This window comes from Drosophila suzukii, chromosome 3 (assembly GCF_043229965.1).
Source record: "Drosophila suzukii chromosome 3, CBGP_Dsuzu_IsoJpt1.0, whole genome shotgun sequence".
NCBI classification, from domain to species: Eukaryota; Metazoa; Arthropoda; class Insecta; order Diptera; family Drosophilidae; genus Drosophila; species Drosophila suzukii.
In genome coordinates this window covers 73,724,255-73,852,998 of record NC_092082.1, presented here as the reverse complement: position 1 = coordinate 73,852,998, position 128,744 = coordinate 73,724,255, and the positions used below count along the sequence as shown (strand labels likewise).

Sequence of the window (128,744 nt, the reverse complement as noted above, 5' to 3'; positions counted from 1 at the left end):
GATCTAAAGATTGATATGGTGGTGATAATCTGATATGATATGCCAATATATTTCATACATACATATTATATTTTGATATGATATGATATTATACGTCTATATATTTTATACTTATCAAATGATATCATGTCATTTCACCATATCAATCTTTGAATCGTAATATAATTATTTTTAATTATAATAAAAATTTTTATTTATTTTGGGTAAATTAAATCTAAGATCAGATAAGATATGAAGTGTGATTCAAAGGTTATCAAATGTGGAAGAATAAAATCGTAAAAAGTTTTGGAACGTATTACCTTTATATAAGAACTACAATGGTGCTTTTAAGTACTATGCAGCTCAAGTACAGATCACCTAAAAAATGTCACTGGTTATTTATTATCATTAAATATGTAGTGTTTCTTGAAAACTTGGCTGAATGTAAGACTTGAAAGTTTGTTGATTATACTATCTTAGCTTTAGTTTTTGTTGTTAGATTACATAAATGTTTGGCCAATTGGACATGATGTAACACCGCTGTGCACCATTAAAAGATCATTGAACTGAGCAGTAATGGCTTAATTGGAAATAAAAAACTGGATCATAAATTTCAGTGCAGTAGTTGGAGTCATTACAGTTGCGGGAGACATGCCCCATGCGTTTGCATAAGCAGCAGCAACAAAGAGACAGAAATAGGAAAGAGCAGAAAGTAAGGGAGTGGGTGGAGTGTGGGGGGAGGGGAGGAGGTTGGAAAGTGCATAAAGACAGCCCATGCAAATGCAGTGCAACCTCCCTCTCATAACTCAACTGCACCCCCCACTGCCACCACCCCCTTCCATTTCTTCTTCCCATTTTGGCGTGTGTTGCACAAAATGCCTCACTTGGATGCGTCGCTATTTTCAGCCACAAACAGATACATCTCCACATAAAGATCTCGATCTCGATCCCGATCCAGATTCAGATCCAACCCCTGCATAGCTGGCAGGGCTAGAAGTCGCCGGCATTTGCTTACACTCAATTTGGATATTTAATTACGAGTGCGGATGGGAAATCTTCGGGCCGTCAGTCGCCTGGTGGTCGTAAATAAAAAAGCTGAAAGTCGAATGGGGAAAACCCGTAATACCGACCATGGGATACCTTTTTCCGGAGAAAATTTCGGTTTCTTAAATTCCACCTAATCAAGAAGTATCACAGAATCTATAACTTTCGTAGAAATAAGTATAGCCCAACATTTTTAAATATTTTATAAGGATTGCTATCAAAAGACCTCTATAAAAATTTTATTACAATATTTATAATCATAACCTTTCTTCGACTTACATATGTATATATAATAATTTTGTGAATCTAGAATTATTATAAAAAAATATTCCATTGAGTTCTATCATTTCTCCTATATCATACCCAATATACCCACATCCAAAACCAGAAAAGGGTTAGATCCCAAGTGCAGAGAGGCTGTTCGATTTGATTAGGTTTTCAAAATCGATTCTCCAAAGGCAACGGAATTTATTTGTTTTGCCGCCTGTGTGAGAAAATAAACATGGAGCATCCCAGTATCAGACGAGTCTTGGCCACAAACTCGATGAATAGTGGCGATAAGGGGGTGAGTAAAGGGTTTGGATTGGGGAACCTGATCCCAGGGACTTTCTTTCTTTCCAACCATCCAAGTGTTTGTCTCGCCTTTTGTTTGTTATCACTTGAAGTTTGAGCAGTTTTACGAATTGATTAAGGCGGCATTTGTTTACGAGCAACAGGTAAACAGTCAGAGAAATGGTTAAGACAAAGGGAGAATCGTCTGAGAAAGGGGAAAAAAAGGGGTCCCCGAACCGATCAGAGAGGGGGTGAAGTTTCGGGAAGCCGACAAACTTTCCGTTTAAATGCTTTTACAGTTGAATTGCAAGCATGTTCTGAACGGCAGTTTTTGTACCTGGTACTTGTGGGGTTCAATGGGTATATTGGATTTCAGTAGACCGACTGATGATGCATACTTAACCATATGTTTTGTTAATTTAACAAAAAAAACTTATTAAATACTTTAACAATTGAATAAATTTAACATTTACTGATGATGTATTCCTTAACATACAAATAACTTTATTAGTTCATACCCGAATTTACACTATTTAAGATTCTTATAGGTTTTTTATCTCATGGTCATGTGTATATAGATTTTTTACAAATATTAAGTGCAGTTTGTTTTACCATTGCTCTAATGATCTCTATGGTAACAACATTTTAACAATCTTAAGTTCTTTATTGTGGTAGTTCAGATATAAAAACCCAAGTAATGGGTATTTCTTGGTACGAAAAGGCTTCGTATTGGATTTTTCGGATAGTTTCTTTTTGTGCAATGTTCTCTACATCATTTGACGACTCATCTTTAGTTGGACTCGGATCGGTTGGGTTCTGAGTGGATCGGTTCTGTGCTGATTAACCAAAGCATGACGGATAACTGAGGCGGCCAGAACACCTGACAATTTGTTAATGAGAGCAACATCAGCAGTGCTCGGCTCGAAGGCGGCAGGAAGCCAAGCGATAAAACCAAACCGAAAAAACAGACGAAAATGATCCAAAAAACAGGCAGGAAAGCAAAGCAAGCGCAACGGATGACGGATGTCCTGCAGCGGAGTAATGGCCAAAACGAGTCAGAACAAAACGGAGCGGCGAACGTAACTAACTGCAGTAAAAATGTAAATAATGCAAAACATTTTCTCACCGCGTTTCGCTGGGCCGCACTTTTCAGGCTTCCCCACAATTCGCTGTATCTTTTTTTTTACATGTTCTTTTTTTTTTTTGTTTGTGCCTCGACAAACCCCTTGCTTTCCGCCGGAAGAGAACTTGTTTCATGGGAAATTAAATGCAAGTGCTATCGGCAGAAACACAAAAAGAACAAATCATGTGAGAGATCAGCAGAGCTTTCTAATTGCGATGACAGTCAAAACATGCAGCAGCTGTGAGATACAAGATACACGATACCAGATACAAAATGGATAGACGGATGGATAGCTGTCCAGGACCCAACATATGGACGCAGAAACTGAGATGACCTTTTTTCCAATAATAAATGGATATGCATATATATATCCCTGTAGCGTCTGCTGGTGTGTGCCCTTCCCCCCGCCCAACCCATTTGTAGTGAAATTTAATCAAGCGTTTAATGCCAAGGTGGAACGTCAAGGGAACATAATACACAAGCCATAAGGAGGGAACATCAGGGAGGGGAAAATGCACTCGAAAAAATATCCTTTTCTGATCTCGTACACAAAATAAAAACCTTTTTGGATCACCTGATAATACACTTATCGGCTTAAAGTCTCCAAGAAATTACCATCTTGATTAGCTGTTTACGACCTTCGCGATTTTAATCGCCTTTAAATTGGCTTAGAAGGTCATAAAAAATTAGTTGTCTTCCTCTTCGTATACATACGATTTTTTTTTTATATACCCGCTGTATTATTATATTAATAATTACTAAGTACTATACATTTTAATATTTCTTCTCTGCTATTACAATCTACCAACTATTAATGTAAATATTTAATAAACAAATTACCAACCTGACGTGTGTAATTTAGATACATGCACAATACTTTCCTGTTAATAAAGCGTTAATAACTAAGTGAAATATGTATATAGCTATTTGATGGTTTATAATAAGTGATGATCTTTTCACTGCATTTTATGATAACTAAATTTATTATAAGCCATTAAATCTTACTTAACTGATGGGCAACTGGAATTTAGTACTTCAGTTATATTTATAGCATATTTAGGATTATATACAATATTTTCCCCAGTGCATTGAGGGTGGATGAGGGGCTTGGCCCGAGCGAGGGCGTTTTTAGTGATGCTGAACCGGGTTCTACTGGGTTGGGTCGGTTTGGTTTGGTCGGGTTTTCTGACTGCTTGATGTGCCTGTCATATGTCAGTCCGTCTCTTCTTCTTGTCCTCTCACCTACGACGCTGGTTAATGACATTTTGCAGTTAATTGCTGCCGCTCTGCTGCTGCTACTTCGGCCATATGGGCCACGGTCATGGTTTGGGCCAAGTTTCAGTTCGAATCCGAGATCGGGGCTCTGGAGTTTAGGCATGGTAAACGAATATGCGTCTGTAGGCTGCGAGATGCATTTCCAGGCAATGTAATTTGACTACATTAACTGAATATGCCATAACATGATCAGGCGAAAAGAGAAAGGCCAGAAGGGGCTGGGGAATCGCAGGGGGAAAGAGGGAGGGTTTCGACCTCTAATGATGCTGTGTCAGAGGCTGATCGATCCATCTGACTGAATGCCAAGTACAGTTTCTGAAGGCTTATGAAATAGAGGAGTGTTTAAACATAGAACCATTCTTTTTTAAAAGAAAATCCTATTGGAGTTCAAGGATGGATCGATCAAGTTATCGCTTAATGACAATGAAATAATCTTAACGATAATCCGTTTTTGAAGAGCTCGGCAATTTATTCTTACACACTGAAATACCTTTGTTCTCCCATAAAAATGAGCTATCTTTTGATGGCCCAGCAATATCAACTGTCATTATCGGATCTTTTAACGTCATGAGGATTCCCCATCTCTTTTACAACTAGCTGGTATATTATATATTTACGTTAACAACCTGAGACAGGAACCAAGTATAAGTGTAAGCACTAACGTAAACAATTATCAATAACTCTTAATTCTATAAATATCCCACTTTTATATACAAGAATACACTATTGATTTCAAATTAATACCAACAAGTAACCAGTCATATTTTAGGAACTCAACATTCATATGATCCCCACTGTCTGCGCCCATTTAACATGCTCAAATCTGACATTTTGGATTGCCACACAATATCAACTGTCATTATCGGATCATTGGGATGGCAGGCTGCTATTGTTGAGGATCCCCCTGCCGTTGCTTATCTTTTTGGCGCGCACTTTTCCCCAGGCTAGGTAATATCCTAGAGACAACAACAAACAGGAATCAGATCCAAGTAGGCAGGTACATGCAGAAAGCGAGGGGAAAACCCTGGGCGAGGGACGTAGGCGTGGGACGTTGGACCTCAGACGTAGGACGTAGGACGTAGCGTAACCGGCAATATATATTGGCAGCAAACCAGTTTTTATAATGTCAATTCGAATCCTACACGTTCATGTCCATCCACACGCATTAAGCGCGACAGTCGCAAGTCCAAATGATGACGATCCCCGGCGACAGAGAACGAGGATCGGCGACGGGAAAGAGACGGGGATAGCGGGACAGAAAGAGACGGGGCATAGGGTTAGGGTATACTGGGATAGGGGGTAAGGTTAGGGGATATGGCACAAGGAACACAGGGAAAGGTACGGGGCTGCGAGGTTCGTTGGCGTTGAATTTGATTTTGATTTCACCTGAGTGGCTGAGCCTTTTTCCCTGCCCTTTTGTTGTTCGTCTTTTATCGAGTTTATTTTTGTTTTTTACTCCTGCTCTGCTTGCCGTGTTCCTTTTTTTGTATTTTTTATTGTCAACCAACGCAGCTAACAAATGCAAAGCAACGACCTACGACTTCTTAACGTGAGTTGTGTATTGTCCCTTGTGTTTGTCCTTTTTTGTTTGGGTACAGTGGTTATTGGAAGACCATTTAGGGACTTTACGATTTACGAAGTTTATTTTATAGGCTTAATTTTCATAAATTGCCTATACCTAAGAGTAGATTTAGATACTATTATTTCCGAATTTCCTTTTTTTAGACTTTTATCCCAAGTCGTTTTGTTTGCAGAAGCAATAACCCCTTTTTTTAATCTCTTCTTTTATGGTACTTAAGTTTTTTTTTCTAAATTATTTTAAATATGCATATTGTTTTAAATGTTCTGATTACTAAACAGTTTTTCCTATATACTATTTTTCATTACCTTAACTTACAAATTTTATTTACTTATCAAAAGATACATAGCTTTGTGGATATTTTTCAAAATTAAAATTCTAAATATTCATATATTAACAGAAATTTGGTTGATGTAAATTACATTTATTTTCAAAAACATTTTTATTATGCATCTTATTATGGAATCTCAAAAGATGGGTTTTTTTCGAGGAACCACTGTGGCTATTTCTGATCATTAACACTTGTTGTTTTTGCTGCTCATCCTGAAATGGTTGTGGCTGCTTATCCTTTTCCAGTTGGTTGTAGTAATATTGCCATATTGAGTTCATTTTCATCAGCTCTTTCTTCATCTGGCTGATGTTTTTGTGTTTGTTGGCCCCTTATTGGCTTGTTGTTTCTGTTGTACCTTATCTTTATGCTGTTGCTCTTCGTTCTCGAGGTTTTGTAATTGATGATGTTTATGTTTGAGTATTGGCCCCCCTGTCCCCACCCCCACCTCCACCCCCGCCCCTTTTCGGAGCTGATTTAAAGATTACGCACCTACGGGTTCCAATTCTTTCCTTCAGTTCGGGGAGTGTGTGTGTGGGTTTTCCTTGACTTCGCTTGAGGGACTCCTGTGTGTGCCTGGCATATTAATGCCAAGATCTTAATTTATTCTAATGGGTTTATCAAATGCTATGGGTTAATAATAATAATAATAGATAAAGCTGAATGGCGCGCAAAGAGAAGTAATGGGAATAATATGCTAATATTCAATGGGCTGTGAACGCGCATAGCGATAAAGCAAGTTGATAAAGGTTTTGTAGTGGAAGTCCCTTCAATAAGAGGCGAATGTTTTACGTCTGATAAGAAACTTGTGAGTTGCTCATAAAGAAAGGGTTTACCATTAAGTTGGTGAATGGTGGAAGATATCGCATAAATTATATAAGAGCAGAGTGTTCGAATTTCGTATGTGCAATATCTCACAATAACGTTATGCACTTGCGTATAGCGTAAATATTTGCGGGCTTCACTCAAGCGGAAACAATTCGGTGTGCAATGAATTATCTTACTTTCAGGCAAATTTATCAAGCATGCAGTAGGTATTTATCAAAGGAAAACAACTGCTCTTTGCAGATAAGTCAAGCAAATAAAAGCCTATACAAAATATTGCCTGAGAGAAAGGAGGAGGTAAACACAAGTACGTATTGTGAATTTAATTAAAAATGTACTTTTAATAGATTTACAAAACGGGGAACAAGCAAGTGTTGATTTGATTTAACTACGATTTTAACTTAGCTTTACTTCACCTACCTTACTTTTAAGTTAGTTTAGTTTCTAAAGTTCCTAGTACAAATTCGCAATTATTAAAGAAAACAATACATTATAGTGACTATTTGTTAAATGAAAATCAAACCAGTTTTAAATATTATTAAACATTCTTGCAGTTCTGATAATTAAATTTTCGATATTACCGAATTGATATTTTCTCCTCTTTTAATCATTTTTTAAAAGTTCCCGCGCAATTGAAACGGACCATGTTTTATTTTTTGAAAAACGATACAAAGGGTTGAAAGTCGATTAAGTTGGTATTTTTCAGCTGGAACCAGTATGTAAATTTAAATAAGCATTGTTGAATAAAAACTTGTATCAAAAGGGGTAGTTAATTATACACAAAATAAAGGTTTTATTTTAAAGTAAAGTTTGTGAACAAAATTGGCAAAGTTTATACATTTAAGAGCTGTGCAAGGAACTAGTTCCGAGTTCACCGACCGCTCATTTTCTTGACTTTGCAGCCCTGGCATTCTAGTTCCCGGCGGAACCGGTTCAGTTGCAACCAGTTCTTCGCCAATCAATTCCTCACGGGCCGTGTTTGTTTTAAGTTAAAATTAGTAAATTACCCAATGCAATCAACTTGCCAGCCGTTTTGGAGTGCGGACCTTGACAATCGAGTGCTAGAGCAATCCGGGAAGATGCCGAAAACCTGCGGGCGTTGAAAAATCGCTGTGAATCGGTGGGTTTTCGTACATAAAAATATGTGTGTGAGCGAAATGTGCGGGTGTGTGTGTGGGTGTTTAGGCGTGTGGGTGTGTTGGTAAAGGGGGCGGTATGGGGCTGATAAGGGGGCGTGGACGAGAGGATGCTGGAAACATGATGGAACATGAGCAATGCAAATCCTTTAGACAAAGAATCAATTTGCCAATTGTGAGGCCCTCGAGATCCTTACAAGTCCTATTCTTATAGGGTAAATGCATATAGTGAGTGTGTGTGTGGATTCCTAACAGAAGGGGGCGGTAGGGGGTGGTGTTTTCTATGGGCGGTAAGGTCGTGTGGAAAGTGTCAAGGCATTTTACAACAGCGGCACACACGAGCAAGGTAAAACCCTCGAGCCCGAATACTAAAACCGAGCCAAAAACACCGCGCCCCATGCGCAGCTTTGCATTAAACATGACTCCAAAAGTCCTTTCCCGGGCATAACGCCCCCCCTCGTATACCCCATCTTAACCCCCGACTTTTCGTGTGTGCATCGTAAATTGTTGCACATTTAAATATTCATGCAGCCCGGGCTGGAAAGCATAGCTTATATTTTTTTACGATTACAATTTTGGTACTTTACACGAATTTCGCACGGCGCCTGCGCTCTCAAAAGAGAGAACTCTTGCTTTCTCCTTTTGGATTTTTGGAGTGCCATCAAAGTTTTCGAAAGTGTGTTCAAGTGCTGGGACCAAAAGGCATAATAATAGTATGACCAAGACAATGGTGGGGCCTCTCTCTTTGATACTTTCGTCGAGCCTCAGAACCCGAAACCATCTAAAAACCCCCCAAAGGACACATTTTACAGGCCCTGTTGGCTTGTTTACCTTTTTTGCTGGCCATCATTTCCGTTGCAAAATTCACTTCGGTCAACTGTGTGTGTCGAAACTTCCTTCCTATCAATGGCATTTTCGACAGCATTTTGTGCATTTGTGGCGAGTGCCATGGATGCCTGTAGTTGATTGGGGTTTACACCTGATACGAGTGTGATTGACATATCAAAGGAGTTCCCGGCTGACCAGTCTCATTTCCGTTGCGACACTTCGAACATCAATGGTCCCTCAAAGACTGCTATTGATCAGTTCTAACACACCCTCCTAAAGTTACTGCGATGGTACACATTTCAGTTTACAATTTGATCAAATATGATTGTAATATTATACGAAAATTATAGCTTATCAAGATTTTGTATTGTTATGATATAATATAACTATATATTAATATATTATATGATATCATATTATGATATTATCAGTACTAGTAGGAGGGTACAGGAAAAATTGTATTTTTGGTGATCAGATTTAGGTTATGGTTATTAATAAGAAATATTTAGGGGACCTTGAATTAGTTTTTTTATTCCATAACCTTATATATAATTTATTTATTTTTGTAGATCTGATTGTGGCTTATGGCATGACACAAAAATAATCATGTGGCCTTCATTATTTATTTATTCCATTACTTCACTAAATATAATATATAATATATTATCATGGGGCCTTGCAATATTTTTTTATTTCAATGTTTCACTAAATATAATATATACCTATATATTTTTATTTATTACATTATAAGTCAAGTGGGAACCCCATAGTTTAAACACTTTACAAAATAGTTAAGAAAAAACTAAAGTAAGTTTTCTTTATACTTAGAGAGTTCTTGAATTAATTTTAATTTATCTGTTACTCATTTCTCAGTATTCTGTAAAAGCTGCTTGACAGTTTCTTAATGAGACGCCAAATAAATCTGATTAGCGGCTTTGAACTAATGGAAAAACTCACCTTTACCATTTCCACTTGTTTTTCTTTTCAGCGCCAAATGCAATTTTAACACCAGCAGCAACAACAACAACAACGCAGTCAACGGCAACAACAACAAGGCGACGACACCAACAAAAATAAAATAATAACAACAAATCATTAGAAGAAACCGAAGAAAAACGTTCAAAGTTTTTGGAGTTGCTCACTGGCCGCTTCGTTTTTTGTTTATTTTTTATGTTCGTTTTTGGAGGGCAGTAGGCGACGGGCAGGAAAAGCAAAAATAGAAAAGGAGCCCGGCACGGAAAAGCAGGACACAACTCATCAATATTCGAAAAAGCAATTGAGTCGAGGCATCAATTCATCAATTATTCAAAATGACCGAAGACGAAATTCTCTTTGACGACGTCTACGAGCTGTGCGAGGTCATTGGCAAGTAAGTTTCGCCCCTCCGACTATAACTTCGCCCGATTCTGCCGCTGACAGCTGGCATCCATGGCCATTATCTCATTATGTATTATGCATCCGCCCCACACTCCACCCATCGCCACCCACACGCAGTAAATCATCCAACTATTGGCCGGGAACCGGACCGAAGTTCGGTCCCTCTGTCCTCATAAAAAACTTTTTGCAAATGCCAGGCCAACTTTTGCATTATTCAAAAATGTATGGCCAAACATTTTCTGTGTTAGTTGCCTATCCTGTGATCATCATAGTTTAGCTTCAAGTCCATTCACAAAGTTGTCACCATTTTTTAAGTGGAACTTTGTTTAATTTAGTTTCGATGGAAGAGCAGTTCTATGATGTTGAAAATGTGCCATTAAAACAATTCTTTATTTTATTCAGTAGAATGTGAATCACTTTTCCGTTTTTGATCATGCACTTGCATTTTATTATCTACATTAAGCACTCAGATGAACTTGAAAAAGCTTGGTGACATCATGTGCAACAGTATACAATTGAAGCTAATCGCTCTTAAACAATTTTAAAAATGTAGTCATACTGTAATTAGGGTAAAGAGGGTATTTTCATTTTTTAAATTTAAATTTCATGTACACAAAGTAAAGTTTTTATTATATTCTTGTACTCAAGAACCTTCTTAGCTGTTTGCAATATAGGAATATTTTGGTTTTTCCGAAGAAAAATAAAATTTTATTCGCCCCCATTTAGACACAATCAACTTCCAATTGAAGTTTAATCCGAATTTACTTTCCCCCTCCTTTTCGAAAACATTTTCAGAGGACCTTTCTCCATTGTGAGGCGATGCATACACAGGGAGTCCAATCAGCAGTTTGCTGTCAAAATCGTTGATGTGGCCAAGTTCACAGCGAGTCCTGGACTGAGCACAGCGGGTGAGCATTATATATATCCAATATACATATAGATTCCATTTCATTTTTGTTGACGGAAATGGCGGAATGAGGCGACCTTGTTCGATTTGGCCCCGGGCTAACGGCAACCACCTACCAGCTACTTCGACTTCCGAATCCCGGCTCCACTGCTGTGTGAATAAATTATAATTAAGCTGCTCAATTATTCAAAATTATGCCGCTGGCACACGTGTAGCACGCCCCCAGGGCTAACGCTGCCCGTTTGCCAGCCCAAGACGCCAATTAAAAAGAAATTGCTCAAGTGCAAGGGCGCCAGTTGCTGAACTGCGTGAGTCAGGACATGGACTTGGACGTGGCCCCAAAAGGACGAGGAGCCAAGGAGCAGCCATCCGGCCATTGACTAAATGATACATGGCAGGCACATAAGTCAGTGCTAAGTCCATTAGTGCCACTGCCAGCTGGTGAAATGGGTGGCCGAGTGGGTGGTCCGCACAACGGTATTGCCCTCCATCTAATGTCAACTAATTGCCGCTGTTTTCCCCACCCCAAACCCATCTTAATACTCATCCCCATGCCAACGCTTCTCTTTTTCGCAGATCTGAAGCGCGAGGCCACAATATGTCACATGCTGAAGCATCCGCACATTGTCGAGCTGCTGGAGACCTACAGTTCCGAGGGAATGCTCTACATGGTGTTCGAGTTGTAAGTTGTCAGGCTCCTCCCATCCCATCCCAGCCCATGCCTAATATCCTTTCAATTTGCACTCTTTCCAGCATGGAGGGCTCCGACTTGTGCTTCGAGGTTGTGCGGCGTGCTGTTGCCGGTTTTGTCTACAGCGAGGCGGTTGCCTGGTGAGAACTAAAATCGGAAGAAATTCCAACAATCTGCGTTTGTTTTGGTCAAAGGGAATAAATTATTAATTATAATTAATTAAAGGAAATGCCCAGGCAGTAATTCCATTTCAAGAAACGTAATTATTTCGTCTGCTCACCAGCAGTTCTTTGAGGGATTAACACGCCCAGAGTCTTTTGTATCTTTACATCTTTAACAAGGCTAAAATTAAACCGATTAAAAGAGAAAGAGTAATATAAGACAAGTAAAACCCTAATTAAAACCCAAAATAATTATTAATAAAAAGAAAATTGAGTCTACTATTCATATGGATTCCATATAGCGGATGTACCAATAAAATAGGCGCCAAAACAAACGCAAATCAAATTAATTATAGAACCTAATTCATTAACCCCTACTTTCTTCCAGTCACTATATGCGCCAAATCCTGGAGGCGCTGCGTTATTGCCACGAGAACGACATCCTGCACAGGGACGTGCGTCCCGCCTGCGCCCTTCTCGCCACCGTCGACAACTCGGCGCCCGTGAAACTTGGCGGCTTCGGTTCGGCCATCCAGTTGCCCGGCACCCGGGAAACCATAGAAACACACGGACGCGTGGGATGTCCGCATTACATGGCGCCAGAGGTGGTGACCAGGCGGCTCTACGGCAAGGGATGCGATGTCTGGGGTGCCGGAGTAATGCTGCATGTTCTGCTCTCCGGCCGATTGCCCTTTTTGGGCTCAGGAGTGCGGTTGCAGCAGTCAATAGCTCGCGGTCGGTTATCGGTGAGTGGATCATAGGAATACAGAGCACTAACCAGACAAAATAACCCAAGCGAACTTAGCTTATACTATCTTTGTCTGAAGGCTCGTTGTATTGTAATAGAACTTTGAATTTATAGTACCATTTTTTACAGTTTGAGGCACCCGAGTGGAAGTCAATCTCGGCGAACGCTAAGGATCTAGTCATGAAAATGCTGGCCGCAAATCCCCATCACAGACTCTCCATCACCGAGGTGCTCGATCATCCCTGGATACGGGATCGGGATAAACTACAGCGCACTCACCTGGCGGACACGGTGGAGGAATTGAAGCGCTACAATGCCCGACGCAAGCTAAAGGGTGCGGTTCAGGCCATCGCCGGAGGCACCAACATGGATCCGCTTTACGCCACCGATGCGGACAGTCAGTATTTAATTACATATCTTAAAGCTAGTTACAACTAAAATTGATAGAAAATCATTTCGGTCGGAAAACCGAAGATTTAGATAGTTATTTATTGTTCAACATGCTTAAGTTGCCTTGGCCAAAAATTTAGATTTATTCCAGTGAAGTAAAGTTCTATACAGATAGTATTTGCTTCCACAGTTTTATGCATCTAAAGCAAACAATTTATTATTTTAAATGTTAGTATTATCCTAGTATTTTATTTTATTTGACAAAGATGTGGAAAGAAAATATTGAAAGGCAGTTATAAAATGATTTTTCGTTGTACAGTTTAATTAACAGTATATTTGTAAAAATAGAGTATTAATTTTATAGAAACCTATTTTGTTTTTATGAAAAACATGTATCTGAATATGATTTTCATCCAATGATACTGCTGTCAATTGAAAACTTGATGGAGTTGTTAAGAATGTGCCACAAGCAAACCATAATTTCAATATAGCTTTAAATGTTAATCTACTTAGTATAGTCAAATCAACGTTATATGTTTATATCTAGTAGCTTATACTCAAGGTATTATTTTTAATTTTGTCAGAGCCCGTTCTTATATATGTTCTTGAATTTTTGCAGTGCCCATAGCCGGTGCCACGGACGAGTGGGCCGACGAGGAGGCGGGCATCGAGGCGGTGCAGCGTATCCTGGACTGCCTGGACGACATATACTCGCTGCAGGACGCGCACGTGGACGCCGATGTGCTGCGGGACATGCTGCGCGACAGCAGGCTGCACCAGTTCCTGCAGTTGTTCGACCGGATCGCGGCGACCGTGGTGACCAGCAATGGACGAGCACCAGCTGCCGAGGCCGTCGGGCGATGTCGCGATGTCCTGGAGCAGCTCTCGTCGACGGCCGGCGGCAACTCACTGGGCGGCAAGTATGCCAAGGACGAGCTGCTGCAGCTTCTGGCCGCCCCCCACATGCAGGTGAGTGGAAAGCCGGGCAGAGCCCTTCCTTGTTTACTCTTACTCTGCTGGGCATTTTGTGGCAAGCTTTATTTCGCAATAATCTGGCAATCACAGGGCTCTTTTCGGGCTCTTTGTCCGCCTCTGTGGTCATATCAATCTGCGGTCCACTCGAGTCGCCCAATTCGCTTTGGCTTAAGCTTAAACAAATTTGAAATGTATTTAGTGCGGGCAAACAAGCCGGCGCAGGAGTAAGAGCCCGGGGCAGAGCCGTCACTCGCAGGACTCGGTCGCAGACATAGTCACTAATCCTTTGCTTAAACAGAGACTCATACTGGCATACAATGCTGTACATGCACATAAATACACTGGGAGAAAGGGAATATTGTAATGGTATATTATGACTGAGCTATTTGTAAATGGTGAAAATTTAATGAGATAAATAAGGTCTTGTTTTGCTTATACATTTAATTCATTTAAATATACCAATTATGGAGTTGAACCTTTGTAACTACAAATGATATGGGAAATGTAATGAAATTTAGAAGTATATGTATTTGTTTTTGTGAAATTGATGTACATTATTTTCCCATTTACTTGAAACCCGTCTGTTATTATATAGACATAATATACTTTCAACATCCATTGAGATATATCTCCCCTTCGAAAAAAAAATTGTTTGATATATGAATCGATTCTCGAACACATGTATACATATGTCATATTTATTCTTGAGTATATTATTCGTAACCCACATGCTGTCTTAAAAAAAATTGAACATTAACTTGGGTGTGGAATCTCTTAATAATTTGCAATATTTTTTCAAGTGTAAGCACATACAGTAGCTAATGCAACCAAATACAAACAATTTAATCAGAATAAACCAAAATGAATTTCGGACGTAGTCAGGCCACAGCAACAACAACAACAGCAGCAGAAAAGAAAAAAAAACAGGATGGGAAAGGAAAACAGGAGCCGGGGCAACAACATCCGCACCCCGGGCTCCCGGGCTCAGTTCCCATTTTCCCGCCCGAGGGCTTTTTGCGCTGAAAAGTATGCTACGAGTACACGGCTCAAGTGCCATCGTTGTTCCGACCACGTCGGCATATGGCCATCCGCCTTCGCCGCTTCACTCCTTCAATCCCTGAATCCTTCACTACTTCACTCCTCCAATCCCTCAATCCCTGAATCCTTCACTTCTCCACTCGACCACTTCACTCGGCAGCTGCGAAAGGGGCACAAAAACATTTAACGATAGCGAAACAAAAAATAAATAAGCAAAAACGGACAGGGGGACAACTTTTTGTTTCGACGAAACCTTAAATATCCTTACCCCCGCTATAAGACCATAAAAGATTATACCAAGGTCTGTGGGGACTTTGGATTGATTTCAATTGCTGTGTTATGGGATATGGTAATATGGCTAATGGATGCCGTATCCTCATACAAACTGGTCACATAAAGAGGGCTTTGGGAAACGTTTTGAAACTTAAGATGTGTTTCTTCGAAACATTGTAATAATATTGAACAACCATAAGACCATATAATCTTTTGGTATTTTCGGTGTTATTAAAAACCTAGTCATGAATTGGTTTATCTTTGGTATAACATTATTTTCTTATAAGGTTGTAAATAGATTGCAGTTTTGGAGGGGTTAAAAATGTTGTAAGAACTACAATCTACTGAGATCTCTTGAAAAATCCTTTAATCTAGTTAACAGAAGGGCTCTTTAACCATTTTACCTTGGATACTTGGTAAACCAATTTCTTTTTTGTTTTATTACTGCTTACACAGCCAGTTTCAATGGGGAAAACTAACAATGGTTAGTTAGAGATACTATTTCCAATTGAAAAAGAATGTACTTCCAAGAGGAAGCCCTCTTTATCAACTTGGCTCTTCAGCTGAACTGCACTCATCAAAGTGGGCTTTAATGTGGCCCAGTCAAAGAACTTGAAAAGGACAACTGTGAGGAGTATTTATGTGCGCCCGGATACATCCACCCACCAGTATCCAATTATTTGCCAGACTCGGCCTAAGCTCCTCATTGGTTTACCCCCGCCATGTTACCCGTGCTGGTGCTAGGGTATGAAGAATACTTCCTACCCAGAAATCGTGGGCGTTGGGATGGGAGAGCTAGTGGGTCTGGCTGTGTGTGATATGGACGCAATGCTATAACATAACTCTGCCATCCACTGTCGTTAATTGCTCCTTGAAGCAGACTACACTTTTTGCGCTGGGGCGTTTGCTGATGCTGCTGGTGCTGCCTGCTTTTCCTGATTTTCTCCTCTTTTATTTATTTTTGCGCCTCTCGTGGCTCGGACTCGGCCATGTCTGTCTGTCTGCCTGTCTTTTTTGTGTGACGCAAGCCCAGTCTCATTTTCATAAATCCGAGCAATCTGCAAAAAAACAAGCCCCAAAAGAATGAAAGAAAAGTGGGCAAAAAAAAAAAAGAAGGAAAAATATGAACAACTGCAGGAAAACGCAGGCCAACGATGAAAGCAATGAACGAATGTGTTAATGCTATATACACAGCTCAGCGGGAAGCGTCGAAGGGGGTGGTGGGTGGTTGGGTGGTTGGGTGTTTGGGTGGTTTGTGGTAGGGGATGGGAAGGCGAGGAGAAGTGCCCAAGGGGGTGGGGGTTGCTGCCGGGCTGTCCAGGGCTGCAGTCCCACCAACAATGCCAATGTCCAAGTGAAAGCTGCAAAAGCTGCAGCTCTCTCCCTTTGCATATCTACCTCTCTCTCTCTGCAAATTGCAGCAAACTGCAGTTTGGCCTCTCTTTTTCTTCAACTCTAGCCATCTCTTTCCCTTTGACCCACTGGGTGGCGACAGTAATGGCAAAGGTACTTTCTTAACTTTGGCATTAGTAACCCGATATGGTTGGGACTTAAGTTTTTGATAGGATGAAAGTTTTTCACTTTTCAAAGAACTGCCTTTTGTCCCATAAACGATATTACTAGATAAAAGCGTTTTTTTTACTTTGGAACTATAATATCTAGTAGGAGCTATAATCTTTAATTAATAAAAAACATATATTTGATTGTGAGTAATATCATTTTTATGATATATAAATTATTATATGGTGCAAGAACTCCAAAATTAATACTTTAGAATTGGTAATAAAATATTATGGGGACCTATATCCTGGATAAGGAAAAATGTTGGAATATTTTTGAGGTCTTATACCATCCTATACCTCATATTATCATAGAAAAAAAGGTACATTTACCATATGAACGTTGGAACTAAGTTATATAATGTAATATAAAATAGTTTCCACTTATACAAGGCCAAAGACTTATAAACTAAGTTTTAAGAACTGTAAATTTAATTGTAAATATGGAATTTTTTCGATAATATTATTTAATAGTACAATATCCCAAAAACCAAGTACCTAACCGCGGACCCAGTTACAAACACCCGGTTGCGGGCCATCACTGTTGGCCAAGTTGCAACAACGGAGCACTCGTGATTGACTTAAACAAAAAACGCGCACCCGAGATTTCAGTTTAGTTTGCGGCGCAGTCGCCGCTGGGGAACGTCGGCGGATTTATTCGCCTCGGATTTATTTGCCACTTGCCCGCTGATGTGTGAAAATGGCGCCTAACGAGGCGCCACTCCAAGCTCCTCACTCCCCACTCCCTAGTCCCCAAACCCCCCATCCCCGGAGAATCGTGGCCGGAGAACCTTCGTCAAGTCGAGTTCAGAGTTTTGAGCTTTCGAGTTTCTGCGGCGATTGAGTTGGAGTTGGAGTTTGAGTTCTAGTTCGGAGCCGTGAGTCTATTTCTCAAGAGGTTTCCGCACCCCCAAACCCATCCCGCTTGACCCAATTAACAGGACGCGCTTACCCGGACCCGGCGGAAAAGCCCGGAGAGTGTGTGTGTGTGTTTGTGCGTGAGTGTGCCAATTACGCGCGCGAGTTTCCGCCGTAACCTCCGTCAGCGGGCGACGGCCCACGTGTTTGGCGGCAAAATCCACATGGGAGCAATTGACAAAATGGCAACCGCCAGCCGGATACGCCGGATGGGGATACGGATCCGGGATCTCAGGGACATGGCAGCTCCCTGGCGCTGGGGACGCGCCGTTGCCCTGCTCATAAATTGGCGGCACAAGAAAATACCCGCCCCTGTCAGCCGGCCATAACTCAATTTAAATTCAAATGTGTTATGAGAAAGAATGAAAGAACGAAAAAAAACAGCTAACAACAAACAACCAAACAATATAATCAAATTATAAATTGATAAAAGCCAGCAAGTTTTCGGATGGAGCAGCCAGAAGATGGATGCTGCTGTTGCCGCTGCTGTGAAAGTTTATCCACAGCAAACGGCACTACTTTGGATCCATATCCCATGCAGCCCCAGCAGGAGCACCTGGAGATATTCCAATGGATCGGACTGGAGACCGCCGAACTGCTGCCCGCATATATAACCCGCTACTACAACAATCTGCACCATCAGGTAAATCAGCAATCTCACTTAAGAGCAAGCGATATCATCGCCTGGGATTATGAAAATATATATATATATATATGTATGTAAGGTGTATAGAACTGGGTGTATTATGTGGTCTAAAGTGGGGAAGGGGGGATGTGCTGACCATGCGTTGGCTTTTCATTTGAGTTGCGGCCAAAACTTTGATTAAATTTTGTTTACTGTTTTTGTTTGGTGTGCTAGCGAAAATTCCCGCCAAATGGGGGTGGCAAAAAACCAAAACTAGGAACACACAGCCCGCATAATGCGATGGAAAACTCATGATTATGGGGGTGATGGGCAGCTGGACCACTTAATTACTTTTCAATCTAAATCAAATAAATGTAATGCGGCTTTTCGGCGGAATATAAGTAGTTTGAGTGTGGGGATTATGGTTGTTAGTTGCCATTATGAGGTTACTTTAGCAAACTATTATGATTAAAGTTAAAATAATGTGCTTTGTATTATAGAAAAATATATAAATCTTTTTGTATTGCATTAAATAAATTTTAAATCGATTTTAACACTATTTTTAAGTGAAATCCCATCACTATCTCAACACTTCGTTTTAAATTTATTGTTTTTAGTTGCCATTATCAGGTAACTTTACCAAAGAATTATGATGAAATTGAAAATAATATGCTTTCCATTATAAAAAAAACCAAAACCCTTTAAATAAAATTAAAATAAAATCACTGAAAAATTCAGCCCTACTTAAATTACTGTTCTACATCATTTTTAGACGATTTTCAATGGCTATCGCAACACTTCGATTTAAATTTACGCGAAATATTTACATAACTAAACACTAAACTAATTAAATCCGCGTGCATTAATTAAAACCAATGATTTATGCTAGCTATGATAATTACATATTTCAAATTATGTTCAAAGTGTGAGAGTTAGGTGGTCAAGATTTAAATTAAATAATACCAATGAATAATGTTATTATTTCCATTCCAATAAATAAAAAATAATATTTATTGGATAATAGTTTGATGTCATTTTAAGTAAAAAAGGAAAAGTAAAGGTACAGCCTATACGGCCTTCAACTTCTGGCATCAGTATTAAACTAAACTCTTAACCACTTGCCATATTGAAATCCTATTCCCCATCGAGAAACTCTCATCCTTAAGTAAGACTTCAAGGCACATAAAACGCTTCGTTTTGCTAGCCTTTGTTTATTGTCCTTTCCCCGGTGGACACTCATTGAATATTGGCCAATTGCAATGGCAAAATCAATTTGCCAAATGGCCAACGAATTTGCATTTTTGTGTGTGCCACACATACTCATGTAACTAAGTATCTGAGTATCTCACATCCCCCATCACCCATACGATACCATTTTGTGTCGATTTCTGGGATGCCATCAGCATTATTACAACGGTCGTTTTACCTTTGACTTGTTTCTGATTTGCACGGAATACGGATACGGATACGGATATATACAGATGGTAGTGGGACTACGACTACGACTACGGATGTGTGTGTGTTTGTGTGGTGTTTGTGCACGTGTTCATCCTCGCTGTGTTAGTGTTGGTGCTTTAGGATGTGTGTGTGTGTGTGGGTTAGTTGACAACTAAACGTGTCAACGAGGCTAAGCAAGCAAACTGTCAGGAGCAGTAGTTACAGGACCAAGTGCGGGGAGGATGTCCTGCCTCTGCCTATGCCTCCACCTCACCTGCCCCACTGACACATTAGGGTTACTCTTTTGGCTGCACAACACACATAAATGTCGCCCCCAAATTGCAGCTCTGTAACTGCCATCATCCTTGTTATTGTTATTGCTACTGTTGCTGTTGTGTTGCAGCCAAATTTGTTGCCACTTCGATGAGATGACAAATTCGTGCCAAATTGTTTTCACTCTTTTGATGCACTGGGAGAAAAAACGTTAAATAATAATAATAAAATGTTAATTTAATAATAGGGGGATTTTCTCTGATGCATTTTAAATTAAAAGTAAGTTTTGACCCCTACATCTTCATACTTTTTGTTTTTAGGCTTAAAACCTACTTTTAGTTTAACATGCGGATAAGAAAACTACCCTAAAAAATAAAACAACTTGAACTACAAAATTGTTTTTATTACTACCTGAAGTAGTAATATGCTACATAATTTAGGAATACTTTAAATATAAGGATTATTAAATATTATTTCTAAGGTTTAGGTCTAACCTACTTTTAGTTTAAAACTTGGATTATTAAAAATTCAAATTTTAAAGTTTTATTATCCAATATTATATGGAAATTCTTAAAATATTATTCTTAAAAATAAGTTTTCTTTTGTTTGATGGTTAATTTGTTCTTAAAATTAAGTTCGTTATTGGTGAAGTACTTTTTTCAAATCATATACCTTTAAGATTCTTTTTAGTAAACTTTTCTTTTTATTCTCAGTGGTTATAAGTAACTTTCTAATTAGAAATAAATTAAAAAAATAAATCAAGCTATATGCGACATACAGTTAGTATAAAAATAATTATCCTACTACAGTTTGTTATTATGTGACCCCTAGCCCTTTACATTTTCCAGTGCACCTGTGACCCCTGCGCAGCCTTTTTGCCCCTCGTGATTCTGTTTTCCATTGGCGTGTTGCAGCGCACAAAACGTTGGCGACAGCAGCAAGTTAATAGTTTATGGCCAGGATGCGATTACACGAGCTCCATTTTCCGAATGGGCCTTGACCTACACTGCCACTGCCTGTGATGGAACTTGGACCTTGGGCCAAAATGAATTCGGACTGAAAATCACTTGACATAACGCTGTTGGCTGTTTGGATGTTTGGCTGTTTGGCTTTCCCGAGGTGCCGAGGTGCGAGCTGTCAGATAGTGGGAGGTGCTTTATTTTGCATTAATTAAAAGCCCGTTATGCAGCGCGTTAAGCTCGTGTGAGGCCTGCTGTTCTTGTCCTTGCGAATCAATCGATTGTCTGAATTGCATTCTGTGCACTTCGAGGCTGAAAAGATGCCGCTGCAGCTTTTTAATGCCCTGTAGAGCGGGGATATTATGAAATTCACCACATGTTGGTATCCCAGTTTTGCCAATATCTTTATGCACTTCTCATTCTTAAATGCAAAATTGCAAATGATGATATATTTTTATTCTAGCCATAAAATATCAGGTCTGGAAAATTCCTTTCTTAATATATTGAGCTTATCTTAGCCGAGTTCCCTTCCAGTGATCCAAATTTAATGGTTTTAATGACAAACTATTCAAGGTTATCAAATTTCTTATTAAAACAAAATATTTTTTTATTTTTACCATGAAATAGTAGGTCTGGAAAATTCCATTATTTTCTTAAATGCTCCTAATTTGTTGCTTTTAAATGAAAAGCAAATCAAGGTTATCAAATTTCTTATTAAAACATAAAGATATAGTGAAAACTTTTCCTTTAAGCTGCCATGGAAACCATCTTTCTTAAAGGGTATAGCAATTTTCGATCTCCCAGCCAAAAGGACTCTTGGCTTGTTCTTTCCACCCATCAAATCCCCAATTTCCCCTCTGCCAAAAGCCCACATTCAGTTGGCCTGCTATTCACAACAAGCGCTCCATAAATATTTGCTGTGCCTCAGCACAGATTCATAACTCATAAAGGGGCTCTCTCTCCGACTGTCTGTCCATTTCCCCCTGCTTTCCCGCCTGCTTTCTCCTTTCTCCACTCTCCCTTCTGTGTTTGCCTGGCCCCAATGGATAGCTGGGGCTCTACCACATGTAATTAGGTTGCGGTTTTCCACCTTCTGCCACTGCTGCGTCTTCCTCTTTTGGCAATGAATCCTTTTGCCACACGCCCGCATCCTCTTTGGCAAGTGTCTGAGTGTCTTGGTGATTGTGTGCCAGGATTCTAGGGTGGGCCACTATCTGGGGTAATTAGGAACCAAGAACTTATACCAAATTTGATAGAGAGTTCTATCTTGATTAATATGAAGCAAAGGAAGTTGTAACTTTAATTAGTTTAATTTTGTCATATTTTTACTCCAACTTCTTTTTTGAAAACTTCATATACCTTTTTATAAAGCTTGAGTGGGCAGTACAAATTTATACAAAAATATATTCCTACCCTTTTTACTTAAAAATCAATCAAAATAAAATATTACCCATACGCCACGTAAGCCAGGTCGAATGCTCCATAAAAAGAAGGTCCACACTGCGTATGAGTGATAAACTTTAAAAGCTTGTATTGTTATGATTTTTATGTCTTATGTGAGAAAAGGGTTGTTCTTATGACCTTAAAGTACACTTAAAAGTAAGGTCCACTCTGCTGGCCATAGAACACCTATTTTGGCCAAGTTTTTGGCCAGTGCTGCCAATCCGCAGCTGCTGCAGCCCGCTGATGAAACGTTGATGTGCTTTGATGCTGCTGATGATGATGATGATGCAGATTTTGATGATGTTGAGGCCGATGATGACGCCAGCGCTGACGCTGGCAATGATTGGGTTAACGACTACGTGGCGCAGACGTTGTGCCATAAATTACGAATATTTGCACTCTCGCCGCGTTACGCGTTAGACGAAAAGGCGGTGGCAGAGCACACTGGCCTATCGGGCCAATTTGTCGGCTCTAAAACCGATGGCTGCCGTTTTGCGGTCATAACTAAGCTTTCATCATGATTTGCAGCGTCTTATGGCTGAACGGGGTCCACGTGGCGTATGATTAATATGTTTTTGCTAATTAATTAGGCTTTGATTTTGGGAAATAATTAAAAAAAAACAATTTTTATGAAACATTTACAGTTAAAAAATTCCTTTAAAATACTAATAATAATAATAATACGTTAATACTACAAAAATGGTAAAATACCTAATTCTAAAATATCAAAAAACCAACATTCTTTTCTAAGAATATAAATGAAAAGAAATTTTTTTTACTCAAAGTGAAATATCATTACTAGTGTAATTTTACACCGAATATAAATGCCTTTAGGCCCACTGTGCAGCAGCGAAATAGTCTGCGATTGCCAATGAGTGAGAAATGTGGCTGCTAGACAGAGACAACTACTGCGCATGTCAGCAGTCGCTGCTTGCGTCGCCGTCGCCGTTGGCGTCGCTGCCAGCATCCTGCATCCCACAACAGATTCAGCAAAGCAGCGCAAAAGTCAGGCCACCAAGTCAGCGAGACACCAGTTGTCTTGCTCGCGCACAGGAAATTGATTGGGGCCAGCGGGCTGCATTCAGCTGAGTGCCAGAGGGAGAGAGGAGAGCAAGGCCAGGCCAGGAGAGAGCAAGGACAAGAAGCAGTGCAGACACAGAGAGAGAGAAAGAGGGAGAGCAAAGCCAGGACTTCAGCTGGATGCTGGCAGGACTCGAGGATTCAGTCTATAATTGTGCACCTTGCTGACTGGTTCTGTGCCAGTTTAACGCGAGCCCTTGCCTGGACAGCACGGGTATACAACAGTAGCAGCAGCAGCAGCAACATCCGCAGCAGCAGCAGCATTAGCAGCAAGCAGCGCCCGCAGCAGCACACACACGCACACAGATGCTGCACACGAAAAAAATACACCATCACATACGCACACTCACACACACCAGTGAGTTGCCATACGGCGCAGCGAAATGCAAAAAGTAGGAAAAGTCGCAAGAAAAAGTCAAGAAAATCGGGAGAAAGCAGACAAACTAAAGTTTTGGATGGCCAAAAGAAAAGACAGTAAAAACTTTTTAATTGCAAGCAGTGCACACTTTCGTTATCCAACAAAGTTGCGCGCAAAAAAGTAGGCAACATAAAAAGTGGCAAAGGCGAAAAGCATTGATTTTCACAAGGAAAATTCCCACACACATTTACGCAAGGAGAGGGGGGGAGGAGGGGGAAGTGTGCGTGGTCATTTTGGTAACTTTTTTTAACAACCTCTCTGGTTTTCCTTCTTTTTTTTTGTTGAATTTTGTCCGATCCGGTCAGCTTCTTGCCTTTTTTTAAGCTCACCCCGCTCCCTCTCTTTTCTCCTGGTGTGTATGTGTGGGAGTTTCTGCTTTCTCCATACTCTCTCTGTCAAGTGAGAGAGAGCGTACTCTCTCCGCTGGAGAAGCAACAACCGCAACAAGGATAAGAGGCAGCGACGCCAGCAGAGAAACCATTTCGACCGCATTGCCAAATCGATTTGCCAAAAACGATTATCAATGATTTCACGAACGCGCCACCAAAATTCGCTCCTCAATTGAATTAAATTAATCGCATTTCGCCTACGTCTATCTGTGTGTGTGTGTGCGAGTGTGTTTGCGGTGTGTGTGTGCCGTTGCTAGCGGTGTAAATCAAATTAAATCGGTGCAGAACAAAAACTAATTTAAACCAATTTATCCCGATAAATCTACAGCCAGTGCAAGCAACAAGAGAAATCAACTAAAACAATAAATAAAGAAAATATGTACTCTATAATTGATTAAACCAGACAAAAAACTAAAATAAAAAAAACACAGACAACACAACGAGTTAGATACGCACAACAACAACATTTCGTTGCAGTAAGTACTAAGATAAAAAAGAAAAGCATAGAACACCTGAACCTAAAAAACCAACCCAACACCCACCACCCACCTGCAAAACTTTGAATTCCTCAACGAACTGAAGTTCGCTTCACTTCACTTTGCCACTCAGCACAGCCCAGCCCCGCCCCCTTTTTTGCCCCGCCCCCGACAAACGCTTCCTATGCCATTTCCGTTTGCCTTATCAAAAATGTGTATATATACACAAAGACTGGGGAAAGCAGGGGAGAAAGGGGCGAAAGCGAAGAGAAGCTGCAAGAGAATTCAACTACAGTGGTCGCGGGGAAATTAGAATTTTCATATCTAGAGTTGCGAGTCTAAAGAATTGATTAAAGGAGTCCAATTCCAGGCCATTTGATGGGATCCCATTTAGAAAAGGGGGTAATACTCATAAAGATTGAAGACTCTTATAGGCAATATATAACTAATGCCTTGTTAAAACGTATTTTTCATTACATACGAATTTGTTTTTATAGGTTCTTATTTTAAAAAGGGGAACTATTTATAATGATTGACAAACTTTTATTTAATATATATTATTTTGTGGCATTTCTAAGATACCTAATATAGCCAATATACCTAATAATATCTAATAAAAAAGAAATCCTTTAAATTCAAGATCCTTAACTGGAAGTTCTCTAAATTTTAATCTACAATTACTAAATTCATAAATATTCCTGAATATAATAAAAAGATAAGTCCTCTTAATTCATGAATATTCCTGAGTACGCTAAAAAGGTAAATCCTTTAGTTTGAAGATCCTAACTTAGAAGTTCTCTGAAATCGAAGCTTTTCTCGAATAATTTTTTTTTTGTTTTCGATTATTATATATACCACTAAATTCTTGAAAAAGAAAATCCCTTAAATTGAAGATCCTAAATTACAAGTTCTCCAAATTGTACCCCTTTCTACAATTAACTTTTCTTTATTATAAACTCATAAATATAAATTTAATTAAATGTAAAACTATTTTTGCCAAAAAAGCAGTGAATTCATGGCCAATTAAAACTAAACCGGTGACCATTAGTTACCAGCTTAACAAAGCGACCACTGTGCATGAAAAATTCGTGAGGTTTTATTTGCTATGTTTTTCGCAATACGTTTTCATTTCTACCCGTTTCTACTTGGAAATTCATCAGGACCGCATCTCTTCTACTTCTCCGGCAAGGAGCAAGTGCAGCTCAGTGGTTTAGACGGGGAGTCCTCCAGGCCCCCGAAGTAGTAGTGGCCCTTCAGGAACCAGATAGACTGCTAAAACTCACTTTACCTCAACTCAGTTTTTGTTTCCTTCGGTGTTTTTATTTTTACTTTTTTTTTTTGGTCTGGCTGCGGTTCTTGGTTCCGCTTTCTTTCTTTCTTTTAGACTTTGCAGAGTCTCTCGCTGTTTTGGCCATACTTTCTTTGTTGGTTTTTGAATCTTTTATGAATTGAATTTGGTTATTTTGAACGCGTATGTTCCGCTGCAAAGTTCCCGGCTCCCACGTCCTTGGCTGACTTCCTGCCCCAGGATAAAGCCAGGACGAGACGGGGCACGTTCCCATTCAATTATGGGCGGCATGTGGCACATTAGCATTCAGCGGAAGCTGCGCCAAAAGCAAACATTTCAACGCCTCCCGTTTTCGGTGGGGTCTCGCTTTTTATTATGCGAATATTATTTAAGCATTCACAATTCCGTTTTAATTTAATTCGATGGCAAGGGCAGCGGCGAAAGGCAGACTTTCGGCAGTCAGTGTGGAATTTGTTGAAAACTATTTAGCATAAATAGTCTCCGCCTGCGGTCCCGATAGTCGCCAGGGAATTGCCAGGCAATGGAGATCCTTCGCAGGACCTGTTTATCTCCAGCCTTTCTGTGTCCCTCTGCTGCCCTCCTGCCTTTATTACCGCCTATAATTTCCCCGAGTTCCATGTTCTCAACTTTTTTGTGTATTTTTTGTTTCACTGCCTTGTTTTCTCCCCCCCCCCCAGCTTCGGTTCTTTTTATTTTTATTTTTAAGGCTTTCTCCCCAAACGATTGCCTTTTGGCACCGTTTAGATAAAAAGCTCTGTTGTGCCACCCCACCAAGTTCGGTGTTTTCTACCCCCAGGGACACAACACAGGTTTTTATACTGTAAATTTTTATTTTTATCTCCGAGGCATATAAAATACACATTTTCAGCTGCCTAGACAGTGGGTTTAATTAAAACGAGGCGTGGAATAGAAAACTGTCTGCAGCGAAACAATACAAAGTTTTAGGGGCCTCAAAACGGAGATTTCGCACATTTTTTTATGTACTGAGAATAATTGATTAAATCTGGAAAATGGGTTTATGTCAAGTAATAACAATATTAAAATTTATCAGGTCATTTTATAGTTATAAAAAGAGCCAGTCAAAATGAAATAAGGTAATTTTCACAAATTTCCCTGTACATTTTTAAATAGAAGTGTATTTTAAAGGTCTTTTCATAGGCATTTTTGGTAGTTTCGTCTCTTAAAAACAATGATTTCGGATTTCTTATGTACTATGAAAAACTGGGAAAATCTGGAGAATGGATTTATGTAAAGTATAAATAATTTTAAAATTTATTATGTTTATCTTAGGGCATGTTTTATCATATCATAGTTATAAAAAGAGCAAATGAAAATTGAATAAGGTTAATTTTAGGGTTTCCCCTTAAAATTTTTTAATATAAATGGATTTAAAAGGTACAGGTATTTCGACTCTTCTGGATCTTTTCTTTTTATATTTGTTTTAACCAGGCTTTTACTTTCCCTAATCGATTTTCCCCAGTGTATATTACGCTCCATTTAGCTCCCATCTGTTTCGTTGATTGTTTTCAGGGGTGGAGGTGCTTAAAGTGAATGGGGGTATACGGATCTGCCTACCGTTTCACTAATTTCAATTGTACAGGTGCCTGTCTAAGGGATTAAATATCTAATTTATTTGTATTAAAAGCGCAAACACTCGTTTAGAGAAAGGCTCCTGAGCTGCGTATGCAACATTATAATGAAATTCCTTAAACCAGAAATTCCTTTTACCCGCTGTGCTGAGTTTGTATATAATTAACACCCCTTCCATCCCACACACACCCACACCCCCAGTCGAATAAATTTCGTTAAATTTTGAGCTTTTCAACGATTTTCCTTTGCAGAAATCGCATGCTAGAAAATTTGAAAATATAAAAGCTAAACCAAAAAAACCACAAAAACAAACAAAATCAATTCAAAATTAAATTCTAAAAGTTGCATCAAATTAAAAAACACACACAGATCTATATAGAGAACTCAGTTATAAAGAATAAAACCAAGTTAAAACCCAAAAAAGAAAACAACAAATTAATTACAATTGTGATGAACAAGTTAATTGCATCAATTGCAGCACATATAAACTCGAGCATTTAAAATAGCTTAAACCAAAAATAAAAAAACATATATATATTTGCTGCCCAGGCAGGCTCAATTAAAAAAGGATACAATAATTTATTGCCACATCAATTCAGCGTCGTGGGAAGCCGGGATTGGAGATGCACACTCACACATGATTCACCAGTGATAGCAACAGAATTTACATAACAATTAACAAAAAACCAAGACAGCAACAATAATAACCACAAAACCGAGAAAACCAAATTGTTGTAGACTTTTAAATCTCGTCCCCACTCAGCCCCCAGTTTCTTGTTGTTGATTAATCATAATAAAAGTTGTTGTTGATGGAAACGCTGTGATTACCAGAGGCAGTCTAATCTAAAAAAGCTAATAAACTATATATAAACCAGAGAAAAACTGATTGATTGGCCACACCGAAATATATATAAAAAAAAGCTTTGATAACAATAGCTGAAACTAAAAATTGAGAGAAAAGCAATGCTTGCATTGGCATTACACACTGGCCTGAACCACATATCAAGGGGCTAGAAAGTGCCAGAGAAAGGGCCAGGGAAAGCAGGAGAAAGCCGTCGATACACAGATACAACAACATTTACCCGCGCCACTCGTCGCCACCGCCCCCGCATCGCCTGCAATGCTCTGGTAGCCAAGACAGTTTTACGGTGGATCACTACTGCGCCGGCGGCGACCCACAAGGAGCGGCTGGATCTGGAGCGGGCGGACCTGGAGCCGGGCCACCTGGAGCGCCAGGATCTGGAGCGGGCGGACCATCGCAGCAGGCGGGTCAATGGTCCAATGCTGTCGGCGGCGTGACCTCCTGCGGCGGCGGTGGCATAGTGCCCCCCATTGGCATGTGCCAGCATCATGGGCTGACATCACAATCGTTGATGTCCGGTGGCTCGCACATGTCCTTGCTGGGCAGCAGCGGCAGCAGCGGCATGAGCGGCAGCGGCGTTGGCAGCAGCGGTCAGAGTGTACCCCAGTGCCCGGCCGCCGCCGTAGATGCCGGCATCAGCGGTCATTGCCGCAGCATGAGCGGCCTCAGTTCGATCAGCATACCGCCGCCGCCGGCGCTCTTCAATCCCTGCAGCTCGGCACTGTCGTTGCAACAGGCGGCGGCCACCAGGTGGGGACCGCGCACCTCCTGCCCGGTCCACAGTCCGTTCCGCGTGCGCGTCCCCAATGGCTCCATCTGCTCCGGACACCAGGTGAGATGGCTAACTAGGATGATCGGAAGGGTCTTTATAAATCTATTTTATTCGAGGTCTGGTTGCCCGGCCATAAACCCCCCCCAATCAGTCGCTAAAATCCGTTGACTAATTCAGCTTGCCACAAAATGTTTATTGCGCTTTTGAGTTTGCCATATATAGAAACTGTATATATATATTATATTAACTGTAATCTTAAGTAGTTTGATATCTTTATATATCGAATCCTGACTTATGGCTTGTTCTTTTCTCTTTTTTCTTCCCCAAATGGCTTACTCACTTAATTTTTTTGGACCGGCAGGTAAGCAACGCTAAGCGGAAACCCAGCACTTTGGCAGTGCTCCGAAATGTGTCAACGACATGTAAGATTATTTTCATTTTGGGCAGCCCACTCGCCCCAACAAAACACACACAAAAGATCAGCATTATACGCATACCGCATAAGCGCACTAACACAAACAAATCACGCAGGACAACGAGGGGGGTTTTAAGGGTTCATAAGGCTACTCCTTGAAATTGCTAACTTATTTGTTTTCAAGTGGTTCTTGAAGATAAAGAAATTCAGTGGTCAATCAAAGCAGCTTTATGAGTTGCTTATTCTTTAACGAAATGATTTAAGCTGCTTTTCCACTTCTACGATTTATTTCCTTTAAATCCTTTAAGACTTATTTATTCTGTGCATTGCAAACAGGTCTTTGCCCAAATCCTATTAAACATGTTAATAGTTTGCTTCATTAAACAGAAGTTACTCATGCGTACTGTTGGATTTTAGACATTTAATTGTTATTTTCCTTTAAATCCCAGAAAGATGACATGAATCTAACACCTTGTCCTTATGCTTTGATTAGTTTCCAAAAGACTAAGCAATTTTTTGGGTTGTACAGGAAATGATGACTATTAATATTCAATTTAAAGTTCAGTAAGGGACCATTTTTGTGTGTGAAATCTTTAAGCAGAAAGCTGCCATTGAGAACCCCTAGAAACTGGCTACTTAAAAGCCTCTTAGAATGCCATTAAATGGGCACCTCGTTTTTTTATATTTTCATTCCTCTGACGAGATAATCCGAACACAAAAGGAACATCCATAGCAACTCTCGCTGGGGCAGCTCACATAGTTTCGCAAATTATAAAGAGCTCGATTCACATGATTGCCCAAGCGGTGACCCGGTTACGTTTTCTCTCTCTTTTTTTTTGTGTTGCCTCGGTTTAGGGTCCTTCCTGGTCCTTTTTGGGTTGGACTTGGGGCTTGGGGTTTTGGGTTTGGGGTTTCGGGGTTCGGTGTTTGGGTCGCTTTTCCTAAATCAGCGGCAGGCGCAGGTTTTTGCTTGACTGCGCCGAGGACAAAAACAGGGTAGGGCATAAACTACGATGTGGCAACAGAAACTAGAACAGCGACAGGGGATCGACTATCAGAAATCCCGGCCTTTTGTGACAATTGCCATTTAACGTTGTGTTTTCCCCGATTCGCTTTTCTTTTTGGCCTTTTCCCAGCTGCCGCTGCTTTTCCCCATCCTTTTCGTTCCAGCATCAAATTGAATGTCACTAATGCAATTAGTTCACACAAAATAATTCCCTTCCACTCGATTATAGAGCATAATATGCCCGTTGTCATTTATTATGAGATGCCGAGCGAAACACACGCACAAGTAGAAAGTTACGGAGCGAGTCCATATGCAAAGTGGGTTTTGGAGGGGTGGTGCCCCTCTACAAAGGCCTTTTGCGAAGGTTACTGCGACCCAGGACCATTACGCCTTTCAATTTTTGCGCTAGGGCAGAATTTACATAAATATTACACAAGAACACAGGGCGCTTTCCTGGGGCATGAGGCATGGCAAATAGGCTCGTTATGCTGCCATAGGGCCAATCATTCCGCCAAGGGCAACAAGCAAAAGGTGTGGTCACCAACGCCTTAAATTGAGTTTCAACTTTATAAAAAGGAATATTATATAGCGCACTTTCCTTATAAAGAAAACTCTGCACTACATAAAGCTTAAGAAGCGACTTAAATTCTCGTAATGGAGTGGCCCAAAAGTTAAGCAACCTTCCTTTAAAGATGAAAAGTTTCTTAGGCCTTGATGAAAAAGTTTTCTAGCGTGGAGGGAATCTTCGATGATTTCGAGCATTTAATATGGGTAGTTCAACTTGTCATTGCCCTGACAACCTCTCAAAGGTAAATGAGGCTCAAAAATACTCAAAGTTTTTAACTTTTTCTGTTTTTGTCGGCCAACTTTTGGGCAAATCAAAAGGGAATTCTGCAAAAATGCTGATTTATCAGATTGCCAGGGAAAGTTATAAAAACATGTGCTACGAAAGCTTTGGGTCAGGGTACAGATTTTGTTTAGTAAACAAAAAAGAGCAAATGTTTCTAACTTTTTATATATATAAAACAGTAGAGTAGGAATAAAAAATCAGCGCTTAGCCAAAACCAGTAAAGTTAAAGGTTTCGTAAGGTTCTAAAAAAATATATTTAATTTATAAAGTTAACTATAGCAAATACCCAAAGTTTAAATTTCTATCGAGTGATAGATACACAAAAACATAATATTGAATGGTCAAAATATTCTTATTTACATTTCCACAACCTTTTACAAAATAGCTTAAATTTTACGACCCACTTATAGATTCCCCTTTCGTATTACTCGTCAAAAAGCCCTTAAGTCACGGTCATTTCATTTGATTATCTCCCTGGAGGAGTGTCCCTTAAACATATTGCTGGTGTTTTATCTTAAGTACCCAACAAATGATTCCAAAAATTTCTCTCATCGCGAACATTAGCTGCCTAAGTACCTCAAATTTGATGCCACAATGCATGAGAGAATTTGTAATATGCTACGAGGAGGGGAAGGTGAAGATCCGAGACTAACTAACTTACACCTGCCTGATGGTGGCCGTCAAGGCGTGTGGCACATGCCACATGCCGCACATACCCATCCACACACACAGACACACATTCACGAAAGTGTTGTCATACATTTAGCATTCCCTCTGGCAGGCGTACAAAAACTTTTATCTTGATAGAAGGTCTTGAGCAGCGCTTTTTTTTCGGGGAAAAGCAGGCCAAAAAAGCTGCCGAAGAATAGAAAGCGAAGACAGGGCCAGGAAATGGAAAAGGAAGGGCAAAAACTGCCTAAATGACAAAGGGACTGGTGGACCGATGGACCAACTGACTGACTGACTGACTGAAGCCTTGACACTCTTCATTTGTGAATGCGTTAATTGCGCCCGAGGATGTTTGCGTGAGAGCATTAGAGTGGCTCTTAAATGCATGTCGAACTTTGAGACGCACTCTTTATCCTTAGAAAGTTACTTTTTGGTAAAGAAAAAGTGCTAAAACAGGAAGGGTTTTCAAAAGATGCAGTTTTTTCTATGTCTAATAACCAGACATCGGCTTATATGCAGAAACATGTTCTAATCAATCCAAATTTCAGAATTATTTTTTAGCTTCAACAAAGTATGATATTTTGAAAAATAGTTGTAAATGACTAAAGTTTTAATGTTAGGAATACGGTTTTATATATAATCCGATGTCTAATCCAATGTTAAAAACAAGAGTAAACTGTTCTCAAAACTAAGCCATGGTATCTAAAAATAAGAACTATTAACAATTTGCGATCAAGTTAAAAAGTATTACATTGTTTAAAGATTTTTGATAACCAACCTACCTAAGCAAGAAATTTAAGAAATTTTTTTTTTAATTAAAAATTTTTTTTTTTATTTAATTCGAAAATGATTTATTTTTAAACATAAAAATATTTATAGATTTTCGATAATCAACATATAACCTAAGTGAGTTGTCTCGTCAACTTTTTTTTGTGTCTAATAAAAAGAAGATCAAACAAGTTGTTAACTGGATTACATGTCGTATGAGTAATTTTTCTGAGACACTTTATCAAAGCCCCAAAATTTAAATTAAATTTGGTTAGAACATATGCATATAATATATGTTAATTGCAAGGCAAACCCGAGCTATTTAATGTAATGCGAGTTAAATTGTCAAACTTTTCGCATGTGAATGGTCCACCCTGCAAAGGATGTGTGTGCGTTTGTGTGTGTGTGTGCCAATGATGACGTTGCTGATGATGCCGATGATGATGAACAAGCACAATGGCCTGAAACAAGCAGTTAGAGCCTGTAAGAACAACAACAAGGGCGATTACAAGCAGCAAGTGTGTACATTATTTTGCAATTTAACAATCCCCACCCACCCCCTCCCCCTCCACAGGACATTTCGCCCCTTTTTTCAAGGCGAGCATAAAACAACAACTTGAGCGAAACAAAACAAAAAGAAGAACAAAAAAAGCGTACAAGGGGTGGGGATTAAGAAGAAAGTATGGAAAAAGTGAAGAAATAATTAGTTTACTTGTTACGAAAGTGAGTTATCGCCCTTTGTGCCGCTGCAGCCGTTGCGGCGTTGTTTGCCTAGTTGAAATTGAATAAACAAATTTTACAAGCCGCTCACACACACACGCTCAGGCACACGCACACGCATAAGCGGATGATGTACAAGCACGCACACATAGGCAATGTGTCGAGTGTGCAAAAATAATAATGTGTGTTCTTACACACACTCACATGTTTACACACAAAGAACAGCTCAGCAAAGAACAAGAGGAAGACAAGGCGGGCTATAAAATTACATTTACATATGCAGATCTGCATGTGAGTGTCCCGCTGCGTGGGTGTATGTGTGTGTGTGAGAGAGTGCGAAGAAAGTGTTGCCTACCTAACGGCGTCATTAGTCACACGAACACAATGAAAAGCGAGTGAGAAATGGCACACTTACAGAAATGAATTTCCTCAGCCGCAAAAGTAAATGAAGATGTCCTAAAATCGAGATAATTTTGTATTCCCCACAAAACCCATTGTCTAAGTTTACCTTGAAGATATTTAAAAAACACTCACAATATGTTTTTTTGAGACCAAGAAACATTGTCTGCAATTAAGCTACTTATTATATATATATTTTTAATTTAATTGTTATTTTTAGTTATTTAAGTAACAAATAAGTAAAAACTGTATAAGAAGAAAGCCTCTTCTCATAAAATGAACAGTTTTTTTAATAGACAAGTAGGAAAAAAAGTAACACAACTTTTAAAAAGGCAAACGTGTAATTGGAAGCAACATATTTAAGCCATTAACCATTTTTTTACAATCGATAAAAAGTGTTTCCCGTTACAAGGTTTTCAATTTTTCAATTCAATACCATTACAAGAAGATTTATTTACATGAAAAACCTTTGGGGGAAATTAAACCAGATTGAGGGAAAAATTGAAAGGTGCGCCATGTGTTCAATATACAGGCAGTGGGAAAAAAGCATATTTAATATGCAGAAACCATATTTTTTTCAAAGTGTTTGGCAGTGGGAGAAAGCAGAGGGGTGGGGGTAAATGAAAGGTGGGAGATGAAAGCGATGACAATATGTTTCGCCCAGGGGAAAGAGTTCCGTTTTTCCTTTGCACCGCTGATAGATGGCAACGATAAATGCATAATATGCACACGCACACACCGGAAATTTGTGGTTGTTTGCTGCTGAAAAACCAAAACACGACACCAAAAACACCGGCAACACCGAAAAACGGCAAAAACCTTTTGTTATGAAAATATCAATATTTATTTGTATGGATTTTTCGGCGTGGCGGTAAATTGAATGATGAGTGGGAGGATGTCGCTGCCATTGTTTGGCTGATAAGGGAGCCTGCCAACTATTACCTGGCGCTGAAACGGGAGCCCACCTGTCAATCAATACCACCCCGCCGCATCACCATCATCATAATAATAATCATCATCATCATTGTCTTCGTTATCGTCAATCATCATCATCAAGGGGAAATGGGGAAATGGTGAAAAGGACACCCACTGTCTGTCAATAATAATGCCAGCTAATAGGCAGGAAGTGTTAGCCGCCGCCGACGAACGAAGAAAGGATGCCGCTCAATTACCCCGACATAGTCATACGGTGAATGTTGTGTATTGGAGACCAATGTTAACTGTAAGACTGTGTCTCGGTGGTTGCCAGCCCAGCAACAGAATCGTATCCTAAACCATATCGCATCGAACCCAACCGGATATACATATATGTGTAGGTGTGTGGAAGTGAAGACGGCCGGACCGCAACAATAAGTTCGCCCAAGTGATAAGTCCCCGATAGCAGCTCGATTCGCAAGTTTCATGGGGTAACTCCGGGCAAAAGCTGGGAAATTCAGGGAAAAGCTGGGAAACTCCTGCTGCTGCTGTTGCTTATCGCCAGAACACGCGACACGAAACAGACAGGCCAGCCCACAAATGCTCGGTCTCCTGAGCTGGAAGTTGGAAACTGGTTACTGGGAACTGGGTACTGAGATCGGGGATTCGGGGAACCCAGAGCCCTGGATGTGAGATGTGAGCCAGACCTGACAGCTTGACAGGCGCCTGGTGCACACACAACACACATCACCTCAAACTTTAAACAGCTTTTATTTTGAGCGCCCCCTTATACCCACTACCCCTCAAGTTCAAGGGTGTATACGGTTCGTGTGGCGGTGTTAACATCCCATTTAATTTCGGATTGATTCAAATCAATCAAGGTTCAAACCTTATTCATTTTATTTCGAAATCAAACAACAATTTTGATTGTTTGGTTTTCTTTATTTAAAATGCACTTTATTTTATTTTATTTTAAGCTCAAACAGCAATTATCATTGGCATTGTAATGTCTTGATTTGCCAACAAACACAATATATTGACACATTTATAGTTTACATTTTGTTTTAATATCAAACAGCAATTAACACAGTTTTGACTATATTGTTTTTATTTTTTCTACTTCGTATTGTGTTATAAAAAATAACGACAGCCAATTTTAAACCAATTTTCGGGTTATTGAAAACAAATTACTTGTTGGGTACAAAAATAAAATTTGGCTTGTGTTATTTATTTATTCTTCGAGTAAAGCTATTTTGTTTTCAGTTTAAAAATGTAGATTTAAGTATAAACTTAATATTACATCTTCTATAAGCATTTAAATCTCACTCTTCAATAAGTTCGTTTACTTGGAAGTCCAATGCTTTCTTATCAAAGTAAATCTATCTGTCATATTTCGTATAGGGACCTTTCTTATAAATCTAAATAATTTTTTATATTTTTGTAAAAGGTATGTTAAATTCGAGTAGCCCTTTCTCACCTGCTTTTACGTGAAGAGTCGGCAATGAGCAGGGATTAATTAAGCCGGAGAAGATACATTTGGCGGTCGGCTCACATATGGGGTGCACTTAATCTGTGGCCCGACCTCGGGCGTCATTGTCGCTGCTCCAAACCCGATAAGGTGCCAAATGTGGTAACTATCCTAGCGGGCTGCGCCGCAAAATGGGATTAACAAACGAAAGCCCGGACGGTAATGGAGCTGGGAGGCTGAGTTTCTGCCACTGGCGAGTGCCCCTGGTACTAATTAAAATTCGGCATTAATCCAGATGATTCAGCTGTCAACGGCTGCCCTCTGCTGTCTGTTTTTCCAGCCCACCTCCACTACCATCTCCACCCCCAAAAAAGCCCCGAAATGGATGCGGAAGCCCATTCGCAGTCGTGCGTACGTGTGTAATTGACGTGTGGCCTGGAATATTAAAGAGACCGAAATCCTAGAGCACTTCCTCCCCTCATTCGGCGGGGGAAAAAAAAAGAATATCCTTCCTGGCATTCCACAAACCTCCATCCTCCATCCATCTTTCCCTTGGCCAGGCTGTGTAATTATTAAAACCAACAAATAACGTTCGTGTGGTCGGTTCTAGGCTCGCCCACAACTGGTGGGGTGGAATGGTGGTTGGTGGACACTCGGTGGTCGGAGGTTACTGGTCCGTTGGTTAGTGGCTTAGCATAAAGCTGGAAAAATGACCAGCTCCCCGGATGAACCGACCGCCAACAATGACCTGACTCAGCTGCTGCTGGTGAAAAATTAGCTGGAAAATAGCCAAACGTTGTTTAGTCTTTAAATATTTAATGGGAAATACATCTAGAGCCCTATCTTAAATTATTTAACCGGTCTTAATAATACTCTTTTGTACACAGTACTGTTCAATTTATAAATATATCTCATAGCACACATCTTTTTGAAAGTCTATTCAATTCTTAGTTACGAAGAGCTACCTGCCAATCCCTTCAAATACTTTGCTCTTTACTTATTTTATCGCTTATTTTACAAATTACAAAGTTTTCTTTTTTTCTTTTATTTTTTACAGAACGTACTCTCCTTTTCTTTTTCTTTAAAACAATAACATATTCTATGTTCTGTTGCTGAAAAGTTAAACGGAAAAAATACCCCATTTTATTCAAACCGTTGATATTTCATTTTTTATCTCAGTATTTTTATTTTAAAGTTTGCTTTATGTCAAAGCTTTTTTAAAGAAGGTACTCAAACTTTCATTAGTTAAAACGGTGTTGTGAAGTCTTAAACTTAAAGGCTTTTCGTAAATAATATTTTTATTAACTCACTACTTCTTCAAGAGTAGAGTTAAACTATAGTTTCAAAAGGCTACCAGCCCATTCCTTTCAACCCTTTGATATTTAATTTTTCATCACAGAATTTATATTTCAAAGTTAGCTTTATGTCAAAGCTTTTTTAGAGTAGGTACTCTAACTTTCCTTTAAAATATTAAACACACAATAAAATTCTAAAGATATAACATGTTCTGCTATAGTTTTTGCTCCCGTTTAATACTGAGTGACATGAACTGCAATTAGTTCTCGGGAGTTACGAGTCAATTCCATTATTTCTTTAAAACTTGCTTCAATATTTACAACTCGTACCTTTGAATTGCCTTTTTCCAAGCTCGAGATTTTGTTTGCAAAGTTAGTTTGATGTCAAAGATTTGTGCAAACTTTATGGCCAACTTTGCCGCTTGAATTATTCAGTAGTTCTGCACTCAGGTTCTAAGTCGAAAATGGTGCAAAGTGAGAGTGAAATCTGAATGTTTGGGACTAATGAAAGATGTCGTTGCTTTTGGCCATGGATGGGAATTTTTTTTGCAGCTATGTTGGGTTGTTGGTTTTCCATTGCTGTCCAGTTTCCGGTGAAGTTCAGCTCTGATGTGGCTGCTGCTGGCTCAGCAGCAAACAAATGGAGCTCGGGGCTGCTCTTTTGGAACGGAATGCGATGGTATAGGATGGGGTTATACTGATTGTTTAGGACAGGACCTCGACCCACAGCAAACAACAGGCATCTGCATATAAAGCCGGCGAAACTCGGGACCCGGGCAAAACTTTAACAAGCACTTAAGTATTAATCATGGAAATCAGAGGCAGCTGCCTCCCACTTTTTGTGGGCGTGTGGTTAGTGTGTGTGTTTGTGGGGATAGGGGTGGGGGGGGTTTGGACCAAAAGTTTGCCACGCTGGCTATCAATGTCACTGAAACGGAGCGCCTAATGAGGCATTAAACTTAACTGCTCAACTTTGCGCCTGTCAAGCGCTTATTAAATTTACCGTTTTATTGGTCCAACAACTTGGTGTTAAATATGGACCTCCAGCCCCCCTTTTCAGTGGTCAATGGGCGTGGTCATGGCCGGAAGGCAGAGGCCTTAAGTGAAATCAGATTACGTTGTTTATCGTTCAGCGACGTCTTGATTTTCAGCTAACCAGGCATGTGTCCTTCACTGGATTTCCTCCATTTCGCCCAGGAAAAATTGCTCTGCCTTCCGACCCATCTGCCGCATTTAAATAGTTGCCAAGTTCAGCAAATTTTATTCGATGTAGTTAATTTTGTTTCCCGGCCAAAGGGAAATTGTATTACCCATTTATTTAGTCAAATTCCGTTGCGGCTGCTGAGGCTTCTGGAAGGCGTGGTTGTCTTTCAGGGTGTTCCTAACTCGCATTAATGGGTAGTTGGAAGTTCTGGCGTAATTGGATTGCAAACTTCTGCCAAAACGGGCAAATACAATAAATTGCAGACAGACAAGTGCGGAATGGGATTCGTTTCTGGTTGGAGTAAGTCCCTAAAAGGGTCAGTGAATCGAACTAAGGGAGTATCCTAGTATTTTGCTTAGAAAGGTTGAAAAATAACATTTTTTATTAGCATATTCAATGATATTAGCCATTTTCTAACCCAGAGTGGTTCCTTAATAAATTATTAACGAAGGAAATCATACAAATATACTCAAATAAATGGGAATAGGACTCTTTTTAAAGAACATTTGACTCTTTATAAATTCTTTATAAACTCCTTTCTTCACTCAAGGATTTTAAAAATCATTTTTCCCCAAAACATTCTGAACATCCCAATCCAATAAGTTAACTTATCCCCCATTCGATACAGTTCGAAATTGAATGAAATCGGTTGCCATGTTTACTAGGGGATCAAAGGACCATTTCAAGGATGGTCGACAGAGATATTTCCATTTCCCCATAGCAAATCAAGGCAAGGCCCACTAAATGTGATATCCTACCCCCCGAAAAATGACTCCTTCGAATCCAACACGTCGAAATTATTGAATTGATGTTTCTCGATAAGCCCAAACTCGATTACCACCTGTCAATCCCCATCATTTCCCTTCGATAGAACCCCACCAATCCACCCAATCATTCCCATATTCTTGTTTACACAGCTAACTGAGTTTTCGGGGGATTCCCCCAGCTGCACGATGTCCTACCAAGTATTATGAAATATTTATGCACACGCCATTGCGGATATTCACTCAAAAGTGGTGAGTGACGAGTGGCGAAAAGCTCTCGAATAGTGCAGTTTGCTGGAAAAGCGGAAAATCAACCAGGAGAGAGAGAAACCCTTCAGTTCCAAAAAAAAAGTTTCACTTGTGAATCACCTTGGGAATCACCTGGGACATGTCCTCGTGCACAAGTGAAGAACAAGTGACGCTCCATATAGAAAATTGTATGGGATGTCCGCATTTTCACAAGTGAAAATTCAAATGAAAATTTTTCGAAGTCCTACGGGATTTCACTTGTTCCTTATACTCATTTTTCGTATGGCCTGTCACGTGCCGGTGACTCGTCCCAAGTGAATCACTTGGGAAAATCAGAATTTTTCTTTGAGTTTTCACTTGTGAAATCACTTGCAAGGGACACGTCCCAAGTGAAACACTTGGGAAAATCAGAAGTTTTCCCTGAGTTTTCACTTGTGAAATCACTTGCAAGGGACACGTCCCAAGTGAATCACTTGTGAAAATCAGAATTTTTCCTTGAGTTTTCAATTAAAAAAATATAGAATTTAATTCATTTCATTTTAATTCATTTTAATTATATGGTACTATTTAGATTTTCAAAAATTGTACAATTATTGTTTCTGTTTTTTTGCTTCGTAAGCTTATTTTTAACGTTAGACATCGCCGTTCTTAAACCTTTGTCCGGATCCTCTGAATCCAACGCTCCTGAAAAAACATATGTTTAAAAAATGCGTTTTATTTGTTTAATTATATATTTACCTTTTATAGCTTGTTGCAGAATTTTTATTGGCACAAAACATTTCGTCATCCACTTTCGGCTAACGGAACCCATTGAATACCTTCAAAATTTACGTACTTTAAACTAAGATCAATGCACAACATCTTAAACTTAATGTAGCACTTACCTGACTTTATTATATTAACTAAACGATTAAAGTAACTCTGCTGCGCACCATTAAAATTGATGCTTCCCTTTCAATCACTCAAACAGAATGCACCAAGTCTTCTCACCCCTTTACTAGATTTCTTTTGTTTTCTCTTCGCAGTTGGCGCGTGCCACTGCACCTATACCCTTTCTAAAGTGAAATATATCCGACTATATAGTTTTTACTTCTTGAGTAAAAAATACAATACGATTTTTTTTTAATGTTAATACTTAAATGTTTTAAATACTTAAATCAATTTTAACGGACTAAATTTCTATAACTTATCTATAAAATTATATTGTAATAAGAATGTATAATAAGTAAATATAACATTATAAGTAAATTCAATTTACTAAATTTTACTATAATCAAATAGTTTACTTTTATAAAACAATATTAGTTGTTTTTTTCGATACACAATAATGCTCCTAAAATATTAGGGCATTCACATGTCGCTTCTCCACGAAAATTTTTCCGCCGAAATATTAGTCGCTAGCCGAACACAACGGAGAGACGCAAAAAAAAATAACGGACCAGCCGAAATTTGTCTCTGCGAGCGCGGAGTGCAGGCAGATTATAAGACAAGAAAGAGAGGGAAATATCCGAATATCTGCCTCTCTTTGTTGCACGATCGTTTTCGTGGGCAGTCTTCTACTCTGCGCCGACTGCTCTGCTGACGTCAACAGCGGCACAGCGTTTTAGGCACAAAAAAAGCTTTTTGCCTTGAGCCATGTCACCGCGTCCCTACTGCAGAACTGAAGGGAAGGTTTACATTTTCCATGTGGCATCCTTTTGCCAAGAGAGAGAGACATCCTTCGAAAGAGAGGAACTGCTGCTCAGTTGAGTTTTGCGGTCGATGTCAGCAGCAATGTCTGTGGCGGAAATGAAACGTGCTGCTGTCTAAGTGTGTGTATTTCTGTGGGCGTGGGTGTGGGGGCTTAGATGTGTGGGTGTGGGGGTGTAGGTGTGTGTGTGGGTCTGCTACGTGCCCGTGTTTGTGGCATTGAGTAATCATCAGCGTTGAAAATTGCGTTTTTTATGGGGCAGTGCCAGTGCCAGTGGATTGGGGATGAATGGTGCTAGGGGATGAACCTGATGGGGTAAATCGAGAGGGGGTTGAGGGGGGCAAGGTGTCGGGGGCACTGGGCAAAAGTGCTGGCAGTGCGTAAGCTGTACTTACCATATATGTAAATGTACACTCGCATACAGATGGCAAACACTAACTTGGGGTTGTCTCAAGCTTAGTGCTTAGTCATAAATACTCTTGAAACCAAATGAGTTAACCTTCTTGAAGTTCCCATACCACGACTCGCTTTACCTTAGGTAGAACCCTTGAATTTTTCAGAAATATATAAAGGTAAAAGTGACAAGTTATTACATTTCTTAGTTTAAATTACGACCCAAAAGGTGTTTTAATATTACTGAATTTAGCAATGTTATTTAAGTTCAATGTCTCAATGTCAAGTTAAATATTGTCAATATATGTAATTTGAAGACTCGAAGGTTGTTTAGGTTCTAAAAATCATCTAAGTTTTTATCTGACTGAGAACTGAAAGATTGATTTCCGTCTCTGTAAAGATTTCTCATTCGTAACATTAACATCATATTGAGAAAATCCTTAACCTTCATGTTAAATTTTTCTGACAGATACAAAAATAGAACTTTAATATAAGAAGTTGGAACCCAATTGAATTAAAAAAGGCTTATATATTGAGAGAGATATCCATTGACTTAAAGCTATATTCCTTTCTTTAAAATTCATTCCTAACCCTATAAAGCGTTTATAAACATGTCCATCCCCTTTTAAGGAATGACAATCTTTAATTGAAATCTTGCGAACTGGATTCAAGCTCTTTATGCTCACATGTTGGGTTCTTCAAATATGATTCTCTCCCATTTTGAGAGCTCAATCTTGATATTGTTTTGATCAGTGTAAATTTGTATACCTAGCACATCGTCCTTTTTCCCGTGCCTGTGTGCCTGCGGTGCGTCTGTGTGCGTGCGAGTGGCACAAGTGTCACGGCATGGCATCGCAGTAAAATCCTTTTTTATGGCCTAGTCCAATGGCTCGGCTTCAGCACCAGCTTCGGGTCCTGGCCTGCTCCTTTCTCTGGCGGCATTCCTACGCCAGGATATTGTTGCCCCTACTCCTCCTGCCTCAGGAAAAACGCAAGGACAAGGGCAGGAAAAATTAATTTCGCAACATATTCAAAGTGTTATTAAACATAATTTATTAAAACCGAAATTGTATAAAGTCAGGCTGAGCTGTATGAATGCGCGGGGGAGTGAGTTGCCATAAATTGTTGAGATTTTTGTCGTTCGCTCGGTTATCCCTGGTTATCCATGGGGTCACGGGGTCATGTGCGTGCCCTCGTTTGTGGCTGTCGCCGCTTTTAACGGCTTTTCGGAAATGGGCGTTTCATCCTCTCGATGCCATGTGTTTTTTATCCAGCTCGTTTGTGCGTGTTTTTTTTTTCTGTGCTTTGTGTGCTTGTTGCCCCAAACTGTGGCTGCGCAACAAATGTCGCACAGTTAATGTTGTAAACAAGTTGTGCTGTGCGGTCGGCAGTCCCTCGTTTGGGCGTTATGATGTATGTGGCAGGCGTGGCAAATCGGAAATTTAATTTCCCAACCAAACGAGCCCGGCCACATTGCTCGGCCGGAGCTCATAACGGCCAGCTTAATTGCCGGCCATAATTTAGGCTAACCCTAAACCGAAGCCTGCGCCCCGAGGAGAGTGGTCTTCTAATATCTAGCATGTGTTTAAATCAAAATTATTTCCCTTTCAACCCATTTACTTCCGGGTCCAGAATGAGCGGACATTCCCTAATGCAATTTTCATGCAAAAATAACTTGAATTTCGATGGCTTCTTTTTATGATCATATAAATTATGTTGAGATGGTATCTCAATCCTTCGTGGCTCAGCTAAAAAGGTTCTTTGATGTTTTTTTATAAGAACTATTAAAGGCCAGTTGAAGTGCGTGCTTTGAATATTTGTTAAGGGCTTTTACATCGTTAAAATGTCAGTAAATAGTTCCCTATATTAAAAACATTAACTCCAGTGGGTCAATTTATGGTAAAGAATTTTTCCGGAAAATGCAGAGCTTGAATAAATAAAACGCAATATTAAAAGCAAAATATTTAATGCAGACTAATAGAAATTAAACTTCGGACTTTTTAAAGGGGGGAAATAACTTTTTTTTGAAGGAGCAGCCTACTTAAAGTTCCTATTGCTTTCTAACCTCGTTACCTGTGCTCCTTTTTGCAGGCTCTGCTCCATAGCCACGATGTGGTGGCCCGGGATGTCTACGGGGAGGAGGCGCTGCGCGTCACCCCGCCCCCAATGGTGCCCTACCTCAATGGCGACGAACTGGACAACGTCGAGGGCGGCGAGCTGCAGCATGTGACCCGGGTGCGACTGGTGCAGTTCCAGAAGAACACGGACGAGCCCATGGTAAGCTCCGGCCTGATTCTACATCCCTCGAGGGGATGGGGTGGGGGAAAAGCGGCAATGGGCTGACCAACTTCATAATCCCTTGCAGGGCATCACGCTGAAGATGACCGAGGACGGGCGGTGCATTGTGGCCAGGATTATGCACGGCGGGATGATTCATCGCCAGGCCACGCTGCACGTGGGCGACGAGATACGGGAGATCAACGGCCAGCCGGTGCAGCACCAGTCGGTTGGCCAATTGCAACGAATGCTGGTGAGCCCGCCAATCAGTCTTCCAAGTTCCCAGTTCTCCCAGTTCCTCCTCCCCCTTAAACCCAAATCCTGGACTGACTTTGTCCTACCACCTGCTAATTGAATGTGTCCGATCTTAATCCCTATGTTGCAGCGCGAGGCACGCGGTTCTGTTACCTTCAAGATAGTTCCTTCGTACCGCAGCGCTCCGCCCCCCTGCGAGGTAAGTTTGGGAACCGGGATACCATTTTGGTGTATATATCTAGTGTACTTTAGGACTGACTAATCACTATACTAATCATACAAGAAACTACAAACTAAACATGGTAATTCCTGCTCATTTCATATGGAATGTGTCTATATATATAGGTAGCTATACAATTAAGTCCTCATCCTCCTTTCAAAATTAATTCTGGTTAGGTTCCAGTTAGGAACAATTTTAGAAATTGATATACTACAGATAAAGTATTTGTTTTTAAAGAAGTTAAGAAAACAGAGAGAATTCTGACGCTCTTATATGAGTGGATATTGTAAAGAAATTTTTGAAGTTGAAAATGTTTTAATTTTGATTGATTCAAGATAAAATGGCGATATTTACATTGTAAATCTCAGCAACTAAACTATTAGTCCAGTCAGAAATGTATACTTATTAAAAACTAGTTAAGTAAACTCAATTTAACCATTTCGTTCTAATATTGAGAACATTCATACCAAAGTGTACTTACATGGTTTTTAAGAACGAATGTTCTCAATTCAAGAACAACGTACTTGAAATGTTCTCTCTGTGAAACTTTAAAACTTTACTATATATACCAACTTTTAATTCGAGAAAGACTGTTTACTTAATTACCTTTTAAATACACGCAATTAAAGAATTATGCAGTTTAATTCTAAATACCTGGGCCTTAAGTTATTAAGTTCAATGAAGTGAAGTGCTTATACACTCAGAAAAAAAATCAAGTATTTCGTGCTTGAACCTAGTATTTTCGGTGTCAAAACTTCGCCAAGCATGGAAAATACAGAACGCGAGAACAAAATACTACTTTCGAGCACGAATTTTCAAGACCACAAATACTAGATTTAAGAACCTTTCGGTCTTGAATCTAGTATGAATAATTCTTAAATCAAGTCATATTTGGACTAAAATCAAGAACGATTTAATAATAAAGTAAAAAATTGCAGGCATGATTTAAGGACGAATAATTCTTAAATCAGTATATAAATATTATGAAATTAAAATGAGTTTTTTTTTTATGCTAGTAAGAGAAATATGTATTGGAAACTGAAACGAAATAATCGGAATATATATAAATAATAATAATATTTTAAGTTTACTTACGACTTGCCGCTCACGGGCATTAAAACTGTCTAATTTATGCGCCTTATATACCGAGTACTTTCAGAATAAACAGTTGGGAATTTTTAGAGTTGGCAGACATTAAAAATCCAAAAAGTGCTCAATATGAGAATTCTTTGAGTACGAACGTTCTTAAATGTTAAGCATGCAATTTTTCTTAAATCAAGGCTGTTTGTACTTGTTTTTAGCACGGTGTTTTTCCCTGAGTGTATTGTTTGTCAATTTGGAGAAATCAAAATATCAATAGGGATTAACTAGGGGGTTGTAAGTGGGCTCTCCTTCCTTCGCAAAATCGAAAGCAAAACAATGGGGCTGCGAAAACGCAACTTGGGCAGTCGAGTGCATTATGCACATATTATGAGGTAACGAGGCTTCAGCAGAGTAATGGGAAAAATGGGTTTGTGTTCGGCAGCCATGTAATATTTATGGGTGTGTAATATATGTTTGTATGTATGGGGTATCCGGAACAACCAGACCTTCCGTGGCGCGTTTGTAGTTTGTAGCTATAATCCATTATGCAATTATTTCGCAGTGCATTAACATAACTCCACACTCTCTCTCAATCTGCTCCTTCCCTCCAACCCCTCTCTTTATAACCCCCTCACTCATGCCACCACGCAGCTTTTCAGGATCAGACCCGCTCCGGTGCTTGTAAGTATCACGCTCCCCTACAATAGACACGTAATCACGCACACACCATCCAGAACTCAACAAAACAGAACAGAACAGAACAGCCCACGCACCGCCCACTCGAGATTACTTTTAGTCGAAAACACCCATTTACCCACCCAACATTCCGGTAGATGTGCATATTCATTAACCCGCAGACAAGTCAAAGGGCACAACTCACACAAGAGCCGTAAATTTGTCTAATTTATGTTCATCACTTAGTCAACGGCAACGATACTATGGCAAGCAGGTCTTTGAGGTCCTATTTGGGGGATATTGTGATTATGAGCCCGAAGTTTTGTGTTCCGAGCATTTGCCACATGACAACATTTTAATTTGCGCAAAAGTTACATGTGCGGAATTCGAGTAAATATTTTCACTTTGTTTTAAATTAAATATATGTGTTAGCTGCTATTAAACCACTATTATAATATGTATAATAGTTTTGGAGTTATATAAACATATATATTATGTTACCCACAAACTGAATGCTTTTCAATTAAACTTTATCTCTACAGAGCTCTCAGTTATATAGTTTTCCCATTATAAATTTTCAATTCGCCAGGGCATCTAAAATTTCAAACCTTCTGCTTGCCAAAGTTGTTTGTTTCTTTGTTGCTAGCGATTTTGTTGCTGTGGCTGCTGCTTTTGACATGCAAATGAGTTTTGCATGTAAATCGCAAACCGAAACCCATTTCGCTGAGGCAGCCACAACTCAGTTGCAGCCTGAGCAAAAGTAGCTGAAATGGCAGAAAATCAGAAAATCCGAAGCGGAAAAGGAAAATGGGAATGGGAATGAGAATGAAAACCGAATCATCGACCTGCTGCGGCAAACTATTTGCGAATTTCAACTTGATTCGGGCTCATCTGGTTTATTTTGTATCTCCCTTGCACTCGTAGATATTCGTGCGCGCCCAATTCGATTATAATCCGCTGGATGATGAGCTTATACCCTGCGCCCAGGCGGGCATATCGTTCCAAGTGGGCGACATACTGCAGGTAGGTTCGATGCAGCTTAACCCTAATGAAACCGATGAATATCAAGGTGGTGTAATTACAGATCATTAGCAAGGACGATCATCACTGGTGGCAGGCGCGACTGGACACGGTGGGCGGATCGGCGGGACTGATACCGTCGCCGGAGCTGCAGGAGTGGCGGATCGCCTGCCAGACGGTCGACAAGACCAAGCAGGAGCAGGGTGAGTGACCTGGGTTGACCCCGGGGAGTCCTGTTCGGCGGCAGGCGTCTCGAACCCAACTATCCGTGTTCTCTATGTGTAATTGGATGCTCGATATAATCAAACAATCGTATGCTATATGAATAATTGTACTTATATTGGAAGTGTATGACGAACTCGTAGTTAATCGAAAAGGGAAAGCGCTCTCTCTATGTCTCTCTCTCACAAACTTATACTAACATATATCCAAAAATACACACACATATACATACCACCCACATTTGTACACTAACACCCACAGAGAGTTGCATGCCCCAAAAAGTAGTCAAAGGAAAAACCATTTCAAATTATTGAAATCCAAAAAAAAAGGGAATGTCCCCTCGCTGCCAAATTTCAAGCTGAGAAAACTCAAAGAACCAAAAGATACACCCACATTTGCACACCTGTACAAAACTCTTATACCTAGTTGCTAACCATGAATCTCGCATCTCGAACCGAACCAAAGAATTGCTATAAACTCTGTATGTATGATAATATAATGCAGGAGAACCGGGTGCTGGATGTTCCGCTCACGCAGATGGGTGTGATGGATCAGCAGGTAGTTACCATATAACCAAAAACCACCAACCCACACAAACCACACACCAAACCACAAAAATCAAACGTATCTCCGATAAGGAGAGCTGCCTAAGACTCGTCCTTTAACGTTTCTTATTGAGTTATGTTATGCCACAAACAACAAGACACAAACAACCTACCCGTACTATACAACAGAATTTCTATCAATAGCATTTTTTGTATAAAGAAGTCACCCACACCCACACCCGAAACCCAGTCAACCAAACACCCACCCAACCACCCAACTGCCCGAAAGTTATAGCTTATGTAGACGGCACCACCGAAACCACCACCCAGTTCCAGGAAACGAGTAGAACCGCCACTCATGATCACGATCGCCATCTAAAAACAGTAGATGCACCTCAGCCATCGTTGTTTATGAACCCACAGTGTTGAAACCCTGCTTATAACCCAACCAAACTTTATATCCAACTAAACTTTTATGACGAATTAGTTATACACACATAAAAACAAGTTCACACCACTGCACGTTAGGCTGGCTATAAGAGCACCTCATATCTAAAATCTAGGTCAGGAAACTAATAAAGTGCCAAGGGAAAAAGTCCATTAATCATCTCGAAGGATATCATGAACTCATCCAATATAACTACGCGAAATCGTGCTTGCTTCATGCTCTAACTTATCGAATGTGCCTGCTCTACAGCATGTTTGTGCCTGCTCTATAAGCATGCGGCTCTTAACCTACTCAGCTCTACCTCTATCAATCCATTAAAACAATTAAATAACATTCGTTCTCCGTTATAACCAACAGTTAACTGCTCCATCTTTGGGCGCAAGAAGAAGCAATGCCGGGACAAATATCTGGCCAAGCACAATGCCATCTTCGACACGCTCGATGTGGTCACGTACGAGGAGGTTGTCAAGGTGCCAGGTGGGTTTGATGGCTCCAACCCAGCCACAGGTGAACTGTTGTTTATCTTTCCACTTCCTTCCTGTGCCTTCTTTCAGTTGGGGATCCGAACTTCCAGCGCAAAACGCTGGTGCTCCTGGGTGCTCATGGGGTGGGCAGGCGGCACATCAAGAACACCTTGATATCGAAGTACCCCGACAAGTACGCCTATCCCATACCACGTAAGTGTCCTTACAATAGTACTTGCTGTTGCTGGCTGTTTGTGTTTAAATGAAGCCACTTGTGTACTTTAAAAGGGCTTTCTTAAGTATAGACATCTACCTAGGCATACTGTTTGATTTATAGCAACCATCGCTCAATTGATTGGCTTAATGATGCAGAAAGCGATTAATTCATCTTCTTTCTGTCTCATAAAAGTCGTATCATCATAAATTTTCAGCGGTAAATAAAGCTATTATTTAGTCTGCGACATCCTTGGCTGACAATTTACAAATTTCAAAGCCTTAAAGAGATTTATTTCTTATCGATAAGGCTTCCTTGAACATATTTCAAGTAATGAAGACCCTGTCATATTAACTGTTTATTTGCCAAATGAATAATGGGTTGGAAACAATATAATTTATTGGTTCTTCACTAGTAATTTGTAGTTATTACTAATTACTAAAGACATCATTTAACGTTTTACTGTGCTATTGTAACTAATTGGCGATCAATCTTAAAATGTAGTCCAAGGATTGAGAGTAATTTATCGTATCTTACAGATACAACGAGACCTGCCAAGCCCGAGGAGGAGAACGGACGCAGCTATTACTTTGTCTCGCACGATGAAATGATGGCGGACATCGGTGCGAATGAGTACTTGGAATACGGTAACGTGAACTCAATGATATAGACTATCCCCAGGCCAAGCTCATGTGTATTCCTTGAAACCTTGCAGGCACCCATGAGGATGCCATGTACGGCACCAAGTTGGACACCATCCGGCGCATTCACACCGAGGGCAAGATGGCCATATTGGATGTGGAGCCGCAGGCCCTAAAGATACTCCGCACCGCCGAGTTCACGCCCTACGTGGTGTTCATAGCGGCGCCCTCGCTGCAGAACATAGCAGATGTGAGTTAAGCATAGTAGTTAGACCCAAGTTGAAACCTTCTAATCGCTTCACCTTTGACCCATGACAGTACGACGGCAGCCTGGAGCGACTGGCCAAGGAGTCGGAGATGCTGCGCCAGCTGTACGGGCACTTCTTCGATCTGACGATTGTGAACAACGACATCAGCGAGACGATTGCCACGCTGGAGACGGCCATCGACCGGGTGCACACCACCCCGCAGTGGGTGCCCGTGTCCTGGCTGTACTGACAAGACAGCGAACTGGAATGCCCCGACTGCCTCGAGGGCTGCGACTGCGAGTGGGACGCCTACACGCAGGCCTCCAACGTGGCGCTCTACTGAGGCAGATACACGAAACGAAGATGCAGATACACGCCACATCACCACAACACACCATTAAAGTATTACCAAGGCACAAAAGCAACAGCAACTGAAGAAAACAGCAAAACAGCATCCACTATGGGAGATGATGATGACAGTGAGGATTGGAGGACTGGAGTACTGGAAGATAGAAGGCGCCTGGCGCCGAGCTATATAATTTAAGAGTAGATGGGTATTATGGGAACTGCGGTCGCAACGCAAAGACAAAAAGTGTGTTAATTGACAGACAACCATTTGTATTTGCCTCTTTTTTTTGTTTTCTGTTTTAACTATACGTTTATTTTGTATTAATTTTAACCGATTGTATTTGCCATTCCATGCTCATTGTGTTATATTTTACGATTATTGTTTTGTTGTATTGTTTGTATTCAGCATTTAGTCAAAACAGCATTAAACGCTTATGTAAATCTTGCACTTGTTAGTGTCTAAGTTAACTGGAGTTAGACAAATCGAACCGAAGCACTCCAAATTGTTTTTACTCAAAGATTATTTCCGGTAAGAGTCTTGTGTGCAGATAGGGCGTTGAACGAGTTAGTAAATTATAGAGAAAACTACGTAATTAAATATAATTAAACATAGACACAAGGAGACACAGCAGCAAAAAGAACACGAAGAACAGAGAATAATAAACAAATTACGATGTGAGCAATTTCAAGTGTTTCAAGCCAAGTAAGAACTAATTAATTACATATGGAAGATCAAGTCAGGACAGTGGTAAAGTGCACGTTTTAAATGCAATAAACATAAAGAAAAGGTAACAGAAAAAACCCAAAAAAAAATACAATTAATTCAGATCACAACACCTACACACGCGGAGGAAAAAGAAAAAAACATATAAAACCAAAATACCAAATTGTTGACGTTTAATTGAATTCAATGAGAAATGAGTAAACCACAAAAAATGCAATCAAACATAATAAAACAAAAATGAAATAATATTAATTGCAGCCGCGTTTAATTCAAGCAAAAGCAAAGTAAACAAATGGAAAAAAACATAGAGTGAGCACAAAAACACACACTAACTGCAATTACGAATTAATATAATTAGCGAAAAGGTGAGGAGATTGCAGGTCAACGCAAAACAGGCAGATAAACATATAAATATATGACAAAAAAATCAAGAAGAAAGTAGGAAATCGAGGAAGTATGTATACACAACACATATATATATTTTTCGAACAACTCAAACTCAGGTTGGATACATTGAAAATCAGTCAAGTTCAATAAGAATAATATAGCGGAGCGCTTCCTTTTAACCCACAGCCAAAAACGAAAACCAAACAAGGTGACCCAAACCGAATCGAATGAGATCTCTTAAGTCGCTTTGAATTGAATTGAATTGAATTACTCGTACACCCACAGGCCCAGTAACCACCCAAGCAGCAGCTTCAAATTTTCGAGATACTTTACAATGACACCGACAAACTGTCTTAGCAATCAAGAAACCTGGCATTTTTTTAGTGCAGCTTCATAATCAGCAACCAGCGCTCAGTAATTTCGCTTTTTCCCCAAATATAGATCCATATGATAGGAGATATAGGAGAGGTTCAGAACATTTTGAATTAGCTTCCCTCACATAGAGCTTTCTGAGATGGACGAAAACAGAATTTAGACCACAACTACGGAGTGTAGTTGGGTGATTGGGATAGGAAAATCGAGAATAGAACACACTTGAGATCGAACTTAGTATTAAATCGAACACATTTGTAAACACGTGCCACGCAATTCTCTAGCTGTCCCCCCAAAACAATTTAAGCCTGAGCTTAATTCGAGCCCAACAACCACACGACCCACTTGAATTTCCCAACCGCACACCACACAAGAATTACATACTTATATCCAGAACAATTCTATGGTTTCAAAATGGTTGAACAATTTTGCATAGAGTATTATCGTTAGACGCTGGGCTATAACTTTTCGGTTCTGAGCGTGGAAGGAGATAGCAGGAGAGGCAATGCAAATCATAGAAGTATCCCAAAAAAAAGAACAACCGAACCTACCCGAAAAAACTGAAGAACTAACTACCTACCCACAACCACAAACGCAGCCAAGTGGCCAAATTAACTAAGTATTATACCTTAAAGCGAACGAAGGAACGAACGGGACGAGACGAGACGATATGATATGATATGTTAGGAGGAGCCTTATAAGGAAAAAAACGGCTGGAGATGGAGATGGATGTATGTACATTTTGAAGCTCCCCCAAGCAAAAGCTGGATGTGCCAGAAACACCAAAAAAGAAGAAACGATTAGGAAAAGAATGCTCAAATCAAAATCTTATATTTTACGGTATATAACCATGATTAGGAACGATTGAACAGAATTGAATGAGGGGGAAAAACCGATAGAGAGTATCCCGAGATTGAGCTAGGATTTTGAAGGACTCGTTTCGTACTTTTACTTGATCCTTTTTTTCTTAGCCGATGCGAGCAGATTGTAGCTGTACTCTAAGAATAATTTCACACTAAGATTAAGTAAAAATTTATTGTTGATATTACATAAAAATGAAAAAGAAAAAAGAAATGAGATGAACATGGTAACGTAAACCAAATGAATTAGAATTTTTCTCTAATTTCATAAGTCAATGATGATGATATGATACTGAGGGTAATGATGGTGAAGATGAGTTGATGATATGCTTATGATCTCCAATGTCAATATGTGTAGATTGACGCGATTTGAGCTAATTGAGTGAATTGTTATTAAAATAATAAATGAAATGAAATGAAATGAATGGATCGACAGATCGATCGATCGTTTTGGGGCGCAGAAGGCCGTGGCGTTAGTAAATATCATTTAAAATAAATGATAAAAATGTCATTATATATACATAGTTTAAACATGGGATTAATAATAATAAATTAAAATGAAACAGAAACCGCAGCGAAGACGAACAGAAAGGTGGTGAGAACGGGAATGAGAATTAAATAAAATCGAGTAAACACTGAAATACCGAATTTTAAATATATAAGTTTTGAATCATGCATGCAGCAAAGACAAAGCAAAACCCACACAGAAACCGAAACAGAAATAATAAAATGAACTTCTATATATGGAAAGAGAACAAAAATATACGAGAGATACAATTTCAAACTGCTTTTGCAATGATTTTCGGTAGACCCAAAAAAAAACCAAACCCCCCCGTTCCAAGTTCCCAAAGAAAGATTCAAATTCTTAGAAAGCCAACCGAGACTTTCGCAGAAATGCTCAATGGCCAGCGGAAATCCAGAAGTCAAGGCTTTGACAACAAAGCGGATGCCCTGCAGCCATGGGGCTTTGAGCTTCAGATACATTTGTATCTTGAGCTTCTAATTGAAACATTACACTCGAATTTCAAACATTTGTCGCCCGGCACTCAAAGCTTGACCCAAATTTGTTAGCATGTTTTCAAGGTAATGCGAATTTGATACTTTCGTTTTTGTTTTTTTCCTCGGCTCACTTGGGGTCTTATTAGTTTTTGTATCTCTTTTTTATTTTTTTTTGCTGCCACCACAAAGAGTACCAAAAGTTTTTGATTACTGTCCACTGTGGCCACAGAGTTCTATGAGGGTCTTTCGCAAGTCTGGGCCGGCAAACTGCAATCATTTCAATCTGCCTCGCTTAGAGAGGCCTCCACCTCCCCAACTGGCCTATACTGGCCCCAACAAACTGGAAGTTGGCGACGTGCTGGGAAATATTAATAAGCGGAAAAGCTGTCCCCCCAAAACGGCAGATGTCAACAATAGATATTTGTGCCAGGCCATTAGCATTGGCCAAAGCCATTACCGTTGGAGGAGTAGAACTTCTGCTGGCCGCCAGTCATTGAACTGCAACTGTTGCTGCTGCAGCAGCAGCAACAATCGAACAGCACCACAGCAACATGTTGCTGGCGTGGCGCAACACATATTGCTGCTGTTTGCTGTTGCTGCTGCTGATCGGCTTGTTCTCTCCGGCGATCGAGTTTTTGGTAGCCAGTTTCAGTTTGGTTTTGAGTCTGCGCGCTGGAAGTTGTGCCTGCTCGGGTTTTGGAGTGCTATAGTAAGTGTATTTGGTTGCCGCAAATTCCGGCTTTTAATTGCAATTGAAGGCACGTCGTCGTCGCTCGTTCGGTGTGAGCTGTGGTGTGTTTTAGTGTCTAGTGTTTAGTGTTTACTTATTCAGGGTACTCGACTATGTTCGTGCTGTGTGCTATGTGCCATGTTGGTTGTTGAAATCCGCGCAAACGTAATTTGATCCCGAGATTCCAGCGATCTATATATAGATGCGCTTATCACTTGAGGGCGCCAACAGCCATTGAGCCGAGTCGAGTCGAGTCGAGCCGTCGACCTCTGACCCACAAACCGTAAAACTCGGCAACGAGCGATGCTAAAGCCAGCCAGCCAGCCTTGTTCAATAGCCTCTGGTATCATAGCGATAAGGCTAACCAGTGGGGAACCACTCTAGACTCTAGAGCTGTGGATTAGACTCATCTGGCCTGTAGAATAGACCCCCCCCCTGCCCCCTTTCGAGCTTCTGGCCAAAAAGCCGCTTCTGTCCGGTGGTTACGTCAATTTCAATCCGCATTCGAGTTCGAGTTCTCGTGCAGGTAAATAATACAACAAAAATAGCAGCAGAAACGGCAGAAGCAGCACCTCGCAGCCAGACAACTTTTGTTTAACACCGCTCAAGGAAACAACGCACACGGAGCAAGCATAAAATTAAGCGCGATATAAACTGCAGACCTTATGCCCCGCGTTGGTTGCCCTTCGTCCGGGGTTCGATCCAGACCACGACCACAAAAGAGCGCATGAAATGCGTATAAAGAATCTCCAATTGACTGGCCGCAGACTACCACGGTGTTAAGCACTAAGAGAAAAGTTTGGAATTTTATAGTGATTTTTAAGGATTCTACTTTTTGGAATATCAGAATAGTCAGAACAAGTGTACAACAATTTAATTGGAATTAAAATATTTTCATTAAAAACGTTTTGGATTATTTAAAAAAAAAGAATCATTTGAACGATCTTTAATATTGATAATAACCATAAAAGAATATATAATATATATGAAGAATATATTATATAATGATTATTTTTTTCCAATATTAAACAAAAAATAAAATAGCAAGAAATTTTTTAAAAAAAGTTTTCATTTTTTAAGTGTTATTAAATTTTAAATGTTGTTGACTGAGTGATAAGTGCCCTTTAAAATCTCGTATATTTTTTATAAAGTAAAATGTTCTAATAAAAAAACAGTTTACCTTTTATTTGTATTATAAACAAATACAGAATATTTTTCTCAGTGTTATGATTAGAATAAGAAATCGATCATATTTGATTTGAGGAAACATGGTTAAAAAAGTAAAACCAACATCTATATTTTTATTATAACTGATCACTTTCTTAGTTGACAGTTCTTGTGCCTATAGTTCTTGTACTGTCAAGTACTGGCTTGTTTTTTCTCAGTGCATTGGGAGTCACAGTTGAACGAGTTGATTTTTAGTTGCCTTTGCTTCAGAGTCCGAGTGCGCGCATTGAATTTTTGATTTAATTCGTCTTCTTCATCTCGAACTCCGGTTCGCGGCTTTTTTTTGGGTCTTTTGCACAAGGTTATGCGTCCGCTATTGTAAATACCCCCACCGCCAAAACTAACTATCATCAAGTCACATAACACATGCCTTTCAAGCGGCACGCAGACTTTGGGGCAATTTTTTAGGGTCTTTCAATAGAGAACTAAGCTCATTAGCAGGGTATTAGATGTTTGGTAGAAGTTGTCAACCTTCGCAATCGGATTCTACACGAGAACCCCAGGCAAAATGTTTGAATCCGTAGAGATATTGCAATCTTTGAAGTTCATCTATGGGGTCAAGTTTCCTGGGGCTACTGATTGCAACATTTAGCAAATATATATGTGCTTATAAACTGTGCAAATGTGTATTTCCTGGAATCGTCCATCGGCAATGTTATTTGTATATAGCATCATGCAGGCCGATGGCTCTCTTCTTTGTTCCATTCAGGGCTAGTTTCATTACGGGCAATTTTCATTCAGTCATTCTTCCTGCTGTTTTTTGTTTGTTTTTTTTTTTTCGTTTTTTACTGCTGCTACTGCTGCTGCTGGACAAGTTTAGCGACGCCTAGATTTTATGGTTCACGTAAATTGTTAACAATTTGAGTGTCATCATGGCTGTTTGTCTGGCGTTGCGCTCGACTGCTTCGGGGCGACAGGTGTGACTCACGAACGTGGATAACACCCGGCTAACCTCTGTGTTGTTGGCCAGGCCTGGCCATCTGAAACACGTCGCTTTTTCTGATAACGTCTCAAATTAGGAGTTGCCTCGCCATGTTGTTAGAATGTGTGTGGCCCGGCCAATTACTTTGGCTTCCTTGCCGGCCAGACCATAATATCTGGCCAGAAATATTGGCGAACGGCATAACCGGTCTTTGCAGTATAGTGGGCCAAGCCAAGCCAAGCCAAATCAACAAGAAAACGGTTACGAGGCATGCAAAATGTTTTTAGGAAATAATTTGCAAGTCAAAACAACAGACAAGCAAACCAATTTTGATGGCTTTACTTTGTAGCTGTTTTTACGGGCAGGAGCCTGCGGCTAATTGCATCCACTTAAGGTGATCGGAGCAGAGCTTCGGCTCATCGCCAGCTGGTGGCCTCTACCTCTACCTCCACGGAACCCAAGTAAAGTCACCTGCGGTTCGGTTCAAGTTCAGAGCCACTGAAGGTTCATGGCCAATTAGAGCGCGCTTAAATTATCGCCCGTTTATAGAGTGGAAAACAAACACGTCGGCCCTGCAATTATTGCCATATAACTAAACCCCCCTCTGTGGCGCAACCACTGCATGGGCTTTAAAAATTTAAACAAACAATAGAGGTTGTATGGTAGGAAACTTTCCGGTTTAACTCGGAATAACTAATGATAGCGTTTAGTAAAATGATTTAAAGATGGAACTGCTAGTAGGTACCTGTTTCTCATTGATTTATGCACTGCAATTAAGAGCCATTTTAGTATTCATTACAATAAGTTATTATAATAGATCTTTCTTATTAGCAATCATGATTTATTGAAGAAAAGAGTAAATCTAGTTTTATATTAATTAGTATAATGAGTTTTTCTTATGATACAAAAGGATTTTCCCTGAAAACACAAGGGTTGCAATCTTAATAAATGTTAGGCTATTTGAATAAAGGTCTATAGCAACCCAGATTAAATTCTATTATTATTCATATTATGTTCTTACAGTTCATACCTTGAATGCTGAGCGATGAGGTCGTGGCCTGGCCTTTTCTGGCTGCTGACCCTGGCGCTCCTGGCGGATGGAGGTCGTCGCGAGTCCCAGCTTCGGATCGGCAAGGCCATCAATATATTCGCGCGCTATGGCTACCTAAGCATCTCCATGCGGGTAATACCCATCAATGAGAACGTGGAGCCGGAGCGGTGGTTGTTCAAGGAGCCCACCAAGAACATCTACCGGGTTAGTTGACCATCTGTACTCATGAGTAGCTTATATCATAGGCATAAAGGTTTTCCAAGCTATTTGAGTTTCTAATAACCCTTGTCCACAACTATCATTTACATTTACATTCAAAGTAGAAATAAACATTTCATGGCCCTACCAGTTTTTGTTTATATATTAAAAACTACTTTTTATACCCGTTACTCGTAGAGTAAAAGGGTATACTAGATTCGTCGGAAAGTATGTAACAGGCAGAAGGAAGCGTTTCCGACCCCATAAAGTATATATATTCTTGATCAGGATCACTAGCCGAGTCGATCTAGCCGTGTCCGTCTGTCCGTCTGTCCGTCTGTCCGGATGAACGCTGAGATCTCGGAAACTATGGGAGCTAGGCTATTGAGATTTGGCGTGCAGATTCCTGAGCTTCCTACGCAGCGCAAGTTTGTTTCAGTAGACTGCCACGCCCACTCTAACGCCCACAAACCGCCCAAAACTGTGGCTCCTACAGTTTTGATGCTAGATAGAAAATTTTAACTGAAATGTAATGTTCTCATCAATACGTATCGATTGACCAAAAAAAAAGTTTGCCACGCCCACTTTAACGCCCACAAACCGCAAAACCCTGTGACGCCCACAATTTTCATGCTAGATAAAAAATTTTAACTGAAACGTATTGGTCTCGTCAATACCTATCGATTGATCTAAAAAATTTTGCCACGCCCACTTTAACGCCCATAACGCTTAAATCTGTATACCGCCGGTAGGTGGCGCATTTTAATCTCGCTTTGCTGCTTGCATATCTCCATTTAGCTGAGTAACGGGTATCTGATAGTCGAGGTACTCGACTATAGCGTTCTCCCTTGTTTATACTTCCGGCCATTTCGGTGCTCGAATGGACCCACTTAAAATTTTTTATTTGACAATGTAGTTAACTAGATAAATTTAAAAGTCATTGCCACTTAACTACATTTGAGTTACCAAAAGCGTCACTTATAAACTTATTAGTTAGAAAAATAATTTTTAAATTCAATGATAAAACTAAAATGATTTGACAATTTTTTTTGCCTAAGGGATAGATCTGCCTTGTTATAATTTAGTTAATAAATGTAATATCCTTTCAGAACCTGAGTGGCTTGGCAGAGAGCCATGAAGACACCACGCCCGGGATCTTTCACGGAGACTTTCACATGGAGTTCTGCGAGAACCGGAGGCAATTGTTCCAGGCCTATTTCCGGGACTTCTCCATCGAGCGGATGGACAAACCTTGGGAGGCGTTCACGGGCGGATGGTTTCCGGATAATGCGGCCAGGAAGCTGGGCATCAACACGTCCTTCATCCAGGGCGATTACTCGTATGTTCTGGTGAGGGTGGTGCGATTCAGGGAAACCGGTCGCCTGAATACCGAGATTCCGGTGCATCAGCCCCTGGAGCAGGATGTGCGGTCCCGAGTTAATCAGCTGCAAATCGGGAACATGACATCTGTAGTCCGATTTATGGAGGAGGTGGGCACGCACTATGTGAACTCGTACACCACAGGTAATTCGCTGTATCAGGTGTTCGTGTACAGTCGCAAGAACTACAGCATGATCAAGGAGCGAATCAAGAGCAAGGGGCTCAATGGGCTGTCGAAGCTGGATCTTTACAACTACTTTGCACCCTGGTTTGCCGCCCATCTTGGCCAGATTCGATCGGCCAGCGCCAATGCCACCGTGGAGCGTTGGGCCAACAGGAAGCTGCAGTACGAGTACTATGTGGTCAAGTACGTGACCCTGCTGAAACTGCATGGGAATAGTACTCTGCTGCGATCGCTGGACTCGCTGCTGGGCAACGATGCCATCCTGCAGCTGGACCTCAAGTCGCTGAAGCCCATCTTCCGGGAGGAGCCGGAGAAGGAGAGCTGGTACCACGAAGTGCTCGACAACAACATGAAGCTCTGGGAGCTCAACATGCCGCAGAGTCTTTCCAGCCGATAGGATAGACCGATATCTCAAAGACGATACCTCCACTCCAAGGTGTGGTATCGCGTTTTGATTACACTCTGTGCGATATTCTGGCAGCCAAGGATCAATAGTTCCTAGATGCATAGTTGTAGTTAGGACCTCTAGCGCGTAGTTAATGTTCTGCCTGTGATAGTTTTAGGTAGTTTAATTGAACCAGAGTGTGCACATCTGACTTGCATTTCAGCTGACTAGCCCGTAAGATCGCCTTATTGATGTACTAGTTTTTTATACCATAATAATAATAATGAACAAATTCGAATTGTAATGCTTTTACTGGGTTATCTGGCAGTTAGATAAAAAAGAAATTTTGAATATAATATTGTAAATATACACAATCTATATCGTTGAAAATACTGTTAGGAAAATATCGACTTAAGTTCTTCCCCTCGATTGAATTTAAATTTGAATTTGAATTAAATACTATGCATGAAACGGGTAAGCGGTTATATCAAAGTTTCCAACCTGAGTCATCAAGGTTCTCCACCTTTCTGACATTTGTTTAGTATTTTTCTAGTAGCCTTTGGTATTTTTAACCGGTCTATAAACGGTCCTATTAAAAACTCAATAGTAGCACGTGCGAATATATTTATTTTGGTTTTGATTTGCCGGATTTACATATTTTAAAATGGATGCTTTTAACAATTGCCCGGGATTCTGTCCCTCCTGCGGCTCCATTCTTCCCGAGCTGCAAGTCAAGGGCAATGTGACTTGCCACAATTGCAAAGAGGAGTTTCAGGCGGATGGTAAAACAAGACTAACACCTTTTTTAAAAGATCATCATGTATTAATTCGATTTTATAATAGTTTACAGCGGCGAGAAATCTGAGTTTACTATTCATTTTAACACATACGATGCCAAGAAGTTGTTGAACAGAACCAAACAGGAGTCGGAATCGGAGGCTGATGGACCCGTCGTGGAGAGAAAGTGTCCCAAGTGCAACCACGATAAGATGTCCTATGCCACCCTGCAACTCCGATCGGCGGACGAAGGACAGACGGTCTTCTTCACCTGCCTCAAGTGCAAGTAGGTATCCTAAATAACCCTCACTTCCTCAATTAATCATATATTTCCTCTTTGCAGATTCAAAGAATCGGAAAACTCCTAGATGCTAGCAATACCTGTGTAAATAGTCTTTTAACTAGTGAAAGTAATCGTGTTCAACTGCCTGAAAAATATATAGACCATACAATTTCTTATAATAATCATACAGTTTCAATATGGCAAAAGGAACCTACCTCGCTGGCCTTAAGTCGGTTTTTGGGATTGTAAACCACCAGATTTGAGACCAGATTGATCTCCACCGCATGTGTGCAGCTTGGAAATAAGTTGTCCCAGTGAATGCCTACGGAATTGGGAAAGCTACGTGGAGATATGGAAAAATATATATTAAGTGATATGTATATTTTAGAGATCGGTACTCACCGTATCTTGCTGTAATCCGGCAGAGAAGTCAATTCCGGCCACTGATTTAAGCGTGGACTGCCCAAGGTGCGGATGATAATGGCCAACTGTTCTATGTCGGTGGTTCCCGCAAAGAGAGGAACTCCTCGCAGCATCTCCGCCACCACGCAGCCTGAATTAAGCAAGAACATTCATAATATTATTAAAAATGGTAAACTACATAACAATTTTGAAATGATATGCATTGTATCCCTAATTCTTCGAACGGAGGATCAATTATAGTGTACCTTCCCAGTTTTAGTTCTTCAAGTAAATCACTTAAAAATAATGATATCTACCTGCTGCCCACATATCAACTCCGGTTCCGTACTTCTGGCTGCCCCAGAGAATCTCGGGAGCTCGATACCATCGCGTGGACACCTGGGGCGAGTAAAGTCGCGACTCCTCTTCGGGAAAGTACAGACGGGCCAGTCCAAAGTCGGCGATCTTGAGCATATCCGTATCGCTGATCAGCAGGTTGGCCGGCTTGATGTCCCGGTGCATGAGTCCCGCATCATGGAGATATGCAATGCCCTTGAACATTTGATGGGCGAACTTTCGTACCTGCTGCCGGCTCAGGGGATTCACCTCGCTCTTAAGTCGATTGTACAAGGTGTCCGGCTGGTACTCCAACACCAAGGAGAGCCCCGTCAAATCAGGATATATGTCGATAATACCCAGAATCTGCAATTAAACCGGTTACTAATGTATTACTTAACTTCTTAATAAGGTTAACTCACATATTCCGACTTGCAGAGCTGCAGGGTTTTGATTTCCCTCAGTGTGTTCAAAGCTATATTCCCGAATTTGTTCTTCAGGGCCACCTTTTTGATGGCCACCTCCTTGTTGCGCTGCAAATCGATGGCCTTAAACACGCAGCCATGGACACCTTCGCCGATTTTCTCGAGCATTTTATAGCGACTTGGCGCATAGTCCTCCATTATGGGTACTGACAATTTTCAATTTGGTAATTGGCCGAGGTGGTTCCCATTTTGTAGCCCATGGTAACGGTCATAACAATGGGCGCCGGACCAGCTGACGGTGCCACCTGTTGCAGGATGTGTTTACAAACGACGTGGTTTTTGGGGGGATCCACGGGGGTTGGAAAACCTAGGCCAAGGCGGAGCTGTCACAGCTTTCGGATTGAGGACATGCGCACTGCCCTCCACGAATTCCTCCTGTCAGCCAAGTGTCAAGTCAGGGGGATACATAATTTTTCGGACCCTCGCACTGCAAAAGTTCTTTGTTCTCCAAGAGTTGAATACAAATTTAGTGAGTAAAATGCCATCGGTAGTGAAATAAAATCTAGCTGCAGAATTAACAAAGCTGGTATGTATGGCTCTCCATTTATAAAGATCTTTTAAACGAGCTTAAACACCTAAAGAAGTGCTTAGTTGAGATTCCTCCTTCGCCATAACTAAGATAATAAATAATGCAGGGCTGCCTTCTTTAATCATAAAATTGCTTTATAATTATCCAACGTGCCAGCATGGGCTGCAGCAATTTGAAGCAATTTCGCTGGCCTGGCCTTAGCCTTGCCCCACCTGTCCTGTGAAATTGCATGCGAGGCCCACAAGCACGGGTAGAAGCCCTAAAATACACGCCCACTGGGCGCAGCCTTGCCTCGGCAGCCTTGGCAGCTCACCTGAGCACCCACCACCCACCAGCAGGCACCACCCACAACTCACCACCAAGTTCACGTCCTCGATATGTATGCCCTATTCACATTTAGAATCGTTTTGCAGCCCACGCGGTAAACATGTTTTGGCCAAGTTGGACTCCATTCGCTAGCCTGCTGTTCCTGCTCCTCTGGAGCACCGTCTGGGGCAGGACGGCCAAGAGATCGGATGTCTATATAGCGGGATTCTTTCCCTACGGCGATGGCGTGGAGAACTCCTACACGGGGCGAGGGGTCATGCCCAGCGTTAAGCTCGCTCTGGGCCACGTTAACGAGCACGGAAAGATCCTGGCCAACTACAGGCTGCACATGTGGTGGAACGACACTCAGGTGAGTTTACAGAACAAGTCTTTTATGGGTCGAATTAAATATGAGATCATTTACTTATGATTTGTTTTTTGAGATCCTTGATTGGTTTACAATTTGGAAAGAAAATGTATAAACTATTTTTAAAGCATTAAAAAATCCTGTCTTATCTTATCTGTCTTATAACAAGCCCATTATTTTTTATATATGGATCTTAGAATTAGGGAATAACATCGAAAATATATCCCGGTTTCCGAACTTAACTTACTTGATAATGCAACTTTATTTCCTCCCTTTTCCAGTGCAATGCTGCCGTGGGCGTAAAGTCCTTCTTCGATATGATGCACTCGGGTCCCAACAAAGTAATGCTCTTTGGAGCGGCCTGCACCCACGTGACCGATCCCATTGCCAAGGCCAGCAAGCACTGGCACCTCACCCAGCTGAGCTACGCGGACACCCATCCCATGTTCACTAAGGACGCCTTTCCCAATTTCTTCCGGGTGGTGCCCTCTGAGAATGCCTTCAATGCACCCCGATTGGCCCTGCTCAAGGAGTTCAATTGGACCCGGGTGGGCACTGTTTACCAGAATGAACCGCGCTATTCACTGCCCCACAACCATATGGTGGCTGATTTGGACACTATGGAAGTGGAGGTCGTGGAGACGCAGAGCTTTGTCAATGATGTGGCCGAATCTCTGAAGAAACTCCGCGAGAAGGATGTCAGGATCATCCTGGGCAACTTCAACGAGCACTTTGCTCGAAAGGCCTTCTGCGAAGCTTACAAGTGGGTTCTCTTTCCCTTCTCTCTTAACAAAGTGTTATAAATTATAAATATATTCTTCTAGATTGGACATGTATGGCAGAGCTTACCAGTGGCTGATCATGGCCACATATTCCACAGATTGGTGGAATGTCACCCAGGACAGCGAGTGCAGTGTGGAGGAGATTGCCACAGCGTTGGAGGGCGCCATTCTAGTGGATCTTCTTCCCTTGTCCACCAGTGGCGATATCACAGTTGCCGGCATTGTTAGTATCTAAACTTTCAAATCACTGCTTAAGGGATCTATCTAATATAACATCTATAATATTTTCAGACTGCAGATGAGTATCTGGTGGAATATGACAGACTGCGAGGCACTGAATATTCCCGCTTTCATGGCTATACCTACGATGGAATCTGGGCAGCTGCTCTGGCCATTCAGTATGTGGCCGAAAAGCGGGAGGATCTGCTAACACATTTCGATTATCGAGTCAAGGATTGGGAAAGTGTGTTTCTCGAGGCTCTGCGAAATACCTCCTTCGAGGGTGTGACGGTAAATACACTTTAAAATACAACTACATATCAAATTCTAATATATAAATTGTATTACTTAGGGTCCTGTGCGTTTCTACAACAACGAACGCAAGGCGAATATCCTGATCAACCAGTTCCAGTTGGGTCAAATGGAGAAGATTGGGGAATACCATTCACAAAAGTCCCACCTGGACTTGAGTTTAGGCAAGCCAGTTAAATGGGTGGGAAAAACTCCGCCCAAGGATCGAACTTTGATCTACATAGAGCACAGTCAGGTGAACCCGACCATATACATTGTATCGGCTAGTGCTTCGGTTATTGGAGTGATCATTGCTACAGTTTTTCTGGCCTTTAACATCAAGTATCGCAATCAAAGGTGAGTTGATTTATTTCCTATATCTTTCTGTTATTAAAATACTTATATTTATTTTTAGATACATTAAGATGTCCAGTCCCCATCTGAACAACCTGATAATTGTGGGCTGTATGATGACCTATTTGAGCATAATATTCCTGGGACTGGATACCACCTTAAGCAGCGTGGCAGCTTTTCCCTACATATGCACAGCTCGAGCTTGGATTCTGATGGCTGGGTTCAGTCTTAGTTTTGGTGCCATGTTCTCGAAGACCTGGCGAGTGCACTCCATCTTTACCGATCTTAAACTCAACAAGAAAGTGATCAAGGACTATCAATTGTTTATGGTTGTGGGCGTGCTGTTGTTCATTGATATAGCCATCATTACCACCTGGCAGATAGCAGATCCCTTCTACCGAGAGACCAAGCAATTGGAGCCCCTGGTGAGTGGATTGATTTGAAATATTTTGTATTAAAGTATTTAAAATTATTCTTTTCCACAGCATCATGAGAACATTGATGATGTTCTGGTGATACCCGAAAACGAATACTGCCAATCGGAGCATATGACCATATTTGTTAGCATTATTTATGCGTACAAGGGCCTGTTATTGGTGAGTTATTCATCAAGATTATATTTAAGCTATATTATATTTATATTGTTTTATTTTTCCCCAAGGTCTTTGGCGCCTTTTTGGCCTGGGAAACCCGACACGTTTCGATTCCCGCATTGAACGACTCCAAGCATATTGGCTTCTCCGTTTACAATGTGTTCATCACCTGCCTGGCCGGAGCGGCTATATCCCTGGTGCTATCGGACCGCAAGGATTTAGTTTTTGTCTTACTCTCGTTTTTTATCATTTTTTGTACGACAGCCACTTTGTGTTTGGTGTTCGTACCGAAAGTAAGACTGGTAGTAAGGAAGTTTTGTAGTTTTTGTAGCTGTTATATGTTACATATACTCGTGCAATATGAATGTTGTTTGAAGGCGGTGATCTACCGATCGGTTGTAGTTAGAGCATTCCCACTGATCGGACCTCACCGTCCGCTGAGCTGATTATTCGTCTAGCGCTGATACACCTTAAAACAGAAACAACATGTACTCGAAATTTCAAAACAGTTCCTCAAATGCTATATAACACTACAGACTAACTATAAACTTGAACTATTTAAAAACCATCCAAAGCAGCAGCAAGGTCGTAGACAGAGGCTATGTCCTTGCTGTTGGGATTCTTTAGACTGTCCGTAGAGTTGATCCTTCCTAGATGTTGACCCTATACCATTATTGTTGATTAACATTCATGCGAATCGTTTTGCAGTTGGTGGAGCTAAAAAGGAATCCCCAGGGCGTGGTGGACAAGCGGGTGAGGGCCACCCTGAGACCCATGTCCAAGAATGGACGACGGGACTCATCGGTCTGCGAACTCGAGCAGCGATTGCGGGATGTGAAGAACACGAACTGCCGATTCCGGAAGGCCTTGATGGAGAAGGAGAACGAGCTGCAGGCCCTAATCCGAAAACTGGGACCCGAGGCCCGCAAGTGGATCGATGGAGTGACCTGCACAGGTGGCTCCACTGTGGGCAGTGAACTGGAGCCCATCCTGAGCGATGATATTGTGAGGCTATCGGCTCCACCGGTGCGTCGGGAGATGCCCAGCACCACAGGTGAGTGGCTGGAGTGGGGGACCACCTAGATATGTTCATGCATTGCAACCCCTTTGTCATAGAAGTTACCGAGATGACGTCCGTGGATAGTGTGACCTCGACCCATGTGGAAATGGACAACTCCTTTGTCTCCGTGCAGTCCACAGTGGTGGCTCCATCGCTTCCTCCGTAAGTCTCTTTTAAAATAGTGGTTGAAATGTTATTTACATTAGTATGTCCCCCAAAACAGCAAAAAGAAAAAGCAATCCATTGTGGAGCACCACTCGCATGCCCCTGCGCCCACCATGATGCAGCCCATCCAGCAGCAGCTGCAGCAGCATCTGCAACAGCACCAGCAAATGCAGCAGCAACACCAGCAGCAGCAGCAACAGCAACACCAGCAGATGCAACAGCAACAGCAGCAGCAGCATCACCAGCAGCAACATCACCGCCATCTGGAGAAGAGGAACTCGGTGTCGGCCCAGACCGATGAGAATATCGGAAGCATCACCAGCACGGCGGGCAAGCGGAGCACTGGAGACTGCTCCAGCATGCGGGAGCGGCGTCAGTCAACTGCCTCTAGGCACTATGACAGCGGCAGCCAGACGCCCACCGCCCGGCCCAAGTACAGCAGCTCGCACAGGAACTCCTCCACCAACATCTCCACCTCGCAGTCGGAGCTGAGCAACGTGTGTCCCCACTCGAAGCCCAGCACGCCGGCTGTGATCAAGAGTAAGTCAAATACAGTACTGAAGTAAAACCCCTTGCAAAATGTAGGAGATATATCTATGAATATTTTAATAATATTTTAATAGGTAGGGTGAAGTAGAAAAGGAAAGTTTAAAGTAGGTAATATATTTTAAAACGATGAACTTACGGAAAAATATTTTTAAATAATGAAAAAATATGTAAGTTAAGATAGTTTTATTTTTATTATTATTATTATCTAATGCTAACTTATAGTTAAAACTTTAAGCTAACAGTGGGTTTATTCTAGAGCAATAGCAACAAAAGGCCTTAAGCTCGCTTATGGTAATTTAGTAGTGATGATTATATTTTACAATTTATTATATCTTATATAATATGTTCGAATTGTTAAGAAAGAGTAAGATTTTCTGGGTATTGATTAATGTAGGATTTGATATAATGTGGAAAGGGTTTTGGGAGTTGAACGATGCAGTTCTTTGGAGAGTAAGGGCGGGGCATGAGGTAATGATATGGGTTAGGCTTATTGGGCTGATGTTGCACAGGGGGCAGATAGAGGAAAGGTTTTTATCAATGTAATGCGCATTGGTGAACTTGGTGTGTCCAAGTCGTATTCTGTTAATAATAATTTGTTGTCTTCTATTCATTTCGTGTTTGTGTGGGAATGTTAGGGGTTTTACAAGTTGGTACCAAGGAGATGATGTTTCCAAGGTTTTTATCAGTTCATTATCTAAGCATTGTTTTAGGTGGCGAGCGATGTCAGTAAAATTGTAGTTAGGGGTATATATAAGGGGGGATTGAAGGCTAAGTTTGGCAAATGAGTCAGCAGTTTCGTTGCCTTTTATTCCTATGTGGCTAGGAATCCAAATAAGGCTTATTTTTGGGAAGTTTTTGGTTATGATGTTTCTTATTGATGTAATGTAGTAGGAGTGTTTATTAAGGTTTTTAATGGAGTTAAGGGAGGAGAGGGAGTCGGTGCAGATTGCGTGTTTTCCAGACTTTCCTTGACAAAGTTTTGTGGCTTCTAGGATGGCAATGATCTCGCTCGTATAGGAGGAAGAGTACATTGGTAGTAGACCGGATTTTAAAAGGTTATTTTCATCAGTAATACTGAATCCAGATATACCATCAGCCTTAGAACCGTCAGTATATACAAATTTGTGATGTGGGTATGAGGATTGTAAGGACCTGAAAAGTTGTTGGTAAGTTGTTGCAGGGGTATTTTGTTTATTATGAGATGACAGACTGGTGTCGATAGCTTTATGTGTGGTAGTCATATTAAATTTTTTACAGTTACTGATTCGGATAGGAGAAACGGGGAGGGATAGGTGGTTGCATGCTTGGATTATTCTGTCTATGGTACTAGGGTATCTGTATTTTCTTTTATGTGGCTTTATTAGTTTAGTTATATGGGTGCCGTGGGCGAAAAGGATATTTTTACTTAATTTGGCTGTAAGGAAGTTTCGTTTTTGTTCTAATGTGTTTGTTTTAGTTTCTAGTAGTAAGTTGTTTACTGGTGTGGTTCGGTAGGCTCCTAAGGCTGCTCTTAGAGCTGCGTTTATTGTTGTTTTTAAGCAGTTTAATTTAGATTTGGGACAATATCCGTAGAAAGGCAGGCAATAATCGATTTTAGAAATGAGGATAGATTTAATAGTAAGATAAGAGTGGTTGTGTTGCTGTTATATTTAAGGGAAGAGAGATGTTTAATAATATTTAGAGTTTTTGATAGTTCTGTTTTTAATTTTGTAATATGGGTGTTCCAGGTGTATTTGTTGTTAATAGTAAGTCCTAGTATTCTGAGGGAGTTTGTACTGGGAAGATTTGTGTCGCCTGTAAGGATCTTGGCAGAGCAGTTATGTTTTCTGCATATGTGAAGGACTTGACATTTTTCTTTTGATAGAATTGAACCAGAGTACGTACACCAGTCGTCTATTTGAGTAAACAGGGTTTGGAGGTTGGTAGTGGGGTTTTTTTGTTTATTGTGTTCGATTATAAGATGGAAATCATCGGCGTATGCTGTTAGTTTTATTTCTTTGTGTAAGGAGATAATATGGGAGAGAGTGTTGTAAGCTATGAGAAAGAGAATTACTGAGATTGGAGACCCCTGGGGTATGCCATTGTTAAGTGGGAAAAGGCTTGAAAGGTTGTTGCCGGATTTTATGATTATTTTTCTGTTTGTCATAAAGTTATGGACATAATTTAATATGCGTTTGCCTATTTTCCATTCCTTCAGCTGGTTAATTACGGAGTGGATGCCTATTTTGTCAAATGCCTTGTTGAAATCAAGAGAGATCAATGTGACGTGCTTCTTGAGGGAAAGGGATCTTGTTGCTATGTGGTCTACTAAGAGTAGACTGTCTATAACAGATCTTCCCCTTCTAAATCCAATCTGATTGCTGTTGATTAGGTTGTTATTTAAAACAAACCACCACAGTCTCTTTGCGATAATCTTATCAAGTGTTTTGGCTAGGCATGAATTTAGGGATATCGGGCGGTACGATTTAATGTCTGTTTTGGGTTTTTGGGGTTTTAGGATGGGAAGTACAAGGCTATGTTTGTAGGCTTGAGGGATTGAGGAATCTAGGATTGAGTTGAAATGGTTAAGGACTCTGTGTTTGAATGATATGGGGGAGTTGTTGATCATAATGTATGAGATGCGATCTAAGCCTGGAGTTTTGCCTTTCAAGGAGTTGAGTGCGCTGCTAAATTCAATGAACGAAATGTCCTTTTCTATTTCTAGTGCAGTTTTGGAGGGTTGGTAGTCTAATGTGTGGTTTAAGCGGAATTTATTAGTGCGAAAAGTTGGAGAAAAGTTACCGTCGTCGGCTTCTTTGGACCAGGCAAGTCCAAAAGAGTTAGCGATTTCACTTTGGGATGTTCTGGGGGTGGGGAAAGAAGGGTCGTTAATGCAGTGTATGTGCTTTGTGGGGTAAAGGCCGCAAAGGCGTCTGATGTTGGACCATGTTCTTGCTGGAGATGAGAAGGGACTAATATCGGATGTGAAATTAAAAATAGAGATTCGTTTGGCTTCTCTAATGGCTTTCTTTAGTTTAGCGTTGGCTCTTTTGTATTCTATTATATTATACGTAGTAATGTTACGTTTTAGTATTGACCATTTAGACGATTTGGCATTCTTCAAAACTGATAAGTTTTGATTCCACCACGGGACTGTTCTAGGGAATTGAAAAGTGGAGTTCTGGGGGATTGATTGGTGCGCGCTGTGGATAATAATTTTTCTTAACAAAGCTGCTTCTTTATTGACATTTTCGCTCGGTGGCTTGTCAGTAGAATTGATACGAAAAGATTTTTTGTATGCTTCCCAGTTTGCTTTCTTTAAGTTAAAGGAGGGTTTGGAGGTGTAGGATGAGGGGGAGGCATTAAGGTTCATTGAGATTAAGATAGGGAGGTGATCACTTCCGTAGAGGTCGTCTATTGTTTCCCAGAGAAATTCTGGGGCTATAGTGGATGAAGAAAAGGATAAGTCTATATGTGTGAAAGAGTTGTGAGTGGAGAAGTGGGTGGGGCTTTTGTCGTTTAATAAAATGTAATCTGAACGGTCTAGGAATTTGGCAATAATATTGCCTCTGGTATTAGGGCTAGGAGAGCCCCAGTAGGGGTGCCAACTATTAAAGTCTCCGAGGACTAAAGTGGGTGTGTTGTCGAAGCAGAGGACGTTTTCTAGGTTACTTCTGTTAAAGGACTTAGTTGGTGAAATGTAGACTGATATTATGTTTAGTTTAAGTTTTGTATCTATTGAGACTCCAGTTGCTTCGAAGTCTTGGGTGATTGAGATTTGTCTTTGAGATATTGAGTTATGTATCAGTAGAGCTGCGCCCCCGTAAGAGTTGGTGCAGCATTGTTGGTAGAGTGTGTAGTTAATGGGAATGGGTAGAGAGTTAAAGTTGGTTATGTGTGTTTCTTGTAGGGCAAGAATTAGGGGGTTAAAGGTCTTGATCAGGGTTTGGAGTTCAATGTAGTTATTTCTATATCCATGGATGTTCCATTGAATGAATTTAAGCATTAAATGTAAAGAGAAGGTGTATTACTTAGTACTAATTTGAGTGATTAATTAATAAAGTTCCTTGGCAGTGTTGTTTGGGTTACTTCGAGTGTTTTAGTTGGTTTGTATTTACTGTTTTCGATTTGTCTGCTTTGCTTTTAGCCTTTAGGGGTATAGCCAGAGGGTTGGTTTTTTCTTTGTTGTAGCTTCTGAGAGTGCGGTCTGAGGTTGTAGTGTTTGTACTGGTTCTGATGGATTCTGTTGTATCCATTTCGATGTCGTCCTCGCTTGGAGTTTGTGGGATGGGGGTTGTGCTGCAACTTGGGAGTAAGGAGTGGCCTTGTGGAAGTGACGTTGGATGTATATTTTTGATGATAATTTTGATAATAATAAATTTATTTTTATATTCAAACAGCTCCCACTGCCTCGGACCACCGCCGCACCAGCATGGGCGCCGCTCTGAAGTCCAACTTCGTGGTGTCGCAGAGCGACCTCTGGGACACGCACACGCTGTCGCACGCCAAGCAGCGCCAGTCGCCGCGCAACTACGCCAGTCCGCAGCGCTGTGCGGAGCACCATGGCGGCCACGGGATGGCCTATGACCCCAACACCACCTCGCCCATCCAGCGGTCCGTCTCGGAGAAGAACCGCAACAAGCACCGGCCAAAGCCGCAGAAGGGCACCGTGTGCCAGAGCGAAACGGACAGCGAACGGGAGCGGGATCCGCCGCCCAGCAGCCAGCCCTGCGTCCAGCCGCGTAAGGTAAGCCGGAGCTCCAACATCCAGCATGCCGCCCACCACCACAGTTCGCCCAATGTGGCACCGGACAAGCAGCGGAGCAGGCAGCGAGGGAAGCAGGAGAGCACCATCTATGGGGCCAGCAGCGAAACGGAACTGCTCGAAGGCGAGACGGCCATCCTGCCCATCTTCCGGAAACTCCTCACCGAGAAGAGCCCCAACTACCGGGGACGCAGTGCCGTCGGCCAGAGCTGTCCGAATATATCCATCAAATGCGATATCGTCGAGTACTTGTAGGCGGCGCGAGGGATAGGATTGGATTAGGATGCATTATGTAGTCGAACTCCTATTGTTAGATCCAGTTGCAGTGTAAAGATTTCCTTTGTTTTTCCGCGTTATGCATCTACATACTATGTGAGGCAGGACACACACCATTTAGAGAACTAGTAGCAATGACTTGAGATAGTTGAGAAATAAATTACAATTTAAATTAATCATACAACTGAGTGCGTTTCGATTTAACAGAAGGAAGATGGTGAAAAATATCAATTGTATAGGTGATTTAAGCTATAAAATCTAGGGGAAATCTATTAATGTAGGTTCCGAAAAATGAGTATTAATATGATATAGTATATCAAAATCAAAGATCACATTGTTCACTGTGTACAAGCAGATACGGCAACTGTAATTTATTTAAATGTGCAAATGTTTATGAGTGTTATGCTGATGGGGGATCTATTGCAGAGCGATACGCCGGAAGTGATTGTTGAGAGGACCCTCGTCCGAGTAGCCGGCAATTTCCTGTGGTATAATGCCCGACTCCTCGATGGAGGTGCATGGCCGGCACATGCACTCCAGCGGAGCCTTGGTCAGGACCTTCTTAAACTTCCGCTCGCCGGGCTTCACTTTGGGACAGAAGAGCGAGACGGCTGCCTCCCGTTCGCCGGACTCCTGGCAGCACATGCAAGAGCGCTCCATCTGCCAGATCTTACTGCCCGAAACCTGGAGTTTTCATATTAAGAGATATATTTTATGAGGAATTAATATCCCAAAAACCCACCTGAATATAACTGGCACAGCGACCCACACAGGCGAATGAGGGAATGGGTTTGGGCACACAGCCGGGATACTGAAGGACATGAATGACGGGGGTCACCTGGCAATCGTCGCCAAGATGCGGAATATCTGGATAGAAAAGGAACCCTTCACAGTCACTATAGAAACTAAAATATATAAACCCCTATACCATTATCCGTGGCAGCCACAGAAGTATCCGCCTGAGCCGTGCACAGTTTCAGGATGCTGACCAGGACGCAGTAGAGCAGGATCAGGACAAAGACCTTGTTGTTCTCGTGGCGGAGCAGGTGGCGCAGCATCTCGTCGGCCCGACTGCGAGTGTCCCTTCGCGTGGAATGGAAAGCGCCACTTGCAGCCGGAGGGCTTTTATAGACCGACTTGGCCAGCGGACATGGCCATAATGGCCGCCGCTCTCGACTGCGTGAATTATGGCCTAATAAAGCAAGCGCCAGCCAAACCTTTTTGCCTAGTAATTGCGTACACGAAAAGGGCATTTCACCCCGCAGCGCAATGGCGCAACGGCAATCTTTTTATTTCTCCACAACTTATTAGCTAATCAGAGCCAGACCAAAAGGCTGGCCACCACCGCCAGTAGCAGGACCAATATGGAAGTTGCTCCCTGAATGGATCCGGCATTTCTTCTCTCTAGATATTGGACCAAACCTTCCAGATGATCCTCGGCCCAGGCTATGTTTTCTTTCACCGATTCCAGGGACTTCGAGAGCACAGCCGCCGATTTCCCGAAGTACTGGTGGTTGACATCGTAGAATTCCTGGAACAACTGCTGCTGCTGCCGGGTGGTGAAGTGCTCCGCCATGTCGCTGATCACCTCTGCCGTGTCCTCCCAACTTTGGAAGCTATAATTAAAGTATGTTATTGGTTAAATTAAACCAAGAAATGGATCATCAAGGGGTCCACAGAGATCAAGAGGCGTTTTATAACACAAATTAAACTGGCTATGAAAATGAAAATTAAATATTCGCCTTGAAAGGTTTTAAATTGACTTTTCTCTGAGACACGTAATTTCAGTTTCAACGGGCAAAACATCAATACAAAAAGTTATGTTAATGAACGGTGTTATAACATAACGAAACCATTAACATGGTCCCAAGTTTCCAGATTTTAGGTTACTTACTCATAAGCCAGGACCACAATGTTCTCTGTTATCATTTCAAAAATGGGCTGGACCAATTCGGGGTTCTGCTCATACAACCGGGCTATTCCAATTTTCTTTTTCTCCACACTTTCCGTAGTTTAGCCAAATCAAGGCCTAAAGCTAAAAGACCGACTGTTTTAAATGCTATCGATCCCCATCACTTTAGGGAACATTTATTTTTTGACCCATTTTCACATTTTTTATAAGGGGGTACATCGGTTTTTTTGTAATTCAGATTTTGGTCAAAAATACTAATTTTTTAGTGGTTTTTCAGCCGTAGTTTAGCCAAGTCAAGGTGTACAGCTAAAAGACCTACTGTTTTGAACAGCTTGCTACAAATGCTAACGATCCTCATCCCTTTTTGGAAAATTTGTTTTTGGACCAATTTTCTCAATTTTTGTAGGGGTTACATCACTTTTTTTTCGAAATATGGCAAAAATTAAACATTTAAAGGTTAGAATGCCAATCGATTGGAAATTAAACAACGAGCTCAACGAGGTATGACATTCCTCATTCTGACTTATATTTTTGTTATGGCAGCCAAAAAACTGAATTTTTATGGCGAAAAAAGGGTTAAAATTTTTGTCAAAAATACAAAATTCAGATTTTTGTCAAAAATTTGAAATTTTTTTCTGGTTTTTTCATCGTAGTTCAGCTTAATCAAGGCGTACAGCTAAAAGACCGACTGTTTTGAACAGCTTGCTACAAATGCTAACGATCCTCATCCCTTTTTGGAAAATTTATTTTTTGACCAATTTTCTCAATTTTTGTAGGGATTACATCACTTTTTTTCGAAAAATGGCAAAAATTAAAAATTTTCAGGTTAAAATGCCAATCGATTGGAAATTAAACAACGAGCTCAACGAGGTTGACATTCCTCATTCTGACTTATATTTTTATTATGGCACCCAAAAAAATGAATTTTGTCAAAAACACAAAATTCAGATTTTTGTCAAAAATTCGAAATTTGTTTCTGGTTTTTTCATCGTAGTTCAGCCAAATCAAGGCGTACAGCTAAAAGACCGACTGTTTTGAACAGCTTGCTACAAATGCTAACGATCCTCATCCCTTTTTGGAAAATTTATTTTTTGACCAATTTTCTCAATTTTTGTAGGGTTTTTTTCAAAAAATGGCAAAAATTAAAAATTTTCAGGTTGAAATGCCACTCGATTGGAAATTAAACAACGAGCTCAACGAGGTATGGCATTCCTCATTCTGACTTATATTTTTTTTATGGCAGCCAAAAAACTGAATTTTTGTGGCGAAAAAAGGGTTAAAATTTTTGTCAAAAATACAAAATTCAGATTTTTGTCAAAAATTCGAAATTTTTTCTGGTTTTTTCATCGTAGTTCCACCAAATCAAGGCGTACAGCTAAAAAACCGACTGTTTTGAACAGCTTGCTACAAATGCTAACGATCCTCATCCCTTTTTGGAAAATTTATTTTTTCACCAATTTTCTCAATTTTTGTAGGGGTTTCATCACTTTTTTTCGAAAAATGGCAAAAAATTAAAAAATTTTAGGTTGAAATGCCAATTGATTGGAAATTAAACAACGAGCTCAACGAGGTATGACATTTCTCATTCTGACTTATATTTTTGTTATGGCAGCCAAAAAACTGAATTTTTATGTCGAAAAAAAGGTTAAAATTTTTCTCAAAAACACAAAATTCAGATTTTTGTCAAAAATTCGAAATTTTTTTCCGGTTTTTTCATCGTAGTTCAGCCAAACCAAGGCGTACAGATAAAAGACCTACTGTATTGAACAGCTTGCTACAAATGCTAACGATCTTCATCCCTTTTTGGAAAATTTATTTTATGACCAATTTTCTCAATTTTTGTAGGGGTTTCATCACTTTTTTTCGAAAAATGGAAAAAATTAAAAATTTTCAGGTTGAAATGCCAATCGATTGGAAATTAAACGACGAGCTCAACGAGGTATGACATTCCTCATTCTGACTTATATTTTTGTTATGGCAGCCAAAAAACTGAATTTTTATGGCGAAAAAAGGGTTAACATTTTTGTCAAAAATATAAAATTCAGATTTTTGTCAAAAATTCGAAATTTTTTTCCGGTTTTTCCATCGTACCTCAGCCAAATGAAGGCGTACAGCTAAAAGACCGACTGTTTTGAACAGCTTGCTAACGATCCTCATCACTTTTTGGAAAATTTATTTTTTGACCAATTTTCTGAATTTTTGTAGGGGTTTCATCACTTTTTTTCGAAAAATGGCAAAAATTAAAAATTTTCAAGTTGAAATGCCAATCGATTGGAAATTAAACGACGAGCTCAACGAGGTATGACATTCCTTATTCTGACTTATATTTTTGTTATGGCAGCCAAAAAACTGAATTCTTATGGCGAAAAAAGGGTTAATAGTTTTGTCAAAAATATAAAATTTAGATTTTTGTCAAAAATTCGACATTTTTTTCCGGTTTTTCCATCGTAGTTCAGCCAAATCAAGGCGTACAGCTAAAAGACCGACTGTTTTGAACAGCTTGCTACAAATGCTAACGATCCTCATCACTTCTTGGAAAATTTATTTTTTGACCAATTTTCTTAATTTTTGTAGTGGTTTCATCACTTTTTTTCGAAAAATGGCAAAAATTAAAAATTTTCAGGTTAAAATGCCAATCGATTGGAAATTAAACGACGAGCTCAACGAGGTATGACATTCCTCATTCTGACTTATATTTTTGTTATGGCAGCCAAAAAACTGAATTTTTATGGCGAAAAAAGGGTTAAAATTTTTGTCAAAAATACAAAATTCAGATTTTTGTCAAAAATTCGAAATTTTTTTGTGGTTTTTTCATCGTAGTTCAGCCTAATCAAGGCGTACAGCTAAAAGACCGACTGTTTTGAACAGCTTGCTAAATATGCTAATGATCCTCATCACTTTTTGGAAAATTTATTTTTTGACCAATTTTCTCAATTTTTGTAGGGGTTTCATCACTTTTTTTTCGAAAAATGGCAAAAATTAAAAATTTTCAGGTTGAAATGCCAATCGATTGGAAATTAAACGACGAGCTCATCGAGGTATGACATTCCTCATTCTGACTTATATTTTTGTTATGGCAGCCAAAAAACTGAATTTTTATGGCGAAAAAAGGGTTAAAATTTTTGTCAAAAATACAAAATTCAGATTTTTGTCAAAAATTCGAATTTTTTTCTGGTTTTTTCATCGTAGTTCCACCAAATCAAGGCGTACAGCTAAAAAACCGACTGTTTTGAACAGCTTGCTACAAATGCTAACGATCCTCATCCCTTTTTGGAAAATTTATTTTTTCACCAATTTTCTCAATTTTTGTAGGGTTTTTTTCAAAAAATGGCAAAAATTAAAAATTTTCAGGTTGAAATGCCACTCGATTGGAAATTAAACAACGAGCTCAACGAGGTATGGCATTCCTCATTCTGACTTATATTTTTTTTATGGCAGCCAAAAAACTGAATTTTTGTGGCGAAAAAAGGGTTAAAATTTTTGTCAAAAATACAAAATTCAGATTTTTGTCAAAAATTCGAAATTTTTTTCTGGTTTTTTCATCGTAGTTCCACCAAATCAAGGCGTACAGCTAAAAAACCGACTGTTTTGAACAGCTTGCTACAAATGCTAACGATCCTCATCCCTTTTTGGAAAATTTATTTTTTCACCAATTTTCTCAATTTTTGTAGGGGTTTCATCACTTTTTTTCGAAAAATGGCAAAAATTAAAAATTTTTAGGTTGAAATGCCAATTGATTGGAAATTAAACAACGAGCTCAACGAGGTATGACATTTCTCATTCTGACTTATATTTTTGTTATGGCAGCCAAAAAACTGAATTTTTATGTCGAAAAAAAGGTTAAAATTTTTCTCAAAAACACAAAATTCAGATTTTTGTCAAAAATTCGAAATTTTTTTCCGGTTTTTTCATCGTAGTTCAGCCAAACCAAGGCGTACAGATAAAAGACCTACTGTATTGAACAGCTTGCTACAAATGCTAACGATCTTCATCCCTTTTTGGAAAATTTATTTTATGACCAATTTTCTCAATTTTTGTAGGGGTTTCATCACTTTTTTTCGAAAAATGGAAAAAATTAAAAATTTTCAGGTTGAAATGCCAATCGATTGGAAATTAAACGACGAGCTCAACGAGGTATGACATTCCTCATTCTGACTTATATTTTTGTTATGGCAGCCAAAAAACTGAATTTTTATGGCGAAAAAAGGGTTAACATTTTTGTCAAAAATATAAAATTCAGATTTTTGTCAAAAATTCGAAATTTTTTTCCGGTTTTTCCATCGTACCTCAGCCAAATGAAGGCGTACAGCTAAAAGACCGACTGTTTTGAACAGCTTGCTAACGATCCTCATCACTTTTTGGAAAATTTATTTTTTGACCAATTTTCTGAATTTTTGTAGGGGTTTCATCACTTTTTTTCGAAAAATGGCAAAAATTAAAAATTTTCAAGTTGAAATGCCAATCGATTGGAAATTAAACGACGAGCTCAACGAGGTATGACATTCCTTATTCTGACTTATATTTTTGTTATGGCAGCCAAAAAACTGAATTCTTATGGCGAAAAAAGGGTTAATAGTTTTGTCAAAAATATAAAATTTAGATTTTTGTCAAAAATTCGACATTTTTTTCCGGTTTTTCCATCGTAGTTCAGCCAAATCAAGGCGTACAGCTAAAAGACCGACTGTTTTGAACAGCTTGCTACAAATGCTAACGATCCTCATCACTTCTTGGAAAATTTATTTTTTGACCAATTTTCTTAATTTTTGTAGTGGTTTCATCACTTTTTTTTTCGAAATATGGCAAAAATTAAACATTTTAAGGTTAGAATTCCAATCGATTGGAAATTATACAACGAGCTCATCGAGGTATGACATTCCTCATTCTGACTTATATTTTTGTTATGGCAGCCAAAAAACTGAATTTTTATGGCGAAAAAAGGGTTAAAATTTTTGTCAAAAATACAAAATTCAGATTTTTGTCAAAAATTCGAAATTTTTTTGTGGTTTTTTCATCGTAGTTCAGCCTAATCAAGGCGTACAGCTAAAAGACCGACTGTTTTGAACAGCTTGCTACAAATGCTAACGATCCTCATCCCGTTTTGGAAAATTTATTTTTTCACCAATTTTCTCAATTTTTGTAGTGGTTTCATCACTTTTTTTTCGAAATATGGCAAAAATTAAACATTTTAAGGTTAGAATTCCAATCGATTGGAAATTATACAACGAGCTTAACGAGGTATGACATTCCTCATTCTGACTTATATTTTTGTTATGGCAGCCAAAAAACTGAATTTTTATGGCGAAAAAAGGGTTAACATTTTTGTCAAAAATATAAAATTTAGTTTTTTGTCAAAAATTCGAATTTTTTTCCGGTTTTTCCATCGTAGTTCAGCCAAATGAAGGCGTACAGCTAAAAGACCGACTGTTTTGAACAGCTTGCTAAATATGCTAATGATCCTCATCACTTTTTGGAAAATTTATTTTTTGACCAATTTTCTCAATTTTTGTAGGGGTTTCATCACTTTTTTTTCGAAAAATGGCAAAAATTAAAAATTTTCAGGTTGAAATGCCAATCGATTGGAAATTAAACGACGAGCTCATCGAGGTATGACATTCCTCATTCTGACTTATATTTTTGTTATGGCAGCCAAAAAACTGAATTTTTATGGCGAAAAAAGGGTTAAAATTGTTGTGAAAAATACAAAATTCAGATTTTTGTCAAAAATTCGAAATTTTTTTGTGGTTTTTTCATCGTAGTTCAGCCTAATCAAGGCGTACAGCTAAAAGACCGACTGTTTTGAACAGCTTGCTACAAATGCTAACGATCCTCATCCCGTTTTGGAAAATTTATTTTTTCACCAATTTTCTCAATTTTTGTAGGGGTTTCATCACTTTTTTTTCGAAATATGGCAAAAATTAAACATTTTAAGCTTAGAATGCCAATCGATTGGAAATTATACAACGAGCTCAACGAGGTATGACATTCTTCATTCTGACTTATATTTTTGTTATGGCAGCCAAAAAACTGAATTCTTATGGCGAAAAAAGGGTTAATATTTTTGTCAAAAATATAAAATTTAGATTTTTGTCAAAAATTCGACATTTTTTTCCGGTTTTTCCATCGTAGTTCAGCCAAATGAAGGCGTACAGCTAAAAGACCGACTGTTTTGAACAGCTTGCTAAATATGCTAACGATCCTCATAACTTTTTGGAAAATTTATTTTTTGACCAATTTTCTCAATTTTTGTAGGGTTTTTTTCAAAAAATGGCAAAAATTAAAAATTTTCAGGTTGAAATGCCAATTGATTGGAAATTAAACAACGAGTTCAACGAGGTATGGCATTCCTCATTCTGACTTATATTTTTGTTATGGCAGCCAAAAAACTGAATTTTTGTGGCGAAAAAAGGGTTAAAATTTTTGTCAAAAATACAAAATTCAGATTTTTGTCAAAAATTCGAAATTTTTTTCTGGTTTTTTCATCGTAGTTTCACCAAATCAAGGCGTACAGCTAAAAAACCGACTGTTTTGAACAGCTTGCTACAAATGCTAACGATCCTCATCCCTTTTTGGAAAATTTATTTTTTCACCAATTTTCTCAATTTTTGTAGGGGTTACATCACTTTTTTTCGAAAAATGGCAAAAATTAAAAATTTTTAGGTTGAAATGCCAATTGATTGGAAATTAAACAACGAGCTCAAAGAGGTATGACATTTCTCATTCTGACTTATATTTTTGTTATGGCAGCCAAAAAACTGAATTTTTATGGCGAAAAAAAGGTTAAAATTTTTCTCAAAAACACAAAATTCAGATTTTTGTCAAAAATTCGAAATTTTTTTCCGGTTTTTTCATCGTAGTTCAGCCAAACCAAGGCGTACAGATAAAAGACCTACTGTATTGAACAGCTTGCTACAAATGCTAACGATCTTCATCCCTTTTTGGAAAATTTATTTTTTGACCAATTTTCTCAATTTTTGTAGGGGTTTCATCACTTTTTTTCGAAAAATGGCAAAAATTAAAAATTTTCAGGTTGAAATGCCAATCGATTGGAAATTATACAACGAGCTTAACGAGGTATGACATTCCTCATTCTGACTTATATTTTTGTTATGGCAGCCAAAAAACTGAATTTTTGTGGCGAAAAAAGGGTTACAATTTTTGTCAAAAATACAAAATTCAGATTTTTGTCAAAAATTCGAAATTTTTTTGTGGTTTTTTCATCGTAGTTCAGCCTAATCAAGGCGTACAGCTAAAAGACCGACTGTTTTGAACAGCTTGCTACAAATGCTAACGATCCTCATCCCGTTTTGGAAAATTTATTTTTTCACCAATTTTCTCAATTTTTGTAGTGGTTTCATCACTTTTTTTTCGAAATATGGCAAAAATTAAACATTTTAAGGTTAGAATTCCAATCGATTGGAAATTATACAACGAGCTTGACGAGGTATGACATTCCTCATTCTGACTTATATTTTTGTTATGGCAGCCAAAAAACTGAATTTTTATGGCGAAAAAAGGGTTAACATTTTTGTCAAAAATATAAAATTTAGTTTTTTGTCAAAAATTCGAAATTTTTTTCCGGTTTTTCCATCGTAGTTCAGCCAAATGAAGGCGTACAGCTAAAAGACCGACTGTTTTGAACAGCTTGCTAAATATGCTAATGATCCTCATCACTTTTTGGAAAATTTATTTTTTGACCAATTTTCTCAATTTTTGTAGGGGTTTCATCACTTTTTTTTCGAAAAATGGCAAAAATTAAAAATTTTCAGGTTGAAATGCCAATCGATTGGAAATTAAACGACGAGCTCATCGAGGTATGACATTCCTCATTCTGACTTATATTTTTGTTATGGCAGCCAAAAAACTGCATTTTTATGGCGAAAAAAGGGTTAAAATTTTTGTGAAAAATACAAAATTCAGATTTTTGTCAAAAATTCGAAATTTTTTTGTGGTTTTTTCATCGTAGTTCAGCCTAATCAAGGCGTACAGCTAAAAGACCGACTGTTTTGAACAGCTTGCTACAAATGCTAACGATCCTCATCCCTTTTTGGAAAATTTATTTTTTCACCAATTTTCTCAATTTTTGTAGGGGTTTCATCACTTTTTTTCGAAAAATGGCAAAAATTAAAAATTTTCAGGTTGAAATGCCAATCGATTGGAAATTAAACGACGAGCTCATCGAGGTATGACATTCCTCATTCTGACTTATATTTTTGTTATGGCAGCCAAAAAACTGAATTTTTATGGCGAAAAAAGGGTTAAAATTTTTGTCAAAAATACAAAATTCAGATTTTTGTCAAAAATTCGAAATTTTTTTGTGGTTTTTTCATCGTAGTTCAGCCTAATCAAGGCGTACAGCTAAAAGACCGACTGTTTTGAACAGCTTGCTACAAATGCTAACGATCCTCATCCCGTTTTGGAAAATTTATTTTTTCACCAATTTTCTCAATTTTTGTAGTGGTTTCATCACTTTTTTTTCGAAATATGGCAAAAATTAAACATTTTAAGGTTAGAATTCCAATCGATTGGAAATTATACAACGAGCTTGACGAGGTATGACATTCCTCATTCTGACTTATATTTTTGTTATGGCAGCCAAAAAACTGAATTTTTATGGCGAAAAAAGGGTTAACATTTTTGTCAAAAATATAAAATTTAGTTTTTTGTCAAAAATTCGAAATTTTTTTCCGGTTTTTCCATCGTAGTTCAGCCAAATGAAGGCGTACAGCTAAAAGACCGACTGTTTTGAACAGCTTGCTAAATATGCTAATGATCCTCATCACTTTTTGGAAAATTTATTTTTTGACCAATTTTCTCAATTTTTGTAGGGGTTTCATCACTTTTTTTTCGAAAAATGGCAAAAATTAAAAATTTTCAGGTTGAAATGCCAATCGATTGGAAATTAAACGACGAGCTCATCGAGGTATGACATTCCTCATTCTGACTTATATTTTTGTTATGGCAGCCAAAAAACTGCATTTTTATGGCGAAAAAAGGGTTAAAATTTTTGTGAAAAATACAAAATTCAGATTTTTGTCAAAAATTCGAAATTTTTTTGTGGTTTTTTCATCGTAGTTCAGCCTAATCAAGGCGTACAGCTAAAAGACCGACTGTTTTGAACAGCTTGCTACAAATGCTAACGATCCTCATCCCGTTTTGGAAAATTTATTTTTTCACCAATTTTCTCAATTTTTGTAGGGGTTTCATCACTTTTTTTTCGAAATATGGCAAAAATTAAACATTTTAAGCTTAGAATGCCAATCGATTGGAAATTATACAACGAGCTCAACGAGGTATGACATTCTTCATTCTGACTTATATTTTTGTTATGGCAGCCAAAAAACTGAATTCTTATGGCGAAAAAAGGGTTAATATTTTTGTCAAAAATACAAAATTCAGATTTTTGTCAAAAATTCGAAATTTTTTTCTGGTTTTTTCATCGTAGTTTCACCAAATCAAGGCGTACAGCTAAAAAAACCGACTGTTTTGAACAGCTTGCTACAAATGCTAACGATCCTCATCCCTTTTTGGAAAATTTATTTTTTCACCAATTTTCTCAATTTTTGTAGGGGTTACATCACTTTTTTTCGAAAAATGGCAAAAATTAAAAATTTTTAGGTTGAAATGCCAATTGATTGGAAATTAAACAACGAGCTCAAAGAGGTATGACATTTCTCATTCTGACTTATATTTTTGTTATGGCAGCCAAAAAACTGAATTTTTATGGCGAAAAAAAGGTTAAAATTTTTCTCAAAAACACAAAATTCAGATTTTTGTCAAAAATTCGAAATTTTTTTCCGGTTTTTTCATCGTAGTTCAGCCAAACCAAGGCGTACAGATAAAAGACCTACTGTATTGAACAGCTTGCTACAAATGCTAACGATCTTCATCCCTTTTTGGAAAATTTATTTTTTGACCAATTTTCTCAATTTTTGTAGGGGTTTCATCACTTTTTTTCGAAAAATGGCAAAAATTAAAAATTTTCAGGTTGAAATGCCAATCGATTGGAAATTATACAACGAGCTTAACGAGGTATGACATTCCTCATTCTGACTTATATTTTTGTTATGGCAGCCAAAGAACTGAATTTTTGTGGCGAAAAAAGGGTTAAAATTTTTGTCAAAAATACAAAATTCAGATTTTTGTCAAAAATTCGAAATTTTTTTCTGGTTTTTTCATCGTAGTTTCACCAAATCAAGGCGTACAGCTAAAAGACCGACTGTTTTGAACAGCTTGCTAAATATGCAAACGATCCTCATCACTTTTTGGAAAATTTATTTTTTCACCAATTTTCTCAATTTTTGTAGGGGTTTCATCACTTTTTTTCGAAAAATGGCAAAAATTAAAAATTTTCAGGTTGAAATGCCAATCGATTGGAAATTAAACGACGAGCTCATCGAGGTATGACATTCCTCATTCTGACTTATATTTTTGTTATGGCAGCCAAAAAACTGAATTTTTATGGCGAAAAAAGGGTTAAAATTTTTGTCAAAAATACAAAATTCAGATTTTTGTCAAAAATTCGACATTTTTTTCTGGTTTTTTCATCGTAGTTCAGCCTAATCAAGGCGTACAGCTAAAAGACCGACTGTTTTGAACAGCTTGCTACAAATGCTAACGATCCTCATCCCGTTTTGGAAAATTTATTTTTTCACCAATTTTCTCAATTTTTGTAGGGGTTTCATCACTTTTTTTCGAAAAATGGCAAAAATTAAAAATTTTCAGGTTGAAATGCCAATCGATTGGAAATTAAACGACGAGCTCAACGAGGTATGACATTCCTTATTCTGACTTATATTTTTGTTATGGCAGCCAAAAAACTGAATTCTTATGGCGAAAAAAGGGTTAATATTTTTGTCAAAAATATAAAATTTAGATTTTTGTCAAAAATTCGAAATTTTTTTCCGGTTTTTCCATCGTAGTTCAGCCAAATGAAGGCGTACAGCTAAAAGACCGACTGTTTTGAACAGCTTGCTAAATATGCTAACGATCCTCATCACTTTTTGGAAAATTTATTTTTTGACCAATTTTCTCAATTTTTGTAGGGGTTTCATCACTTTTTTTCGAAAAATGGCAAAAATTAAAAATTTTCAGGTTGAAATGCCAATCGATTGGAAATTAAACGACGAGCTCAACGAGGTATGACATTCCTTATTCTGACTTATATTTTTGTTATGGCAGCCAAAAAACTGAATTCTTATGGCGAAAAAAGGGTTAATATTTTTGTCAAAAATATAGAATTTAGATTTTTGTCAAAAATTCGACATTTTTTTCCGGTTTTTCCATCGTAGTTCAGCCAAATGAAGGCGTACAGCTAAAAGACCGACTGTTTTGAACAGCTTGCTAAATATGCTAACGATCCTCATCACTTTTTGGAAAATTTATTTTTTGACCAATTTTCTCAATTTTTGTAGGGGTTTTATCACTTTTTTTCGAAAAATGGCAAAAATTAAAAATTTTCAGGTTGAAATGCCAATCGATTGGAAATTAAACGACGAGCTCAACGAGGTATGACATTCCTTATTCTGACTTATATTTTTGTTATGGCAGCCAAAAAACTGAATTTTTATGGCGAAAAAAGGGTTAACATTTTTGTCAAAAATATAAAATTTAGATTTTTGTCAAAAATTCGACATTTTTTTCCGGTTTTTCCACCGTAGTTCAGCCAAATGAAGGCGTACAGCTAAAAGACCGACTGTTTTGAACAGCTTGCTACAAATGCTAACGATCCTCATCCCTTATTTTAAAATTTATTTTTTGACCAATTTTCTCAATTTTTGTAGGGGTTTCATCACTTTTTTTCGAAAAATGGAAAAAATTAAAAATTTTCAGGTTGAAATGCCAATCGATTGGAAATTAAACGACGAGCTCAACGAGGTATGACATTCCTCATTCTGACTTATATTTTTGTTATGGCAGCCAAAAAACTGAATTTTTATGGCGAAAAAAGGGTTAACATTTTTGTCAAAAATATAAAATTCAGATTTTTGTCAAAAATTCGACATTTTTTTCCGGTTTTTCCATCGTAGTTCAGCCAAATCAAGGCGTACAGCTAAAAGACCTACTGTTTTGAACAGCTTGCTACAAATGCTAACGATCTTCATCCCTTTTTGGAAAATTTATTTTTTGACCAATTTTCTCAATTTTTGTAGGGGTTACATCACTTTTTTTTCGAAATATGGCAAAAATTAAACATTTTAAGGTTAGAATATCAATCGATTGGAAATTAAACAACGAGCTTAACGAGGTATGACATTCCTCATTCTGACTTATATTTTTGTTATGGCAGCCAAAGAAACTAAATTTTTATGGCGAAAAAAGGGTTAAAATTTTTGTCAAAAATACAAAATTAAGATTTTTGTCAAAAATTCGACATTTTTTTCCGGTTTTTCCATCGTAGTTCAGCCAAATCAAGGAGTACAGCTAAAAGACCGACTGTTTTAAACAGCTTGCTAAATATGCTAACGATCCTCATCAATTTTTGGAAAATTTCAGTTTCAATGGGCAAAACATCAATACAAAAAGTTATGTTAATGAATGGTTTTATAACATATCGAAACCATTAACATGGTCCAAAGTTTCCAGATTTAAGGTTACTTACTCATAAGCCAGGACCACAATGTTCTCTGTTATCATTTCAAAAATGGGCTGGACCAATTCGGGGTTCTGCTCATACAACCGGGCTATTCCAATTTTCTTTTGCTCCACACTTTCCGGACCCGAGATGATCATCTTGTGGTAATGGGTTTCGAAGTCTGTCGTGCAGCTGGCTGCAGACCAGAGCAACTTCCTTTCACTTGGTCGAGTTTCCAGATAATACCGACCCCATACCGCGGTGTATGAATTGAAGTCACTGCTGCTGGCTGCACAATAGAAGGTTTCCCTGTAGTCCGGCGATGGTTGTTCCGAAGATGTTACAAACTTGACGTTCACCTTGTTCCTGCATCCGCTGACCTGGTATCTGCACAGCCACTTGACCAGCTTGTTCCGATTGGCCACATCCAGTGGAGTATCCTGCGAACTCCACTCCACTCCCAGTTTCTCAAACACAGACTTTGTTATGTCGGAGAGGTAATTACGGAAGCTGGGCAGCTGTTCTGGGGTCAGTCGCTTTGCCACTCGGTTAAGGTTTTCATAGACGGCATACCAGGGTACGTAGTCCACCTCCTTACTCAGGTACTCCAGGAACTGAAAGACCTCCTCGTATTGCACATACCGAACATAGGCAAAATTGAAGAGATCATCAATAAGTTGCGCCCGGTTCTCAACAGGAATGCCACTGTGATTCGATGCGGATAAGGCTACCCGAAGACCTTCTCTCAAGGTATAATCATATAAAACCCTTTGGTAGTTCGACTGCCTCAAGTTGAGCAAAAACCACTCAATAGGTTCATCAAAAGCAATTAACTGGTACCTTTCATTCTTGTGCATATACTTAGATGGCGTCAGATTATAGAAATTGGGTGCCAGATTGCTGGTATAAGTTAAGGGCACAGTGTACTTCAGTCCACCTCTACTGCCATCTGTGTAATCCAAAAGGAATCGATCCTGTTGCACCGTGACGGCATTGACGGAACGTAACCTCACTACTAGCATGGGAAAGCCCACCTGCTCCGTGTAGTCGTAGAAAAATTGTTCCACATCCACTTCCTGATTCGCTGGCCAGTTCTCAGAAAGGTGATATAATAAACTATCTGGTACAGTGTTGCCCAAGTGGCTGAAGAGAAAAACATAATCTCACTTATTCGTCATCTTCAAAAAATGTGAGTTTAAAGATTATTTTAGTATCAATAACTTACTATTGCTTTAGGTAATTCTGGATGGCCCTATCGAAGTTCTGCTCCCCCATGATATTTCGCCACATTCTCAGGATGCAGGCTCCTTTGGCATAGGCAATCCCGCTGAATTTGTATGCAATCTCGGAGGGCGTTTGGATATCCGATTCCAGACTCGTCAGGGGCTGAGTGCTGTTCCGGGCATCCGTGGCAAAGATCAGGTGCATTTGCCGCACCACAAACTGCTCGTCCAGGTGATACTCGGGATAGAGCTAAAGAGATTTATCGTTTTGTGAATATATAGAGGAATTACGTTCCCACCTGGTGTGCCATAAAGTACTCGTAGTAGCGGGCAAAGGCCTCATTTAGCCAGAAGTAGCTCCACCAGGAGAAGGTCACGCTGTCCCCAAACCACATGTGCGACGTCTCGTGGGCGACAATACGAATGGTAAACTCCTTGTTCGACCAGTCGTCGGAGTAAACAGATTCCTGGATCAGAACCTCATCGCTGAAGGTAAAAAATTAAATACAATTCGATTCATAGATTTAAACGCCATGTTTTAACCAAGGATCCTATTATTTTAAAAAAATGTATCACCTGTAGATGATAAGACCCCAGTTCTCCATGCCATTGTGTGGAAACCTGGGTGAACTGGCATATTGAAGCACCTCGTTTCCCAGCTCTGCATATGGAATCTGGAACAACTCCCCGTAGGCTGGAATAACCCTCTGACCCACTTGGTGGCTGAACTCCGTGTGGTTGTAGAACTCCGGGCGAGTCAGTACAGCGAAATCACTAACATTTCCACGGGCAGAATAACTGGCCACCATGAAAGCCAGCAGATATGTGGACATGACGGGGGTTTCCTCGAAGTGATCAACAAATCGGTCTGAGCTGAAACAGAGGAAAATAAGTTATGCACCAAAGAAAAAGTATTACAGAAACTAAACTGTTCGTACATTAATTCTAAACTATTGAGGTTCAAAAAATGTTTCTTAAATAATTTTTTATAATTAAAATATGATAGTCCTAAAAAATATTTATAGCACCTTATACAATTGTTAAATAATATATCAATAGGATTAATAATGTTAAATTTCCCTCTAGGCTTTATTGATTTTTCTGCACTTTAATAAACAAAACCATAAGGTAGTTATCAAAAAATTGTATATATATATTATTACCTTGCCGCGGTGGTTTCCCTGAGCTTGGTGTTGCCAATTGACTGATAGCCGTTGGGTCGGATAATCTGCAGCTGAAACTTGGCTTTCAAGGCGGGCTCATCGAAGCAGGGCAGGACCAAGCGGGCATTGATGCGCTGCATCTGGGTGACGGCCAGCCACCTGGTCACATTGGTGACCTCCTCCACATAGCTGGCGGAGAAGAGCCCTGCCATGTCCGTCCGTATGTGTCCGGTGTACTTGAACCCGAGCGTGTAATTCTGGCCGGGCTGCACTGGCTGCGTCAGCGGAACTTTCACCTGCTGGGTGGCGGCCTCATAAATCAGCCGACTGATATCGATGGCCTCCACCTGGACCCCCACCGCATCCAGCAGCCAGCATTCAGATATGTCGAGCGTGTCGGCGTGTAGAATGATTTGTGGCACCTCCAGTGGGCCGACCACCCGCAGAGTTATGCTCACCTCGCCATCAAAGAGAGTGGGCTCGGCTGGGTCTCTCAAAACGCCGATGGTCAGGTTATAGTATGAGGGTATGACGCTACCGTCCAGCCGATAATCAGCGCCATTTACGACGCAGATCAGCAGAAAATATATTAGCCCCGAGACCCGAGATACCGAACTGCTCATGTTGACCGAAGCTTGGGAACTGGACAGTCGGATTCCCTCTGTGAGATCGCCGAAATCACAATATCAAACAAAAGTTCCCCGCGAAACAGGTGTTGTTTAGATTAGATTGCGAGATGTTCAACATCAAAAACTCGAATAGTCGTCACACTTTCCACACTCAAATATTCTTATCAATACGCGATCGGGAGCTCATTAACCTGCTAAATGATTATAATTTTTAATAGCCCACCGACTGCCGTTTAATGACTTTAGGTCACAAAATTTATTACTAGTTTGATTTTATTTATTTGATTTGATTTATATTTTCCAGGTTGTGGAATAAATATTGTTTTGAAATAATAAACTTAAACAAGAAGTAAACAAGGAAGGACTTTAGTTTACAGCGCTCAATTTTATGTAAATATTTTTTTAGCATTATATACTAGTTGTTATTTGTTAAAATTTAATATTAATAAACAAATTAACAACTAACAAATATTCTAAAAGACCAATAGTTTGAGAACTCCATAACCATTCATTCATCAATAAAGTAGAAAGTCCATATGGCTTTTATTACTTAAATCGATAAGATGTGATAAGGACTTAAGTTTCGATTGCTTTCCCTGAAAAATGAATCAACTAGAATTAACTAGAAAAAGTGGGGTGATTATAATCTCCTCCATAAGAACGTAAAAGATCTTTGATAAGTTAACGATAGTGATAATTATTTATTAGTCCGTTTGGCTAAGTTTATGATGTCACTGTTATATGAAAAGCACTTTAGTAATCGCTCTTTGATTAGTAATACTTCCTCGAACTTACCAATGAAATTCGAATCTATTTTTTGAAAAAAAAACTCACGTTAAAACATAACAAATTATATAAAAAATGGCTAGACATAGGACTTAACAATGCTTTCAGCTAAGGACTAATTCCATTCAATAAATTGGTAATAAAACATCTTATTAAATTGTTGCAAAAACTTTGAGTATGAAAAATAGTTTATCACCCTGATACGAATTTATGGCTTAACGATGATCGATTGATTGGACAATCGGCACTTTAGTTCAATGAAATCCCCTCAAGATTGTTAACTGAATCATCCGCACACGCTGGCGCTAATCAGATTGCAAACTTTGTCGCCGGGGAGGCCATTCAAGACTAGTGTACGATCGATTCGCCAAATACCCACAATAATAATATACGACAAGGGGTTATCTACAAAATGGTGTTATTTTATTGGGTGCTTTAAGCGGGGAAATACTTTATGGACGAATGTTACTCGTGACCCGATTGCACCTGTCCCCAAAGGAGTTAGTTTAGTGGCGCAGCATGGTGACCAGGGCCACCATCAGAAGGCTAAGGGCACTGAAGGCATTGACCATGGCGCTGCCACTGCGGTAGTTGGCCAGATAGTTGCGGAAGACTCCCAACTTGGCGGTGGCCCAGTCCAGGTTCTCCTTCACGGTGGCCTCAGCGGCGGTCAAAGTGGCCTGCGAGGTGCCGAACTTGCTTCCGTTGTTGGTGTTGAAGGTCTGCAGGTCGGTCAACTGCTGCTGGGTGGTGAAACGGGCGGCGATGTTGGAGATCACAGTGGCCACTGCGGAGTAACCACCCATGCTGCAAAGGAAATCGATAAATGTATCAAAAAAATATTTATAATTAGAAGTTAGGTCCATTTTCTCAATGTCAAGTTAAAGTTCTAGTTTGCAATCTGTCAGTAAAAGTTAGCATGATGTTAATTTGTTTGAAAGTTGAAGTTAAATTATGACGAACAACAAATCTTTAAGGATTCACTAGAAAATAAGGCTGCAAACCTGAGAGTGAAAAGGTTTGTTAACCTTTAGTTAAAAGTTTTCAGTCAGATAAACCATTTCCGTCATTTAAGCACCAACATGATATTAAGAAACTGATTGTTTACAAAACTGTTAAAAGTTTTCAGTCAGATAAACCATTTCAGTCATTTAAAAACCAACAAGATATTGAGAAACTGATTGTTTACAAGAAATCAAGATAACTCGACATTGAGAAACCGTTTCCTTAGTAGTCTACTTACGCCTCGGCCAGTTCCTCGTATTTCTGGGTGACCAGGGCAAATACCGGGCTCACGTTCTCGTTGTTCTCCGTGTAGAGAGTGGAAAGAACGGAGGACTTGTCCTGCCGGCGAATCTCATCGCTGAGGATCAAGTTGAAGACCTTCTCGATCAAAGCCTGGGTCTTCACACAGCCGAAGGAGTTCTGGATCAGGGTCTCCTCGGTGGCCACGGTCTCGTTCTTGAACTTGTAGTACAGGGCCTGGAACTCGGCTTCTCCACCCTCACGCAGACCCACACAGTAGACTGTGGCGCGGATGTTCTTGGGCACGGTGGTCAGGGACTGGAAGTAGCCCTTGGCCTTGCTGATGCAATCGGCACTGCCATAGCGACAGGCCCAGGAGAGGACCTTGGTGCGCAGATAGATGTCCAGGGCGCTATCACTGGTGGTCTCATTGAAACCCAGCTGGTTGTAGGCCTTGTTGGTTAGGGTCTGAATGTAGGTGTTGAAGTCGGCGGTGTCATTGCCCAGACGGATGGTCAAATAGCTGAAGCCATTGAAGGCCGACGTCCAGGGGATGTAGTTGGTCTCCGTCTCCAGATACTCGATCACATCCAAAGTGAGGTTGTAGGAGATGTGTCCGGCCCTGGCCAGATTGAACAGATCGTCCACGATCTGGGCACGGTTGTTCTCGTGAATGCCTCCCCAGTTCTCGGTGTTCAGAACGGAATGAATGGCATGCCAGTTGCTCTCAGTGTAGTTAACACGGTAGTATCCAGTCTGCTGAATATTGACCACAATCCATTTGATGCTCGAGTTGAACAACACAGTGGTGGTCACATCAGGGTTCAGGATAAACTTGGGTGTGGCGTTGGCAAAGTTCAGAGCCTCACTGGTGGTATAGGAAATGGGCACAGTGTACTTCAAATTGGCATCCGCTCCGTCGTTGTCCTTCAGCAGGAAACGCTTCTGGGTGAAGCTGACCGAACTGAGGTTGGCGGCCACCGAGACAACAACCACTGGGTAGCCCACCTGCTCGGTGAAGCTCTTGAAAATGGCCTCGGAACTGGCGTTGTAGCTGGAGTTGGGCCACTGAGCCTGCCATTCTCCCAGCAGATATCCGGGCACCGACGGCTGATATTCGCTGTAAAGGTGGTCTTAGTCATAGGTCTACGAATTGGATTTCCCCAGTACTTACTACTTCTTGAGGTACGCCTGCAGGGCCAACTTAAACTGCTCCTCGCCCATGGTGTGCTTGATCATCCGGATGAAGCTGGCTCCCTTATTGTAGGAGATGCTGTTGAACATGCGGCTCAAATGGGCTGGGGTGTAGGTGTTCTCATCGCTCAGCGGATTGGTGGCATTCGTGGAGTCCATGGCCATGACGGACTGCACCTGATCCACCACAAATTGCTTCTCCAGCTCCCACTGATCCTCGACCATGGCGGTGCCGAAGTACTGGAAGTAGCGGGCGAATCCCTCGTTCAGCCAGGTGTAGCTCCACCACTGGCAGGTGACCAGGTCACCGAACCACATGTGCGCCTGTTCGTGGGCCACCACGGCGGCGATGGACTGCCGGGATGCCAAAGTGGTCGCCGACTCATCTACCAAAAGACTGCGCTCCCTGTAGGTCAGCAGACCCCAGTTCTCCATGGCACCGGCAGAGAAATCCGGAATGGCGGCCATGTCCATCTTGTCGTTACCCATGGTGTAGTAGTCCTTGTCCAGGTAAGCGCCCATCTCCTTCAGGATCTTGATGCCCACGTTATAGGGGTACTGGGTCTGCGCATAGTACTCGGGACGGGCATAAACTCCGAAGTCGTCGTCCTTGCGGGCCACAAACTCCGAAATAATGAAGGCCAGGAGGTAAGTGGACATTTTGGGCGTGGTCTTGTACACATCCGTGAAATAGCCACTAAAACAGGAGAAAAAAGGAAATTATATATTAATTATATTGTTTTTAATATCAACCATATATGTACGTTGATAACTAGACCCGTTTTCTCAATGTCATGTTACTCGTAACTTTTGTTTTGAACAATTGCAGTAGTGTATCTCAATATCATTTTAAGGTTCAGTTTGGAAATATTAAACTAGTCGTATTGTTCTGGTTAAATTTATCGTTTGACAAAGGATCTTCTGATCTTCTCTTTAGGTTTTCTGTTCTATCAATTTAACTCATTTTTAACAGTCGCTGACAAAATACAAACCTTAACATGACATTGAGATATCGGCTATTAATATGTGATATGTGATATTTAAATATGTAGAATTACTTACTCCTCAGTGCTGGGGGACGATGAGATGAGACGGGTGTTACTGGCCGAGTTGTAGGTCCTGTAGCGCTTCAGAGTGACATTGAAGGTGGCCTTGAACTGGGGCTCATCGAAGCTGGGGAAGGCACGGCGGGCGTGGTTGGTCTGGAACTGAGTGGAGCCGAGCCATTTGGTCACATTGTTGTCGTCCACATAGTAGCTCCGGTAGAAGCCCTGCATATCGTCCAGCATCAGACCGGTGTACACGAAATGGAGAATGTATGGCGTATTTGGTGCCAAAGCGGTTGAAGCCGTCAGCTGGACAATATCCGTATCATAGTTAGTGGAGTTAGTTGCACCAAACTGAGTGGGAGTCGGATTGGCCACACCGGCAGCTGGCTTCGCCCAGTACTCGCTGACCGAATAGGTCAGATTCTTCGAGTGCAAGTGCACGGCCTGGGTGCTCTGATTGGATACAACTTCAATGTAAACTTCGCCATCGAAGGTGAACCTCTTGTTGCCATCACTCTCCAGCAAATAGGGTCGCAGGGTGATGTTGTAGCTAACTGGCTTGATGTGATCCGCCAGACGATAATCCCCCAGCTCGGTGGCAAAAGTCGTTGGTGGCTGGACATCCAGAGTTAGTTGACGAGTTCCTGCTGAAGCCAAGGACACGCAGGCTGCCAGGATGACAGCAACTCTCAGGGCGAACATTTTTGCTAATAATAAATGCGTAAGAGAACTATTTTTAAAAAATATATACATTGTAGAGTTTAGGCTTTTTATTAACATTTAATAAAAGTTAGATATTATAGACCAAATTTTTGTAGTTCCTGGGAGATATCATAGACATAACAAAAGATATCTATATAACAAATGTTTAAGGGTCGGGCTTTTACTACAAATTTATAGCAAGAAGAGTAAAGTTAAGATTACGTTATTTTTCAAAAATTTGATAACATTTTTCGATGATACATATTTTATTTTTGGATTATTAAGATCAAAACTCTAAAGTTTCTATTTCTCTTCAAATGTTTAAGGATATTTTGGTTCGATCTACGCCATTAGAGTTCCTATTTCAACAGAACGATCCGCACTTATATAACCATTATAAACTCACTTTTCAAGGGTTCGATCGCGGACCCGGGACTAAAATTAGTATTTCACACGCCACTCGGCACGCGATTCGATTCGAAAACTAAAGGCCACCTGGCTTTGGGGCCGGTATATATGGTGAGTGTAGAGCGTTTGGCGACTTTACCATTATCAGCGGTATATCTGCAGCCTTTAACGTTTTATTTCGGCCCAGATAAAGTTGGCCTGGTCTATAGATTAAGCGGCGATAGCGATAAGGAGTCATAGCGGTGATTTACACACTTCGCCAATGGCTACCAATCCACTCTGACGTTTTTCGAATATTGCCAGACGATGGCATAACATTTCGTTTTCGCTGCACTGCTTGTTTGAGGAAGCCTTGACACTTTATGGTGCACTGCCTCCAATCTTATCGAGCATGAGTTGCAGTATTTCGAGGGGAATTATCATGTCTCTTGAATCATGGTCTATGCAAGATTAACAGTCGGTTTTTAATCAGGCACTTCAACTATTCTGTGTAAATTCTACAAGTGCCAAGTAGTAATATTTGACAAATTGTAACTTTTTTATTTTTAACAAAATAAAATAGTATTTGAAGATAGCTTTAAAAAAACTACCTATAGAATAAGCGTTTTTTTGCTGGATTAATTAAGACTATCGTAAAGTGGCTTGCCCAAATTTGAGCCACAATCTGTTATCTATACTGCACTCTTTTAGGAACTTTTTCCTGTTATGAAGCACTTGACGAATATTGATTAATGAGTCCCCAAGCAAATCAGAAATCGAAGGCAAGTGCTTATATGTATACGGTCTAAGTTTTCATGAATTCCGGAAAATATACTTCTTAAGATCACCTTTATATAAAAGCTCTATACAAAGTACTGTTCCTCATTGATGTCATACAAACTAATTAATTCAAACCAACTTTCCCAAACTTATAAGCTATATAAATGCTATAAACAATCTTAATAGTTGTCCATCTGTGTGCTATTATATCATTAACTATAGTTGACAAGTTAATTAATTAGCACACCAATAGTAAATCGAGTGTATTTTGGGCTATCAAAACTAAAAAAAGACTTTGATCTATTTGTTTTTTATTTGCAGGTGCAACTGATAGAGTCAATAATCTTTGTCGCCAAAGTAATAAATTAGATTAGCTTTTAGCAAGTAGATCTAGATTTCATTGTTACCGTTTGGGGAATTATATACTATACAGGTTAGGATTTGTAAATCCCTCACACTTATGGATTTAGTTGCCAGGGCAGATTACGCATGTATTTATGGCCTTCTTAGGGGCGTTTCGTTTTCCCTTGTCTTAGAAGCGGGAATTTATGAGATCAGCCCGCTTATCTGACCACTTCGATCGCGCAGTTCACTGCCATAAAGCCGTGGAAGGGAACTATAAATTCAATGAAAGGCAAACAAGAGTCTTAGGAAATTAATGGAATTTATTGTGGGACGTGTGCAAATCTATGACTAACTTAGGATCTACGTTCTAGAACAGCTTGGCGGCCAGAAGGCAGGCCAAGATGGCCAAGAGGGAGGCGTTCAGGGCGGAGCTGCCGCTGCGGAATCCGTTGACCCAGGTAATCAGGGGATCCCGGTTGGAAGCCAGCCAGGCGTAGTTGGCATTCACATTGGCATCTACGCTGGCCTGCAGCGTGGTGGGCACATACTCGGTTCCCTTGACGGTGTCCACCAGTTGCTGCAGTGCCTCCTTCTGCTTGTCGTTGACCGTGTAGGCGGAAATGCTGACAATATCGCTGTACAGGGGGTTAACTCCACCGAAACCACTGGTCAGCTGAGCGTATTCCTCCCAGTTCCTCTGCAGAAAGTCGATGGCGGCCAGGAGACCTACCTCGCCGCGGCTATAGGCCGGACTCAGCAGGGTGATCCTCTCCTGCTCCCTCAGGCCATTCGACTTGTCAATACTGCTCGACACGAACTTCTCCAGCTGGGTGGAGCTTTGGGAGCAGCCCAGGGCGGAGATGAGGAGACGACGCTCAGCCTGGTCGGTGGAGTTGATCAGCTTGTCGTACACAAAGTCGAAGATCTTATCATCGGCCTGCTTCAGTCCATTGCAGTAGACCTGCGACTGTAGATTGGGTTCGATTGTGGTTCCCTGCTCCACCAGACCCGTCAACTTGGCCTTGGTCTCCGTCAGGCAGTTCTCCAGACCAGCCAGACAGGCGATGTTGATCAGCAGATTGCGGGTGAACTTCACCAGATGCTGCTCGCCATTCAGATCGTTCACTCCGAACTTGTCGTACTGCAGGCTCACCAATTCCCGGACGTAGAACTGGAAGTTGGCGTAGTCCGCATCACCACTCAGGTAGCGATTGAACAAGGTGATCACCGTGTTGGCAGCAGACCACGGGGAGTACTGATCCTCCTGGGGCAGATAGGTCAAGAGCTGCAGCAAAGTGGCATGGGGCACACGACCACTGGTGGCAAAACGATACAGATCGTTGATCAACTGGGCTCGGTTCCGGGGATCGATCTTGTGGGGACGGGCGATCAGACCATCGGTGATCAGGGCCCAGTTGGCGGTATCGTAGAGAACGCGGTAATAGCCGGTGGACTTCTTGTTCAGAATCAGCCAGTTGCTCTGGTCCAAGTTGGCATCGATCCTGATCTCGGCCTGCTTCAACAGGTAGTGGGTGGCCTCGGTGTTACGGAAGTCGGGATTCGAGGCGTCGGCGTAGTTCACAGGCACATACCACAACTTATCGTTGGTGTAGTCCTTGTCGTTGGTATACACCGACTGTCTGATGGTGAAGCTTCCGTTCTCGTAGTTCCTGGTCACAGTCAGCAGGGGAACTCCTCCCTGGTTGGTCCAGCTGCCCATCATGTCGGCCACGGTGGCGGAAACGGCATAGTTCTCCTCAACGGCAGCCTTGGCAATGCCCTCGAACAGCTTGGTGGGATTGGCAGCAGTGTATTGACTGGAGGGTATCACAAATTATGGATTAATAAAGGTATTATCAAGGTTTTTCCAACTCCAAACTCACTTGTCAACCAGGTAGTTGTGCAGACCGCGTTGGAAGACGGTGTTGGTCAGGGCATGACGCCACATGTCCAGAACAGAACCAGCCTTGGCATACGAAACCGAGTCATACAGCAGGGCAATCTCCGAGGGCTTCTGGACGAAGTAGCTCATGGGACGGGCATTTGCGCTGGCATCATAAACCAAAGCGCTCTGGTAGGAACCGGCATGGAAGGTCTGGAAAATGTCCCACTCGGGATAGGCCTGTAAAGCATTTCAGAGATTAGAATAGGAACTATTAAGAACACCTCATATAGAAACCCACCAGATCCACAGCCAAGTTTTCGAAAAGGGTGGCGAAACCCTCCTTGAGCCACAAATAGCTCCACCATTCAATGGCCACCAGATCACCGAACCACATGTGGGCATCCTCGTGCGCCTCGATGGTGGCAATGTTGGTCTGGGTGCTGATGGTCGAGTTCTCGGGGTTGTACAACAGGTACTCCTCACGGTAGGTGGCCAGGCCCCAGTTCTCCATGGCTCCGGCGGCAAAGTCGGGAATACCAGCCTGGTCCAGCTTGGGCAGGGCGAAGGCGACATCAAAGTAGCCGGACAGGCGCTTCTCCACCAGCATTCCGGTGGTCAGGGCCCATTCCTGATCGTTCTCGGTTCCCTTGCGGGAGAAGACGCGCTGCGGCAATCCGTTCAGCTCGCCCTCCGAGTAGACAAACTCGGAGACAATGAAGGCTACCAGGTAGCTGGGCATGTTCACGGTCTTGTCGAAAGAGGTGATTCCAGAGCTGAAATGGGGAAAAGTCATTTGAAATTAAGGCGGTTTGAGCAAAAATAAGCAATTTTAAAACTCAACTCATTTTTTTTAATAATAATTAAAAAAAAAAATTCATTGGTCATCGCCAAAAAAACATGTTTTAAAGGTAGGAGACAAAACTTAAGCTATCTGACTTTAGTCAAAACTTTGAAAATGGTAAAAAAATTTCCAGAAAAACAGAATTTCGAAAAATTAAGGTTAAAGTTTGCAAGTTAGCTATACAATTATACCCTTCAGACGGGGTATGCATTTTTGTAAAAGTATACTTAAGCAAATATATGCTAAAAGAACATAGAAATGTTTTTCGGGTATAAAACCCCTAATTACTAACAGCCATTAAACGTATTCCCTTATATTGTACAATAGTTTGGTTTGCTTATCATAAACTCGTGATATCAAAAGTAGCAGCTCCATAATTTAGCTTGCAATAAGAAGTGATAATTATGTAACGGGCCTTTAAATTTATAAAAACCTTAAAAACTTAATAAAAATGAGAAAAATGCGGAAAGCTAATTTAGATAAGAGTTAGGGGCACAAACCTGGAGGCCGTCGCATTTACTGGCATGTTGCTGATGGCATTGTAGCTGGGATCGTGCTTAATGGTGATGGTGAACTCGGCCCTCTTGGAGGGTTCATCGTAGCAGGGAAAGGCATGACGGGCGTCGGTGCTCTCGAACTGGGTGGTGGCCAGGTACTTGGTGTTGCCCTCCTCGTCCGTGAAGGTGGACAGGTAGAAACCTCCGTTGTCCGTGCGCAGGTATCCCTGGTAGTTGATCGTCAGAATCCAGGTGGTGCCGACGGGGAAAGTGAGTCCCGTCCTGCTGAAGGTAAGGAACTCCCGTGCCGACTCGTAAGCATAGGTCAATTCCTGGGCAACTGCTCCCACCACTCCCTGCTGGATAATGGTGGCCGTAAAGTTCTCCAGTTGGCGGGCATGCACCACAATTGTCGTGGTTTCCACCAAAACGCTCAGAGTGATATCTACGGTGCCATTGAAGACAGTGTCTCCGGTGTGCACATTGGTGCTCAAGGACACGGCATAATGGCTGGGGATCGTGTCGTTGGGCAGACGGTAGTTATCCTCGTCGGCGAAGGGGACTACCGATCGCACATTGGGATTCTCCAGGCTCTGCAGCTGCTCGAAGGGCGGAAAACTACGGACCACTGCCGCCTGGGTGGCGGAAATGGCCAGCAGAAGGACCAAAAGTAGGGACATCCCTCCGATCTGAACGCGACTCATGGCGAAAACGCGACAAGACTAAATTGCCCAACTCTGAGCAGCCACTTTTAAGCGAGGCAGTTCATCTTATCTATGGCCCGGGCATAAAGATTACCCCAATCTACACGCCCAGAATGACCATTACCCAGTGTAGAACAAAATTAAATTGGGTGGTAAATCAAGTATTCACTAGCCCGTGAAAACCATGAATTGGTATTTTCTGTATGGTTGGTAACAATCACGTCTTAGATTGTGGCGAATAAGTATAAACATTTGAAGATAGACAGCTGATAAACGTCTCAAGTAGGCGAACTGCCCTTGATCTGATAAAGATAGATGACTTTTATAATATCTAAGATTACGAACACCCAATCACCTTTGAATTTTATGCTACCATGCTATTCATTAAAGTCATGAAAGAAATTCCAGATGCTTATCAAATTATGAAAACAACTATTAAGCCATGAAAGAAATTCCAGATGCTTATCAAATTGTGAAAACAACTATTTATGTCGGAGAGTTAAGGAATCTAAAACACTTTCAATAAAACTTTCAGCATTCTTATCAGACTTGTTGACATGACTGTGAAAAATATACGCCTAGTTACCTTTTAGTAGAGCGTTCGACACGAAATACAATGCATTTAGTCTTTCTTTCATACACTGTTTGTGTGGCGGCGGAGAACGAATAGAGCCATTCCCTATGCCACTATTCTATTATAATACGCTCTTTATAACTTGCTCTTGAGTTAAAGAGCATCCGTATGGCATTACAAAGCAAAATATCCAATACTATGTAACAATTAGTAACAATTAAACCGATAGTATGAGGTTACAGACTGTTCATATATTGCCTAATTAAAAGGGGGGTGGGGTGTCAGCTTAGTTAATAAACTTGTAAAAAATACTTTTATTGTTGTTTACGTAATATATGAAAAGCCCCTTAGGTAAAACCCAAAGCAATTGATTAAGAATGAATCCACAAAAATTATTTGTTCTTGAAAATTCCAGATCACTATCTGATAGAAACATGTGAACCCCATAAACTACTCCCTACATTGTAAATATCCACTTGATAATCGAATTTTGTCCTAAGCTCAACTATCAGTGCAATATCGATAGCTCTGGCATTTCCAGACTTGTGATAAGATTGACCAATGCCACACTTCGCAATTAAGCCATAAACCGACCAATTCACAATCCTATCCACGGAACTTTGAACCTCACCGACCAGGGGAATTCATCAAACCATAAATGTACCATCTTTATCAATTCTATATTCCGTTCTGTTAATCAGAGCACACAATCTTTAATGTTGACTCATGTTACTTTACTGTGTTTATGATTAATACTTGACCACATGACTTAGCCTAAAAGAGCCTGTAGAGCAGCAGGGCCATCGCACTGACCAGGATCGTGGAGATGGAAGAGGTCACAGTGGGACCACTGTTCTCGGAGAAGGTGTCGGCGATCCAGTTGAGCAAGGGATCGCGGTTGACATCCAACCAAGCGAAGTTGGCAGTAATCCGGGAGTCAATAGTGCTGCTCAGATCATCGTTGAGATATTGGGGTCCACTCGCCTTCACAACGTCCACCAAAGCGTTGAGCTGTAAAGAAATTGATAAGTGGATGAGTCTCTGGGAAATACCTATAATTCTTTAAGAACCTACCCTTGTCTTCTGCTTCTCGCTGACCACATAGGTGGCAATGCCACGCAGGGCGGTATCAAGGGGTTTGGAAGTCTCCGACAGCTTGGCATATGCCTCCCAGTTGGACTCCAGGAACTCCAAGCTGGCGGTCAGACCAGTCTCGCTACGGTAATAGGCGTAGTAGAGGAGTGAAGTGCGCTCCGAGTAGCTCAGGCTATTGGTGGTGTCCAGGGATAGCCTCAGGAAGTCAAGCAGCTGGCTCGTTTGTCCCGAGCAGCCCAACGAGGAGATGTGCAAAAGGCGATCGGTGGCATCGGTGGAGGCCAAAAGATCCGACTGGACTCTACTGTAGATGGCATTGGTGGTGGATCGCAGACCGGCGCAGTAGGCCTGGGTCTTTAAATTGGCCTCGATGGCAGTGCCGTTGTTAAAGTACTCGGACAGCTTCTGGGCTGACTGGTTGTAGCAATCACTGGTTCCCACCTGGCAGGCCAGGCTGATCAGGACGTTACGCAGATAGTTGTTCAGGTAATGCTCGCCGGGAATCTCGTTCACTCCGATCTTATTGAATATGGGATCGATCAGTTGCTTCACGAATCTCTGGAAGTTGTAGTAGGAATCATCGCCCCTCAAGTAACGATCGTAAACGTTGAGGATAGTGTTGGCAGTGGACCACGGGGCATACTGCTCCTCATTTTCCAGATAACTGAGCAGGTTCAACAGGATGCTGTGGCTCAGGCGATCAGTGTTCACAAAGATGTACGTATCGTACAGCAGTTGAGCCCTATTCCTCGGGTGGATCTTCCAGGGCTGGGACTTCAAAACGGCAGCAATAAGTGCATAGTTCTGGGCATCGTATATGGTACGATAGTAGCCGGAGTTTTGAACGTTCACGACGACCCAGTCATCGCTGGAAATCTGAACATCCGAGAACACGGTCTCCGTCACATTCAGCAAATAATGAGTGGCACTCGTGTTACGGTAGTTGGGATTGGAGGCAGTGGCAAAGTTCAGGGGCACGTACCAGGTAGCCACATTCGAATCATCCTTGTTCGCCACGTAGCGTTTCTGCGTGATCGTGAAAGTACCAGTCTGGTAATTTCTGGTCACGGTGAGCAGGGGATAACCGGCCTGGTGGGACCAGCTGCTGAAGATGTTGTCCACAGAGGTGGGCAGCGTGAGGCCCAACTCATTCGCAGACTCCTGGAAGGAGGCAAACAGGTCCCACTCGTCGCAGGAAGTGAATTTACTAAAAGAAAGGGAAAATAATTTGAAATCGAAATTATACTGCATACCATTAAGAATGTGTATGTATGTGTTCATTTATATGATCTTTAAAGGCTCTTTTTGGATAATATAAACATAATTTTATAATCAAGGCAGTCTGAATTTGTTTTTACCAAAGTATGATGAATATGAATTTAAAGTATTCCCATTGATTTTGAAATGATTTCTTGAAATATGTCTAAAAAAGTATGCTACGTAAATCTAATAAATTCAAAGAATACTTTTAGGAACTATTTCTGAAGTGACAGTTAAAGAGAGAGTTCGCTATCTGTCAAATGGGCTAACGACAAGATAACCCTGATCTATCTAATACATCAATTTGGGTTTTAAGTAAATGGGTCTCGAAAACGATGTAATTTTTTCAACTTGGGGGTTCCTTTAAAATAAGTAACTTCTATTTTTAAGTAATGCTTAGTACTCACTTCTTGGACAGGTACTTGTTCAATCCATTGCGGAAAACCTTATCCGACCAGGCGTTCTTGAACATGTAAAGAACACTGGCGGGCTTGGCGTACGAGAAGGTGTTGTACCGGTTGGAGATCTCGTTGGGGGTCTGGACGTAGTGCGTCATGGGCACGGCCGAGGCCAAGGCATCGTTTAGCAGGGCGCTGTTGTAGTCGTTCACGTGGTAGATCTGGTAGGTGTTCCACTCGGGGAAGGCAATGTCGTTCGATTCGTACGAGAAGAGGGTTGCGAAGCCTTCCTTGAGCCACAGGTAGGTCCACCATTTCACGGACACCAGATCGCCGAACCACATGTGCGCGTACTCGTGTCCAATAATGTTGGCAATGTTCGTCTTCAGGTTGATCGTCGAGTTCTCCTTGTTCCACCACATGTACTGCTCCCGGTAAGTGGCCAGTCCCCAGTTCTCCATGGCTCCGGCCGAGAAGTCCGGAATGCCAGCCTGATCCAGCTTGGGCAGGGCAAAGGGAACTCCGAAGTAACCAGCCAGGCTGGACTCCACTACCAATCCAGACCAGAGGGCCCACTCCTGCTGATCCTGCTTTCCTTTGCGGGAGAAGACTCGTTGGCGCAGGCCATTGAGTTCTCCGGTGGTGGACTCAAAGTCGGACACGATGAAGGCCACCAGGTAGGTGGACATCTTGGGGGTCGTCTGGAAGACGGTGACTCCAGAACTAAAAGGGGAGGGAAATAAAGTTACCTTATAAAACTGATTGAAACATGTGGTGAAAAGTGTCAACACTGCGTATGATTAATTTGTGATACTGGATCATCTTAAACTATTATAATACCAACCTGCTAGTAGTTTCATTCACGGGCATGTTGCTGATGGCAGTGTAGGAAGGATCGTGGTGGATGGTGATGGTAAAGTTGGCTCTGCGGGCAGGCTCATCATAACAGGGAAAGCCGTGACGGGCATTGGTGCTCTCAAACTGCGTGGTGGCCAGGAAACTAGGAGAAGAATTTAATACTCATTATTTGCCAATCAAAACGATTATCACACTTTATGAGCTTGTCACATGTCACCGCACTAATATGTAATTATTAAGATAAGCTAGATTGTGTGTTTTTGATACGAAATCAGGCAAACAGAAAAAAACCCAATCAAGTTTAGTACAATCGTTATTAACAATTCGATAAGCACTTGAACCTTGGGTTCAAGGATTCTTAATCCATTAGAAGGTAAAACAAGTACAACTAGTTAGGAGATTAAAAAGATTTAAGATTAAGAGCTTGTTTGATATGCTTTATGCAAGGTTTGATTGTATCACTGGACAACTGATTTATACTTTTTCAAAAAGATATAGCATGTGAAAAAAGTTGTTTTAATTCAAAAGAGGTCCTGTTTATCACCCTTACTTTCTAGTCACCAAAACATAAGGTTCCACTTACTGCTGCTGGCCATCGTCATCCGTATAGCTGGAGATATAGAAACCGCCCATATCGGATCGGTGGGTGCCGTTATACTTGATGGTTAGGGTCCAGTTGGTGTTCTCTACGAAGCTCACGCCAGTAGCATTGAGGATTAGGAATTCCCGCTGCAGTTCGGTGTACACAGTAAGTGGAATCGCAGTGGGCGATACCTCATCCCGGCTGATGATCGAGGCCTCGAAATGCGACGTCTGGCGGTAGTGTAGCTTTATATCCGTGGAATTCTCCAGCACTTTCAGATCGATGCTAACGGATCCATTGAACTGGGTGTTGCCAGTGTGGACATTTGTCCAGAGTTCCACATTATAGGATTCCGGTTCCGTGTTGTTCGGCAGTCGGTAGTTGCCCTCACTATTGTCATCTATGCGGGGAGTGGCAAAGAGTGCAGATCCCTTGGTCTCCAGCTGACCATCGTCGAAGGATTGTGGCAGGATAAGGCGCGCCTGCAGGCTGCCCACTGCCAGCAGCAGAAGGACACAGGAATTCAGGAGCCAACGTGCCATGTTGGATGCTCCAGAAAAGGCACTTGGTTATTGAGGGGCCGCCGCTTGGCCACGGCTTATTTATGGACTAGGCCTTATCTAATCCTCAGCGACGAGCGCCATAAAGATTGTTGCGCAATACTCGAGAAAACCGGCAAAGTCCCTGTTATTGGCCAAGAGTGCACTGGGCCAAGCCAATCGTGGGGGATAATTAAGCAGTAAAGCGGTCAGATATCGGCTAGTCTCCTGCTCTTAAAGGTTCTCAAGTCGGTCCTCAAATACTGCAAAAAGTACCCAATCTTTAAGTACCCTTTCTAATCATTATTAAAATGATTCAGTAGCCTGATGCTTATCATATTAAGCAGGATAACAGCAGTACTTTATTCGTAATCAAATTAGTGTTCTTATTATTTGGCAAATAAACAATTACGTAGTAAACTTCTAAATTATTGCCTCGTCTGGGACGTGTAGGAGTTTTAAGGTACCGAAAAAGTGCAAGTCGTTATGGCTGTATAATCAAAACAGTTATAAATACTCGGAAATATTGATTAAAAATGCCAATTAAATTGACGAGTCATTGAATGTTTAGTAATTACCTAAAGTTGTTTATATGTCAGGACTTTAGGAACTAACTTTTATATTTTAGTTCTAAGGAATTAAGCTGATACAATAAAAATCTTTATAAATGCCATTTTATACAATTTTCTCATTGCAGATATACAGGATTTAAGCTGAAAATAATAAAATCTTTATAAATACAGTTATTAACTTAGGTTTTATAACTTTTCTATATGCAATTATAGTTTTTAACCAGTTTTTACATTTTAAAAACTATTTAGTTTTTAAAAGCAATGCACTGATTAATATACCGGTCTATGGGCCATAAATGGGTATCAAAGGTATTTTATAATTCATTAAAAAAATGGGAAAATACTCTTTATTAAAGTTTGACGTATAAAATAGGAGCGTGTTTTCCCCGCTTATCAATTCCCCATAGAACTGAATCGCTTATCGGTTATTCGAATAGTGGTGAAAAGCTCTTCGCTGTTAATTGATTTGACTCGTGTGTGTTGTTGTATAGAAATTAATTTATTTGTAAATAAGCTTGTACTTATGTAGTCCCTAGTAGAAACAAGAGTGATCACCTATACATATCAACTATTTGTAACGCACTTCGCAACACCCTAGTTGCCTCCTTGAGGATTCCCTCGTTCCGACTGGAACCATTGGACGCACTGAGGGATGCGGCCAGGAGGGCATCACTTCTACTGGTCGACTGTGGGATCTCGCCAAGCAGCCAGTTGTGGATCTGCTGCTCGAACTTGTCCTGGAAGCTTTCGCTCATCTTCACCTTTTTGCCCACCAGCGGCGAGTCGGACTCGATCAGCTTTTGGTCCGGATTAAGGCCCTCCAACTTCATGTAGTTCGCAATGTTCTGACGTAGTCTTACAAACTGAAAGATAATTAAATATTAACAAGATAGTTAAGAGGATTTCTACAAATATTCGTTTCAGAATGGAAAAATAAATATTTATAAAAGAGGGAGTGGTAGGTGGCGGCCCAGCCTACAACAAAGAAATATTTTTTTATTAAACAAAGTATTTATTTAATTGGGGAGGGGAGTGTAGTTTGTGAGGTCCGTAGCGGCCCAGCCTTCACTCTTATTAAACAAATATTTTCTATACCTATATGGTCTACCACAAATTTAAATAAATATTTTTTAACAAATTATAAATGGTCTTTAAAAAGTTTTTCAATTTGATTTTCTTATTTAATACTAATGTCTCTTAAGAGCTTTCTAATAAGTAAATAATTTATGTTCTACTCACTTGCGATCTCTGATGTCTGGGTACAAATCCAGCGAGCTGTTTAAAGTGTTCCAAAAAGTTCGGCGAGAGGCAGAACACCTTGTAGTTGCGCTCAATGTACTGCCAGATAACCGGTCGGGAGGCCAGATTGGATTTGTAGATGTATAGAAGATACATCATATTATCGGGTTCGGTAAGAATTAAGTGCGTAGAGTTCTCGCCCAGCAGGACTTCCAGGTAGTACAACAGGTGGCGATGACTCTGAGTGCAACGGAGTCCATATATCAAGTCATCGTAGTACACCGATTCCCGATCCGCCTCCTGTAGCATATCTATCACTCGGTGGAAGTCCCGATCGCTCAGGTAACGCGCTCCCATACACAAAAGAGTATCTGCCGTGGCATAGAACTCTGATTCCGTTGAGAAATTGTTTTTATTGATGATATACTCCTTGGCCACGCCGCGTGTGTACTCCAGGCATTCCGGGAGATCCGCTGTGCAGGCCATTTGTAGTATCCCTAAACTCGTATCCAGAGATATATTGACAGTATGCTCCACGTAAATACGTCTGAAGATGGGACTGACCAGGCGGCGTACGAACTCGTTGAAAAGGTTCTGTGAGGATGTTCCAAATAAGTTCCTCGTCAAGCACTCGATGGAATCTCCCACTTCGCTCCAGATCATCGGGTCCTCCTCAAACTCAAGGTACTTAAGCATTTCGAACACCAATTCCACTTGCTCTACTTCGTTATGTTCGATCAGGGGCTTGAGATCCCGGAAGATACTGGCTCGATTTAGCCGATGGATGACCGAATGATTGGTCTGCAGCTGCCTGGCGATGGCCATTAGATTATCATTATCGTAGTGGACGAGATAGAAGCCCGTGGCCTGTTTGTTCACTATAATCCAATCCTTGCCGCTCAGCTGGATATCCAGATATTCCAATCCTATGGAATACTGCGACTGGGGCGGCATGAATATATCCGCTTGAGTGTCCTCGAAAGAGGGCGACTGTGAGGTTGCGAAATTCAGAGGTATCCACCAGAGCTCGTCTTTCGAGTGAACCGATCGCTGGGTGAAGGTGATGGAGTTGTTCTCGTAATTCCGGGTGACCATCACAATGGGCAGCCACTCGCTGTGCGTCCAGGAGAGCATGATATCCCTTATCCTAGTAGCCCAATTCTTGTGGGAAAGGTACTCATCTTCCAGAACTTCCGCTTGCAGGGCATCGAAGAGGTTCAGCTCGTTGGCCACGCTATAATGACTGGGCGAAAGAGCAAAGGACCTTGACCCATGAATTCCAATTGACCAGTTCGCGGAGCTAGTCTCTATAACTTACTATTTCTCCAGAAAGTGGCTGATGCCCCGCACGAAGAGCTTTTGACGGAAGGCGTTGTGGAACATCTTTATCACGCAGGCAGCACGTTTATAAGAAATTATGTCGAATACCGCCATGATATCCTTGTCACCCTCCACGTAATGCGACATCGGGCGAACATCAAAGAAGCTATTATAGCTGTAGGCACTATCCGCCTCAAAGGCTATAAAGGCATCCATTACTTTGCCATCGGGATAGAGCTATGGGAAAAAGATGAAATATATAAGAGTAATGTTTCTGATGCTTGAGAAGTAATAATAACCCACCAAATCAGTGATCACATAGCTGAAATAGGTAGCAAATCCCTCGTTCATCCACGTGTAGGTCCACCACTCCGGCGAAACCAAGTTACCGAACCACTGGTGAGCAATCTCATGGTTCTGGGTAACCTTGTCCCACAAGGGAAAGCGTGCATCCGGGCCTCCAATGTGCAGCAAATTGAGGTCCTTGTAGGTGATTAGGCCCCAGTTCTCCATGGCTGCTCCGTAGTTCTTCTTCAGCGCCACGTGATCTAATTTTGGCAGGGGATAGGAGACCCCGAAATAATCCTCAAATGCCGCCACCGTTCTCACCGCATTCTTTATGGCACTTTGACCCTTTTCCTTGTACATTGCCGGAGAGTAGACACTCTGGGTGACCCCTCGATAAGTCTCGGATATGCTCTCGAAATTGGAGATGACAAAGGCCACAAGGTAGGTGGAAACAGGTGGGGTGGTTTGAAAGAAGGTGGTTTTTAATTCGCTGTAATCAAACTAAGAGTAAGTAAGGCTTTTTTGATGTGTACCTTATAAACTTACCCATGGGAGAGTATTTCTTTTACAGGCATATTGGATATGGCCGAATGGCTGCTGCCATGAGTTATAATTATGCTAACGTTTGCTTTGAATCCCGGCTCATCGTAACAGGGAAAGATAAGACGTGCATATGTGGGCTCCGATTGCGTTGCGGCAATGTATCTGTAAGATGTAAGTATTGGAATCAATAGGTATTACTATTAAATAAATCTTCTTTAAATATTACAACTTGTTGCCCAGTGTAATTGCCGCCTGCTGCCTGGCTACGAATTTTTATTAAAAAAAATCATTACACTTCAAAAATTCCGCGTCCCATTTTCAGATCAACGAACGCTAAACAAAAAACCAGTCACAGCCTGCGGCTGCCGGAATGATCAATCACTTGGAGAACCTGCTCTCAATTCCAGGGAACAATCGCGTCTCGTTATTCCCAACCGAAGAGCATGGGTCATGCGAATATGTTGCCCAATCGTAATCAAAACAAATCGGCGTACTAAGCGTAATACAAATACTACTGTTTTTTGTTGTCGTTTCACTATCTGCCGGGAACTGATAAGGTGCGACTCCTAATTGCTGACACAGTCATTCCCCTTTATAAAGAATCCCCCCATTCAGCGTTCTCAATGTTTACATCGTCACCCTGGTGACGCGACGGGATCAACCGATTCCGCCATATGCGATGAGCATATACCATATATGTTTGTGTATATATACTTTATAAGGCAGATAGCGATAAAGTCCGCGAGAACCGTCTACGCCAGCAAAAGTAATTAAAAGGCAATGCCAAACAAATGGAAATAATAACAAAGTAAAAGTGAGAGCGTAGGCAAAGTGAAGTGACCAAAACAAAGTGCACACCGAATCTATCTCCGGGTTATGTAAGAGGAGCTTACTTATAATCTGGATGAGCGCGTGCCTGCTGATGGTATTTTACTAAGTCAAATAAACTATATTTTATGGATATAATAGCCAACCTATTCTAGAGGCTATCATGGTTTATGATAAGAAGTAGCCGCTTTGTCATAAAAATGAAAGATAGCCAACATAAAAAAGGGATCGTAAAGGTAAGCCAATGAATCTTTTCTAAATTTAAACTACTTCACAAATAGCTAGAGCTTTTTGGGTTTTTACACTTATGAGACACTGTTGCTACGAAAGATAAACTACTCACGAGGTGCGGTTGCTCTTCTCATCCGTATAATCCATGTAGTAAAGACCCGCGGGACGCAGAGTCATAGTGGCCGTGTAGAGGATCTCCAGGCGGTATTGCTGGCCCTCCTCGAAGACCAGGTGATCCTCATTCTCCCTCGGATGGATGATGAGGTAAGCTGCCGCTGGATAAAGCGTGTGAGTTAAGTCGTCCACGATCTGGGAGCCCCCGTCCGTCAACCGGTGGACAGTGATCTGAATATCGGACAGGTTCTTGGCGTGCATCACTATCTCGTTCGTCGAGCGCCGGATGGCTACGTCAATGGTGGCATTTCCGCTGAAGAGCAGTGTGCCCTTGTGAATATCGCTGGATATGTGCAGTTGGTAGAACAACGGATAGGTTTCATTGGGCAGGCGCAGGGATCGCTCTCGCTGGTATTCCGTCGCCAGGGATCCGTGGACCACCAGGGCCAGGGTCACCAGTAAAGCACCCGAAACCGATGCCACTCCAGACAGCGGCGTGATCATGGTGATACGAAAAACGCGAACCGGATCGAATCAACTGTATCTGTTCGCGCCCTGGCAACCGCAACTCAACTGAGCGGCGCCAACGAGCACCCCGGTGGTTATAGCTAAAGCCCCTCCAGTCCCGATAAGATAAGCCGGACGGCTGATCGATGGGTACTCGTATAAGAGAATACACACGTTCTCGTAAGAGGTGCAAACAACTCGATTCGGTTGGAGTGAGTCGGGCACTCGAGGGAGCGGCATTGAGCAGGTCACGGTGCGGTCCTTGGCACACTAACAACACACACCCCGATGCGGGCTTTCCACCGAAACTCACTCTTTTTGTCAGGTGGTTGTGGACATCCCTAGGGGTATACCCGTACTTCTTTCAAACTATTGTCTTTGGAAAGACAAACATAATCAACCCTTATGTGTAATGAGTGCTTGATCAATAACCTGTTTGTTGTAGACCCGCAATATCTAATTATATTTATTATTTTCTGTTTTATTTATACTATGGCTTTGTGATAATTACAAATTGCCTACTATCGATTTTTCTAGCTATTAGGCCTTAAGCTAGGTTAAGGTATTATCTACATTATATCTAAAAATATTTTTTTCCTTACCATTACAAAATTTTGAGTATTTAGTATAAGACTAAAATGAAAGATATATTTCTACTGTAACTATCAGATTTTTTTTAAGCAATTTAACCATTTTTTTATTTTAAATATTAAAGAACACCCAAAATTTCTATTGAAAAGTAGTTATACCTATTAGAAAATCTTAAAAATCATTGATTTAGACAAACTTTGAAATCTTTAAGATCATGCCAGGATTTTGCAGCCCCTAATACCCCTAATGTATTGAAACACTCTGCACCTCTCTTAATAAATAATGATTTATAATTTTACCTTCGTGCTTACGCATATTTCCCAACTTTAATTAGTTTAGACTCATACCAAATAAATAGGAATTGAAGTGAATAAAGCCAATTAGACGGTATCTGGTAGTCAGAATGCGCTGTTCTATTAGTCACTGTTTTCGCTGTCTCTTCGCTTCGTTCGCAAAACCGAGATCGTTTATAAGTTGCGATCCAAAAGCCGAATGCCTCAGTTGAAGCTTAACTTTGCCAGCGAGAAGATGTCGATTCTCATGATCGCCCATTTGGCCCTTATATTGTGTGTCCTGGGCTATGTTTCTACATATCAGCAAAATTGTCAACCAGATGGAGGATATGTAAGTTTGTAATATAAATAATTGTCTTACGTATTTTATAATTATAATAATATTTAACTAACAGTGTCAGATGCATACGGATTGCTGCTCGAGAACTTGCAAGACCTACAATCTAGTTTGTGCCCCTAGGGTTGACGCTTTCGATCCAATTAAATATACCAAGATGAATATTTTCGATGTGATGCCAGTTAAACCACGTAAAGATGAGGTGCAAATTTATGGTCTTCCTGGTGAGTCAGAACCATCGGATGATATGTTTTCTTTTGGGCCAAACACAAAATCAGCCGCAGAATGCCGGCAAATAGGTGAACCTGTAAGATGACTTTCTTATCAGCTTGACCAGCTTTCACTCTCGATTCCTACGTATTTTCCAGTGCTCCCGGGCCGAAGAATGCTGTAATATGCGATGTCACACTTATTTGCATAGGTGTGTCACCTGAAATATATTCAGACAATGAGGAAAGATGACAGCCAGCTATTACCAAAATAATCCATATTCAGGAAGGGTGCAGCCTTTTATATATTAAGTAAAACAAATTCAATAAATATAAAACAACATTTTGTATTGTTCTGTTAATAATGTTATTCAAAGACTTTATTCATTTATCTAAGCCTAATAAAAATATAAATATAAAATAAATAAGCAACGTAGAAATTTATAATAAAATGATAAATGAAATGAAAATATTTTAAATGTTGGGAAAAAACCTGCATTGTCGCTGTAAGCTTTTAAAATGATAACGCAAAGGTTGAATACTATATGGGGTTGAATTTGTGGTGATGGAAAAAATACCCAACATTTAAATGAACTGATAATTTCATTTACTTCTTTACATTATCGAATGTATTAAAGCTGGGTTTTCCGGAAAGGAAAACTTTAGAGAGCTTTTTGCCAGTTGATTTTGAATACTGTAAAGGGCTCGAACTCATATAGTTCGTGTGTTTTAAGTCTCCAATGATTAATTTTAAGTATTTTATTTTTGTTCAAGAAATATTTGTATGAAGAAATATTTGTATTTGTACCTGTTGTACAGCAATAAGAATGGGAGGCACTCAAAAATGACCTTAACCTACTGAATTCAATAACAAATTATATCGACTTGAAACACATTGTGATACTCATATCTCCTTCTATATCTATGTCTGGTCTCGTTTTTGATGCGTTGACATTAAATATTGACAGGGCAATTCCCAATTATCTCGAGCGTCTTGACACAAATGTAACCCGACTTCTTGACTTGGGCAAACAGAGGAGCCTGTCCAACAAGAACAGTTGCAATTAATTATTGCCGCAGGGTCAGTTGGCCAATAATGGTGGAGTTTAAAAGCCATGATTTGGCCCACTTTGATATTTAGTTCACTTTGTGTTAGAAACCGATTTGAAGTCATAATGCTGGTCGTTTTATTAGTCCTTCTAGTGCTGGCTGTAAGGAAAAGGGAAAATAAAAGTGTCCTGTTCCATTTAGCAATAGACATAATTTGAAAAAAACAATTTTGTTACATTAAAAACGAACAAAATTAAAAAAAAATCTTAGAAATATTATTTGTTTAAAAAATCCCAAAAGTACCAGAGAAGAATGTAAAATTGGAATACTTGCTTAAATTAATTGGAAACCTTTTTATTTATTTAGTCCCAAATTCAAGCTCTGCCCGTTGACAAGGACACTTCAGTGAAGTCAAATTACCTCTGATTTCCAAGCCACCGATACAGCAGCAACTGAATCCTCTCAACCAGGATGAGGTTACCATGTTCACCAATATGTTCCTTAGCTTTTTCCGCGGAGTAGCCGACTATAGAAACATGGTTGCCGCGGAATCAGTCCAGATTGTTTGGCAGAGTCCCCCAGTTGTTGACTTCAGTCATCGGCTTTTCGCCACCTAGAAATATTGCTTTTGATCCGAAACTGTTTTTGCATAAACAAACTGTAATAACAATGTTGATAAAAGTAATCTGTTTTTCATTTTGGGAAAGAGTGGTATATAAGGATTCCGCTTATGGAAGAGCCATTAGTAAGAAATTCAACCATGAAGCTTAACGTAGCCATCATAATTGCTATCCGGATATTTTTGGGAATGGCCATCGCCTTACCAACTCTTCAGATTGATCCTAGACACATTCCCTACGGCGTAGATGAATTCCGGCCATTTCTTGTGAGAAATTCCACCGATGTGCTGCCTTTGTCAAAAAATCTCACGCAAGTAACTAATAGAAAATGGCTATCATCGTATTGTTATTTGGCTAATTGACTTTTTTACAAGATTCAACGACTTCGGTGGGCCGATAAATGTGTGCAGTTCAGGAATAAGTGTTCATTAGCAGAGCACTGTTGCAGTCTAAAATGCTTGAAACGAATTTATCGTTGCATTACCTAAATTATAACAAGTAGATATAACTAATAAGTACCTAAAAATATACGTAATTTACTTATTTTATTAGAAATATTTATTTAAATACATGTTTTGGAAATATATGAGGTTGCCATTTAAAAATCTAGGGTTTTTAAATCATTTGTCAAGAAGTGTGCATCACCATTCCGAAAGACGAGATTGTTTTTAAATATATATGATTTATCATTTTATTATTTATCCCTAAAAGTATTCTCCAATGCATCTATATTCGTACTTAAATTTATAAATAATTCCTTAAAAACTAAGAGAACAAAGCAGGTATTAAGCGACTTCTCTTTCTGTTTATTTATACACTCGTCTCTTAAAATAGGTAAATAATAAACCGTAGCAATATTAACTGAAGTTCCCGTCACACATTAACAGTTGTCTAAAAACCATGAATGTCAGTTGGATTTTAACATTTCCAAGGAGAAGATGTTTATCACCCGATTATTACATTTTTTCTGTATCCTGGGCTTTGTGGCTGCACTCCAGGATCTACAAAATTCTACTAGCACTGTCACTACGAGTACAACTACTGCCATGTATTGTCAGCTAAGTGGGGGCTATGTGAGTTTTGTATATAAAGCAATGAAAATACATACTTAAATGCTTATTTAAACCGCAGTGTCGAATGCATATGGATTGCTGCTCAAGAAGGTGTATGCAAGTGCCCGCAGAATGTCGTTAACTCGGCATATCTGTAAAATCAGTTCTGCAACAATTTAAAAGAATACATTTTTTAGTAAACGGATACAAACGGATATTATCATGCTTTAATTATGAATTAATTATTAATTTGTATATTTATAAAATATTATCTACACATATACAATTTAAACAAGTTGTTTATTTAAATTATTGCTTAAAAAACAAAATAAGAGCGTTGTTAAGATTTAATGAGGTTTTCATTTGCTTATTCATTCCCTCGTCTAAATATAAAAGGTTTGGGACACTACTTTCATGTGTTAGTTCCATATAAAAGGCAAAAGCCACAGTTGAACTTCAACTAAGTCAGCGTGAAAATGCTGATCGCCCAACTTGGACTTTTGTTGTGTATCCTGGGCTATGTGGCTGCAAAATGTCAGCAAAATGGAGATACTGTATGTTTTCAATAAAAAAATAAATGAAAATTAAAGATCATTTAAATAACAGTGTCAGATGCACACGGATTGCTGCTCAGGAATGTGCTTGACCTACCTGTCTCGATGTACAACTTGTCCAAACTGCAATTTGCCTTATCAAATAGGATAACCCCATCTAGTATGACTAATTATTCTGCGTGTCCATCTCCAAAACGTAATTTAAATGAAGAATTATTATTATAAAATTATTCAATTATTCAGCTGAATAATTTGAAATAACTTCTTTATAAACTACAACACAAAACATTCGACACTTGACTTTGAAACCACTGAATAGGGCTTTGAAATCACTTATAAAGGAGGGAGTGATTAAAATAAGTCCAGAATAAAATATATTGTTGCAAACTTTTCGACACCATTATTGTGATTTCATGATTTCTAAAAACCTGATAAAGTTGATCCACCGTAATAAAGTTGATCCCCAGGCAGTAACTTTTAGTCTGGCTATGAAAAAAGAAACTCTATAAATAAAAAGCTTTCAAAAGTTTTTTTAAGTTAAGCTATTTACTGGCTTGGGAAATAAAGTTAATGGAAATATGCATTGTTACATTTTCAATGCCTTATAAATCTGTAAACTAGTTTATTTACAGTGTTATTATCATCTGCTTATTCATACACTTGGCTGGCAATAAAATACCTATATATATTACTGTCAATATAAAAACTTCAGGCACCAGTTGAATTTTAGCTCTGAAATAGTGAAAATGTTTGTCGCCCGACTTGTTCTTTTGTTGTGTACTTGGTGAGCTAAAAGGGTTTTTAAATTAATTGCAATAAAATATAACTATTAAATACACTAAATTATTAAGTTCTTTCTTTAATAATCTTTAATCTTTGTTAAGTTTCGCAATAAAATATTTAATGTAGCATACTTTTACGCACCATAATAAATGGTTTGATGGTAATTAATTATTTTTATATACATGACAAACCCTAAGTTGTTCGTTTTTAAAGCTTGTTTAAGCCCCAGTGTGACATGTATAGGGATTACTGCTCCAGACATTGCCTGACCCACCTGTCTTGCTTTACCCCCAAGACTGGGGAACCGTGGTAATTACATGCAGTTCGCATTTGGCCATCATGGAACCTCAAGTTCCATCACCTCCACACATCCTGCCTGCTCATCCTCCTCAGCTGTTTAGTCAATCACTCGACTGGTAATAATAAAGCAAAGCCATATCAACCGACAGAGTGAAGTGAAGTGTTTGGCTGCTCACAATCAAGTTACATCTGCTAGTGTTTGTCAGCGTTTACCAGCAAACAATATTTCCGCCCACAAACAACAAGACATTCGAGTATTGAGCATTGAGCATTGAGCAGACAATGCGACAAAGCGCGACATCAATGTGAATTTTTCCACTCATAGACATTTGCATTGACACACGATGGGGAAATGGGGAAAATGGGCAGAGGGGAACCCCCGACCGACGTTTTTGTGCAAGTGTCTCCAAGTGATCCTTTCCCCTTTCAGTGGGCACAAAGCGCACACAATGAGTTTAGACAGCGATTGTTTGGCTTTCTTGGCGTGTGTGTTAGCCACATCCTTTGTTGTTGTCACGCCCCGACTTTCTCGGCATACGAGTGTTGCAGTTGGATCAACAATGGCCAAAAAGACCCATTAAAATATGGACGACTGGCACTGGAATTGTGTTTTTTTATGGCCGACCCCCCCAAAAGTATGCCACATAAAACTGCAGCATAGGTGACCCTTTTCACGCGTCTTTAAACGCCCATTAACCGCAATCTACCAGTTTTATGTGGTTGTAGCTTCCCCCCACCAAAAATTGATTATTTTTCCAAACTTATTGTCTTGTTTGTTGGCGCACGTGCCAAAGCCTCTGGGATTTACATGGAAATCGCATTCATAGTTGAGTGTTTTTGGCTGCATCGAATATTCCGGGTACAACAGGAATTTCTACTGATTTTTTTTGTTTTTTCATTTTGAAACTCTTTGTTCGATTTGTTTTGCCAACATGCGGTTATTATTTTGCACTTACTGGCTCTGCCGTCTGGGGTTTTCGTCTTCCCTACTTCCCCTTTGCAAAGGAAGACATCAAAAACTGCGGAACCGGAAGATATTCCAGGCATGCTGCATCCACACACCCCTTCTCCACAGATAAGAGATGCCAGCTTGATGAAGTTTTGGTGGCAATGCCTGGCAGGAAATCACTTTCGGCACCCATACCCCCCCAAAAAAAAACCGAACGAAGTAAGATGAAAATCGATTGGTTTTGGCCATCAGCGAATTTCATATGCAGTTTCATTGGTCTAAAAGTGTGCCGAGCAGATGAAATGCGGCCAATTTGTCATCTCTTTTTCATTGCAAGCGTCGGGCGTCTTTAAGACCCGCTTTTCTTTAATGGCCTTTGCCCTCGTTTTACGTAATATATGCAGGTGTGCAAAACTTTTACATTGCACGTGTCGGCAGACACTTAAATGTCGAATGAATAATTCCGCCTGCCACCGTCAGTCGGCAAACTTTTATTGCTCTTGGCAGGCACTGAGTGCTAAGAAAAACACAAGAACAGGTGCCGCAGGATTGCCGAATAACTTGAAGCAATTCGCAAACTGCCAGCTGCTTAATTGGAGTTCACAGCAAACTAAATGATGCCCAAATCCGACTTACAGGAAGTCCTTTGGAGGAGAGTGCATTGCTCTGCTTTTTCTGTGGAACGGATAACGTGGCGTATACGCGATGCGGTCAGTGGCCAACTGACTGACTAGATAAACAGACAGGGCGACTTATCAGTAACGACCTTTCTTTTGGGCTTTAAGACTTATGTACATAAATACCTTCTCACTGGGAGTGGAAGGTTTATCAAAACGAAATATAAAATATTCAAAAAGTTTGCTTCACAAGTCGCCAGCTGAACACTCTTTTGAGTTGTAAAGGAGAAATGATACCTACAACTTATAGTTTTAAATATATTTTGAATACAAAGCCGTTTTTAAATTATCAGCAAATGATATCAAAACCAGGAATTGAAAATAATTATTATTTCTAAGATTTATTTAGAGATATTGTAGCTGTAAAAATAAGCTAAGTTAAATAGAAACAAAAATGGTATCTAATATAAAAATCACACATAATGGCTATTTTTTGGATACCCTATTACCTTCAATAAAAGATTAAGAAATCTTTAAAAGTAAATACCGACAAAACAATAATATAAGTAAGTATATAAACATATTATAAATGGATATAGTCAATGTATTCAAATAAAAATTATAAATGGATATATGGATATATTATAAAAGGATTTATTGAATGTTTGAACCTCTCGAAAAACATGTTCTGATGTTCAAGGCAGTGGCTTGACTTTCCCACATTAGAGAAGTATTTACAGCTTGAAAAGGATTTCTTTTTTGTAGGCATCGCATATGTTTATATTTGCATTTGTGGCTGAGGCTGGGGCACAAAAACAGGGATTTTCAGCGGCAATGGAGAGTGGGTTTCGGTGGGTCTGTCAGGGGCCATGAAATTGATTTTAAATGCGGCGCTGACGGGAGAGTAGATTCCGCAGGACGGGCCAATGGGTGTCAAAGGACGGGGCAAACAGTCGGGAGCGATGATGATGAGCCACCGGTGTCGTTGTCCTCGGATGAAACCGCACGTATGTATGACAAGTCGTTAGGGCCGACTTAACTGGCAAAGGAAAAGCCACACGAGCTGCGGCAGCAGCAGCAGCAAATCAAAGCGAGTGTCCATCAACATTACGCAGACTGGGCGGGAAAATGGAAAAGCGGAAAAGTGTCAACGCTTGTCAGGGGCGACCATGACCAAACAGAGCCTGTTTGTGAGCAGCGGCGGGCAAAACTCATTATATTTCTTTCGCTTTTTCTCGTTCATCTTTTTTTTCTTATACATATATTTTTTTATTTTTCCAATTGAAAGCGCCGGCCCTTTAATGTTTCGTTTCAGTTTCAGTTGCTGTTACTTTTTTAATCGCACACGCATATTTAAAAAAACAGATATATAAAGTGTGCGACTGTCAGGCGAACGCTTTGATGTGTCAGGAGTTCGATATGAAGGCGGGGTGCAGAAACCATAAACTCGGCACGATATTAATAACAGAGCTTGTGAAATTTGCATTCAAAGGCGGCCACTGACAATGTAATCGGAGTACCCTTAGCGACCTGACCTGACCCCCGGCTTTAAGGCGACCTTTGCCCGACTTTCGAGGTAAGGGTGGACCTGGAGTTTGGGGTGTACCGTTTATGGCCCCTGGCCAAATTTGCATTTATCGACAGGAGGTGAGCGGTGGCTGTAGAGTCTCATTAAAAAGTAATTGCCCATTAAAAAGAGCGAACTGGCTGCTTGACTCGCCGATTTGTCCACTTTGCTGGCTTTCGAGCAGCGCGTTTTTGTCCCGCGTCTCTTTGTTTCGAGTTGTTTGTCGTTAATTGAATCGGCGAAATGACAAGCAAAACGATTCCTTTTGTATGCCCACGGGCAACCGGCGATGGCCACTTGGGCACTCGTTACGCATACGCTCCGTGGGCCACACAAAACATGCCCCGTGGCAGTGACCGCACATCGGAACAAGGCAGCCACTCACTGGGGCACATGGAGAAAAATACCCCGAAAATGGTTACCAGTTCATATTCGTTTCCTTATCAGAATAGGTCTCATATGGATGCAGTCATTCAAGGTAAAATATATGTTAGAGGACATGATTGAGAGTCAGCAAGATAAAAGTATTCAAAAAGAGGGTACAATATTTATACAATTTTATATTTGTTTACTTAAAGTCCTGATCCTAAATATTTAAATATTTATATATTTTATTATACCGATGAGACGTGAATATTTCTTAGAAGTTAGTGGCTTGGACACATTAAAATATAGTAATAACATAGTTATCATACAGGACTAAAGAGATGCCAATTAAAAGGAAATGATTAAGGCCAGCACGATGAAAATGTCTAACTTTTAGGTGCAATTCATTTATAATTTGATATTTGCTTACTTAAATTTTGATTTTAAATATTTAAGTATTTATTTACTTTATCATCCCGATGATCCCCGAATATATTATATAAATAAGTTATAGTTACCATGTAGACTTAAGAACAAACAATTCCGTAGGATTTAAAAATAGTATATATATAAATTGTAGTTATATACTGTCGCAATATTATATATGTTTTTCGTAAATTTCAAAAACAAATTTAAATTTTTTAAAAATTATTTTTTTATTTATTATTTTGAAATCGAATTTTCCTTATTTCTCCGTGCACCTGCACACCTTGTGCTGTCTGACATGTCCACTTTAGTCCATTTAAATCATTATCATCAGCAGTTCTATTATCATCGAGAAGTTTGCTCTTCGTTGGTAACCTTTTATTTTTGTTGTATTTTAGTTTTGTGTTTTTGCCTCCTGGGAGTCGGTAAGGCTTGACCCCAGTAGCAAAACAAAAAATGCGAAACACAAGTTTCCTTTTTAGTAGCAGTTTCATTTTTCCATTTCCATTTCACTTCGATGCTCTGATTCGATGTTTGCCGGCTTGACAGTTCGTTTGGCCCACTTTTGGTTTGCTAATTGTCCAGAGAATGGCAACTGAAAGCTGCACAAAAAGTTTTATTGAAGAATTGATATCCTAAACGGGGAAGCGGACAACAAGTTCTTCTTTAAGGTGCAGTCAAAAACTTTGTTGATTCCCTTTGGGCTTAGTTTTTGGCTGCCAACTTTTTGTTTCGAAATAATTCATGAAGCCACGTCTAATAAGATGCAAACTTGGCACCGTATTGACACTGGCTGTGTAAATATTTAAACCTAATTGCAGCCGCAGAGCGTCTAAATCATTTTTCTATGCGGCTTCGAGAGGGGATGCCGAACAGCGGTACTCAATATGGTGTAAAAGGATTTCCTTGTACAAAACATAAGCCTAGCCATTGCATATTAAACATGCACACACATAGACGCACACAAAGTGCCACAAAAGCCAAGTTAAGTCCGTTGGAAAACCATTGCGCATACGCAATGTGGGCTTTCAGTTGTCAGTGTGTGTGTGTGGAGAGCTGCCTGTTTTAATGAAATTATCTGTTACACACTGGCCCCCAAAAACCCGTGCTGTTTTCAGTTATTAATTCAATTTTTTCCCAGCAGCAACTCAATTTTGGAGCCACTTTTGTGGCTTTCCTCGCTTGCCGTCGACAAAGTTGGCCCAAAAAAAAAAAGTTATTCTTTCTCCGAAAAGCTCTTACATTCTACTAACGCGAGTTAGCCGTGCGGCTATGTTTGCGATTTGTTTGCAATCCACTGCCTGCACTTATCCCATCTGCAGCTGCAACTCCCGGTTGCCACGCAACGGCAGCCAATTAACTCCAAATCCCGGACAGAGCACCAACTCAGCCGAGATTCGAGCTCCGAGCTCCGAGTTCAGAGCTCCTGATGGCGAGTGTGAGCTCTCGGCTGGCTGCCAGTTCTAATTACCCATCCGAGTTGTCTGATTTCCAAGAGATTTTTTAATTAACTGAGCTGCAAACCGCTGCCAAAGGTGTGCAAACACACGGAGCGAGGACACAGCTCGATTTCAATCTCAAATTGAGAGTGACACTTGCCTAAACTTAATCCCAGTCATGCGGGCAAAGGATGCGGAGTGTCCTTTGAAACAATGTTATGCAGGTGAAGTTTCCCACATTAAATATAGTATTATCCATTACAAGCCTTTCATAAAGTTGTCAACGGAAAAAGCCTAAGAATGGTCCAAAAATACATTTATATTTGTTTGAAAGTTTCATTTTAAATGTTAATGTCTTTGGCAACCCATAATAGCTTTTATGTAATGATAATAATACTTTAAGCTGAGGTGGAATCATTAAAGGCTTAAAGAATGTCAAAGTCATGAACCTGCCTTTCAATTTAAATAAGAATTTATTTTAAAGTTCCATTTTAAGTTTTAATATTCTTTGGCAACCCATGATAACTCCCATATAATGATGCTAGTAATTCAAGATACAATAGAATCATTTAGGGCTTCAACGTTTGTGAAAACCAATAAACTCCCTTTCAACTTAACTTAATCCTATTTTGAAATTCCACTTTAAAATTGTATATTCTTAAGCAATCCATTATAACTCCCATATAATGATAATGATATTTCAAGCTAAAATGAAATCAGTGAAGGTCTAAATGATAGCCAAGCCAATGAACACCCTTTCAACTTAATTTAAGCTTATTTCACAGCTCCACTTTAAATTTTAAAATTCTTTGACAACCCATGATAAACTAGCTCCCATGCAATGATAATAACAATTCAAGCTGAGACGGAATCAACCACTTCCTAAAATTCCAATTGAAAGAGAGAATCCAGCAATCAATCAGAATCAAGCCAATAGTCCCGAAAACATGCCAAAAATACCATTTCGGCTGCACCATTTTAGCCATACTTATCTGTGCTATTTTTGAGAGCCCCAAATAGAGTTCGCTAAATATTCCCCTTGCATTTAAATGCAACCACAACCGCACTAAGCGCTGTGAAAATGCAAATCGCTGGCACTCACGTGCGGACATGGCTGGAATTCAAATTGATGGACAACATTTGAGGGGAAATAATTTCAGGCCCGTCATGCTGCGGTTGGCCATTTTCGAAGTGATTATCATAATCAACCATAAATGATCAAGTAATTCAATTCGAGTGTGCATTTGCGTCAGTTTCTGTCGCAACCCCAACCCACTGCACATTTAATTCTATTTTATTTTTCCCGACATCATTAATCACACTGGAAAGGGACATTCATTCATTGTTGGCCAGATATAAATGTCAAACTTTAATTATATTTTCAGCATGACAAGGACAAGGACGACGAGGAGGATCTGGCTGCCTTAGGCTGACAAGTTGGCCAACAGCGAAATACGAGTACGTGCCGCAGGCGCCAATGAAAAAAAAAATAGAGGAAAAATTCCAAGAGCCTGGAGGGAAAAACTCGAAACCCAATAAAAGTATTTGCTGTGATTTGGTTTGGCTCCTCGGCTGCCCGGTCAGCTGAAATATTATACTCGAATGCTGCACTGACAGGCCCAACCAGTTGCTGCACTTCAATAAAATCAAATTGCCATTCAATTTGGACTGTCAGTGCCGACCACCTATGCGCCCATTGTTATTTTTATTTCTGCAAATTGAAAGCACTCCGCTTAATCCCGACGCCTCGGAGGGCTGGGGGAAAACCAATCACCACTGAACATCAATTAAAAGAAAAAGAAGAATAGCTTGGAAAAATAAAAAGCGTAACGAGAGCTACCAATCTACGGGGATTTACTCCGGGCAGTCCGTTGCCCCCGAGGGGAAAAGTTCCAGTTCCAGAACCCCCTAACTGCCTCAAACTGTGCCACCTCGCAGGAATATGTGTCTGCACAGGGAAGTATTCTACTGGAAATCGTTTCTCCATTCAACAGATTTACAATGTATTCAGAAACGACTTTAAAGAATTTAAAGATGAAATGGTCTTGTACAGGAAAAGGTTTCTCTACTCCAAAAAAGGTACTTTCAAATTGCTTTAGTACAAGTTTTACAATATTTTCTTAAATAAAATAAAATAAATAATTTTAATGTTTAATAAAAGTTTCCTTGTTTCTGGTTTATAAGGCTAACTGTCTATAATCAATACGATTTTTTAGTAAAAATCGTACTACTCTGAAATTGCCTCTTCTAGAACATGTTCAATGCTATGCTTACTTTTCAAGCTTTGATAAATATTTAAAATATCTTTTAATATTTAATTATATAATTTCTTTATTTCCCGATGCCTAATAATATACTTATATGCATGGGCGCTAAGTATGTACCATTTCCAGGCACCTACATATCAATAAAAATCAATTGAGTCGAGTTGAAGCCTGGCATTGATTGCATTTTAAGTTGCCGGGCGTGTTTATCGCGTAAATCGCGTTCGGCTAACGAGCCTAACGAAGTTTTCAATGTAATTCAATTGCAGAGGGAAACAATGGCGATGCCATCATCGCCATAATTGGCCCGTCAATCTCGTGAGCTTCATTAGCCGTAACGGCTTAATGCGCACCCACCGGGCGTATGCGTAATTTTTGACACTGCCGCTGGAAGAGGCGACAAACAGGGCAATTCAATTAGCAAAGCGAACGGAACAACAAACGATGGCCAAAAGTCAAGCAGGGAAGACAAGTCCCCATGGTAGATGTCCGATGTCCTATGCCTGATGTCCAATGTCCGATTCTCGATGTTCGATGGTCAGGTTCATGGTCAAAAGAGCAGGTGAGGTGGGGCTGGCACGTTGATTGAATTGCCAAGTTTGTTCGATGCGCGACAAATTCAATTCGTATGCACTCGCACACACACACACTCCGAGCTTTTGGCAACAGGATCTAGCAACAGGCTGCAGGCATTCGGTAGGACCTCCTATTCGGGGCTCTCACAGGATGGCAAAAGGATGCTGCATCGGGCAGGTGAGAGTGTGCCGGTTAATTGCTTTGGAAATTGCATGTGACGAAACATATGGTTTATGTAAGGAGGATGTGGCCGTGACACGACGCTATCTGCCTGGCTAATTGGATTATGGATAAGCCAATTTGAGCATGGGCCTGTGACAGCAACACAACCCAAAGTACATCGCATGATCTTACAATCAATGTCATAACTGTTTGGAGACATTTTGGGAGAGGGTTCCTGGGATGAAAAAGGTACAGGTACACTATTTTAGAGTTATCATATAATTGTAGTGTCTAAAATGTAACCAATGTTTAATGCTTTTAAGGTAAACTTAAAAATATATAACATCTACCACTAATTTCTAGATCTATAGCCTTGAGGTCTTAAGATCTTTAGGTAAATTGTACACCTAATTTAATACATTTTTAACTTGTTCCCTCCCTAACGAACCATCCATAGCAATGAAGTAAATCATAAACTAAATTTACTTCGAAAATGTTGAAGTTTTCATCTTATACAAATTTTATTAAAGATAGCTTGCTGATATGTATATGAAGTAATTCAATATCCAAATGGATTCAACGAACATCCCAACTCATCCAATTAGTATACAATATCTAATGTTTTGGCAATTATATTTGAAATTCATAAATTCAGCTATGAACATCTCATCTCATTGTCTATTACCTCAACGTTTAATTATAAATGCATTTCAATTTCACAAAATGGTAAGAAGCAACCTGCTCTACTTTAGCTAAAGTTGGTTTAACAATGTTGACTTTAAGCTGAGAAAGTTTTCCATTTTCATTTCGAAATTGCAGCTCATTATGATTGATTTTCTAAATGCATAAATGCTTTCTTCGAGATATGCAATCTACAAAAAAGAGAGAAAGGTATCTACTTGATTGGACATTACTTATAAATCTGTGAGCGGAAAATATAATCTAATTCCATGTTATATATTGTAAGATTTAAATCCCGCTTCCGGGTGGATCCAAAAAACAAATGTCTATGCCTGGGCAGACCATATATCATCTGGCCAACTTTCATTCATTCAGTCAGCAGTGGCAACGGCAATGGCCCTATGTTTGTTTATGCCTCGTTAAACTTTTCAGCCGCACGCATAAAACATAAAGCGCTTTGCCAGGGCAGATCAATGCCTTATGTGCATAGTGGGGGTGGTAGTGGGTGGTTTTGGGGGGTTGTGGGTGGTTATAGCCGGAACGAAGGATGGGCTTACTCTGAAATTGAATTATGGAACACACACACACTAAAGGCATATGCGTATAGAGGCGACATATCGAGCGAGACGCCATGAAATACAATATCTGACTCCGAAGTCAGAAGAACTGCATGGCGCGATTTCGATGGCTTCGTCGTTTTAGACTGCTAACGGTAGCGCTGCTATCGGTTATCCCTCCTTTCCACTCCTTTGGTATCAACCTCCCTATAGACCATCCCCCCCAGTATATTCATCCATCGAATGCAAAACGGCAGCCTCACAAGCCACATTGTTCGACTCTTTCATTTTCAGCTTCACATTTCTCTATCTACCTCCCGCTGCCACGCCCCCCTGGGCCACCTTCGCCCCTATCTGGGCTTGTTGTTATTGTAAATTATGGCCGCAGCCGCAGAAAAATAACAGCAAATAAAAAAAAAACCCAAGCGCAGACTAGGGAAATAGGAAGAAATGTGTCTATAGAGAGAAAAATATCAAGTACTTTCTTCTCTTATTAATTTATGCATATCCTAAAATAAAACGGAAAAGATTTGCATAGTTAATTACGTATTACTCTTAAAAACCCTATTTAAAAAGTTAACAAATAGCCTAGTAAACGTAAACAGAAGATTATATTAAATGAGCATAATGAGCTTAAATACTCATAAAGGGTTTTGTTTCGTTTCAACATCGGCTGCCCTAATGAATACTTGATTATAAACTCTTTGATTTGCATGTTGGTTAAAATATCTCATATCTAAAATAGATTTTTTAAGGTCCTTTATAAGTACAAAAATTAAAAAAGTTTACCCAGTATTTAAATGTATATTTTCTAATTCGGCTGTCTTGAAGAATATTTGATAACAATCTCCTGGATTTGCAAATAGGTTTCTGATTAAAATACCCCATATTTAAGATCCATTTTTTAGAAGCCTTTATAAAAACTAAAATCAATACAAATATTTTTACAAAGCAAGACAAATTTATTGACCATCTACTCAGTTTTCGACTGTTTACTTTCTAATTACAAATCATAATTTTTCTCAGTGTACTAGGTAGATGAGGAGGTCGGTCGAACGAGCGGGGAAATGGGACCAACAACCTGTGTAGGAATCCTGGGCCTGGCATCCATCGGTTTATTGTTTCTGTTTCATTCCATTTTATTGTCGTATGTCATACAATGGCGTAACATTTACATTTCCCATTAAACTTTCCGCTATCAGTTGCCGCTGATGCTGTTTGTTGTAGCTGCCCTCGTAATGCTGAATGTTGTGCAATAAATTTAAAAAACAAGAAACATGTCTGCCCAAGAAGTTGCTGCATATTTCCGCTCGCTTAGACGGTGAAAAGTAAGCAATTCGCTAAAAAACGGGAAACATAAGGACTAAACACTCGAAACAATTTGTTACTTTTTTTCTCGCTCGACCGACAAAAGGTTTGAGAAATGGAATATTGATTCAAATGCCAGGAACACACAGGTGTGTTAAGGTGGTTGAGCTGGTTGGGGGGGGGTTCACGGCTGAGATGCAACAATTTGTCATTGAAATGCAAGCGCAGCGAAAAACTAACCGAAAAATAGTTAAACAGCTGCCGACGACGATGGTGCAGGAAGAAAAAATAAGGACGAAGGACGAAGGATGGGCCGAAGTTAAGGCCGAAGCGCCAGGACACGAGGCTCGAAGCGAATACCGTAAGCGGGATTCGCACGACCAACAGTTGCTCCGCCTTGGCCGTGTGTGTCTGTGGGCTTCCTGGCCATGTTGCTCCTG

General features: G+C 40.3%; 16 protein-coding genes and 1 long non-coding RNA gene across 31 annotated transcripts; 8 read left to right on the top strand and 9 right to left on the bottom strand.

Moving 5' to 3' along the window:
- Nucleotides 1-7,636: 7,636 nt before the first annotated feature.
- Nucleotides 7,637-53,788, top strand: CASK (peripheral plasma membrane protein CASK). Of its 9 annotated transcripts, XM_036817253.3 has the most exons (20): nt 7,639-7,825; nt 9,658-10,038; nt 10,842-10,954; nt 11,530-11,635; nt 11,707-11,784; nt 12,194-12,551; nt 12,683-12,950; nt 13,563-13,912; nt 44,236-44,421; nt 44,510-44,674; nt 44,807-44,875; nt 46,631-46,660; nt 47,579-47,677; nt 47,739-47,877; nt 48,401-48,454; nt 49,247-49,366; nt 49,444-49,566; nt 50,107-50,214; nt 50,283-50,458; nt 50,527-53,788. In XM_036817253.3, the coding sequence occupies exons 2-20, from the start codon at nt 9,980-9,982 to the stop codon at nt 50,704-50,706; spliced, it is 2,781 nt and encodes a 926-aa protein (XP_036673148.1). In that variant the 5' UTR covers nt 7,639-7,825; nt 9,658-9,979; the 3' UTR covers nt 50,707-53,788. The 9 variants fall into 9 exon arrangements, with proteins under 9 accessions (XP_036673157.1, XP_036673148.1, XP_036673149.1 ...); XM_036817254.3 differs by lacking the exon at nt 46,631-46,660; XM_036817255.3 differs by lacking the exon at nt 48,401-48,454.
- Nucleotides 40,527-41,710, bottom strand: LOC139353083 (uncharacterized). Its single transcript, XR_011604217.1, has 3 exons — nt 40,946-41,710; nt 40,800-40,879; nt 40,527-40,745 (listed from the first exon to the last, which is right to left on the bottom strand). It is a non-coding gene; the product is annotated as an uncharacterized lncRNA (long non-coding RNA).
- A 918-nt stretch (nt 53,789-54,706) lies between the features above and the next one.
- Nucleotides 54,707-60,521, top strand: tsl (membrane-attack complex domain containing protein torso-like). Of its 2 annotated transcripts, none has more exons than XM_017080506.4 (3): nt 54,707-54,855; nt 58,049-58,280; nt 59,384-60,521. In XM_017080506.4, the coding sequence occupies exons 2-3, from the start codon at nt 58,071-58,073 to the stop codon at nt 60,233-60,235; spliced, it is 1,062 nt and encodes a 353-aa protein (XP_016935995.2). In that variant the 5' UTR covers nt 54,707-54,855; nt 58,049-58,070; the 3' UTR covers nt 60,236-60,521. The 2 variants fall into 2 exon arrangements, with proteins under 2 accessions (XP_016935995.2, XP_016935996.2); XM_017080507.3 differs by lacking the exon at nt 54,707-54,855 and adding an exon at nt 55,384-55,402.
- A 294-nt stretch (nt 60,522-60,815) lies between these two features.
- On the top strand, nt 60,816-61,465 carry Polr1H (RNA polymerase I subunit RpI12). The gene is made up of 3 exons (XM_017080494.4): nt 60,816-61,005; nt 61,067-61,286; nt 61,344-61,465. Exons 1-3 carry the CDS (start codon nt 60,888-60,890, stop codon nt 61,366-61,368), a joined length of 363 nt encoding a protein of 120 aa, XP_016935983.2. The 5' UTR covers nt 60,816-60,887; the 3' UTR covers nt 61,369-61,465.
- On the bottom strand, nt 61,020-62,675 carry LOC108014389 (cyclin-dependent kinase 20). Its single transcript, XM_036817127.3, has 5 exons — nt 62,444-62,675; nt 62,003-62,387; nt 61,686-61,836; nt 61,499-61,622; nt 61,020-61,428 (listed from the first exon to the last, which is right to left on the bottom strand). The coding sequence occupies exons 1-5, from the start codon at nt 62,642-62,644 to the stop codon at nt 61,402-61,404; spliced, it is 888 nt and encodes a 295-aa protein (XP_036673022.1). The 5' UTR covers nt 62,645-62,675; the 3' UTR covers nt 61,020-61,401.
- Nucleotides 62,676-62,745: 70 nt separating this feature from the next.
- On the top strand, nt 62,746-72,925 carry GABA-B-R2 (gamma-aminobutyric acid type B receptor subunit 2). Of its 4 annotated transcripts, none has more exons than XM_036817126.3 (13): nt 62,746-63,032; nt 63,449-63,711; nt 63,990-64,471; nt 64,533-64,713; nt 64,782-65,000; nt 65,062-65,357; nt 65,416-65,779; nt 65,840-65,950; nt 66,016-66,240; nt 66,656-67,001; nt 67,067-67,169; nt 67,231-67,712; nt 72,101-72,925. In XM_036817126.3, exons 2-13 carry the CDS (start codon nt 63,463-63,465, stop codon nt 72,718-72,720), a joined length of 3,678 nt encoding a protein of 1,225 aa, XP_036673021.2. In that variant the 5' UTR covers nt 62,746-63,032; nt 63,449-63,462; the 3' UTR covers nt 72,721-72,925. The 4 variants fall into 4 exon arrangements, with proteins under 4 accessions (XP_036673021.2, XP_036673020.2, XP_036673019.2 ...); XM_036817125.3 differs by having other exon boundaries at nt 67,064-67,169; XM_036817124.3 differs by having other exon boundaries at nt 66,016-66,252.
- Nucleotides 72,926-73,075: 150 nt separating this feature from the next.
- On the bottom strand, nt 73,076-73,994 carry Burs (Cuticle-tanning hormone bursicon). The gene is made up of 3 exons (XM_036817296.3): nt 73,670-73,994; nt 73,484-73,608; nt 73,076-73,425 (listed from the first exon to the last, which is right to left on the bottom strand). Exons 1-3 carry the CDS (start codon nt 73,992-73,994, stop codon nt 73,159-73,161), a joined length of 717 nt encoding a protein of 238 aa, XP_036673191.1. The 3' UTR covers nt 73,076-73,158.
- On the bottom strand, nt 73,994-74,761 carry LOC139353024 (uncharacterized). Its single transcript, XM_070996088.1, has 2 exons — nt 74,636-74,761; nt 73,994-74,357 (listed from the first exon to the last, which is right to left on the bottom strand). The coding sequence occupies exons 1-2, from the start codon at nt 74,668-74,670 to the stop codon at nt 74,057-74,059; spliced, it is 336 nt and encodes a 111-aa protein (XP_070852189.1). The 5' UTR covers nt 74,671-74,761; the 3' UTR covers nt 73,994-74,056.
- Nucleotides 74,642-90,261, bottom strand: LOC108014386 (aminopeptidase N). 2 transcript variants are annotated; one of them, XM_070996086.1, is made up of 6 exons: nt 89,611-90,261; nt 89,024-89,320; nt 88,747-88,933; nt 88,450-88,697; nt 87,252-88,367; nt 74,642-74,776 (listed from the first exon to the last, which is right to left on the bottom strand). In XM_070996086.1, the coding sequence occupies exons 1-6, from the start codon at nt 90,231-90,233 to the stop codon at nt 74,764-74,766; spliced, it is 2,484 nt and encodes an 827-aa protein (XP_070852187.1). In that variant the 5' UTR covers nt 90,234-90,261; the 3' UTR covers nt 74,642-74,763. The 2 variants fall into 2 exon arrangements, with proteins under 2 accessions (XP_070852187.1, XP_070852188.1); XM_070996087.1 differs by lacking the exons at nt 74,642-74,776; nt 87,252-88,367 and adding an exon at nt 88,387-88,402.
- A 1,165-nt stretch (nt 90,262-91,426) lies between these two features.
- Nucleotides 91,427-95,776, bottom strand: LOC108014385 (membrane alanyl aminopeptidase). Its single transcript, XM_036817292.3, has 5 exons — nt 95,622-95,776; nt 94,527-95,220; nt 93,445-94,161; nt 92,269-93,390; nt 91,427-91,832 (listed from the first exon to the last, which is right to left on the bottom strand). The coding sequence occupies exons 2-5, from the start codon at nt 95,213-95,215 to the stop codon at nt 91,532-91,534; spliced, it is 2,829 nt and encodes a 942-aa protein (XP_036673187.3). The 5' UTR covers nt 95,216-95,220; nt 95,622-95,776; the 3' UTR covers nt 91,427-91,531.
- Nucleotides 95,777-97,029: 1,253 nt separating this feature from the next.
- LOC108014396 (aminopeptidase N) lies at nt 97,030-100,680 on the bottom strand. Its single transcript, XM_036817293.3, has 4 exons — nt 99,954-100,680; nt 98,911-99,385; nt 98,611-98,849; nt 97,030-98,544 (listed from the first exon to the last, which is right to left on the bottom strand). Exons 1-4 carry the CDS (start codon nt 100,652-100,654, stop codon nt 97,095-97,097), a joined length of 2,865 nt encoding a protein of 954 aa, XP_036673188.3. The 5' UTR covers nt 100,655-100,680; the 3' UTR covers nt 97,030-97,094.
- A 1,260-nt stretch (nt 100,681-101,940) lies between these two features.
- Nucleotides 101,941-106,001, bottom strand: LOC108014395 (aminopeptidase N). The gene is made up of 5 exons (XM_036817286.3): nt 105,423-106,001; nt 104,826-104,981; nt 103,991-104,704; nt 102,303-103,530; nt 101,941-102,239 (listed from the first exon to the last, which is right to left on the bottom strand). The coding sequence occupies exons 1-5, from the start codon at nt 105,962-105,964 to the stop codon at nt 102,003-102,005; spliced, it is 2,877 nt and encodes a 958-aa protein (XP_036673181.3). The 5' UTR covers nt 105,965-106,001; the 3' UTR covers nt 101,941-102,002.
- A 1,012-nt stretch (nt 106,002-107,013) lies between these two features.
- On the bottom strand, nt 107,014-111,678 carry LOC108005716 (aminopeptidase N). Its single transcript, XM_065865203.2, has 6 exons — nt 111,095-111,678; nt 109,927-110,085; nt 109,396-109,870; nt 109,091-109,329; nt 107,773-109,015; nt 107,014-107,396 (listed from the first exon to the last, which is right to left on the bottom strand). The coding sequence occupies exons 1-6, from the start codon at nt 111,598-111,600 to the stop codon at nt 107,085-107,087; spliced, it is 2,934 nt and encodes a 977-aa protein (XP_065721275.2). The 5' UTR covers nt 111,601-111,678; the 3' UTR covers nt 107,014-107,084.
- A 984-nt stretch (nt 111,679-112,662) lies between these two features.
- Nucleotides 112,663-113,512, top strand: LOC136116991 (uncharacterized). Of its 2 annotated transcripts, none has more exons than XM_065865205.2 (3): nt 112,663-112,818; nt 112,883-113,048; nt 113,193-113,512. In XM_065865205.2, the coding sequence occupies exons 1-3, from the start codon at nt 112,687-112,689 to the stop codon at nt 113,216-113,218; spliced, it is 324 nt and encodes a 107-aa protein (XP_065721277.1). In that variant the 5' UTR covers nt 112,663-112,686; the 3' UTR covers nt 113,219-113,512. The 2 variants fall into 2 exon arrangements, with proteins under 2 accessions (XP_065721277.1, XP_065721276.1); XM_065865204.2 differs by having other exon boundaries at nt 112,665-112,818; nt 112,883-113,131.
- Nucleotides 113,513-114,843: 1,331 nt separating this feature from the next.
- Nucleotides 114,844-115,283, top strand: LOC108005717 (uncharacterized). The gene is made up of 2 exons (XM_017069043.3): nt 114,844-115,017; nt 115,078-115,283. The coding sequence occupies exons 1-2, from the start codon at nt 114,844-114,846 to the stop codon at nt 115,189-115,191; spliced, it is 288 nt and encodes a 95-aa protein (XP_016924532.2). The 3' UTR covers nt 115,192-115,283.
- A 333-nt stretch (nt 115,284-115,616) lies between these two features.
- LOC108014394 (uncharacterized) lies at nt 115,617-115,967 on the top strand. The gene is made up of 2 exons (XM_017080500.4): nt 115,617-115,776; nt 115,835-115,967. The coding sequence occupies exons 1-2, from the start codon at nt 115,642-115,644 to the stop codon at nt 115,895-115,897; spliced, it is 198 nt and encodes a 65-aa protein (XP_016935989.3). The 5' UTR covers nt 115,617-115,641; the 3' UTR covers nt 115,898-115,967.
- Nucleotides 115,968-116,191: 224 nt separating this feature from the next.
- Nucleotides 116,192-116,645, top strand: LOC136117005 (omega-conotoxin-like protein 1). The gene is made up of 2 exons (XM_065865304.2): nt 116,192-116,309; nt 116,362-116,645. Exons 1-2 carry the CDS (start codon nt 116,232-116,234, stop codon nt 116,458-116,460), a joined length of 177 nt encoding a protein of 58 aa, XP_065721376.2. The 5' UTR covers nt 116,192-116,231; the 3' UTR covers nt 116,461-116,645.
- Nucleotides 116,646-128,744: the final 12,099 nt, after the last annotated feature.

Coding starts and splice junctions, on each gene's coding strand:
- CASK (XM_036817253.3), top strand. CDS start 9,980: ATGACCGAAGACGAAATTCTCTTTGACGACGTCTACGAGCTGTGCGAG. Junction 12,552..12,682: donor TAGCTCGCGGTCGGTTATCG/GTGAGTGGATCA, acceptor CATTTTTTACAG/TTTGAGGCACCCGAGTGGAA. Junction 50,215..50,282: donor GAATGAGTACTTGGAATACG/GTAACGTGAACT, acceptor GAAACCTTGCAG/GCACCCATGAGGATGCCATG.
- tsl (XM_017080506.4), top strand. CDS start 58,071: ATGAGGTCGTGGCCTGGCCTTTTCTGGCTGCTGACCCTGGCGCTCCTG. Junction 58,281..59,383: donor CCACCAAGAACATCTACCGG/GTTAGTTGACCA, acceptor ATATCCTTTCAG/AACCTGAGTGGCTTGGCAGA.
- Polr1H (XM_017080494.4), top strand. CDS start 60,888: ATGGATGCTTTTAACAATTGCCCGGGATTCTGTCCCTCCTGCGGCTCC. Junction 61,006..61,066: donor AGAGGAGTTTCAGGCGGATG/GTAAAACAAGAC, acceptor ATTTTATAATAG/TTTACAGCGGCGAGAAATCT. Junction 61,287..61,343: donor TTCACCTGCCTCAAGTGCAA/GTAGGTATCCTA, acceptor TCCTCTTTGCAG/ATTCAAAGAATCGGAAAACT.
- LOC108014389 (XM_036817127.3), bottom strand. CDS start 62,644: ATGGAGGACTATGCGCCAAGTCGCTATAAAATGCTCGAGAAAATCGGC. Junction 62,388..62,443: donor AGCTCTGCAAGTCGGAATAT/GTGAGTTAACCT, acceptor GTTTAATTGCAG/ATTCTGGGTATTATCGACAT. Junction 61,429..61,498: donor ACCGACTTAAGGCCAGCGAG/GTAGGTTCCTTT, acceptor TATATTTTTCAG/GCAGTTGAACACGATTACTT.
- GABA-B-R2 (XM_036817123.3), top strand. CDS start 63,463: ATGTTTTGGCCAAGTTGGACTCCATTCGCTAGCCTGCTGTTCCTGCTC. Junction 65,780..65,839: donor CCAAGCAATTGGAGCCCCTG/GTGAGTGGATTG, acceptor TCTTTTCCACAG/CATCATGAGAACATTGATGA. Junction 67,002..67,063: donor GGAGATGCCCAGCACCACAG/GTGAGTGGCTGG, acceptor CCTTTGTCATAG/AAGTTACCGAGATGACGTCC.
- Burs (XM_036817296.3), bottom strand. CDS start 73,994: ATGCCCTTTTCGTGTACGCAATTACTAGGCAAAAAGGTTTGGCTGGCG. Junction 73,609..73,669: donor TGTGGCTGCCACGGATAATG/GTATAGGGGTTT, acceptor TTTTCTATCCAG/ATATTCCGCATCTTGGCGAC. Junction 73,426..73,483: donor GCTGTGCCAGTTATATTCAG/GTGGGTTTTTGG, acceptor TGAAAACTCCAG/GTTTCGGGCAGTAAGATCTG.
- LOC139353024 (XM_070996088.1), bottom strand. CDS start 74,670: ATGATAACAGAGAACATTGTGGTCCTGGCTTATGA. Junction 74,358..74,635: donor ATTGTGGTCCTGGCTTATGA/GTAAGTAACCTA, acceptor CTTTAATTATAG/CTTCCAAAGTTGGGAGGACA.
- LOC108014386 (XM_070996086.1), bottom strand. CDS start 90,233: ATGAGCAGTTCGGTATCTCGGGTCTCGGGGCTAATATATTTTCTGCTG. Junction 89,321..89,610: donor AGGGAAACCACCGCGGCAAG/GTAATAATATAT, acceptor CCTCTGTTTCAG/CTCAGACCGATTTGTTGATC. Junction 88,698..88,746: donor AGTACTTTATGGCACACCAG/GTGGGAACGTAA, acceptor AAATCTCTTTAG/CTCTATCCCGAGTATCACCT.
- LOC108014385 (XM_036817292.3), bottom strand. CDS start 95,215: ATGTTCGCCCTGAGAGTTGCTGTCATCCTGGCAGCCTGCGTGTCCTTG. Junction 94,162..94,526: donor TCGTCCCCCAGCACTGAGGA/GTAAGTAATTCT, acceptor CTCCTGTTTTAG/TGGCTATTTCACGGATGTGT. Junction 91,833..92,268: donor TACGAGGAACTGGCCGAGGC/GTAAGTAGACTA, acceptor TTTCCTTTGCAG/CATGGGTGGTTACTCCGCAG.
- LOC108014396 (XM_036817293.3), bottom strand. CDS start 100,654: ATGAGTCGCGTTCAGATCGGAGGGATGTCCCTACTTTTGGTCCTTCTG. Junction 98,850..98,910: donor AAAACTTGGCTGTGGATCTG/GTGGGTTTCTAT, acceptor AATGCTTTACAG/GCCTATCCCGAGTGGGACAT. Junction 98,545..98,610: donor CACAACTACCTGGTTGACAA/GTGAGTTTGGAG, acceptor GATACCCTCCAG/TCAATACACTGCTGCCAATC.
- LOC108014395 (XM_036817286.3), bottom strand. CDS start 105,964: ATGGCACGTTGGCTCCTGAATTCCTGTGTCCTTCTGCTGCTGGCAGTG. Junction 104,982..105,422: donor GATGACGATGGCCAGCAGCA/GTAAGTGGAACC, acceptor TTCTTCTCCTAG/TTTCCTGGCCACCACGCAGT. Junction 102,240..102,302: donor GCGAGAAGCAGAAGACAAGG/GTAGGTTCTTAA, acceptor ATTTCTTTACAG/CTCAACGCTTTGGTGGACGT.
- LOC108005716 (XM_065865203.2), bottom strand. CDS start 111,600: ATGATCACGCCGCTGTCTGGAGTGGCATCGGTTTCGGGTGCTTTACTG. Junction 110,086..111,094: donor GAGAAGAGCAACCGCACCTC/GTGAGTAGTTTA, acceptor TACATCTTACAG/ATACATTGCCGCAACGCAAT. Junction 109,330..109,395: donor GCTATGTGATCACTGATTTG/GTGGGTTATTAT, acceptor TTTTTCCCATAG/CTCTATCCCGATGGCAAAGT.
- LOC136116991 (XM_065865204.2), top strand. CDS start 112,687: ATGCCTCAGTTGAAGCTTAACTTTGCCAGCGAGAAGATGTCGATTCTC. Junction 112,819..112,882: donor GTCAACCAGATGGAGGATAT/GTAAGTTTGTAA, acceptor TTTAACTAACAG/TGTCAGATGCATACGGATTG. Junction 113,132..113,192: donor GCCGGCAAATAGGTGAACCT/GTAAGATGACTT, acceptor CGTATTTTCCAG/TGCTCCCGGGCCGAAGAATG.
- LOC108005717 (XM_017069043.3), top strand. CDS start 114,844: ATGAAGCTTAACGTAGCCATCATAATTGCTATCCGGATATTTTTGGGA. Junction 115,018..115,077: donor TGTCAAAAAATCTCACGCAA/GTAACTAATAGA, acceptor CTTTTTTACAAG/ATTCAACGACTTCGGTGGGC.
- LOC108014394 (XM_017080500.4), top strand. CDS start 115,642: ATGTTTATCACCCGATTATTACATTTTTTCTGTATCCTGGGCTTTGTG. Junction 115,777..115,834: donor GTCAGCTAAGTGGGGGCTAT/GTGAGTTTTGTA, acceptor TTTAAACCGCAG/TGTCGAATGCATATGGATTG.
- LOC136117005 (XM_065865304.2), top strand. CDS start 116,232: ATGCTGATCGCCCAACTTGGACTTTTGTTGTGTATCCTGGGCTATGTG. Junction 116,310..116,361: donor GTCAGCAAAATGGAGATACT/GTATGTTTTCAA, acceptor TTTAAATAACAG/TGTCAGATGCACACGGATTG.